At 36.1% G+C, this 144,063-nt stretch overlaps 7 protein-coding genes and 1 non-coding gene across 8 annotated transcripts; 3 read left to right on the forward strand and 5 right to left on the reverse strand.

Annotated features, from left to right (window-relative positions):
• Positions 1–10: 10 nt before the first annotated feature.
• LOC121427423 (6-phosphogluconate dehydrogenase, decarboxylating-like) lies at positions 11–24,781 on the forward strand. Its single transcript, XM_041623813.1, has 14 exons — positions 11–113; positions 6,197–6,230; positions 6,546–6,587; positions 7,177–7,356; positions 11,182–11,247; positions 14,261–14,446; positions 16,421–16,555; positions 17,080–17,205; positions 18,602–18,665; positions 19,636–19,766; positions 20,540–20,673; positions 22,662–22,761; positions 23,301–23,423; positions 23,885–24,781. Exons 1-14 carry the CDS (start codon positions 100–102, stop codon positions 24,002–24,004), a joined length of 1,455 nt encoding a protein of 484 aa, XP_041479747.1. The 5' UTR covers positions 11–99; the 3' UTR covers positions 24,005–24,781.
• Positions 24,782–37,370: 12,589 nt separating this feature from the next.
• Positions 37,371–70,122, reverse strand: LOC121428153 (trichohyalin-like). The gene is made up of 23 exons (XM_041624746.1): positions 69,650–70,122; positions 65,136–65,210; positions 64,238–64,266; positions 61,892–61,945; positions 59,354–59,504; positions 58,777–58,859; positions 58,062–58,145; positions 54,477–54,539; positions 53,651–53,825; positions 52,310–52,665; positions 50,870–50,980; positions 50,332–50,436; positions 49,714–49,776; positions 48,940–49,068; positions 47,812–47,885; positions 45,665–45,862; positions 43,431–43,648; positions 42,695–42,768; positions 41,843–41,901; positions 41,003–41,088; positions 40,542–40,657; positions 39,366–39,407; positions 37,371–38,217 (listed from the first exon to the last, which is right to left on the reverse strand). The coding sequence occupies exons 1-23, from the start codon at positions 69,906–69,908 to the stop codon at positions 38,155–38,157; spliced, it is 2,667 nt and encodes an 888-aa protein (XP_041480680.1). The 5' UTR covers positions 69,909–70,122; the 3' UTR covers positions 37,371–38,154.
• Positions 70,123–71,833: 1,711 nt separating this feature from the next.
• TRNAV-UAC lies at positions 71,834–71,906 on the reverse strand. The gene has a single exon. It is a non-coding gene; the product is annotated as a tRNA-Val (tRNA).
• Positions 71,907–81,041: 9,135 nt separating this feature from the next.
• LOC121428186 (transmembrane protein 26-like) lies at positions 81,042–89,668 on the forward strand. The gene is made up of 3 exons (XM_041624789.1): positions 81,042–81,348; positions 88,391–88,523; positions 88,805–89,668. Exons 1-3 carry the CDS (start codon positions 81,125–81,127, stop codon positions 89,648–89,650), a joined length of 1,203 nt encoding a protein of 400 aa, XP_041480723.1. The 5' UTR covers positions 81,042–81,124; the 3' UTR covers positions 89,651–89,668.
• Positions 89,669–91,783: 2,115 nt separating this feature from the next.
• Positions 91,784–99,930, reverse strand: LOC121428185 (tubulin beta chain-like). Its single transcript, XM_041624788.1, has 3 exons — positions 99,688–99,930; positions 93,305–93,640; positions 91,784–93,171 (listed from the first exon to the last, which is right to left on the reverse strand). Exons 1-3 carry the CDS (start codon positions 99,742–99,744, stop codon positions 92,230–92,232), a joined length of 1,335 nt encoding a protein of 444 aa, XP_041480722.1. The 5' UTR covers positions 99,745–99,930; the 3' UTR covers positions 91,784–92,229.
• Positions 99,931–104,907: 4,977 nt separating this feature from the next.
• LOC121428183 (tubulin beta-4B chain-like) lies at positions 104,908–108,684 on the forward strand. The gene is made up of 3 exons (XM_041624787.1): positions 104,908–105,203; positions 105,979–106,314; positions 106,462–108,684. The coding sequence occupies exons 1-3, from the start codon at positions 105,147–105,149 to the stop codon at positions 107,428–107,430; spliced, it is 1,362 nt and encodes a 453-aa protein (XP_041480721.1). The 5' UTR covers positions 104,908–105,146; the 3' UTR covers positions 107,431–108,684.
• A 5,420-nt stretch (positions 108,685–114,104) lies between these two features.
• Positions 114,105–126,292, reverse strand: LOC121427346 (tubulin beta chain-like). The gene is made up of 3 exons (XM_041623694.1): positions 126,112–126,292; positions 116,555–116,890; positions 114,105–115,944 (listed from the first exon to the last, which is right to left on the reverse strand). The coding sequence occupies exons 1-3, from the start codon at positions 126,166–126,168 to the stop codon at positions 115,000–115,002; spliced, it is 1,338 nt and encodes a 445-aa protein (XP_041479628.1). The 5' UTR covers positions 126,169–126,292; the 3' UTR covers positions 114,105–114,999.
• A 7,279-nt stretch (positions 126,293–133,571) lies between these two features.
• On the reverse strand, positions 133,572–143,003 carry LOC121427468 (tubulin beta chain-like). The gene is made up of 3 exons (XM_041623869.1): positions 142,756–143,003; positions 135,503–135,838; positions 133,572–135,109 (listed from the first exon to the last, which is right to left on the reverse strand). Exons 1-3 carry the CDS (start codon positions 142,810–142,812, stop codon positions 134,159–134,161), a joined length of 1,344 nt encoding a protein of 447 aa, XP_041479803.1. The 5' UTR covers positions 142,813–143,003; the 3' UTR covers positions 133,572–134,158.
• Between the last annotated feature and the right edge of the window lie 1,060 nt (positions 143,004–144,063).

A 144,063-nucleotide genomic window follows, 5' to 3' on the forward strand; every position in this document is an offset into this window, starting at 1 on the left:
ATATCGCGTGCATTCTCGCGCTCTGGATCCCCGCCTTTCATTTGCTTCCGGTATCTCCTTCTTGACTGTGACCACGGTGAAATCTCTCCAAAATCAACCATGGCAGAACCAGTGTAAGTGCTATTTTATCAATTTCAAGAAAATAGATAAATAGGGGGAGGGTAATATGATTAGATCAACTCGAAGCATGTTAATTTCAATTTTAATAATAGTAAAATTAAACTGATGATTGGAGTGTGGAACTTTGGCAAGGATTGCTGCATCAGTGCATGAGTGGACGGGTTCGCTGGCCTTCCATCCTGTGAATTCCCAGGCCAGTGGATTCGCCGCGGCGATGACTTGCAATCATGCTGTAAATTTATTCTTGTATTAAAATGTAGGAATGTTTTATGACGTGCTATTCTCCCTTCCATGCTTGGCCTTGGCTTAGGAGCCTTGAGGAGTGGTTTGAAGAGTAAAAATTTTACTAAAATCTGGGCCAGCTTCACATATTTTTCATTACGCTGTTCCGATCGCATTGATCTGCTAATTTTAATAATAAAAGTGCTGTGATCTGCAATTTTGGTGAAAAGCAGCCGCAGAGCACTGTCCTACCATCGCTTCGGCTCTCCGCGAGCGCACCCGGCGGAGGCCACGCTAGTTGTATCATGCACACATGACCGTTTCATAGGGATGCGCACTCACACTCTGGCGATCCGTTCCAAGGACCCCCGTTTTCACAAACATTTGTAGTTCCGAAGCCTGTTCCGAGGACCCTCCTTTTTACAATAAGCCCGCTCCAAGGCCCTCCTTGTCTCGCCCGCGGCACACCCCCATCATTTTTTTGGTCGAGTGCCCCCCACCCTGGGGATCATAGTCCCATGAACATTTTTCTTCGGTTAATTCCATTGAGTACAATATAGGCCTACATTCAATTGTAAAAATCAAGCGTACAATCAATCAATCTTTGTTACGAGACCCAGAGCATATTAATTTATTTTATAGAAAAATAATAGGTAATTAATTCGTAAGTTTAAATATTTAGTAATTCTGCAATATCACTTGCATATAAGTTGTTCATTTCATTTTGGCCATGAAGGGTATTTTTCATTGCTTCAGTGATCATAGCTATTTTTTTTTCAGAGTTAAGAGAAATTTTTATGTTTATTTGATATTATAAGATTTTGAGATTTTTAGTTGGCTTTGCTCATTTTAACAAGAAATCAATGAAATTTGATTCTACATGTACCTTCAATGAGGCAGCATCAGAATTTCTTTCATCCAAAAATATTTGTAATATGAGTACATGTACCAATCGATTGTATTAAATTAATGAAAAGCGAGATCCATTTGGACATATTTAAGAAATTTAGATTATGAAACAAGGTGTTCAAATACTAGGGAATAATTTTCCTGGTATCGCATCACAATTTGCTCCACATTTTTGAAAGACTGCTGCATAAAGTCTTTTTCATAGCATATTTTTACACAGGACTGTACATTACGAAGCTTTTCTCTTATGACCAAAATGTTATTCAAGTTTGTAAAAAGTAAAATTATTTCCTGAATACAGTGGAAATTGGGATCACTGCTGGGGTATACATGTATAAATTTAAACAAATATACATGTAGGCTGAAACCAGAATATTTTGTTATTGCTGGATATAGGTTTGATATTCCCTAAACATTGGGCATTTGACTTCCTGGCTTTCTCTTGTGCTTTTATACATACGTGTGTTTTAGGAGCTTGAAATCTTTTTACAGATTTTGGTGATAAATTTACGTACCTTAAAGTTACAAGAGCTATACTTGAATGTAGGAATAGATACAGGTTTGGTTTCCATACAAAGTATTCAGGCAACTATTAAAAGAGGACTCTGTGTAAAGCCCCACATTACTGCTTTGAAAAAGCATTTGTCTGCTGTACATACATGTACATGCTAAGCTGCATAAATGCAAATGAGTTGAAAAGAAATTCCTATCATAGACCCAAACTATGGATTCCTTCACTTCCTCATATTTGTTCGGCAACTGTTACAGGAGGGGAAAAAATCTGCTTTCATTTCAATTGATGATAACAACACCATGGCCGCGATAATTACTGACCCATGACTGTAGTCTTTTACTGCTCAAGCAGGAAACGGTGATATCCATTGATTGCAATGTACATTGTAGGATGAATTCAGACTGGTAGCTAAAAACTATTCAATCTGAATGCTGTGTCCTTATTAAAGCACTTGAGCATTCATAGTGATGCAGATTACATGTAGTTGAAAATAAAAAATTGTGTCTGGTAACTCTGGTTGTTGGAAGGGAAAATACATTGTATGCACTGATTGTCATCAAATCAGGAGACCATCGACTGTAACAGAAAAAATTTGCTCTTAAAATTTTTGGTCTTGGAGTAAAGCTCTGTCTTGCATACATTAATGTATTCAATATCTGTCACACAAAATTTGCGATGTGATGCTTTATTCATTCCCCGCAGAACTATAGGCTTAATTACTGCTGATGTACATGTACTTCTAGTCTTCTACTCGGGTTTGCCTGCCATATCATATCACCATACATGTATATCATTGTGGAGTCATGACTACCGGGGTACACATACAGTATTAATGATTGATTTTGTACAAGAACAGTGAAATTATTTCCAAACACCTCCTAAACGAGTGTTTTTCCCTGTGTGCAAAATAACCCCCTAAACAAGTTTTTTGCGGGCTTTATTTACACATTTTAGCCCCTAAACAAGTTTTCACCAGAATATGACTCCGGGGAAAAAGCTAGGGGAAAAAAACACATAGGCCTATACTTAAACACGTTTGGATAGTCTATTAAAAAAAGCTATGGAAGACAACATACCCTAAATACGTTCGACCCTGCGATTGACCAATCGACCAGTCTACAAAACTACCCCTTGTAAAAAAGTCTTTGTTTTTCATACCTTTAACAAGTACATGCGCGGCCCGCGTCCAAAACTGAAAAAAAAACACCCCTTTTAACACGTTTTTTTAGAATATATTTGACTGCCAAATTCCACTCAAAATTATTTGGGCCAACCCATCCTTACAAAAAGTATGCAGTTCATGTACATGTACATGTATGTACAGTGCATGCAACCAGGAAGACATTTAAACCCTTTTCTTTGAAATTAGCATCCTGTTATCATGAATCCCCCCAAATTTAAACTTCTACTGTTTGGTTGTGGTTTCCTTTGTGAGAGTCCGCAATCAATAGTTTTGAAAGAAATTGACTTATAATAGAGGAAGTCAAAACCCTGGGAAAAATCAGTTTTAATTTGATTATACAGTATGTAAAAATAGATGATAGAAAGAAGCAATTGAAACACAAATTCCATGGAAGTTTCTTCAAGTGAAAGAGAAAGTGATTATAAAATCAATGTTTAGAAAGTATATGTATTATCAATTGGTGGTAAAAAATAATCTTGAAAATCGCAATATTGCCCTTTATGTAATACCCTAGTCACATTAGAGGCGGAATGACGTCGGCATGAAAATTCTTGGCACATTGCTGGATATTCGAAGTGCATTCGAAAAAGTCTGACTGCATTCTGAGTGCATTCCAAATATTCGTCTCCATTCTTGTGCCGGCCCGAATGTTTTGCTCATGCTCAAAACTTTCGAGGTGCATTCGAACTGGAAAAATATCGAACGGCATTCAAAGTGCAGTCCAACAGCACTCTGACTGCATTCCAAATATTCTAACGACATTTCAATAACATTCCAAGTATTCCAGTCGCTTTCGTTGGAGAATCGAATCGCATAAAAACACTGGTAGCTGTGGCTGCAACGTCAGTCAGCACCAAGGAGTCACTGAGGAACATTGAGGTCATTAAACAGCATTTTTACAAATTTAATCAATTCAAAATTCCTCCCGTATGTGGCTCGAATTTTGAAAAATTTTCATTCCGGCTGGGTGATTCCTGTTGATTCTTAATAAGTGTGACGGGGGCATACATTAGGAGGGAGACAACTCTAGTCTCCTTTATACAAAAGTAAACACCGTAATCTGCAGAGTACTAACCAGCATTGAAATTGCCAATTGTGGTGGTGGGTTAAGTACTGCTTTGCCATGGTAACAGCAAACATGGCAATAGATCAGGGAAAAGTCCTGCAATTTATTGCTTTGATTTCGCTCAATGCTGAATGAAATGTTTGAAAGAACTTAGACACATACTTTGGTCTTATAGATGCTTTAGCCTTTAATTAACACATTTTTTTCATTATTAATCAGGTATTGCAGTATATTGTCATAGTAGCAAAATAGTTACTTTCATAGATATTTCTGGTTTTTGTTTCCTAAATACATTCTGGAGAGCTTTATTCCCTCTTCTCACACTTCGCATGATATGGTACAGCTTATCTAAAAGGGGAAAAATGTATCTTTTCAGTAAATCTCACGAAAACTTGTGAAATGTTTCATGAATATGGAAGCCTTAATTTTGTATGACCTTTAATACACAGCTATAATGTGATTACTGTCTCCAAGGTTGGAGGATGGTTCTACAACTACTTTGTAAACATTACGAATTCTCTCATGCATGTATTTGAGCTTGCATCAGCTGTTACCGAAGTCTTGAGTAGGGGGAGGTGTGTACATGATGCTGCTCAGCATGTTAATGGAGACTTTAATCTAATTTCTGAAGGGCATTCTTGCAATTTCAAAGTCACTTGGAATTAATGCATGTCCAAAGTGCCGAGTAAATTCTAGTGGTTGCTGCTGGCACTAGCTGCCTTCACTGTACCTGTATACATTACTGTATACTACATTGTACCTTGGAGTATAGGAAGGGGGGGGGGGTGGAGAAAGTGGTGGGGTAATGCACAGTATATGTAGTGAACAGTTTGCTATGGTAGAATGCCAAGAATGATGCATTTATGATTTGGAATACTATTTTTAAAAAAAGACCGAAAGAAACCTTAAAGGACAAGTCCACCCCAACAAAAACTTGATTTGAATAAAAAGAGAAATATATTCAACAAGCATAACACTGAAAATTTCATCAAAATTGGATGTAAAATAAGAAAGTGAGTGAGTGACGTCATCGACTCTCTCATTTGGATGTAACTGGCTCGTTCATATAACTATTTTGTTGAAAATAAGCGAAACTTTGAAATGTCATAACTTTCTTATTTTACATCCGATTTTGATGAAATTTTCAGCATTGTGCTTGTCTGATTTTTTCTCTATTGATTTAAATAAACATTTTTCTGAGGTTGACTTGACCTATAAAGTGTACAGTTAGGCATATGCATTACATGTACATGTGGTTTTCTCTGGAATGCATCACTCCAAATTGTCATACCAACATCTAAACACCACCATCATGAAAATTAAAATGAATTCGTCTTCAAATAACGCTGTCCAGAACAGCAATGCACCATCTCCTCATACTACCCCTGTCGCCAATTTAGATATTGCAGCTGAAATTGGAAGCGGTAGTGATTTATCTGCAATGGATCCTTTCTGATTAAAGATTGCGCCTAGCTATCCGAAGCCTCGTTCATTAGCATGCAAGGTGCACCTTGTACTGTGACTGTGCTTTAGCAAACAGTCCAAACAGGTTCACTGCATGCACCTGTGAAAATGGACCATTTCCTGGTTCCTTTCAATGCTGATATAAAGGAAGACATCCATTAAAAAAAATCCTTTTAAATTGATTTATTTAATGATGAGTTTGAATAATGCTTAAAAAATGCAGACTTTGGTCTTGCAGCGTGTTTATGCCCCTCCAGAAATTAAATGAGCATTTTGTTGGAGGTGCAGTGCATATCAACTGATTTAATGATTCAGAAAAAAAAAATTATTTCATCAAGTTTAAATAATACTGTGTTATGAAGTGTGATGAGTTGTGAGAAATGATTTGCAATTTGAAGAAGTTAAGAACTCAATTGGATCAATCTTTAAAAGCTTAAATGATACCAGTCCACATCAAGAATATCACTAAATTAATCATAGAAATTAAACACATTTTGTTTTTCAGTTGAAATCAAGCACTCAAGGATTTTTGATACATTTGTATACAATGTATATGATTTTGTACAAATTTAGTACTTAATTTCTCCAAATGCCAGCTAGTTTTTAAGCCCTGAAATTCTCCCACAGTCATGACATTTGTACTATCCTTTGATGAAAAAAAAAGGTTCCAGTGTAAATAATTGAAATTATCTTCATTATTCTTAATTTATTTTTTCAGTGCTGATATCGCCCTCATTGGCTTGGCCGTCATGGTGAGTTAAAATCGTTTTTTTCTCCCCCAAGAAGAAAATTTCCAGTCTAAAATGTGCTCAATTATTGAGTGTATTTTCTCCAAATTTGATAATTCATCTCTGAAATCTAACATGTACTGTACTTGTTATCCATTGCTTCCAAAAGAAAAAGTAAATGAGAAAACAGAAATATATTAAGAAATGGCACAAAATTGATTGCTACTATTCTACTTGATATTGTATGCATTCAACAACCAAATCTGACATGCAAATTGTACTTTTATGTGGTTTATTATTTTTATTATAATATATTTCTTGTATTTGCTTCATTTCTAGGGCCAAAACCTCGTCCTCAATATGAACGATCATGGCTTTGTGGTAAGTTGATATAATTTTAGGTTCCTTAACTTCCTTCTAGTATGTAAACATTTCTGTCCATTTTACCCTGTTGATTTTTTTTTTTTTTTTTTTTTTTGGGGGGGGGCTATTTTTATTTTACTCTGACTAGTTTTTAAATGTAAAGCCCAGGTGGATACACATATACGTAAATATATTTTAATTGATTCAAATAAAGAAAGAAAATCAATATACATCATAACAGGGACATGGAGCACATCTAAAGCATTTTTGGTACAGGGTCAATACTGTGATTTTTCTCAGATTTCAAATGTACAAAAGATTAATCTTTTTTTTTAACCATTGATTCTTAACAAAATATTGAATGGTAAAATTTGGGGATATCTACATGTACATGCAGTGCACTCTCTCAGTAATGTCTTCATTTTTTTTCTATAACGGTCATTTGAGAACTTTTTTGAAAGTATATATCAGAAAGCGACAGACAGACCATATTCTGAATGTGGTCTGCAGATCATCCCTTTTCAATCATAATGGAAGTCGATTTTTGTTTTGAGAATGTAGTAAAAAAAAAACTGAATTAACGTTAAATCATCTTTCATGCATTCAGGTATGCGCTTTTAACCGTACCGTCGAGAAGGTCGAACGTTTCTTGGAGAATGAAGCCAAGGGTACCAAGGTTGTAGGAGCCAAGTCGCTTGAAGACATGGTCAGCAAACTCAAGAAACCTCGTCGGGTCATGATGCTTGTCAAGGCCGGAAGTGCTGTAGATGCCTTCATCGATAAACTGGTAAGGACATTTGCTTTTATGACTTTTAGAATATTGTACTAGTCTGAAAAGAATACTGACATTGTCTGTCAGTGTCACATGTCTCCTCGGAAAACATATTGTTGTTTTACAGTATGCAGAGTGGTTTCTAGATATACTGTCGAGTAAATTGGCAAGGCCGTTGTACTATAGCTGATGACCTTGCTTCGTAAAACAATATTTTTGTTCGAAATCACTGGCCTGGGTATTACAGCAAAATAGTGAGACCCTGTATTGTATGCAACAGGAAAAGAAGATAACTTTGAATAAAGGATTGCTCGGTGATGCATGACCCTGCCAAACTACTGTGAAGAGGGTATTTGTGAAAATGGTCACCAACGTACAGTATTACAATTTCTCTCATGCAAAATAGGCATGCTTACAGTACATTACGTGTACATGGAGCCAAAGTTAAAGAGAAATTCCAGTAGTTGCAGTAAACACTGATTTCATGAGAAAGTCTTTAAAACAAGGCTTAATTGTCAGTATATCGTCGAGGATCTAGATCTGGTACAGTTACATTAACTGAACTTTGTGAATCTTGAAATCTACGCTGAAAAATGTTCACACCGAAGATCCCCAACACAGATAAGCGCACGTGGGACAATGTATAATTATTGCTTAGAGCGTCGGGCCCGATGCTCCACCCGAATCCTGTGCTTATTTGCTGATTTCTCAGCAATTACACAATTTCTTCCAGAATCCTTTGGCGCATGCTTTTTATTTATACAAACAGACACCTTGGTGGTTATTTCATTGGATTCTGTACGAACTCATTTTGATATCGTTACCAAAACTAGCATTTACCTTTAAACCTACTGTACATCAGATTTTGCAACCCTATCCAAGTTATTCTGAATTCATAGAAATTTTGCATTATTTAATCTTAATTGAACCCTAATTCTGTTACAGTAGAAAATGCTATGGCCCATATTCTGAACTTGTGTTTAAATTAAACCCTGGTTTAAAGTTGTGGTTTAACTATGAAGAGCCAATTGGAGCACAAATCTCATACAATTCACATTCAATTTATTAACTCATATGACACCCAAATTGTTCGTAATTGTCTGGGAATGATAACTGAAGTATTTTTCTTCATTATGAAAGCAAAATGAAACAAAAAATATAAGAAATATACAATTATGATATAAACAGATTTTATAATTTTTGGCTCCCCATAATTTTAGCACAGAGGTAGACTGTATATACGGGCCTTAGAGCCGATATGAATGGCATTTCAATGTACAGAATATATTGTAAAATTGCTTGATACATGTACCTTGTTCATGTTGTGTGAAATACATGTAGTTAGTGTTTATAATTTTGGGGTTACCCAGTAATTGTTTCAGCATACATGGTACCTGCCTGTAATTGGAATTAGAAATGTGCATGTACCAGCAACTTAAAGGGGGAAGTCCAGCATATATGAGTGATACATGTATATTAATTTAAAGAGAAATTCCAGTAGTTGCAGTAAACACTGATTTCATGAGAAAGTCTGTAAAACAAGGCTTAATTGTCAGTATATCATTGAGGATGTAGATCTGGTACAGTTACATTAACTGAACTTTGTGAAATCTTGAAATATACGCTGAAAAATGTTCACACCGAAGATCCCCAACACAGATAAGAGCACGTGGGACAATGTATTTATTGCTTAGGGCGTTGGGCCCAACGCTCTACCCGAATCCTGTGCTTATTTGCTGATTTCTCAGCAATTACACAATTTCTTCCAGAATCCTTTGGCACATGCATTTGATTTATATAAACAGACGCTTTGGTGGTAATTTCATTGGATTCTGTACGAATTCATTTTGATATCGTTACCAAAACTAGCATTTACCTTTAAGCGTGAAATGTAAAAGGAAAGATTCATAATAATTGCTGAAATGCCCTCAGACATTTGACAAATAAATCGAGAAGGTGCTATTCGCATTCCCACACTGGAGCTATGATTTTTTTTTACAAAACGTGTATAAGAATCGATTGATCATGAACATACTGTACGCAGTTGATTTACTTTTTTAACTTGTTAGATCTGGGCCCTGTTGTACAAAAGATTGATCCGATCAATCGTAACTCTATGGAAATCCATTAGTGTCATAATTTTTTCTATGAAAAATTTTCACACTGTCCTTTTTATGCAAAGAGAAGCGCAGTGAATTAAAACGATGAATGCATGAATATACATCACAGCTAGAAATTATTTTGAACAAACATGCATGATAGATCTTGATGTTGCTGGCTGTCCATGGTTGCGATTGATCAGATCAATTGTAACTCTTTGTACAAGGCCCAGGGGCCAGTCTTACAAAGAGTTGCGATCGATCCGTTCAATCGCAACTATGGAAAGCCATCAAATGATCAAAGTCAACATGAAATGCATATTTGGTCAAAAATTCTTCTAGATATGAATGTACCATGTATATCCATAAAATCATTGATTTCTTGACAATTTGGTGTGTTTTCCTCTGTTTGCAAATTTCCTGTAGCTCTTTGTAAGACAGGGCCCAGAATTATTTAGGTTTTACTCATTTTTGAACATGTGGAGCCTCAAGACAACTTATACAGTATTTGCTGTATCATGCACATGTAGTTTCCTTTCACGCCATAGTGAGCTTTTTGTAATTTGCTCAAGAGCATTGTCCAAACAAAGGTAGACAGTTATTTAATTTCAAGACTATTTACTTGGCAGTCTAGAATTTCACAGTTCACTTTAAAAGCAAAGGTCGATATCCGAAGAATTAAATAGTCATCCCTTGTAGGCATATTATGCTTCATGAACATGTAGTTTTATGTTTATCAGTGACTTTATTTCTGCTGTGTCATTCCCACTTTGTCCAAGCCAATTGTGTGCCCTACATGTACGTGCATTAGTCAGCATTCATAATTGCATTGTGAAAAACACATACATACATGTACACTGCAGTTTGTTCTGAAATTCTCACACAGGTACCTGTAGTTTGCTCCCTTTTCTTTTCTTTTTTTTTGTGGGGGGGGGGGGGGTCTTGTTAATCTGTAATATTTTATAAAATCTGTTTATAAAAGAAGATTGCACATGATTATTAAAATTGTCTAAAAGAAAAAGCACTTGAATTATAAACTGATAAATAAATTAAGGATTCTCCAAATTTTGCGACATTTCAAATTTGATTATTCTTCACCATTGGCTTGAATTAACCTATGCATGTGCATGAACACATTTAGCAGTTAAAGCGAAATGCCAGTAGTTGCAGTAAACACTTGATTTCATGAGAAAGTCTGTAAAACCAAGCTTACATGTAAGTGTCAGAATATCATCGAGGATCTACATGTAGATCTCGTACAGTTACATTAACTGAACTTTCACACTGAAGATCACCAATCCAGATAGGCACACGTGAGACAGTGTATTATTATTGCTGGAATAAAGACCTGACGGAAGTGACCGAATCCGTGCTTATTTTGCTTATTTCTCAGCAATTACACAATTTCTCCCAGAATCATTTGGCACATATTTTTTATTCATACAGACACTTGGGTAGTCATTATTTTATATTCTGTAAAAAGGTCATTTTGAGATGGTTACCAAAACTGGAATTTATATTTAAAGAGAAATCAGTAGCCATCTTCTGAGTAATATTATATGTTCAAATACAATTCTTTTTATTCATTTATTCTTTTCACTCCTTATGCCATATATGTATGTTGTCCATGTATGCTTTGTTTTTTCTTTATACTGTACATATGTATGTTACTTGTACAATGTAAATTCACTTAAATGGATTTTTTTTTTTTTTTTTATTTGTGTTGTTTAACTTTCCATAGGTTCCTCTCCTTGAGAAAGGTGATATCATCATTGATGGTGGAAACTCTGAATTCCAAGACAGTCAGGTGCGTATTAAAGCTGGTGTTAAGCTAGGGGCCAGCGGGAGCAAGAGGGAGGGATGGAGAGAGGGGGGGGGGGGGGGGATATGAATCAAAACAAAATATTTAGGAAGAGATCATGATAGAGAGCATATCAGCTAAAAGTATCTTCATTATTTACGATTCATTCAATAAGCTGATAAGATGTGGCATTGGACTAAAGTTTATACCTTGGTGTCTAGCATTTGATCTAATACCCTTTTCATAAACCTATCCTCCAATTAGCCGCCTAAGAGTAATGCGGATAATTCAATAAAAATTGCGTTCACAAACTCCGAAAATAAGCCGCATTATTTTTACGGGCGCCCGTCCTGAAAAAGGCGGATAATCGTCATGACAACTGGACACGCTCCCTCCGATGCCGTTGTGTTGGAAAAGGGTGACCTTGTGACCGCACCATGGCAATTATTCACATTATTTGGATATGCGTTCATAAACTCAAAATCTTGTCCCAATGCTGCTATTATGCGGATAATAGCAGCATCAAAATAATGCGGATAACTCTGGTCCTCCAATTTTACGACCAAATTATGCTGCTATTAGCCGCATAATTGGGTTTATGAAAGGGGTATAATTGTAGGGAGCAATTATTCTGAGTGATTTGGTGTTTTGTGTAGGATAAGGCAATCGGGATCTGAAGGCTGGTAAGTTTTGGAGGGAACAATCTTCAAGTCTGATTGGACAAGGACACCAAGTATTTTTGCCATGTTTACTTTATTTAGAGTCTAGTTGCCCAGCTATACATGTTATTCACACAGATTAGAAGCATCCAGAGTTTCACGAAACTTAGAAATTGACTAACAGCCATAATTCAATGTCAATGCACAAAATTCAATTCATAATGATCGCAAATTCACATGCAACAAGACTCCCTAGTTCCTATAAGTATCCTTACTCTTAATAAGTCATGAAAAAGGAAAAATTTGAGCAACATTAATTGCCCAATCTCTTCACTAGGAAAACGACCCCCTCATTCATCATTAGTACCAGGTACCAATTCACCTCACCTGGGTTGAGTGCAGCATAATGTGGATCAGTTTCTTGCTGAAGCAAATTCTATTTCAAGTGGAAGTGCCAAGGTCATGGAAATTTGTTACTGATCAGATATCAAAGTGTATTGCACCGGTCATCTTTTTTGCGTAACTAGTCTTAACTCATTGAGTGCTTCGTGCATGCTACATATCCTACTATAACATGCCACACTCGTGCTCGCACGCCCACTATTGATTGCTTTGTGCTTGCATTGTTTCCTACCCTCGCCTGCTTCGTGCATGACTGCGCACATTCGGAATAACAATCATTGTTACGCCGTTTTGCATTGTATTGCGCATCGCATGCACGCCGTAATTAGCACTATTTTGTGCAGTGTGAACTCTGCTTTCTGACAGATAAACTTACGCGGTTTACATTCGACTTTTTTGAGTATTTCTACATTTTTTACAAGATATGGCTCCGCCTCTGAGAGAGAAGAGACCTTGGTTTTTGATCCATACAAAACACTCCACAAAATGGAACTACTTGATACAACTCATATTTTAGCGGTAAAGATAATAACCAATCCACATAATGAGGACATCATTATAAGGGGTATGAAATTTCCTACAACTTTACTACACAATATTTTGTGGATAAACTAATCGTTAGAGAGTTACAAGCAATTGTAATCATGACTATTGGAAGGAGTGAATACGACTCGCGATCCCAAAATCAATGTGGCACAGGGGGGTTTTGTGGCTGGCACAGGGGATTAGCATCGGATTAGCACTGTGGCATTGGCTTAGTAGTGTGCATGGCATGTTAAGTCTTAATATCTGTATCGAGCAGGTCTTGTAGTGAGTCGAGGCCACCACCATACATGTAGAACCCAAGTTAGCAATCATGAATTCTCTCTCGGAACAATTTATAGGTACCGGGTACATGTATTTTTCCAGAGGATGGTTGAAGCTACATGTATGTATTGTATTGTTTTGTATTTATTTTCCATTCATAAAAACATGCAAAATACATCAGATGTGATACAAAATAAAATATAAAATGAATACATATGAATGGCTGGATTGCTCATTCAGAGTGGTACATGTAATTATTACCACTCTGTTCTGCCTAGGGGTCCAGAACGTAATAAAATAGATCAAACTGTATAAACAAGCAGAAAAGAACAACGTTAAACAAAATGTAAAGTTATGACTTCAAGATACAAGAAAATACCCCTCCCGGCAAAACAACGTGTTGCTCAGAGATCAATGTAATTTGAAATCTTAGAGCTCAAAGCTCTATGTAAGCACTTTATGCTGATTAGATGGTCCACCGCAGGGGACCGAGAACAAGACTGGTTGAATTCTTGAATTATACGTCACATCTGCAGCTACATTGTAGGATGACGGCTTAATTTACTGTCAAGCCAGTTGGTTGTAATGTCTTCCCGTCTTCCCAATTGATACAACATACAGAAACCTCAGTCTTTGAAGCAGGAATTTGATTTGGATCCTGTTCCTCAAGTCTGTGTTGTTCCAATCCATTTTCCTTTTCAACACAGCACATCACAGCACATCAAGTCCTAAGTGGACTTGTCTGTGAAGTTCTATGGTTATCTTGGTCATTGCAATGTTCAGTAACAGACCTAGGTATCCCTGCATTTCTCTGGTACATCTGTTGTCAGTTGTTTCTATGGATGTTATATTTTCCTCAAGTATGTCCATGATATCATCATAGCAATCAGAAAATGTGTAGGTCACAGGTTGGCAAAGGTCACATACTGCTAAACCAATTCATCCTAAACCACTCCCAAGCTCCAGTACTGTTCTGTATTGTATTTGCTTATACATGTAGCTTCATTATACAAGCAATCTATTGCAAGGGCCACTAGCATCTTCGAACATTGTATGCGTGATCCCTTTAAACAATGTCACCATTTATTTTCATCAACTCTTTTCAGACCCATTACTTTGTAACTTCCATGTTTAAATGTTGTTGTTTGCAGAGGAGAGTGAAGGCTCTGGAAGAGAAGGGCTTGCTGTTTGTTGGTAGCGGTGTAAGTGGAGGAGAAGACGGTGCCCGCTATGGTCCCTCTCTCATGCCTGGAGGCTCCCCGAAAGCATGGCCCTTCATCAAGGACATCTTTCAGGGAATCTCCGCCAAGGTGGGCACCGAGCCATGCTGCGATTGGGTAAGTACCGCTGCAAGTTAAAGAGAAATGCCAGTAGTTGCAGTAAACACTGATTTCATGAGAAAGTCTGTAAAACCAGGCTTAATTGTCAGTATATCATCGAGGATCTAGATCTGGTACAGTCACAAACTGAACTTTGTGAAAACTTGAAATCTACGCTGAAAAATATTCACTCTGAAGATCACCAACACAGATAAGCGCACGTTGGACAGTGAATCATTATTGTTTTGAATATCGTGCCTGACGCTTGACCCGAATCCTGTGCTTATTTTTCTAATTTCTCAGCAATTACACAATTTCTTCCAGAATCCTTTGGCACGTATTCTTTATTTATACAAACAGACACTTTGGTGGTCATTTCATTTGATTCTGTACGAACTCATTTTGATATCGTTACCGGAACTGGCATTTACCTTTAAGGCAACCACACACCTTACGATTACTCTGCTACTCAATTTCAGAATAAAATGGTAGTAATATTTGATGCTAGTACTGAGACTTGGAATATCTTACTGTGTAATGTTCGAAATCATCGTAGGAATACCCATGTTCAAATCTTTTATTATGCTACCATCCTTCTTGTAATAAAAGCAAATTTAATATGTAGTCGTAATGACGTCATAGCAGTTGGACGATTGGCTACGATTTGAAACTAACTTGACCTTTACTCTAAAATAAAGGCTTGCAATTATTAAAAACGATTATATTAATATTCTTTCAATTAATTTTAACCTCAAATAAAATGAATTGTTTCATTCACATTTTCAGAAAATGAGCAAAATGCGATTTGTTCCAAAATCGGATCGCGAACAGTCGTAAGGTGTGCGGTGGCCTTTAGAATTCTTTCAAATCCAGTCATGCTTTTAACCTTATTGTTTTAAAAAAACTTTCTCTTTGTAAAGAACTTTAATATTATATATGATTCTGGAGGAGTACATTTATAAGGACATAAAACCATATGAAAATGAGAAAAAAATAGAAGACAGAATTCGATCTTTTAAAAGTGATCAGTTGCGAATCTCGCCACACAACATTCAAACCTGCTGTAGTGATAACAGGTCTAAAAATGAGCAGTGTTTATGTTTTTCTTGGACATATATAAGTAGTTTTTCAATGAAACATGTGCTATAAATAAAAATATCTTTGTAGCCTATCTGCCATCACATCATCGGTTCTCTCATTTACTTCTTGACCAGGATGAGCATTTATATGTACACTGTTTTGAGGAAGGAAGCAAAACTTTCAAGTGTCGTAATTTTCTTTTATTATCTTACTGAATGTAGTGAAACTTTCCAGGTTATGCTTGTTTGATTTTTTTCCATATTCATTCAAATTCTTTGTATGGCTGAACTTCATCTTTAAAGGACAAGTCCACCCCAACAAACACTTTATTTGAATAAAAAAAGAAAAATTCAACGAGCATAACACTGAAAATTTCATCAAAATCGAATGTAAAATAAGAAAGTTATGACATTTTAAAGTATTGCTTCATTTCACAAAACAGTTATATGAACGAGCCAGTTACATCCAAATGAGAGGGTCGATGATGTCACTATTTCTTTTGTTTTTTACTGATTGAAATATGAAATATTTTGATTTTCTCATCATTGTCATTTGAAATGAAGATTTATTCCTCCCTGAACACGTGGAATTCCATTATTTTAACATTTTGTGCTTCAGGCAAGGAGGTCCTAATCATCAAATTCATAAAGAAATCGTGAGTGAGTGACATCATCGACTCTCTCATTTGGATATAACTGGCTCGTTCATATAACTATTTTGTTAAAAATAAGCAAAACTTTGAAATGTCATAACTTTCTTATTTTACATCCGATTTTGATGAAATTTTCAGCATTGTGCTCATCTGATTTTTCTCTATTGATTCAAATTAACATTTTTCTGAGGTGGACTTGACCTTTCAACAGTCATCATAAACATAAATTCACTGTCTGTGATTTTCTCCTGTACTCTTAGGTTGGTGAGGACGGAGCCGGTCACTACGTGAAGATGGTACACAATGGTATTGAGTACGGTGATATGCAGCTGATCTGTGAGGCCTATAACCTGATGAAGGATGTACTAGGCATGTCATGTGGTGAAATGAGCCAGGTGAGTAGTTATCTATTCCTTACTATAGCTGGGTAATCAATGTACAAAGCCTATGGGAGTCACAGAATTCAGTTGTTATAAAGGATTATAACCTGATCAACGATGTACTAGGCATGTCATGTTACAGTAATATATTCCTGACTATAACTGGGTAATCATATGTACAAAGCCTATGGGAATCATAGAATTCAGTGGATATTAAGGATTATAACCTGAAGAAGGATGTACTCGGCATGTCATGTGATGAAATGAGCAAGGTGAGCATGAATCTATAACTGGGTAATCACATGTGCAAAGCCTATGGGAATCATAGAAATCAGTATTTATAAAGGATTATAACCTGATGAAAGATGCACTAGGCGTGTCATGTTATCAATTTTAAAGCTTAGGATGTGCTCTGTCAAGCTGGCTAAAAATCTCAAAATTGATATTTGGGCCGAATTATTGTTGGATTTCGGGCGGGCGATCATAGATGATGATTATACACCATTTTACAAAATTTCCAAAATCTTTGTTTTTATCAGGTATTTGAAGACTGGAACAAAGGAGAGCTTGATTCATTCTTGATTGAGATCACCAAGGATATCTTGGCTTTCAAGGATGCAGATGGAGCGTATCTCGTTGAGAAGATCAGGGACAGGGCTGGACAGGTAATTGACTATAGCCTTTGACCTTTATAGAAGTACAGTATATACTTTGAGTGTATATGTATTGCTCGGGTTCTAACCTGTTTTGAAATTTCTGGCAAAATTATGGAAATAGAAAATGATAAATCCAGACACAAGAATTCAGTGAGAGAAACTCAGGGTGAGAATGTTTTACATTATTTTGGGGGAATGTCTCAAGGTCAATTTATACCAAAATATGCAACAGCAGCGTACTTCAATGATACATGTATATATCCAATCACGCTGTCATATACATGTAGGTTGTGTCATCCATATACAGTCGTGCTCAAAAGTTTGGGAACCCCACTAGAACATACATGTATATACAGTGTTCAGGTTCTGCAATGTTTTAGATACTTCATTGTGAAGTCAGATGATGAAATATTACATCCAACAAAGTTTGTCTTGCTGGGCTCGCCGGACATTATAGTGTTTAATCTACGTTCAACACTTGGCATGGAGAACTACGCTTTGTGGTGGGTTCACTTACTGTTGAGCACAACTGCATGAACAACAACTGCTGGGCTTTAATGTCAACATCTAAACGGCAAGGCTGCTCTTCCATAGGGTACATATCTAGATTCCAGCACGAATGGGAATAAAGGGCACAACAAATCTTTATGGTGAATGGGAAGGGTACCAAGGCCAGTCAACAGGGCATCCGCAGCCAATGCCTTGGAATGATTCCAGCCATGTACTGGTATGAAAAATAATAATAATAATAATAATAGTACATTTCTTAAATACGCATAACACCTACAGGTCTCTATGCGCGAGTGACTAAATCAAACATTCTGAAAGAGGTGGGTTTTTAATTTCTCAAGCTGGGTAATATTTCTTAATGTCGATGGAAGAGAATTCCATTGTGCTGGTGCAGCTTTCTGGAAAGCCCGATCCCCATATGATTTGGTCTTGATAGTAATTTCAGAGAGAAGATTTTGTGAGCCAGAACGGAGATAAGATAAGCAGGGGCAATACCATGAATACATTTGAATGTTGAAATGATAAGTTTATATTTGATCCTTGATCGAATGGGTAGCCAATGAAGGTCAGATAAGATAGGGGAGATGTGTTCAAATTTTCCTTTTTGAGTTATAAGTCTTGCAGCAGAATTTTGGATATGTTGTAATTTGTCAAGAAGCGATTCCTGTATTCCAAATAGTAAACTATTATTATCTAAGTGACTTAAGATGAAGGCATGTACTAACTTTTCTGTTGTTTACCTATCAAGATATTTTCAAATTTTTCCAATTTTATGTAACCCAATTGCAGCAGCCCTACAAATATTGTTACCATGGGACTTCATAAACAAATAATGATGCGTTTCTAGCCAATTATCCTTTAATATTTTTGTGTCATTTCATATTCTACCCCACAGAAAGGCACAGGAAAGTGGACAGCTATTTCTGCTCTGGATTATGGTATGCCTGTTACGCTCATCGGTAAGTCTGTTTTTTTATTGATTGATTGATTGAATTTATTCATTCACAGAAAACTTCCATAAAAAAGGTCCGCTTTTTAGCAAGTCTTTTACAAATGACAATGAAACATCAATCTACAGAAATCCTATGGATTTTTGGATTTTCATGCAATATTTAACATGAAACATAAACAAAATTTCAATCTAAGTAGAAAAAATAATGAACAGGTTAGGGGAGAAAAAAAAACCACAGGGAAAAGGGAGAGAGCAAAATGGGAGACAGAGATAGAAAAAGCAATAGGGAAAATTGCAAAACTAGTACAGTTCATCCATGTACCTATTGCTCGAGTTGGTAGAGCCTTTACAAAAGACTTGTAGTATTATGTTCTAAGATGTTGAAGATACTGACTCATAGAAGTGTATTTGAGTTATTCTGCAATAATCAGAGTTCCCACAGTTATGGAAAATCCTGGAAAAATTTGTGGTCATGGAAAGTCGGGGAAAAGTCAGGGTATTGGAAAATTTGTGAAAAGTCATGAAATTGCATTTACCTCCTGGCTATGGCAGCTTTCCAGTTTGTTGTGTCTCGCAACTCTCATACTCTGCTATTATAATCGGTGTCCATGATTTCCATTTTTCCCAGTTTTGTGACATCCTAAATTTTACATAACTCCCGGGATGTCACAGGAAGTCAATTTAGTCATGAAATTTTCTGTGAAAGTTCTGTGGAAACCCTGATAATTTACGATGCTCTTTGTCATCAAATTTTACAATTATTAACATCGTAGTTGTGTTAATAGGTGAGGTTATGTTTGCCCGCTGTCTATCTGCCAACAGGGAGGAGAGAGCGAGGATCCAGAAGTATATATATATATATATGTTTGTTGCATCTGCAGAAGTCTTCAGTATGATAAACGTAACTTCCAGCATCATTTTGATTTTCCTATCCATCCACCATCAAATTTGACATTAATGTTATTTGTTTTTAATAGGCGAGGCTGTGTTTGCTCGCTGTCTCTCTGCTATCAAGGATGAGAGAGTGGAGGCCAGCAAGCAGCTCGAGGGACCTGCTGCCGCACCATTCACAGGAGACAAGAAACAGTTCATTGAAGACATCAGACAGGTACGTACTTAACTACTTTTGAATGTCTTTCCCTTACTATCCCAATCTCCTACCTGATGATTAATTGGTTACAATAAAAGAAGAAAAATTGGAGAATGATATTGGTAAAGGTTTGATGAAAATCCTTCAGAGAATAAGAAATTGATGAAATTTCAAAGATTTTAATTTATGATGTAATAGGTAAGCAGCTCCCTCATTATCATGAAATATAAATTCTGTGAGTTTTGATTTTTGAATTGAACATGATGAATAAAAATTGTTTTCTTAAAGAAGGTGGTATGAAATGTTAAGTCCACCCCCCCCCCCCCCCAGCACAAAAATAATCATTTTCAATTTACATCAACCTAACTTTATTGAACGCTTAAAATTTCAGCTGAAAAAGCTGTAAAAAAAAGCAAGTACATGGATGACTGCTAACACATCTTTTCACATGTGGGACTGTGTATTAGTATTGCATGATTTGTCCATTCTGTACCTACAGGCTCTGGGGAGTGTTTCATCAACATTTTCATCCGACAAGTTGTCAGATCTGATATCTTTCTCTGATGCTGATTGGCTGAGAGGTACTGTTACTATGGTAACTGTCTGATAAAATGGGATTTGTCGGATAAAACGTCCGACAAGTCCTTTTATGAAACGCTCCCCTGATCTAGGCATCACAGATCGTGAATACACCCAGGGATTCATATTGATGAGAAAGGCAGCTAAGATCTCTAATGGTGGGTTCAGATAAATTAACCTCCTTTACATGTTTTTCTATTCTCTATCTTCAGGCCCTCTATGCATCAAAGATCGTATCATACGCTCAGGGATTCATGTTGCTGAGAGAGGCAGCTAAGATCTATAACTGGAAACTCAACTATGGAGGCATTGCTCTGATGTGGAGGGGAGGTTGTATCATCCGTAGGTAAGTGCATGTTGTATGGTCAAGATGTCTTGATTATTTTATACCGACAGTTGCCTGGAAAGGTTTTTGTCTCACCTGCGAAGCAAAGTGAGACTATAGGCGCCGCTTTTCCGACGGCGACGGCGACGGCGGCGGCGGCGGCGGCGTCAACATCAAATCTTAACCTGAGGTTAAGTTTTTGAAATGACATCATAACTTAGAAAGTATATGGACCTAGTTAATAAAACTTGGCCATAAGGTTAATCAAGTATTACTGAACATCCTATTAGAGTTTCATGTCACATGACCAAGGTCAAAGGTCATTTAGGGTCAATGAACTTAGACCATGTTGGAGGAATCAACATCGAAATCTTAACCTGAGGTTAAGTTTTTGAAATGTCATCATAACTTAGAAAATATATGGACCTAGTTCATGAAACTTGGACATAAGGTTAATCAAGTATCAATGAACATCCTGCATGAGTTTCACATCACATGACCAAGGTCAAAGGTCATTTAGGGTCAATGAACTTTGGACAAATTGGGGATATCTGTTGAATTCCCATCATAACTTTGAAAGTTTATGGATCTGATTCATGAAACTTGGACATAATAGTAATCAAGCATCACTGAACATTTTGTGCAAGTTTCAGGTCACATGATCAAGGTCAAAGGTCATTTAGGGTCAATGAACTTTGGCCGAATTGGGGATATCTGTTGAATTCCCATCATAACTTTGAAAGTTTATGGATCTTATTCATGAAACTTGGACATAATAGTAATCAAGCATCACTGAACATTTTGTGCAAGTTTCAGGTCTCATGATTAAGGTCAAAGGTCATTTAGGGTCAATGAACTTTGGCCGAATCGGGTATCTGTTGAATTACCATCATAACTTTGAAAGTTTATTAGTCTAGTTCGTTAAACTTGGACATTAGAGTAACCAAGTATCACTGAACATCCTGTGCTTGTTTCAGGTCACATGTCCAAGGTCAAAGGTCAATGAACTTTAGCCGAATTGGGTGTATCTGTTGAATTACCATCATAACTTTGAAAGTTTATGGATCTGATTTATGAAACTTGTACATAAGAGTAATCAAGTATCACTGAACATCCTGTTCCAGTTTCAGGTCACATGATCAAGGTCAAAGGTCATGTAAGGTCAATGAACTTTGGCCATGTTGGGGTTTTTTGTTGAATAACCATCATATCTCTGTAAGTTTATTGGTCTAGTTCATAAAAAGAGGACATAAGAGTAACCATGTATCACTGAACATCTTGTGCGAGTTAGAGTAGTATGCAAAGTCAGCACTGCTACTATATTGAACTGCGTGATGCAGGTGAGACGGCCAGAAGCATTCCACTTGTTTTTAGTAAATATCCAGTACACCATTAAGAATGCTAGAAATGGCTAAATCAAAATAAATTTTCCCTTTTTAGTGGAAGAAAAGCATCTTCCATATTCTGGACATGGTACAGTCAGACTTGCTTTGATGACCACTTGCATAAAAGGCTACTCCCCATTACCCCCCCCCCCCATGAATTGTTTTGAGTAATTTTGGGATTGACATGGACTTAATAAATGTTGCATAATTTTGGAACCACGTACCCAAGTGTCACAACTTGGTCTCAAAAGATGTACATTGTATGTGCAAAACTTGAAAAAAAAAGTTGGTGAGCAATGTGGTAAAGTATTGTACATGGTTGGGAAGTGACTAAATTTGTAGAGAGGGGGGGGTGTCACATTGACCCCCCCCCCCCCCCCCACAGTTAAAAAGGGATAATAATTGTAACAGTGACAAAAGTTTTGAGAGCTCTTTATCCTTTTTGACTTTGCCGAAATAAGTAGATATGGGTCAACAAATCTTAGAAATAAGCATTTTGGTACCTCTTTGCTGATTCCCTGTCAAGAGGAATGCTTAGACATGCTTTGAACATTCATAGGTATGCATAGATGCAAGTGGTCACACAAGACACAGTTTTAAAGTATTTTGGTTGTTCCTTTTCAGTGCGTTCTTGGGCAACATCAAGGCTGCATTTGAGAAGAATCCTAACCTGACCAATCTCCTACTCGATGACTTCTTCAAGAATGCTATCCACAAATGCCAGGTCAGTATACAAAGTTTTTGAAATTATGTCATCAAAACTTTGTAAGTATATGGATGTACTTCGTGCAACTTTGACATTAGGAGGGTAATTAAATATCACTGAACATCTTGTACAAGTTTCAGATCACATGATCAGGGTCAGATGTAATTTGTGGTAAACAAAATTAGTATTTTGTTATCAATGAAATGTATATTTTGTTGTTGTTTTGGGGGTTTATTTTGTGTGTTTTTTTGGGGGGGAGGGGAATTAGTCATCTTAGTTGTTTTCAGAGACAGCACTGCTTCTATATTGATATGGCGCCTATTAATATGGCAGCTGAGCTATGGCTGGGGTGATAATATGATACCAAGTATCGAGGAGCAGTTGAGTATATGCACATAGTAACTGCACTATATAAATGGACATATTATATCAAGTCAAGTACATGTATGCATGTGAGACTGCCAGAGGTGTTCCACTTGTTTGAATTAATGATTTCATAATCACTGATACTAATCAATTATTTTTCATGATGCCCGTTTTCTAAATCCATTGAACAGGCATCATGGCGAAAGGTTCTAGCAACAGCAGTTACTGTCGGAGTTCCGACCCCAGCTTTCAGCACCGCCTTGGCCTTCTATGATGGCTACCGTTCAGCTCGTCTTCCAGCCAATCTTATACAGGTTAGTTTTCCTAAGGTAAAGGGAGTGGATAAAATTTGCTTGAACCAGTTGCACCAAAATTCATGATTGTCACGGTGATGATGATGATGGTGATGATGGTGATGATGATGATGACGACGTTGATGACGATGTTGATGATCGGTGATGATTATGATGATGATGATGACGACGTTGATAACGATGTTGATGATTGGTTATGATTATGATGATGGTGGTGGTGATGACAATGACAACGATGATGATGATGTTACTAGTTTAATTTTTTTTGACAATCGAAATGACAAAAATGATAGTAGTGATAATGAAGATAACGATGTTGATAATTGTTGACGATAGCATTGATGATGATGATGATGGTGATGTTGACAAAGCTAATGTTAAAGTGATTATGATGATGATGATAGCGGTTGTTATTTTGAGTATTTTTATGACTATTATGATGATGTTATGTCATTTTTCAGGCTCAGCGTGACTACTTCGGTGCGCACACCTATGAGCTCCTCTCCGACCCGGGCAAGTTTGTTCACACCAACTGGACTGGTCATGGAGGAAACGTTTCATCTAGTACTTACAATGCCTAGAGTCCTTCTTCCACTCAAGCAGTACATCATCAACAAGCACGCTCTCCTCCCAACCATATGGTGGCATCTCCAAAAACAACTGATTTTGATAATTTTTTCATCATACACTGAAGGATGTGACATCACTTCCAAGTCTACTTCTTTTAAATCAAAACTCTAGATAATATTATATCACATGGTACTTTTAGAGGGATTATTTGGCTGCATAAAAGTTGCTATTATGGTAACGACAATGTTAATTACCATGGTAAAAATGCAAAATAGCCAGTAAAAATGAATGATTTTTTTCAAAATTACAAGTGGAAAGCATAGATGTCATGATAGTCATGTTTATGCTACAGGGCCTATATTAAGGGACATATAAATCTATGTGTACCAGTGCACAAAACTTGGCCTTGCCAGGAAAGGAGGGGAGGCGTGCTTGTTGGAAGTACTTAAGCTGACTTAGAACTTAAGTATTGTTTTCTTAAAAAATGGATGTTATATAATTTTATACTACAGAGATATAAAAAAAGATTAATTCAATATACTTCTAGAAGACTTTGTATGAAATTGCAAAGCACATTTTCTATACGAGATAACAGATGGCATATGAGTGGTGCTTAACGTTAGCTTAGTAGTCGGTGTATTATTTGGTTTAACCGTATTTATTTACGATGTTCGTATTTTGTTTCATGCTAGTCCAGTTTCACAAACATCCGGGAACATGGTTCACTTTAGATTTGTTACAATACTGAATTGCTTATTATAATAAAATTTGATGAGATGTTTTTTCTTAGATAGATTAAAAAGGCTTTCTAGTGGAAGATTATTTTATGTATAAATTTGCTTGTTCCTTGATGCAATTCTAGTCAGACTATGTGTGCATGAAATGTTATGCTGACTTTAAACAGAGATACATGAGCTTAATTCTGCTCAATAATCGCAGTACTGGTAGGCTACTTCTTGTCGGTCACTGAAACATTTTTCAATCATGAGGATTTAAAATTCAATCTTTCTTCATCTCATTTTTCAGATTATTTCATTCATTGGAAGGGAGAAACATGTCTGTCCAACTATTAGAAAAAGATAACATAATAAAATCACATATTCTGGAATGGTATAGGTAATTTCACTGCATTCTTGTCCTCTCGATACAAATACAATACATCATACTATTGTATTTTATGAGCTTAACAATAATGGGTTATTTTTGTGAGTGAATAATACATTTATTGGCAGAGCCGACTTACATTCCACTTGACTTAACTAACAGTATGCTGCATGTCATCTAGTTTCATTTTTCCCCCTTCAATGTTAACATTTGATAATTCTATTTAAATTTCCTTGAAGGAAAATGTGAATAACATGCAAATCATGTTTGGTACACCGGTAAACACAGGGTTGCATGTGTTGGTATACTTGAAGTCTCATAAAAATGAGTGGATGTGCGAAATGAGAAAGAAACTGAAAATCTTGTGATTAAACAAGAATAGATCTGATCAATCATCTTGCATTACTGAACAACTACCATATTCTAGGCTGCAAAGATTGCTGACATTGTCCTGCTTAGACTGTATACATGTACATAGTGCTGTATCATTTTCATACTGAATGGTATTTTTTTGTATTGAGGAATTAAATGAAAATGTTGCTTGTTTTATTACCAAGTAAACCAAAACTCATCTTGAAAGTCAACTCAGATCATGTACATGTAAGATAAATTGGTTGTTTTTTACATTAGAACATCAAATTTTATCTGTTAGAATAATTTGGTTGTTTTTGCTTAATTAGAACATCAAATTCTATAGTAACAATGTAACTAGACGTCAATAATTTTCTTTAATGCTAATATTTGATCAGTTTCAAATTGCCTGCCTCTCACTGACTACATCGTTTTCTATTAAGGCTGTATTGTTTTTTGTCATCAGTACTATAGTGCTATAAAACAAGTTACTGTCCTATGCAAAATGATAGTGTAATTGATATGAATACGTCAAATTAATTAGAATTATGATTTATTTTCTTCACAGCCACTCTGTTGTTCCTATATTAGCACAAGTATTACAAGACCAAATACTACACTGTTTTGATTGTATTATATTTTAGTACTCTCCCGATGCTTATGGAAATAAATCAGAGTCTAGCTGGAATTTATGATTTATGTGTGTATATTTTCTGACAATATACAGTGTATTTTTCTAAAAATAATAATTCTTATTAAGCACTTTTTCAAAATTGAAAAAGAAGGTACAGGTAGGTCTTCTCCTCAGAATTCAATCTCATGGGACTCCATCTTCTTTTTTTTGTTTATTGCATATTTTGTATATTTCTGTCGTCCGTCCACAATTTCAAAATGCTTCTTCTTCGCCATTTCAAGTCCGATTTCAATTCTGTTGGCTTTATATGATAGCACTAGGTGTGGATTCAAAACTTCTACACAGAATATTGGAATTCATTAAGTATGCTAATTTATGCGCATTTTTCAAAATTGACAAAAAATGCTTCTTTATTTGTTGACTGATTTTGAATTTTTTTGCTTCCATCTAGTAGAGCTTCATGAGGTTCACCAAAATTCTACAAAGAATTTTGAAATTTTTACCAGAACAATTTTTATGCTAATTTTTGCAAAATTAATTTATTCATCTTTTTGAAAATTCACATAAGATGCTTTTTCTTCTTTAATTGTTGACCGATTTTGATTTTTATTTTCTTCCCTCTGGTATAACTTCATGAGGTTCACCAAGCTTGTACACAGAATTTTGACATTTTTATTAGAAAATTATGCTAATTTATGCGCAATTTATTCAGATATCACAGAAAATTCCTCTTTATTTGTGACAGATTTTGATTTTTTTTTCTTCCATCTTGAAGAACTTCATCAGGTTCACCAAACTTCTACACAGAATTTTGAAATTTTCACTAGAAAACTATGCTAATTTCTGCAAAATTTATTCATAAATCACAGAAAATGCCTCTTCTTTATTTGCTGACAGATTTAGATTTTTTTTTCCATCTGGTAGAGCTGCATGAGGTTCACCAAACTTGTTCACAAAATTTTGAAATTTTGTCTGGAAAATTATGCTAATTTATGGAATATTTATTCATAATTCACAAAAAATGTTTTTTCTTCATTTGTTGATCAATTTAAATTTTGTTTGCTTTATATGATAGCTCAAGGTGGTGATACAAAATTTCAACACAGAATTTTGAAACTCATTAAATATGCTAATTTATTCATACATTTTCAAAACTCACAAAATTACTCATTAATTTTTTGATTGATTTTGATTATTTTTGTTCCATCTGAGAGGCACATGAGGTTCACCAAGGTTCTGCACAGAGTTAAGAAATTTTGACTTGAAAATTGTTCATGCTTAATTTATATGAAATTTATTCATATATCACAAAAAATTCTATGTCATTTCTTCATCAATTTCAATTCTATATCCTCAATTTATGTCACCAATATAATTCACTACAGAGTCAACTGGGCTGAAATTAAATTGTGTTAAATTTCGTTGCGAGATGCCGGATGAGCTCCACATCATTGATGTGCTAGATAGTGCTAGATGTAGATGAGATGTAATGCTGAGTTGGTCTATTTACCACTTAAAAGGTAAATGAAAGTAGTTGCAAACAATTATTTAATGAGAAGCTCTTTTAAATGAATGTAATTGCCACCATATTATATATCTAGATCTGATACATTCTTAATGTAAACTTATCTTTGTGAAATCATGATATCGGATGATCCAATAATTCTGACGATTACCAACACAGAAAAGTGTATGTGGGACAGTCCCTGGCTTATTTTTCTCTTTTCTCTCCAATTCCAGAGCCATTTAGCATCTATTTCTCATTCATACATCTACATGCACTTGGCTGGTAATTTTATTAGATTTATGTTCAAGCTCAATTTGAGGTCGTTACCACAACTGGTATCTACATATTAACAAAAAAAAATTAAAGAAAATTCTGTTCATGAACAATTCATTTAACCATATGGACTACATGTAAGTGGTATTCGACCAATTGGATATTTAGACGAAATGGGCCCAGCCTAACTTAAAATTAGACCAAATGGCAAGACCAGGGCCCCATCTTACAAAGAGATTTTATCAATTGTAACTATGGAAATCCATCAATGTCATAGTTTTTCTACATGAAATTTGCAAAATGTCCTTTGTAAACAAAGGAAAACGCACCAAAATGTCAAGATATCAATGAATTTAAAGATATACATTCATATCTAGAATTTTTTTGAACATACATGCATTTTCTATGTTGACTTTGCTGGCTTTTCATAATTATGATTGATCGGATCAATCACAACTCTTTGGAGATGGGGCCCCAGAGTGGGAATAGACCAATCAGCACACAGATGAAATTTCTTTCACCATCGATTTTATTGAAAAGAGAATGTACAATTACACATGTCATTTCATACTACAAATAAAACGATCTCATGGACATTGTGAGAACATGATGAAAAATATATATTATTGTTATAAGATAAAATCATAGGATTCCTGATGATCTGACACGTTCGGAAGGTATTGATCATCTAACATTAACATACACTAAGAACGTATAAAATTACATGTTGGGTCCAAGTGTAAAAATAACAGAACAAACATTTCATGGATTTGTATTGTAACGAATACATCTTTTGTTTTATAAGTAACAGCATGAAAGCAAAGTTCAACCCTAACAACAAGTTGATTTGAATAAATAGAGAAAAAGAAAATGAGTATAAAGTTCCATAAAAATTGGATTTCAGTAAGCTATGAAAGAAATGACATACATTAACCTGTTGACAACTGAATTCTGAAATAGCTAAATGTATGTGCTTAATATAGGGACCATCCGGTTCCAGTCACCAATGGATTAACGATTCACTTATTTTCACAAAACGTGTACGGCTCATTGAGCTCATCTTTTTGTTGGGTCGGACTTGGACTTTACAAATTCGGCACAACCTTCACTTCTTTCATATTTTCTGTCCAGCCTTAAGGCATGGTCACACCGCCCGAGCGTTGTTGGAGCGGTCGTGGAGCAGAGAGAAAAAGTCATCACCGCTCGCTCCCGTACAATATTTTCATTTCGATTGTTTTTATTTTGTTCTTCATTTTTTCCCCAATTTTGTGAGCGAATTTCGACCCCTTCTCCCTATCGCTCCACGACCGCTCCAACAACACTCAGGTGTGACCATGCCTTTAGCCTTTAACAAATTTTAAAGATATATATGTATGTGATGTATGTGATACATGTATCAATATCTCAATTTTTGTATTTTTTTCATTAATGTATGTGTGAATCGTAATAATATTTACATTCATATAACGCTTAAATACTTCATATTTTTAAGCACTTTACATTGTAACTATTATTACCGTGGTCATCGGAACCTGGCATGTCCACACACAATGTATGAATCTCTAGTGATCTTCAATTCACTATTATCAGTCAAACAACTTGTTTCTTCCCATGCTGAAAAGTAAAAAATGAAGCCATTTTTTCAATCAAGTCTGTCTACTTAAAAGAGGAAACAACAAAAATATTCAACTTTCTAAAATATATCTCAATAATGGAAAAGTAACTTCACAGAAGAAATACATGCAATTCATATAAACTCTCTAAAATAAAAGTGACTTCACAGAAGAAATAGTACATAGAAACTTAAATACAATAGCTGATCTGAAATATCTTAAAATACATTATGTCTACATCACTGGCGGATCCAGGGGGGGGGCATAGCCAGCCCATGCCCCCCCCCTTTTGAGAGTGAAGACCTTTTTTTTATGCTTGTCAAATTTTTCCTCGGGGAAAATGTGCCCCCCCCCTTTTGGAAAATCCTGGATCCGCCCCTGGTCTACATCAGATCCAACTGATAATGTTCTTTACGACTTTGATGCAAAGTACATGTAGCCCTACATCCAAGATAAATTCACTGTTTGGTGTTTGACTTCAGCCAATGATTCCATGGGTTTCTTTGCTTTAATGTATGGTACGTGTACACCTTATCAAGCCTAGGTGGATTTTAAGGGCTTATTCAAAGGAATGAAACTCACAGAAGACAGAATAATTAGAATATACATGTAACTCTACAAATAATACATTATATTAGAAATTTGAAAGTTGTGATATAATAGTTGCATTTATACATTGATAATTTGTTCATTACTTCTCTTTGATCCACAAGTGCTTATCAAAACTTCAAGGCTATACTGGATGTATGAAGAAAATACAGACAGAAACATTTAAATCATTAAAATTAAGAATAAAATTGCTTGAAACTACAACTTTATTTTGTTATAAGATTGATCCCTCTTTTTTTTTATTATACACCAATGAAAAATAATTTTGGGGGTAAAATGAAACAGTGCAGGTAATTCCCATGCCTCTTCCAAATAAAAAAATTACTGCTTTCAAAGTATTGAATTTTCAATTCTACACAACCATCATGCTCCTTTGAGGCAATGTTGATTAAGGAATCCGTATTGACCTACACAGTCACAATTACATGTACATGTAGATGTACTTCAAAATGATAAAAGTTTGATTTTTCTCAAAAAATATAAAATTTGTGTTTCATTTTTTTATACACCCAGTAAAGACAATGAAGTTGAAATAAATATAACAGAATAAAACATGAAATCTGAATTATTATAAAAATACAGATAAATAAATCAACATATTCCAATTCATTCACATGATATATACTTCAATTGTTCATAAAAATCAAATTGCATATTAGTATTCATTCCCATTTGACTTTTCCTCAAGGATTAGTTTGCAATCTTAACCCCTATTCTAATTCTTCAAATATTAATGATGCTAGCACATGTTCTTGATTACATCATACTCAATCTTTGGCCAAATGGTGTGCAATTGTGATATGATAAAAAAAGAAGCTACAAATCGATTTTACAAGATATTCTAATTTAGAAGACTACACTTTACATTCAAATTGCATTACATCAATGGCTATGTCTAGGAAAACAAACATACAATTTCAAACACTTTCACCAAGCTCGTCCCCCCCCCCAGAAAAAAATATGGAGAAAGATATTGTGTGAGAATAAGAGATAGAAAGAATGGTAGTTTTGTAGTGCGCAACTAAGAGTGAACAATTTTGGCAATTCAATGAATGAAGATTCTGGGACAAATGGCTCGACACTGATTGACATACACAAATAGTATATTTTATTTATATGTATAAATAAAATATACATGTACATGTATGAGAGGTAGAAGACAATCGAGTCATGTAATGGGTGATTCCCAAAAAATACTGGAAAAAAAATTGCAGATTTTCAATTTTGTCATACACGTATCTATAAAAGACCACCAGATCATGAAAAATTTTCTTGCAGAGTGAAAATTGTTATAAACTCTTTGTCCACCAAGTTCGCCGATTGGCACACTTGCTGCTTCGCCAAGTACACCGATCACAACAATCCGATAACATTGATTTATACAATGCTATCAGTAACAAAAGCTAGGCTCCCTAAGCTGCACTTCCTGCCTTGCCATTGAAAAAGGCTTAGAGTATTGGGCCTGTCCTATTATTCTTTGACAAAGGGGATATAAGTAGCTTGTTCTCATATTTTGTAAAAATCTGGGAATGAATAGCCTATACACTTATAGCTTGCCAATTGCAACTTGAAGGTTTCCATTCATCAGAGATATATCTTCTTAACATGAGTAAATATCTAGGAAATATACATCATTAGAAAGCTAATTTCATACTCAACAACTTTACTTTAGAACATTTTTCTGTAGGAAAAAGCATAAAAAGCTACAGCCACGTAAACCATGCATGCAAATCCAGAGCGCCCATTTCTGGTGTTCACAGAATTAATCCGGCAATAGGGGATTCCGTGCACGGCGGACAAAGAGTTAATATAATGCTTGTATAGACTGAAAATTGGTAATGAAATCGTTTTGACCACATGTTATTAAGAAGCTCCAACCAACATGCTGAGCCATTGTAAACACATCAAATATGTAAGCCTGCTTGTAAAACAAATGACTTCAGAAGTGACCTTGTCACAAATTAAGTTAAAAAATGAAAATAAATTACATTATATCCTACATAAATTAAATCCTGTATGCTGATTGGTTTAAATAGCATCATGTTACCACACATATTCGCAGCTATTTTGTGATGTCGAAAAGAAACGCCCACCGAAGAAAATGTGCTATTCCGTGATGTCAATGATGGAATAGTCGACTATTCCATCATTGACGTCACAGATCATTGACACGGATCATGCAATTTCTCGGGCGCACTGGCGAGTTGACTCTACCGGTCAGCGAGTCCCGTGAAGGGACGGCGCAGGCACAAATCCGCGTTCCGCTGAGCGCATAGTTTCGGAAAAGGTAGATCAGCCTGCACAGCGTGTTATCTATATTTAAGTTTAGATTAGGAAAAGATGAACTGTGTATAGAAGAGTAGATAAACTATTCTTCTACCTTCAGTTATTAAATGTAGGATATAACACAAATATGCCAGGCCTTTATTTCGAAAGTATAGAGGGAATTATCTATCCGAGGTTGTACTGGCATTACTATTTTCCCCGCCTGGTATATTTGTATATCATTCATTTTTTGGCCCTCAATTCAGCATTTCCCATGTCAGTCACATTTCGTTACATGACACACAGTGTAAATAACTAAGTTAATCTCCAGTGTTTTGCTATAATAGTAAAAAAATATGTCAGAAGTCTGTAAAATTTTCAACAAAAAAGTGCACATATCGTCTACAAAAACATGTTCCTGAAAAAAACATAGAAAATATATTAGAAATTTTCCTTTGAACAATCTATACTACTGAGTACTCACTCATAATATAATTCAACAACACTTTTAAAAGCACGAAGTCAATAATTTTTGCTATTTTTAGAAAAAATCATTGCAATTTACATGTGTACATGTACATAACAGGTATGTCAGCCTTTTTTTTCATTTTATATAAAATATTCCATCAACAAGATTAAGCAATGATTGCTATGAATCCCATGTAGGCAATCAATAAGGGTTGGCCTTGGTGAAAATATTTTTGTTTTTAATTTGAAAATAAGTAAATAGAACCAATCGCTTTAAAGAAAGACATGTATGAAAAAATATCTACCTTGGCAGAGGCTACATGAAGCAATTCTTACCTACATGTATTTTCACATGTCACCTTGATATCTACGTGTACAGTGCATCTCTATCAATTTAGTCAAAAGCAAGGTTACCACATCCAAAGTACAAGTTGATCCAAAAGGTTCAGCACATGCATGGCGGATCGGGGGGGGGGGGTTATAGCCAGCCTGTGCCCCTGCCCCTTTTGAGAAGCAAAATTAAAATATGTGATGTAAAAATGCAGTTAAAACAGAAGAGTGTCCCCCTTCCTTTTTTTTTGCTCTAGCTTGTCAAACTTTTACTCAGATAAAATGTGCCCCCCCCCTTTTTGGAAAATCCTGGATCCGCCCCTGGTCCAGGATTATAAAAACATATCCTAGACGTTTACCCAGCGTATGCCAACAAACGTTCCTATTTATTAATACCAGACATTCAATTCTTAATATCAAGAATTACCTTTTTTTCACAGCACAAAATATTGAGAATTCAAATTCTGTATATATCAAGAAATCATTTAGTGTAATAAAAGTCAAGTATATGCACATAGTCACTGTGCTATATACATTTTTATTATTATCATTATTATTATTCATAATTATCATTATTATTACTGTTGTTGTTGTTTATAGCGTTGTGGCCCAGTGGATTAGTCTTCGGACTTTGAAACAGAGGGTCATGGGTTCGAATCCCAGCCATGGCGTAATTTCCTTCAGCAAGAAACTGATTCACAATGTGCTGCACTCAACCCAGGTGAGGTAAATGGGTACCGGTAGGAAGTAATTCCTTAAAAAGCTGTGTGCGCTATGAACGCCTAGCTTAGCCGGGTAATATAGCAGCGCCTTGAGCACCTAACAAGGTGGTTATGTGCGCAATATAAATACCCTATATTATTATATTACATGTACTATTACTATAGTTATGACAATAATAATAGGCAATTCTTGATATCATGACAGAGAATTAGTTGAGCAAACAAGCTTTCCACACAAACATTAGCATACAGACTAAAATATCTAGGTACATGTATGTCGGTTCCATTTCATTTAAAAAATCAAAATTTAAAAAAAGAAAGGTGCGAAGCAGTAAGGCACAATTAGCAAAAGGTATAACAGCAAGCAGTTGGTATAATTTTGCGCATTCATCTCAGGGGGATATGCTAATCAGTGTTTCCACTTTGAAGGAAATTTTCTGCACTCAGCGGAATCTGGGTCATCTTAAGGGGATTTTCGGTAAATAAAAAAAAGTCAGGATATTGTTGGAAATTAGAAAATCACAGTTAAACTACAATTAATCGTAGCAACTCTCAATATTCATCTTAATATCTAAAGAATTGTTTGCCTCATACTTAGCTCTGCTCAAATGTTCTGCCCACACTCCGCTCACATTTTGTAATTTTGTTACTATTTTTCAAAAGTGCATTCAACAAAAAAGGTTAAATTCCTTGATTTTGGTCACTTGGACCAAGTTTAGGCTCGCTCTGTTATTGTCCAATTTTTGTTTTAAAAAATAAGATTTGAAAATTCTAAGAAATGTCTCTGAATTTCAGGAAATTTGATATTCAGTTTCAGAAAATTTATTTTGGATCTGTGGAAACACTGATGCTCATGGGATTTCAAAAGTTGTGGGTGAGAGATCTATAAAATATGATGCCAAGGAGTTTTAATCACAGTACATGCATTCATCACCAATTTATTTGAAATATATTATTGTTAATAATGTACCACACTTTATTGAGTTGCCATGAGTCCAGATAATGTTTGAGTTACTGGGATTTTTTTTTACCAAGAAATACCAGGGCTCTGTAACACAAAGTGATTAATTGTACAATTGATTTCTTCATGATTGATTTGTAGTGTAGTCAATGCAATCAAACATCGAAAAACTATCTACAATCTTTGCTAAGCTTTGTCCCCAGATGACTCATGGACGATACTGGATCTTATGATTCAATCTTCCTAAAGGCAAGCCTTCATACATTGTACATATATCCAGATACATGCATCTTGTTATTTTAGTTACCTGTATTTAATGAAATATATTTTTTATGAAACAATTCATGAATTTAAAGGAAAGAAATTACTAAATTTTTCTTCAAGTATTCAAGTATATGGTCAAGAGGCTCGAGAACTGCACAGTAATGACTTCTTCAGCGTCCCGTAGAGCAAAGCTAATATGCCTCGGTAAATGTACGACCATCCATGTCATAATTTAATCTACTACAAAGCATCAATATATATGAGATAGAGAAAAAATATTCTAGCAGCGAGTAACGTGTGCATTACCCTTTCATGAAACTTAATGAGAAACTGATGAATGTGTCCGTGGTTATTCAACAAATCATATTGCATCAATACAACAATGACGCTTGGAGACACGATCTATCCTCTATTCAAAGTCGTTTGATTTCTTCTGCAAGTTGACATGTAATTTTAACATAAATTTACGTCTAAGCAATAAATGAAGCACATATATATTATCAATGCTCCTCATACAAAATAATGCCACATATACATAAATTGTTGTAAAAGAAGCAGGTTTCACCAAGTGATGTACAATACATGTAGTAGATTGGTTTCTACATAAGTATTATTTCAGAATAGAAACATGCCAAGCTATTACAATTTAAAAAAGAACCGAAAATTTCAATGACAATTCAACATAATTCATAAGAAAATACTCAATGTCCATTCTACGTATTTTATGGGATTCTACATAGTTCGTTGAAATCTGGAAATACTTTCATACAAGTCAGACTTTATGCCAATACATGTACATAAAATACTCAAACCACAGATGACTGGTAGTCAATTCACTAATTATTGATTAATTGAATATTTATCAAATTTCAGGAGGTTGAATTGGAAAAGGAATATTTTTTTAAATTTGAGTGAGTCAATTTCTTCTCAAACTGATTTTCATTTACAGACAATAAAATCCCAAGAAGTTTAATGTTAAACCAGATCAGAGTAAAAGAAACTTTCATCAGCTGGATAGATGTGCTTCACCAACTGAGGTACAAGAGATTCCTTAACTTCAAATTTCAACTTAGTCAACCAGATGCAGGGATTTTAGTAGCTTATGAAACTGTCTGTCGATATCATGGAAAAGAACTTGATATTTCCTTTTCACACCGGAAAAAAAAATTGCGCAACTAATAAATTTCTGTAAGATTTACATAAATTTCTGTAAGATTTACATAAGATTTCTGTAAGATTTACATAAATTTCTGTAAGATTTATGTAAGATTTGACCCATTCATAATGACAGCAGTAAAGGAGCAGTGTTCTTAAAGCATTGTTAATTCTGTAACTCACATCTATTAGTATTACCTAAATGACCATCACAGAGCAAATCAGACATTCATTTCAATAGAATTAAAAAAAAATACTCATCAACTCTTCCCATCTGAATCACAATGATAACATTATCGTTTCATAGAATTCCCATTATCTCATTAAAGGAAGGCAACATGACTGTTTTTAAAAAAGGGCATTAAAACATTATCTCCCGGATTTAAAGAGTATCAAAACATCTCCAACTGCTGTAGGCTTCCTCCCCTTTTATGAGTTGTGCAACATGTCCATGAGAGGAACTCAAAGACATCTCTCAATATCAATGCAATTCAATTCTTGCGATCGACAATAACCAAAAGCTCCCAGATGTAGCTCATGCCATTAACTGTGTGATCAAGATACCACGTGTAGCCAGAATAGCATTACATCAAGATGGATATTAAAACACAAGTTGCCAAGTTCCAAGATGATTCCTCCTCATAACTTAAGAAGAGATTGAGAACACGGTGTGAAACTGGATGCGACTAGACTAGCACTAGCTACGGTACGACTAGATCAGAAGTTGTTTGGTCACACAGCACTGAACGAGAAGTAGAATTTCTAGTTCGATGCACAAAGTGAATGGCACACTCATGCCTTGTGCTACATACAGGAACTTCTGGTTATTACTGAAAGCAAAAATTAAGTTCATGCTATTGAGTATCATGCATATTCACTTCAATAATACCTGCTCGATAGCACTTGAGATTCAATTAACTCTTCAGGCATCAGTTCAATGCCATGTCCAATGGAATTCAAACAGAACATACAGTTTACATACATGTAAAATTCTCTTCAATAATACCTATTCAGAAGCAATTGAGCCTTATCTCTTCAGGGGCCCGTTGCAGAAAGAGTTGCAATCAATCGCAACTCTAAAAATCATGCGCAACTTGATTTCCATCTAATCAACAATTTGGGACTTGCGATTGATTTTTTGACTTGTGTTTAAACGCAACTCTTTCTGCAACAGGCCCCTGATATTTATTTGAATGGCAGTTTGTTAGATTTCATGCAAAGCCTCACACTTATTCTTTTCAACAATACCTGTTGAGTAGCAATCAAGCTTTAATTTCCTCTTCAGATACATGTATCTTTTAAATGGCAGTTTGTTGAAGTTCATGCAAAGACTCATACATGTTCTCTTCAGTATTAAGATCTCTTCAGTAGCAATTACGCTCAAGTATTCAAATAACCTCTTCAGTCACCTGTTGGGTGACTGTCCAAGCAGAAACATACTTACATGCATTCCCTTCAATAATATCTGTTCAGCAGCAACTAGAGCTTTGACGTCCTCTTCATACTCTACGTTGAATGACTGTTTGATGGAATTCAAACAAAGTATCATGCATATTCTCTTCAAACCTTTTCAGTAGCAGTAGAGCTTCGACTCCAACTTCAATCAGTCTGTTGAATGGCAGTTCATGTGAGTTGGAGCTAAAGCATCGCGCATTCTTCTTGATCTGTGACCCGATCGGTCGTAAGAGACCTTCAAAGTGGACTAGGACTCCTACCATGGTTTCAGATCATAGACAGTATCCCAAAATCCTTCAGGGACTCACGAAAGCGGATCTCTATAAAACACACTGTTTATGGCAGCTGAAGATACGTAGGAAGATCGCACATATAAACTATTTGTTCTTGAAGAAGTTTTGTTCGTAAAAAAAAGTCACGTTGCTTGAAAGCACTAGAGGTCAATCAAGGTCACATATCTCCTTCTCTTCTACTATCTGCTCTTTCCATGGGATTATTGTCATATTCTTTATCCTGTAGAGAGAGAGAAAGAGAGAGGAGTGAGAGAGGGAGACAGAGAGAGGGGGAGGGAGACAAAGAGAGGAGAGGTGTTGGTGTTAAAAGAGTAGGCAACAACAAGCCAGACAACAGAGAGAAAAAAAAGTTTGAAGGGGGGGCAGTCAGAGGACAGGGGGATATTTACAAATATATCAGGCTTTGAGAAAGTATAGTGGAATTATTTATCCGAGGTTGGTCTGGCAAGTAGTTTTGCCAGTCCGAGGATTAATGACTCCCATTATGCTTTCGAATGAAACGCCTGATATATTTGTTTTATATCCTACTTTTAATAATTTATAACCAAAATCTATGGCCAAATCTATGTGCTCAGCTTGCAAAGTCCGGTTACTTGAGTTGAATTACCTCCTTTCTCCGAGCCATCATGCTCAGCGGAACGCAGATTAGTGCCTGCGCCGACGCATCGCTGGACTTTTGGCTGAGAGGCACTGTTCTTATGGTAACTGTCGGATAAACTGGTACTTGTCGGCTAAAATGTCCGACAAGTCCTTTCATGAAACGCCCCCCAGTTTTGTGAAATAATGACGTCAGACCTCGATATATCCAAAAATATATCAAGGTCTGACGTCACGCAACATCATAGTTGAAATATATTCGGTCACATGATGTTACTTGAACCAATCACTATAAAGGATTTACTCTATGTAGGATATAAAAGAAAATGGACAAAGAAGATAATGAAAATATAATGAGAATACTGATATTTTGGTCAGATTGTGAAGAGCCGTCTTGCTTTCTTATATGTATGATTTCAACCACATCTACATGTACAATGTGAATCGGTTCAATTTACAGCATATGACAATAAAAAGTGAAATATACCAGGCGATCTTTCAAAAAAATCACTGTCTTGCAAAAATGCTCACATGACCCAAGCTTAAAATGTCTCACCAATTACCATGAGACTGAGTCATTTTAATGTAATTGTGAACCAAAATTCATATCACATATCGTCCTTCCAATATGCATTCATAATCTTCAGTTTACCCGGTAATCATTGATTATATCATTTGCAAGACATAGCCAAATTTTATGAGAATAAAGATGACTGTGACCTCTGACCCCAAAATCTAAACATTGACAAATATACTGGAAAAAGATCTTACCTCATCTTCATCATCCCCTGGATTTTGTAAAACAGGATTTACCTATAAGTAAAGAGAAGGGAAAATGATTGAAAACACGTTTGCAATATTCTTATTGACCGGGTTAAAGATGATAATGAACCATATGTATGTTCCTATTATACACCAAAGCTGCAAACCTTAATTGTGAAAAAATCCAATTCTTTATTCATCTTTATCCCCTTTTCAAGCCTAAAATCCTCTTTTTCTTTGAAATTTTGAAAAACATACTAAAAAAATCACTCCTACTAGTTTCAAAATTCTATTTCTATGTGAAAAACCAATTAAGTGTCACTTTACTCACGTTCCCCTTAAAAATCTGAGTTAATAGGGTAAAATTTAACTAATTGGCAGCTCTGATAAACATTTCAATGGGGATAGTACTGAAGGGATACCAAGCTTGTGGTCTTTTAAGACAGGTGACCTTTTCATACAGATGGTCCCTAAAGTCTGCAGATGCAAACCCTGAGTGAAACTTTGATTAAAGAGAAATGCCAGTAGTTGCAGTAAACACTGATTTCATGAGAAAGTCTGTAAAACCAGGCTTAATTGTCAGTATATCATCGAGGATATAGATCTGGTACAGTCACATAAACTGAACTTTGTGAAATCTTGAAATCTACACTGAAAAATATTCACACTGAAGATCACCAACACAGATAAGCGCACGTGGGACAGTGTATTTTTATTGCTTTGAATGTCGTGCCCGACGCTTGACCCGAATCCTGTGCTTATTTGCTAATTTCTCAGCAATTACACAATTACTTCCAGAATCCTTTGGCACATATTCTTTATTTATACAAACAGACACTTTGGTGGTCATTTCATTGGATTCTGTACGAACTCATTTTGATATCGTTACCAAAACTAGCATTTACCTTTAACAAGTAGGTCTTCACACAAGACTAGTACATACAGGGCCTTCTGTACGCAAGACATTGTAGGCTACGCATTCAGACCACATAACTTGAGTGAAGGGTTTGCAGAACATAGTAGATTTGACTGCATTATCGCCAATGGTGATTTTACACAATTGACCCAACTTTACAATCTACATGGACAGGTTTTTATGTATCTGCACATAATATGAACGCTTTACTCAAATACCTTGCCAAGCACGGGACCCCTGGGGAATGTGAAAAAGAGATAATAACTTACTATATTTATATTTTGATCATTATTTTTATTATCATCTTCATTTCGTACATCTCCCTCATCATCTTCACCATCGTTGGCTTCCTCATCATCTTCTTCAGGGGCTCCTTCACCAATATCTACAGCAATGAAAATCATGTAAAGGGAAAATTAAAAGGGAGCAAAGGAGCTGGTGTGAGAAAAGAAAAATGAGAGAATAAGGTAATTGAAGTTTTGAGGAAAATATAGACAAACATTCAATAAGTTAGAAGTGTTTGAATGTCAACATCACTGATATTATGGAGATTCTTCCAGTGGGTGGGAGTACTGGCGGTGACACAACAATTTCTCCTCCGAGACCTGCTCCGGCCTTGATATCTCAGAGAGCCTGTACGCTTTAAAGGATAGATGGCGCACCGTATTGTAAATCCATCCAATCCAAGAGGAATATGGTAGTAGTAAAAGGAAAACATATCTTTTCTTACCAATAGCATTTGGCATTTGGACTTGAGCATCTCCGCCATTCTCTCCATTTTCTATATTATTATCTTGCTCTCGTAATCCAAATTTACTGCAAAAAAATAAATGATAAAGAAAAATTAAAGTAAAATCAAATTAGTACTAAGTCGGTATGTTTGTACACACTGGTTCCCAACTGCTTCCATCGGGATCAGGGGTGATTTTGTCAGAACTGGCATGCCAAATGAAATAGGCAATGTTGATTAACTTGTTCATGTCAACTTTCTTAAATCATAAAGCAACTTTCACTTGACATTACATTTCAAACCTGTAATCATCCGAGTAGAATTAACTGTATGGAAATTAGATTAACTTGAGTTTTGAAATTTATTTGCCTAAATATTGTTTTGTGGGCTCTGCCATATTTTTTTTACAACTGTAGGACCTTGCCCTAGGCCCTTGCTCAGGACAAGGAGTGAAAAAAAGTTGCCATATTTGGAAGTTAATGTGGTGGAGACCAAACAAAAAGCAAGTGTCATAATGATAAAGGCTAACTAATTCAAGAAAGAAAATTGAAAAATTCTGCACATTAAGTTTATTACCACAGTCCCATTTTCCCTTTCAGTTTCCTTAGGGTACCAATTAAATATAATTCATAGGATATCTTAATTTCACTGAATACAAGAAAATATTTCACCAGTTTTGGCAAACATTACAATGCACTCATCTATGATTCATGCAATAGTGGTCCTTGCTCATGAAATATATTTGTATTCCATTCTGAACCACCCAATACGATAAAAGAATTAAATTTCAAAATTTATAAAAGTTGAAGAAAATCACTTTTAAATGTTCCTTTTAATTACCCATTTTCTCTTTGTTGTTCTTCTCTGTGGCCATCCTGCTCCATTCTAAATTTTTCACCCTGTAAAGAGAAAACATAAAGAAAATTTTGAATAAAAATTTAAAATACAAACATTGCTCAGTGCACATCGGTTTTAAAACTACACTACTCCAGAAGTCAGATTACATCCATCCTGCGTTGCCGTCCATCTCTCTAAAGCAGCCACCTGCCTGTAGTGACCAATAAGATCAATTCTCATGGAGTCAGACTATATATACAAACCTGTCTATAGCAGTCACCTGTATATAGTGACCACTAAAAGAGATTCCCATGAGGCAGATTGTGAATAACAACCTGTCTTTAACAGCCACTTGTCTATGAAGGCCTGTATTTTGCCTTTCCCATCGGTGGTCGCTATAGACAAAATTCAATTATGTTTCTTTATTTCCTCATCAAAAGTTTTCTTACTAAGATCTCCTCTATATATCATATAAAGGCCTGGTCCCAATGCCCAAAGGACACAAAACATATCCATAACGGATACAGCACACAAGCAAAATTTTGGGGTGGCTCCATCCATTTTCATCAGCTCCAAACAATGGACAAAATGGGTGAATAATGAAATCACAGTGGACGGATGTTCGATGGATGTAGAGCATATGAAATATGTACGCAAAGAGTACACAACAGATACATAACGTTTTCCGTTTTATATCTTCTCTGCATCCATAAGTGCAGTGGAAACAAGCCTTTTGTCAGTGTCCATACCTGTTCAGAAAAATAAATTCACCACATAGCTTTACTGTCTTTATACTCCTTAATTATCTTAATAATTTTCTCTGAACACAACATGGCTAAAAATAAATGCACCTACTTGTTCTTCTTTATGTTTTCTCTCTTGTTCTTGTATCTGTCTCTCAGCATCGTTGCCTATAAACATTCCTCCATCTGTATGGGAATATTCAGCAGACATTCAATAGTTATGTATTTAGTTACTATGAATACCTTTATCGAGTCCTTTAGGAAGCAGTAAAGTTAAATGTCACAATTTACCTGTCCTTCTTGAATTCATAAAGAGAACAACACTCAAGTCATTCAACAAAGGGTTTAAAGGCCGATAAGCAGAAAGAAACCTTATTTTGTCTAAGAAATAGTGATATCTGTATCTGAGGTTGAGAAATAACTAATGCAAAATGTATCAAATTTGTAGATAATCACAAATCCTTCCTCCAATTAATATTTTAACTTGTGGTTGAGCAAAATGATTTGCTCCTCCCATCTCTTCATCTTTCTCTAACTTTTGTTAATCCACTCCCTCTCCCATTCCATCGCCCTCCTTCAAATTAATCATGTCATGGACCATGTGGTTAAGAAATCTGATTTGCTCCTTCCACATTTATCTCTTCATCTTTCTCCAACCTTTGTTTATCAACACCCTCTTCCATTCATTGCCCTCCTGCCAATTAAATATGCACTGTACCTTGTGGTTCAGAAAAATGATTTGCTCCTTTTATCTCTTCACCTTTCTCCAACTTTTCTTTTTCCTCCTTCTCCCCCTCCCCTCCCCTCCGACTAAACCTCCCTACCCCTTGCTTGCATCCATCAAATACCTTGTGGTTGTGCAAATTGATTTGCTCCACCCATCTCTTCGTCTTTCTCCATCTCTACTTTATCGTCCTCCTCCTCATCTCCTTGTTCTTCTATCCTTTCTCCGTCACCATTTCTAGCTGCTTCTTGATGAATCCGTCTAAGTTCTGCTATCTCTGCAGCCCGTTCTTGCTGTCTTCTCCTTGCCTCTACCTCTTCTGCCTGTTGGTTCCTATCCAGTCTGTACAAACGATATATCAAATGAATGAATGAATAATTGATTGAATGCATGATTGAATGAATGAATGGATGAATGATTGAATGATTGAATGAATGATAGATTGAATGAATGAATGAATGATTGATTGAATGAATGGATGATTGAATGAAAGAATGAATGATTGAATGAATGATTGAATAAATGAATGAATGGATGATTGAATGAATGAATGATTGAATGAATGAATGAATGAATGAATGGATGATCGAATGATTGAATGAATGATTGAATGGATGATTGAATGAAAGAATGATTGAATAAATGAATGAATGAATGATTGAATGCAATTCATGTGTTTTATATATCAAATTAGCACTAGTAATAGTTTGCACATACTTGTTAACAAATTCAGTAATGAATAGGTCAATTAATTTCAACTGTCAAAAGAGGTTCTAACAGCTCTTGGGAAATAACATAAAATAAACATTTAATAGTACATCTACACGTCATTTCTCTCCGTTTATACCTCATTTCACAAACTGCTCAAGCCAAGATATTTTGAGGGCATTGCAACCTTTCATCAGAACCAGAAAAAAAATACAGATCATTTCATGAAGGTCCTTCATATTGGGAATTGGACAAACATATTTTTTTGAACTGCCCGTTTATCATTCAAGCAAGAAAAATGTAACCTCTCGCAACAACCTAAAGGCTTGGTCTCACTGCACTTACGGATGCAGAGAGGATGTAAAACGGAAAAGAATTGTGCCATCAGTTGGAAAACCCTTCACATAATTGCTTTATATGCTCTATATAGATCGGCGCGATAGCTCAGTTGGTAGAGCGGGGGATTCGTATTTCGGTGACCCGGGTTCGATTCCCACTAGGTGCGCTAGTGCCCTTTGGTAAGGCATTAATCCTCAGTACCAGGTCCTTCGGAGAGGACCTTAAGCCGTCGGTCCTCTGGTTGCTTGCTTACAAGCATTCATGCTTTCTTAGCAATCAGGTAAAAAAATCACCACCAATCTCAATATCCATCGTGCATCCGTCCACTGGGATTTCATTGTTCGCCCATTTTGTGCATTGTCTGGAGCGGATGAAAACGGTTGGAGCCAGCCAAAAATTATGCTTGTCCGCTGTATCTGTTATAAGTATGTTTTGTGTCCGTCGGCCAGTGGGACCGGGCCTTTAGATGTGCAAAATTGAAAGTGATTTGATGAGCAGATTCCTGTTTCACAAAACTTGTTACGATAATAAATTTACAATAGCAGAGTGAAGCAACTGAAATCATTTGATTTGATTGGCTGATAGTAGACTTGCATTTGTCATCACAACGGCCCGAATTCACAACGGTGGTTTTGAAAACCCACGGTTGAGTCAATGGTTTATGCAGATTTCCTTTATAAATTACGCTTACTTTACCGCGTATCGGGCGCGTGTATAAAAACATGTCCAATGCTGATGCGCGCTTTTGTCACAGTGCGCCAAATTGACGCCTGTAACCATGGTTAGATACGCTATTTTATTCATGAGTCCACTGTTTAAGGAGTGGTTTCATGAATAAAAACAGCGCTTTTGTCACAGTGCGCCAAATTGACGCCTGTTACCATGGTTAGATACGCTATTTTATTCATGAGTCCACTGCTTAAAGAGTGGTTTCATGAATAAAAACAGTGGACTTGTGAGTAAAATAGCGTTGATAACCACAGCAACAGGCGTAAATTTGGCGCACTGTGACAAAATCGCGCATCAGCATTGGACATTTGGTATCCACGCGCCCTTTACGCGCTAAATTAAGCGTAGGAAATAATTCCTTAAAAAGCTGTGTGTGCTATGAATGCCTAGCTTAGTCAGGTAATATAGGATCGCCTTGAGCACCTAACAAGGTGGATATGAGCGCAATATAAATACCCTATATTATTATTATTATTCATCTATACAGGTAACCTGCATAAACCATGGATTCAACCGTGGGTTTTCAAAATCACCTTTGTGAATTCGGGCCAGCAAGTCTTTATGAAACCGGAACCATCTTACCTTCTCTCCATCTCCAAGCCTTCCTCTTCCTCCTCCTCTTCTAGTTTCTCATTGATTCTTCTCATCTCCTGTTGCTCCTGAGCTCTTTGCATCTGTTCTGCCGGGTCCTCTTGGTCCGGACGGCGCAATGGAGGGAAGCCCTGATGCGGCTGGAGGGGTTGGAATCGGTCCCGCCCGGCTCCTACCATGTCGTTTCGTCTAAAAGGACGAGGTCACCGGATTAATGCTACATTTGAGTTTTTGGCATTATCGTGAAAATGAAAACCACTATTCACTTAGTACCAAATTGTTCCATATTTCCATCTCCACTCACTTTGTACTCAAATGAAAATGCGCACAAACAAATCAACGAGAGGTTCCCAAAACCACGATCTGGCCAAGTTTTTATACCAGCATTAAAATTTTTCAAACTTCAAAAGCATTGTCAAAATGAAAACAAATATTTTATTGTGAAACACATGTATGTAATATTACTATAGAGGTTTTACGAAATTTTATTTCTATGTCATCCAGTTTAAATACATTTTGGTTTTTTTTTATATTTGTGTGCTGCTGTTGATGTTTTATGTAAGTGTATATCTTGTTGAAATTTGAAATGAAGTAGATTTTAAATCAAAATGCATTGCGCAATATTGGGTCCTCTTAAAGGTAAAAGGAAGAAGTTGCAGCTAACAATTACTTCATGAGAAAGTCTTTAAAATCAAGCTTAATTGCCACAATATTATCATAGATCTAGATCTGGTGAATTGAAATAAACTTATTGAAATCATGAAATTTTAGCTGAAAACTGATCATTTTGATGATCACTAACACAAAAAGGCATATTTACAACAGTGTATTAATATTGCTTGGAAAAATGCCCGACGTTTTATGGAATTCCCTGCTTATTTTGCTCATTTCTAAGCAACTACATATTTTTTCTGAGAGTCATTTGGCACAATTTTTTTTGTTATACATTTAAACATCTGAGTGGTCATGTACATGTAAAAAGATTCTGTTCTAAGTCATTTTGAGATCGTTACCACAACGGGTATTTATCTTTAATGTATAATTTACTTCAATTTCAATTTCTCCTTTGTGTATCAAAAGCATGAAATGAAAGAACGTTTCAGGATACAAACTTTGCATATAGCAGTACAACATACATCAACTAAAATTAAAAAAAAATAAACAATTCTGAAGATGGGAAGAACATTCTTGCCAAAAAGCTGAGTCTGTATGGTCGTTTAAAGGACCAAACATATGCCCACAAATTGTACCATGAAACCTCTACATTGATCAAAAGATTAGTGTTAAAATTTCATTTTTTTTTTAATCACAAACTCTCAGCATTAGGACCGGACATGTGGCTTAGTGGTAGAGTGCCCTCCTCATGAATGGGGGGTCATGGATTCAATTTCTGACCCAGTCATACCAAAGACTTCAAAAATGGGACCTTCTGCCTTCTTCTCGGCACTCAGAATTTAAATTGGAGGATAATGATAACACATTATGTTATGCAGGGGAACAGCTTACAGCTGACAGTGGCTACCCTGGGTAAAGAGTTATTATTATCATTATTATTCATTATATAACTCAAACGGAGATTCTTGCCATCTGATTGGTTGAAAGGTGTTCAATATTTGGTCCATTCTTTACAGCGTGCATTTTGTAATTTTCCATTGCATGGCGACCATGCATTTTTTGTTTTTCCATTGCACGGTAAGCGCGCTAGCGCTCCCTCATTATAATCATGTGTATTCCTACTTACCTGTGTGTGTATGTGTGTTGCGTGTGTGTGTGTTTACGCGCATGAAGTTAGCGCAGATTAAACTGACTGTGCGCACTCGATTCAGATCCATGAAGCAATGCGCGTCACAAAACAATGAAAGTAAAGGGCCGATGAGCTGTCGATACATGGTGTAATCCACTGACTAGCAATTATCAGAGAAAAGGAGTTGATGGAAATAGGCCAACCTAATCTTTTTTATTCCTTTTTTATATTTTAAAAACTTTGTAACTTATGAGTTATATAAAACAAATAATGAATGTAAATATTTGTGCAATGGTAACACCTCGTTGAATGGAACTTTACATCTTTCATCTCATGAAAGTATTCTTCCCATTGCACGCATACACATTCATTATTTGTATACTATTAAACATACCCTTGGTTCTGTCCACGTTGAAATTCATCTGGTCTTCGGAGTTGCTCTCTGTCTCCAAGGAGATTTTCACGATTCTGATGTTTAGGGGAAAAAAGACAATTAGTTCAATTGTAATCATCATTCTAATTCATTCTCATAATGACAATATACAATTCTCATAGGGTGCCGATCACCATATGGGCCCCGTCTTACACAGAGTTACGATTTATCCGATCAATCACAACTATGGACGGCCAGCAATGCCAACATCTAAAATGCAAATTCGTTCAAAATATTTTCTTGATAATAATGTATATTCAAACATTCATCATTCTCTTGAAGATTCAGTGTGATTTTCCTAGTTTACAAAGGAGATTGTGCGAATTTCCTTTGGAAAAATTATGGTATGGATGGATTTAAAATAGATAGATAAATGGTATTTATTGTGATAAAAATTCAATTAGCAGCCAAAGGCTGAATTACATGAATTTGTACATAGTAAAATTTTAGTTAACAAACAAGCGAAACAGTAAAAAAAATAACAACAAAGTATACTAATGTATAATACTGGAAAGGGGATACGAAAAGAAAAGTATACAGAGGGAGAAGTAATGTCAAATACAGTTGATATTGATTGGATCAATCATAACTCTTTTTTAAGACGGGGTCATGGTCTCTAAAGGTAGGAAAATACAAAATAAATAGGCAGAAAGAATTGAGTACCAAGTGTTATATAAATTCTGGTGAATTTGTTGCCATCGGAGGAGATGAGTTTCCATACAGGGATTTTCATTTCTCTGCAGAGACTTTCCCCACATTTCAAGGCTAGCCACTGCCTCCCCTCCCCCCTTTATATCCAGAATACAAAGTTTAGATGCATTTGATAAGTTGACAGAATTCTCCCATGTACAGTCTCTATAGCCAATCAGATTTTACATTAGAGCATCACTTTGTAATGGAATTCACTGTTTTCCATAGAAAAGGTAATTATTAAAAAAAATAATAATAAACCAATGTACATAGCCTTCTTTATTGTTCGATAAAAAGACGACATTTTGACATGATGTCAAGTGTAAAGCCCCCCCCCCCCTCCCATTGTCAAATTACAATTGACTGTATTGTCACCCCCATTATGATACATCTAGTTACCTGGAGTCTTTGTTGCTGAAGTTGATTCTGTTGTCTTCTTTCTTGAAGGGCTTTCTGGTACTGTTCATTGGCTTCTACATTCTCATCCTCCGATTCATCTCCTTCATTATTCAGTTCCTTCTCTTGTTGCTATAGTAACCAAACATTCACATTATAAACATGTGTAATTTGATTATGATTAGCATTATTAGCATTATATCATCATCCTTCGCATTGTCCCCATCCTCCATGTCATTATCATTATTATTAGTGTATTATCCTCCTCTTCATGATCATGATCATCATCATCATCATCATCGTCATTATAATCATCATCATCCTCCTCATCACCATCTTGATAACCATCTATCGTCATCCATCATTATCAACATCATCATCAACATCAATATCATCTTCATCATCATCATCATCACCACCACCACCATCAGTATCATCATCATCATAAAAATCATCTTCATCATTATCATCATAATCATCATCATCCTCATCATCATCATCTTCATAACCATCTATCATCATCTATCATTATCAACATCATCATCAACATCAACATCATCATCATCATCATCATCATCACCACCACCACCACCATCATAATCATCATCATCATAAAAATCATCTTCTTCATCATTCTAAAACTCATCTTCATCATCATCATCATCACCATCATCATTATCATCATCATCACCATCATCATCATCATCATCATCATCATCATCACCATCACCATCATCATCATCATCACAATCATTCACACAGTGGACAATATATTACCTCATGTGCTTGATAATCCACAGCTCTTTGATCATCCCCTTGGTCTGGTACTGCCTGCTGGCCCTGCAAACATAAAATGGCATCAAATAAACATTTAGAATGTTATCCTACATTTTTGCATTTCAGTCTACATATGCCAGGCAACAGGACTACTACCACTGTAGCAGCTGTCACTATTCCATCCTCACTAACAGAAATTATTTATGGTGCGGTTTGACCTGATCAGCCATCTACGGACCAATCAAGCCTAACTACTCCAAACCCCAGGATGATTAGATAGTCTTTGCTGCATCGAAGGACGAACAACACTTGAATACCATATCCACGTACACTGAGATGTTATCATGTATTCATTGCTATACTGTCTTCTGTGAATTGTATTACATATACAGTATAAGTAATTACCCTGTGATAGATTTTTCTTCTGAGATTAAGGAAACATAAACTTTCTCTGAAAATATCAGATAATGACTTATAATTAAAGAGGTACAAAAATAGATCAAATAATGCATTCGAATAATCGTTATAAAACAATACACTACTGGTTTAAACGAAGGTTAGGCAAATTGTCATTCAAATGATTATTTTTATACATGTGTTTATCAGAAATTAGATTACCTGGTCATTTTCACTGCTACTTTCATTTGGGTTTTCTCCTTCTTCTTCAGGCTTGTCCAATCCAACATCTCCTCTCCTATTATCTGCTAACTGGTTACCTAATCCCTAAGCAGCAGAAATTAACAATGGCAGATGGTGAATTTTTACTACTGATGAAATGCGAACGGCCAAACAAAACCCAAAAGAAGTCAGCCAAAATGAATATTGAGATTCTTTATAAACTTTTTAAAAAGCGGCTTCTAAGTAATGAAGTGATATATAACTTGTAAATATTGATAAACAATAACCAATACAAGTACTTGAGTCCGTATAAAAGTAACTTCTAGACACTGAAGAAGCCAGACAGTTCTCTTTTATAGAAACAATTAGACAAGGAATTTCTAGGAATTGAAATTGGGAATTCTCCACAATCACTTTGCAGAAATATCCCACATCTGATGCATTTACAACCTAATATATTTTTAACAAACAAAAATGCTTGAGATTATTGCCAGTTGAGTAAAATGTACATTTCCTGAATCAAAAGGCGATATCATACCTGTTCTTCAAGTCGTTGTTGTTGTTGCTGCTGCTGTTGTTGTTGATCGGGTGCATTTTGCTGAAATCTGTTTCTGTTGAAATTATACTGTGGCTGGTTATCTTCTTGATTCTAATGGAGCAAAGAAATAAAAATAAAAAACAAATTACAATCAAAACAAAATAAGAACGGTGAGGATTTGTCAATAAGAGAAGTAAGACTGTTAAATTATTCTATTATTAATTAGAAGTGGTTTCTTAACAGGAAATTTCAATGTTTTTTATGCGTAGTACACATCATATCTGGGCCCCTTTGCATAAATTTTACCATTATGGTAACTTTGCCATCCATGCATGGAGACCTTGATTTTGTTGGCTGTTGATCCGCGTTGCCATGGAAGTTACCATTGGATTGCAAAGATACCATAACAGTATACAGATATTGCCTACCTAGAGTTTGAATATAACATTTCCTCTCCCCGACGGAGTTATATTTTTCCCAAGGGATTACATTTTGCCCGAAGCGCGCAGCGCTGAGGCAAAATATTATCCCGAGGGAAAAATATAGCTTCGGAGGGGAGTTGAAATGTTATTTATTAAAACGATGGACCAGGCAATATCTGTTATATTATATAGTATATGTGGATTCGTCATCAGAAATTGCATTCATCATCTGGCTCAAACTCGAAATTCTTGCTACAGCTCTGATCCATCTACGTCATAATAGATTTTTTTAATACATCAAGCGCTTTACTACATACAATCGACGCGCTAAAACTAGAGCGTACATGTTTACACTTGTTATGCAACTTGTATGCAGCGAGTGACATCACCTTAGTGAATATCACGCCGCAATTGAAAATACAACGCAGTACAGTATATTCCCTGAGGTGACATCAAAACCTAGAATATAACAAATGCGATCCGCGCAGCTATGGTCACGTGATGGCGTATTGACCTATCACTAATTCGAATCTACATAACCTATGTAATTTTAATTTTTATGCAACAGGCCCCTGGACTGTCAGCAAAAGTCCATTTCTTGATACTGCAAGAAGATCAACAAAGGGAAAAAAATTCCCTTTCAGAAGAAAACTCCTGGAAAATGGTAAAGTAGGTACTCATAGAGTAGTGCATGTGATTTTTTTTATGTTAAAAGATTGAATTTCAATAGAGTAACTAAACTTACTTTGAAAAGGTATAATTCATTAGAGTAAATTACAAATTGTATGATTCTTTCCAACTTCTGTCAAGAGTAATAAATCCAATATATGTGACTCATTATACAAAAAAAATGGCATGAACAGATAACAGAAAGAGAGATTGTCAACGTAGCACAAGCGTTAACCCTTTATAAGAGAATGGTGAATGAAGCAAGTAGCAACAATGAACAATTTTTAAAAGGCCCAAAAATTTATGTAGGTGAGAAAAAAATGGTTACTGAAAGACACCATAGACTCACTGTTTCAACAGGTTTGCCATTTTGGTGGTAGCGTTGTATCATGAGTTCTTTCTGCCTGTGTCTGTCAAACACCCTTTGACCAACTCCTGGATCACCACCCAACTGTTGCTGCTGCTGTTGCCTTGAGTCAAACTGAACCCGGCCTGGATTGTTGTAGCCACCCTGTTGCGGTTGTTGCATGTCAAGCTGCTGCTGCTGTTGCCTCAAGTTCTGCAATGCCTGCCTCTGTTGCTGCAGCTGTCTGTTTTCCATCTGATTGTATTGTGGTTGCTGTTGTTGTTGTGGCTGTTGCTGTTGTTGTTGCTGCTGCTGTTGTTGTTGCACAAACGGGTTCCTCTGGTTACCTTGAGGAAAACCTTCAACACAGCGTAGTAAAATGCATCATGTCAATGAAAGGTGCATGCACTCAAAAGTCAAGAAAGGTACTCAAATATGACTTGGTGATAGTCACGAGAATAAAATATTTCAGTTTTGTCCATTTCACACAGCTTTGTAAATACATCAAATAGTAAATATTACCAAAGTTTTCTTCTCATAAATGCAGTTTCATCATGGATAAATCTTAGTCATTTTCTTATATTGGAGTATATGGAGGAGTGCCCTTACCATACATCACAAAAACATCATCAATTCAAATCCTGAGATGTTAAGTAATTACAACCTTTGAAATTTCATTAGCTCCGTATCATTTATACAATTTTGTTCAAACCTTCATCTACATGCTTATTTTTGTTGTTTCAATCAAAACAACATTCCATTTGACTTTGATCTCCCATCCATTCCCAAAATACTTTGTGAGGTATTGAGAAGAAGGGCTTATACAAATATTTGCACAACACCAATAGGCTACATATCGCTATCAATTTCCAGGGCCCTGGGAACAATTCTTTTTACTGGGGGTGCTGAAGTAAATTTGAAAAAGAAAGTATTCACTACAAACTACAAAATTCGACAAGCAAAAAAAAAAGGGTTTCAACACAAAATGGTGGCTATTTTCAATACATTTCTCAACTTTGACACACCTACCAGAATTCCAGGGGGTGCTGCTTCTGGAAAATAATACTACATGCATAATACACGCAGCGCCCCCTGGGAAAATCAGGAGGGTGGATCAGCACCACCCCCAAATCCCAGGGCCATGTCCATTTCTAAACAATAGTGTCTCGATTTCCAAACCCAACTCCAATGTTGGATGTTGGTTTGCATTTAAAATATGGAACTCATCCTTGCTTGACACCTATCCCAACACCAGCCACAAGTCTATTTTAAGTGTCATAGTTGATGCTAATTTTAACCACAATACAAGCTTTCAAAACTGAGCATGAAATCCTTCATTGTTACCTGGTACTTGTCTGTTCAACTGAGCGGCAGCTTCTCTTCGCTGCTGCTGATGTTGTTGCTGTTGTGGTTGTTGCTGTTGTTGAAGCAACACTTGTTGCTGCTGATCCTGTGGATTTGGTTGTTGTTTCTCTTGTTGCTCTCCTTGTTTATATCCTTGTAGACTCTCGATGTGTTGCTGCAACCAAATCCAAAAAAAGTTAGCTTATCAATGCCGTGGATGTAATCATAATAACAAAGATTACACAGGTCACAGCCTTCGCTCAGTCTTGCCCACAGACATATACAATGCATATGTTTGCGCCTTCTCCACTCCCTGGATGTTAAGAATCGACATAGGCTTGTAAATCTATGAAATCTGGTGGGTGTTTCACAAAGCTGTTTAAAGCTACAAGCGACTTTACGAACGACTGGTGATCCTTTCTTGTGGTAAATGGTACACTCCAGGGCCCCGTCTTACAAAGAGTTACGATTGATCCAATCAATCTCAACTGTATGGAAAACCATCCATACCATCATTTTTTTCTACAGGAAATTCACACTGAATCTTCAAGATAACAATGGATGTATGAATAAAGGTCATATCAAAAAATATTTTGAATAAATTTGCATCTAGATGTTGAAGTTGCTGGCCGTCCACAGTTGTGGTTGATCGGATCAATCGTAACTCTTTGTAAGACTGGGCCCTGATGTTCATTGGCGTTGGTGTAGGTAGTTACTGAGAGGGTATTACCAGGTGCTTGTAACTTACATGTACGAACAGCTTTATGAAACACCAAAAGAGAAATACATGAACCTTATGGCATCTTGAATTTGGGGGTTCTATTACCTTGTATTGGAGGTTTTTCTGGGATAAATCTTCCAGTTGAGCCTGCAACTGGGCATTGTTGGTCTGAAAAGAAAAACAAAGTACACACAAAGGAGAAATGACTTCAGCTGAATATTAAGTCTCTAGTTCGGGGACAAGTAAAACCAATACTTCCATAATATTACAATGATATAAATGCCCACATGATTAATATCAGTTAAACAATATTTCAATATGATCATAGTTTCATGTTACAGGATAATGACTGGATGTCTACATATTTGTTAGGGCAATATTGTTTTGTGCAATATACAAAATTAATACATCCTACTTTAACAGTCAGTCAGTATTTCTATCACCTAAATTTCAATTAAAATTGAAAAGCTTTTAAACTATGTAAAATAAATATACATATGCTATACAGTGCGTATCAAAAAAACGGGACAGATTTGAAAAGTCTATAAAATTTTAGTTTAAAATCATTATGTCTATATTTTGGTGTTAATAGGTGCTCTAAGGTCTCGTCTTTCAAATGCTATGAAAAAAAATTTAGTTTCGTTCATGCTTGAGCGAACACGGACGTTTTTGTTGGGGGTTCAAAAAGAGGCTTGCACCAGAATTGCGGAATATGAGTAATATGATGTTCGGACTTCTTGCTAATTAGCAGACTTCCTCTTAACCTTTTCATTATCTTTGCCATAATTTTCAAATCATGCGGTCAAAATTCATTTTCTGATCTATTTATTTGCTTGAATTATTCTGTTATTTCTTTTTAATTTGCTCTCTGTTAGCTTTGAATATTCCTTCTTCAATCTAAACTTATTTTTTATCAACCGAATTATGGGAGAGCATGGATTTTTTTTTCAAATCCTTTCATTATGTGCTACAAAGGTTATGGTGCCTTTTGAACAAAGCCACACAGATGGGCGGGTGCTCGGGTTGCCCCCCCCCCTCAATTAAAAAATTCATGACCAAGAAAAAAAGTGGACTGGAAATAAGGAAAGATAGAAAGTAAAATATGATATCATTTTCTGAATATTATGTCAAAATCTATTACAAAATTTGATATTGTAATTTAAAAAAGTGGGAATATTTGCGTGCTCACTTCGCTCGCTCACAACTTTTTAATACATTTTACCCGATCTGCCATATCTAGCTCCCTCAAAATTGACTCAATACACCATTGTCATTGAAAACATGAATCCCTTCCTGCATTTCCTGTCAAGCAATTAAACTTGGTCAAGGAATTAATTACCCCTTGAAAAATAGATTCATGTCTTTTAAAGGTACATAACATTATTTGTTTCACATAATAAAACAATTTGAATAATCACAAGTTTTCCCAATTTATATAATTCAAATCTTCTTGCTTGGGTTGACCAAAACAAAATCTTCTTTTCTCAGTTACTTATGAAGGAAAATTAAAAGGTAAGAGAAGTTAAAATGAAAAAAGCAAAATAATGTAATTAAATAAATAACTTTGTAAATGAAATTTAACAGCATAATTCGAAAATTGTGGCACAGATAATGAAAAGGTCAAGAGGAAGTCTCCTGATTAGCAAGAAGTCTGATCATTGTATTACACATATTCTGCAATTCTGGCGCAAGCCTCTTTTTGAACCCCAAACAAAAACGTCCCGTGTTCGCTCAAGCATGAATAAAATTTATTTTTTTAAATTGCATTTCAAAGATAAGACCTTAGAGCATCTATTAACACCAAAATATAGACATCATTATTTGAAACAAAAATTTTATAGACTTTTCAAATCTGTTCCATTTTTTTTTTATATGCACTGTATTTCTTTAGGGTTCCACATAATTTATAATTGAGGCATAGTTGCACCTACCAAATTGGCAAAATCGGACTGAACCAGATCAATTTCTTGTCACTTTTGAGCATGGAAAACAAAAGTTTTGCATTCCTACAGCATGGGAGGACTTCCTCGACTCTTGCTTCGCACTACAAATATGCCCTCAATCTTGGATAAATCCCTGTGATGTCCAAGTAATTTTTTGAAACACCAATATTTTTTATTTCAATTTGAAGCATTAAAAGGTATTTTTCTTCCTTGGTACTTGCGAACATAGCTACCGCCACAAACCAAATGGGAAAAGGATGTCTTGAAAGGGACAGACATTATAGGTAACTATCAGTACGTTTCCGGAAACTGGGCAATCGGGCAAGTGCTAATGTACACCCTGCACTACAAATATGCCCTCAACCTTGGATAAATCCCTGTAAGGTCCGAGTAATTTTTTAAATCACCTATATCAGTCCTTCACGTTTGTAATTTTGTGGAGCTCAATAAATCGCTCTCCTTATTTTTTTGAGGAGCTCAATTGAGCTCCTCATAATCGCTCTCCGTGAGGAGCTCACTATCATGTATGATAAATTGTAGATTTTTCTTATATGCAATAGCTGTGTTAGCTATTAATTAATCTGTGGTGAAACTAGGCCTGGGACACGTCAATACGTTTACAAGACGTCATGCACGCTCCTGCTAAAAAAAAAAAAAAATGCTAAAATTTCACATTTTACATCCTTAAATCCATGAAATGGCCTTCTTTTTTCTCCATAATTCCTTGAAATTATTTTGATTTAGTTTAAAACTATCAGAAAAATGAAGAATATTCACCTCTTTCACGACTCTGATTTGAACTTACCTCGGTAAATATTGTAGACCCACATGTAGACTTCCATGGTGTTGCCATGAAAATCTACATATGGGACTACATGGGACTGCAACATTTACCTAGTTTAAATTAAAATCAAAGTCGGGAAAGAGATGAATATTCTTCATTTTTCTGATAGTTTCCAACTAAATCAAAGTAATTTCAAGGAATTATGGAAAAAAGAAGGCCATTTCATGGATTTAAAGATGCAAAATTGAATTTTTACCAATTTTTTTTTTTTTAGGAGGGCAATTTTTTGCTCTCCTTATTTTTTGTATGGAGCGCGGTAGGAGAGCCGGTGCGATCGCGCTCCTCAAAAATGAAGGTCTGCTATATTTTTATTTCAATTTGAAACATTAAAAGGTATTTCTCTTCCTTGGTACATGCGAACATGGCTACTGACACAAACCAAAGAATATGAAAAAGATGTCTTGAAAGGGACAGTCACAGACATTATGGCCCGAATTCACAAAGGTGGTTTTGAAAACCCACGGTTGAGTCCATGGTTTATGCAGATTTCCCGTATAAATGACGCTTATTTTACTGCGTATGTTGAAAAAAAATGCTGATGCGCGCTTTTGTCACAGGGCGCCAACTTGATGCTTGTAGCCATGGTTATCCATGCTATCTCATTCATGAGTCCACTGTATTGAATAATGAGTACGCTCTTCAAACAGTGGACTAATGAATAAAATAGCGTATCTAATCATGGTAACAGGCGTCAATTTGGCGCACTGTGACAAAAGCGTGCATCAGCATTGGACATTTTTTACACACGCGCCAGATACGCGCTGAATTAAACGTAAGTTATACAGGAAATCTGCATAAACCATGGACTCAACCGTGGGTTTTCAAAACCACCTTTGTGAATTCGGGCCTATAGCTAACTATCAGTACATTTCAGGAAATTGAATTTCAGAAGGATGCCATTACCTGATGCGTGTTGATCTGCATCACAAAGGATTCTACTTGTTGTGCTAGCTGGTCTCTGTCTGCTTTCATCTGCCCAAAATCATTCTGAATAAAAAAATAAATGAATAAAAGGTAGTAATCATTGCCATTTTCATTATTATAAACAATATCTTCCCTATCATTACAATTATCAGTGGAGCGTTGTGGCCCTGTGGATTAGTCTCCGGACTCTGGTCTTCTTCGAATCCCAACCATGCCGTAATTTCCTTCAGCAAGAAATTGATCCACAATGTGCTGCACTCAACCCAGGTGAAGTAAATGGGTACCTGTTTATTCCTTTGAAACGCAGCGCGCGTAACAGCTGCACTGCTAAAGCCAGGGTAATTATGCTGCATATACTGTAGAGTGCTTAAAGACTTCTTACAAAGTAATTATTAAGCGTTATATAAGCAAGTATAATTATTATTATCATTAGCATCATTATTAAGCAGCACTATTATCATCACCATCATCACCATCATCATCATCGTCATCATCATCATTATCATTATCATCATCATCATTATCAGCATCATCATTATCAACATCCTCCTCCACCTCTAAATCATCATTATCAGCATCAACATCACCATCTTTATCCCCACATCATTATCACCATTATCATTACCATTGTTACCAGCATCATCATCACAGACATCATCAACCACAAAAGGAAGATCCTTTGAATTCTACAAACCTGTATTTGTCTCATATTGTAAACGGTCTGTTGATGCTGGTCGGTCAGTTGGTCTAACGACCCTTGCGCCTCATTCAATTGAGCTGCATGGCAATAAAATAAAGGCATGTAAAGTTAATAATGTTAGCTTTTACACAAGGCAGAAACTCAATTTTTCCAGTTCTGCATCTTAGATACAATGGCTCGCAAGATTCATAAATACACAATGGAGGGCAACATTAACACTGACAATGATACTTTCATGCATTTTCTTCATTTCCATTATTATCTTTGTTGTCATAATCATCATTATGAATCATAATGAATGAGGATATGTAATATCAATGTTATTCAAACTTGAATATCGATGTACAAAAATATCAGTACGTTGCATCAGATGCAAAAGAATATAATTAGTATAATATGTATAAGAAGCATTGGATGTTAAACAGAAATTCATTTGCATTCTGGTACAGATAACAAATAACAGAGAACACATTTTTGTACAGTCTGCTTTCTTCTCTTGCGAAAGTATGGGAGGTGTGTCTGTGTGATTCATATCACACTATTAATGCCATGATCCAGTGACCAAAAATACCTTGTAAAACTTGTAACCTCCTGCTTGCATCTTCCTGCACTTTAGCTATATTTTCCTCGTGTTCGTCTTTCTGCTCCTCAAGCTGATTCTGAAGGTCTCTACTTAAGGCTTTCTGCTTCTCAAGGTCCTCCTGTGTGTCATCATATTGAGCCTGACAATAAAAAAAATATCACACATAATTACAATTATAGTAGAACAAGAAAACAAAGGCTTAGCGGAAGTTGAAGGTGAATGGAAAGGTGAGAGGATGAAGAAAATGAACAAGTGTCGCTAAGGCGAGCACATAATATAGAGAGGTGTTGTGGCTCAGTGAATAAGTCTCCGGACTGTGAACCACAAGGTCCAGGGTTCAAATCCCACCACAGCACTAGCGCCCTTTGGTAAGGCGTTTATCTACATTTGCCACTCTCGACCCAGGTGTAATAAATGGGTACCCGGTATGAAGGAATTCCTTGAATGCTCGATGCGCCCGATCAGGGTATCCATGCTAAAGCCGGGGTAATAGTATGCAGTGCTTAGAAACATTTGTATTAAGTGCTATATAAATGTTGCATATGATTATTATTATTATCAATATGCCCACCTGTAATGCGGAAAATGAAGTTATTAGTCAAGCAAGAAAAGTGAAAGGTGGCGACTTCACCTTTGACTGTCTGACCTCAAAATCAATAGAATTCCTGGGATCTATGCTCGTATCATACACACCAAATAATATTCATGAGACTATAGGTTATGAAGTTAAACTAAATTTATCACGTTAACAAGGACTTCACAAGGGCAAGATGAAAACATGTCACTGTGATCTTGACCTTTGACCTTTTAACCTTTTTTTCAATTCAATTCATTTCATTTATTTAACCTTAAAATCATAAGGCCTTCTGGGATCCATGCTAGTATATCATACACACCAAATTATATGAACCTAGGCTAAGTTAAACTGAAGTTATCGCGTTTACAATGAAAAGTTAACAGACGGACAAACGATGGATACGACACCGAGCGTGATACCATAATACGTCCCGTCTAGACGGGCAAATATGAAGGGTTGGAGGATTAGAAAGAGAAGTGGAGGAGGAGGGAGAAAAGAAAATGAGAACAAGTAAGCAGAGGAAGAAGAATACCTGTACAATTTTATAGAACATAAATAATGCTGTATTTTGTCTCAAACATGTTATTCTTGTTTTGATTCTTCCCTCAATCCGAAGCATTCCTAGCCCAAATGCAAATAAGAAATGGCACTGTCAAAGGACAAGTTGCCATAATAATGCAGGGCAATTCCATGAAATGTACATCCGACCCCCTTGATGTGGAATCATCCTGACATTTTTGTCACTGAATGTCTGTAATGTTCTCAAAGGAACATGACTTGGTCGGTTTATAAAGTGAAGCAAGACTTAATAAAAATGGGGGGGTGTCGGATGTAAAAAAAAAAGGTTGGATCATTTTATGGAATTGCTATGCAGCATCAAAGCATTATGTACATGTACAACAGGGAAATATCTTTAAAGATAATGTTTCAGCAAACAAAAGTTGAACTAGAAATAGCCCTCCTTGTAATTATCAAATATAATTGCATACATAACTCTGTATATACAGGTATGAAGCATTTGATACACCTGTGTCACTCAGCCTGCCAGGGATGGGGGTGACAAATTGGTCATTTAAACCATCTGTCGCATGTTTATTCTGTCACTTTAAGGTTCTACATACATGTACAGAATTTAAAATAAATGTGCCTGATAACATGCCACAGTATGTGTTTTCATACAATGTAAATGTAGGATAGACGAGTGGAAACTGAATTTCAGTTTAAGGTTAGCACCGCAAATACTCAAGTTTTTCAAGCACCAGGAACCGATGGATCTATTTCATCCACAGTGTAAACATACATGTAGTTATCAGGAAGTCGTATGAGCTAAATATTTCAGCATTTTTCAAGGACTATAAGGCAAGGATCGGCTTACATTTCTTAATTGAAAAGAGATAAATTTTTCCATTTTGCCATAAAAAACCAAAAGTTTCACTAGTTCGCTTTACCAGTACATGTCTGTGATATACAAAGACGATAAATTCTTCTAGAGGTAAAATTCAAGCCAGTTCTAGGATAAAGACAAACTCAAAGGGTTTTTTTCCTATTCCTTAGCATTTGAATCTTCTTAAGTGTTTGTTTTAGTAATTTCTTTTACATTTATAGGCAGTATCATCACTGTACTGTGAATGTACATTGTTCAGATGTATGTAAGGTGCATGTACAGACTGTACATGTACCTTACATACATCTGAACAATGTACATTCATGTCGTTATATTCCCAGATGATTCTGACTAAAAATGTTCAAGAACTGGGATACAAGATTATCTAAACTTGCCCATTTCTCCATCCTCTCAAAGATTCTTTGTTTAATATTATGATATTTAAGTGAATTTCAAACATTCTAATCTTCATGGTCAAAACATAATCGAAGCACAAAGTTAATAATGATGACAAAAACCATACTTCTACAATGTACATAAATGTTTGAAATAAGTAAATACTTACTCGTAGCATTTTATGTTGAATATTGATAGCATTGTACCTATTTTCATGTTCTTGCTGTAATGAGAAAATACCAGGGTTAGAGGAAAACAATTCTTTTATTTTTATTATTATTCAAATATCTAGTAGTAAACTTCTATGACATCACTTTTAAAGAGTTGTAAATAGTAAATAAAATTTGATGAAAATATACAATGAATTACTATCTCTTTGTTGCACATTTATAACATTTTATTTCTGTCAAAACATATTGCATGACACTGTCAAAGATGATTTCAAAAATGTTAACAGGTAATATAAAGATATTTTAGTTTGCACCCCCCCCCCCCTCCATCACTCTCAATGCTTCATTGACTGGAATGTGATACACACACCAGGATATAAAGTATCTGAAAAAGGCACACTAATAAGCATTAATTTTTAATAAGCATTAATTTACATAGCGCAGCTTTTATATGGATATATTCAGCTGCGCTTGTTCAGAGCTCTTTCTACTTATTTTGGTCTACACAGCATATTTTTTTAACTAAAGAGATATGTTTTTAACTTTGATTTGAAGAGAGCCAAGGGTGGAGAGCTTCTTATATCAATTGGCAGGCTATTCCATATCACACTGTGATAAACTTTCTGTTTGTTGCATTGACGCCCAATGGCGACAATGCATTGTTCTTGTTCCATATTCCTATTCCGTAATCTTCTTCTTCTTCTTCTTCTTCCACCAAAATCCCATTTGTTTAACACATGGTTTTGTTAGCTCTACCCTGGCTCCGTCCTTCATCCAAATTCAACCAAATTTGGTAGACATGTTGTCCAGCATCCCTAGTTGTGCCTCTCGTCTTCCAATTTCCAAAATCACTCATGCATGACCATCCAGGCGCCATTTTGTCAATTCCAAGTCCATTTGCATACCATTCTTCGTTCTTTCATATCGCAGTTATCCTGCATGCTAAAGACTTCTAACAAATTGCTATAGATAGTCCAAGAGTTGCTCCGTCATCTGCGACGTATAACTTGACCTTCAAAATGCCATCTTCATGCCTTAAATTCAAATCCAAAATAGCCTTCCTTCAAAAACTTCATATTTATTAAAATGTAAAGTAAAAAAATCGTAAAATGGCCATAATTTTCTTGTTTTTATTCATTTCGAGCTCATATATTCAGGAGTTGATTACAGTATCATATCATACATACTACTCAGTTTTCACGCATCACTGATTTTTCGTCATTGAAATAGCGCCCTCTAAAGTTTCAAAAACACTTACCTTTGAATGCTCCTCATTGCGTCATGCATGGCCAAACCCGTACCCTTTCTTGGATTTAGGGTCTTCAAGATATGCCCTTTCATGCCATTAAAAAAAATATATACCTTACAACTGACGAAATATCTGAAAAATGCTCCCGAAAATCAGCAAAATACCCCAAAAGGCACTTTAATGCCAGCACAACTTCAACTTGCTCTTATTTCCTTATTATTGAAGCTTATTCTTTCTAACTTGGCAGATATGAGTATTGATATATACTTCAACAATTCGTTAATGTTTTGTAACAGAAACTAACAAATTGCTGACGTCAGCTTAAAATTATTGTGCAAAACCTTCATTTTTAATGTCTTTCTTTATATGGCATTTACTTCCGGTCTATTGCCTCCCCACAAATAAAAGTGGTATCAATGTCACCGCATTGGAATACTCTTTCCAGTGATACCAAATACGACATAGGTTACAACAGAAAATTTCAAGATAAGTCAATCTGAACATATGGTATACTGCTTGCTCACAATGCACACATTTTCAACAACAACGTATGGGGTGCCAAATGGTCTAAAAAATTTTACTCGAGAATGTAACTTCCTATGGACAGCAAAATGTGCTAAAATCCAATTTGATTAACATGTAATTTTTGTTAGTCCTCCCCTGCCACCGTTCCTCATCCAAATTCATTCTAATTTGGTAGACATGTTATCCATAATTAGTGACCATAACTTTAGAAATAGCGCCCTCTATTGCAAAATCTTAAAATAGTTGAATTGCCATAACTTCCTTGTTTGAATTTATTTTTGTCTCATATTTTCAGGGTTTGCCAATTGTATCATTTCACATAATCCAACTGTGTTTTACGCATCAGTGACCATTCCTTTAAGAAATACCGCCCTCTAATATTTTGAGAATGTATATCATCTAGAGTTTTCTCTCTATCTCCTTCTGTTTCTTGCCCTCTATTAAATCAGAGGCGTCAATGCATGCACATCGTTCTGAAACGATTGCAGTTCTAGTTTCTGTTCGTTTCTATCACACTGTGATAGAAACAAACAGAAAGTTTCTTTGAAAAAGAAATTAAACATTAACTTACCCTTGCATCATCAATTTTTTGTTCAAAAACTGTAAAAAAAAAGAAGAAATATTGTAAGAAAATTATTTACAGTAAGTATCTTAATTTGTGCACTTCTTAAAGATTGGTCAACAACACTGCACTGGCGGAGCTGAGGTACATGCATACTGGTACCAGAAATCAGGATACATTTTTTTTCATATGAAAAAGAAGACATACATATAAATCTTTCTGAATGATGAACGTCATAAAAATTAATGACATATAAGCAATAAATTCAACATGTACTGTATACATTATTAGAAACTTCTTTCTTTTTTTAATGTAAAAGATTTTAAGTCTTAGTTTATTTTTTTTCTTTTCTTTTTATTTCAAATAAATGTAAAACAACTGTGAATTTGAATGAACTGGAAAGTAATGGAGTACAAATAGCTTTACATTAATCAGTGGTGATCTAGAATAGACCAGTTCATAGTTACTTTATGGACAATTTTGGTCAATTGACCTTTCATTTCTTTCATTATGATAAGCAGAATTCAAAGCAAGATATAAGTAAGCATGCTTTACATAGCAGGATGAAGAAATTGAATAGACTAGGTGACTAGAATAGCACACCAATGAACTCTTTATGAACGTATTTGTTGCATTCCTACTTTGAATACATATCATAGCATGTTGCACTGTAATGTACTTGGCAAACTGTGAAATACCAGTCGTTCGTGGACGCATTGTTTTTTTTATGTAAATGAAAAACACAATTCAAAAGAATATATGAATAATCAAGACATCAAAGTTGTTGCTTATCTCATTAGAATTTAAACCACCATGTCACTTTAGTACAAATGACTTTCCTCTGATCATGTGTAGAAAGAAACTATGAACTGGCTCATTAGGGATGCTGAGTATTCCAATGTTTTACCTTCTTTATTTTTCTTCTGCTCTCCTTTTGCAACCTGCAAGGCTTTCTCTAATCTTGATCTGTGTTCGTAGACAACTGAAATGAAAATAAAAATTTTCATAATGAAATAGAATGAATATAATGGATGAAATAAACCCTATACAGTTTGTGCAAAAATCAACCCACCCCCCCCCCAAAAAAAAAAAAAGAGGAATAAGGAATATAACATCTATAAACACTGTATAACATTACTTGCACATTTAAATGTATTGTGAATTTCACAAACCAACATTGCCAATAAAACATGAATTATTTTATGTAATATTTTGTGAATAGTTTAATGAAAGGGAAATTGCAGTTTGTTTCAATAAAACAAATCTCATGAAAGCCTCTTTCTTGAATGTCACAGTCACAAATGTCATTTTAACAACATTCATTTTCTTTGATAAATATCAGAAACAGGTTTATTTTATCAACATTTCATTCCCTTGTCCAAGAATAAAAATTCTTGGCTGTAGAGAAGTGAGAATTACTATAAAAAAAAAAATTCAAATATTAGTCAACTATGTATTATAAATTAAAACTGGAAAGAGCTTGAAAAACAAGTTCATATCACAGATTTGAACATTGATAATAATCATTGTGTCTTCAAAATTTTCCTGACTATTCTCTTTCCTGCATCTAGAATTATACCTAGATCTTCAATGTGCAGATGTTCCCTTTGAAAATGTATTATGACTTGCAGGTATTAATTTTGGTTGTTGAATCAAGTAATTAAATACATAAAGCAGAATCTCAGATATTTCATTTTTGAATGGGAGCAAATGAATTAATTATATAAACACTGCAAAATACATATTTACACAGCTGGATGGTCCTGCATGCTTAAATTATTAAAATGTTTTACCCTGTTCACACCAAGTGGCTGTCATCAAGCCAGGCATTTCTGAATCCTGCTTTGTAGGCCTATACTTTGTGATAAATGTTAAATCTCCACAGCCTATTCTTGGCCTAATGCAGAGATTCCAACTTTCAGAAATCAGAAAGAATTCAGTTGGATTTGCAACTTGACAATCAAATTACAGCATAGCACATCTACATCTAGAGTTCAGAGCACGAAACAATTTTGGCTGGGATGCTTTCTACTTATTCGTGTAATCTAAGCCTTATAAATAAGTGGTTGACATGTCACGTTAAACTTTATTAAGAAATAAAGCAGTTCTCACTACACTATTTAACATTATATATTACACCTCCTACTAGATCTACAAAAATATGATTTTCTTTTTTTTAGTAATATTACATTAATTTCAGGTAATCGAAAGGGAGGGAGTTGGGGCCATTTTATGATTTTCTTTTGTACATGTATGTATTTAAATCTAACTTAGATTCGCCTCCCCCACTGCCACGGAATCAGGTTTAGTTTCGGCTTCACTCTTCAGTTTCGCCTGGAGGCTTCTGGGGAGTAAAATTATTTACTACATAGGCTTACTCCCCTATGAATCCTGGGACAGTATGCCATTTATCCTTGTGTAGGGATAAGATTCCCACGGTAAAAGTATACCTAAATCACGTGTTTTCCTTTACGTTTGGAGCCCAAACTAACGTAAATGGGCCCTACCAATATTAACCCCCCGTTTTTAATAAAGGTCCTTATATTTATTAAATAAATAGTACTAAATTTTTTTTTTAAATATAAGAGCACGAGTGTTTACTTACCCAGTCTGTTTACGTCGCCATTTTGGAGTCTTTTGTTATCGATACCAAGATACCACACACATAGAGCTGCCGTCTAAGATTTTAAAAATACTTGCATTGGCCAATAAATATTACGAATTGGAAAATACTTGTTTCAGTCAATAAATATAATTTAGCACTTTTTATGATATTTATCGACCAAAACAAGCATTTTACGATTCATGATATTTATCAGCCCACTCAAGTATTTTTAAAATCTAAGTTGGCAGCTCTACACGCGTGTGGTATCTTGGTATCGATAACAAAAGACTCCAAAATGGCGACGTAAACAGACTGGGTAAGTAAACGCTCATGCTCTGAATATGTGTTTTTCAAATTAGGTACTATTTATTTAATAAATATAAGGACCTTTATTAATAACGGGAGTTAATATTGTTTGGGCCCATTTACATTAGTTTGGGCTCCAAAGACCAAACGTAAAGGAAAACATGTGATTTAGGTTTACTTTCACCGTGGGAATCTTATCCCTACACAATAACACAGGGATAAATGGCATTCTGTCCCAGTCTTCATGGGGAGTAATCCTACGTAGTAAATAATTTTACTCCCCAGAAGCCTCCCTGCTCAGGCTACTTCAGTTTAGCCAGGAGGCTTTTAGAGAGTAAAAATCATTTACTAACGTAAGGTTACTCTCAACGAAGCCAGGTCTTCCTTTCTATTCATTTGTGTGTACCACCAAAAAACCTGAAACTTTCACCCCCAAGATTTCTACTTTCTTTCTAAAAGATTTAACGTTAGCCCTAAATCATGTACATGGGATACAACTTCATTTCCGACATTTCTACGCTATGGATTTTATATTTAAACAAGAATTCATTAAAAAAAAGAGAAAAATATGAAAAGCCAGAAGAGACTTGCCCGATGTTTACGCCGCCATCTTGTTTTCTATCGTTCTTCACCCATGATAGCGTCCATATCATGGGTGAAGAACATGATTTACGGCTAGGAAACTACTGTAAATGCTGTTATTTTCGCGGGATTAATTTTTCGCACTGCACACTCCATAATCAAAGAGTCACTTTCTTCTTGCCATCTGTAAATGGTTTTAATTAAAATTTCAGCAACGAAATTGCATTTTCTGATCATAATTTTAGCTCTAGGGCGGCATAATTCAGCATTGTTTATCTAATCATGAGCTTTTGTGACATTTAGCACAACTTTTCTTTGCGGGGCGGACATCGGGAAAGGCAAAACGGAGGCACTGCTAGCTGCTGGCCTGGTACGGACGGCCGAGCACCGGGTAAAGATCGGGGGGATTACGGCTATTCAAAGTGCATGGGATCAATCAACAAACACGGGCGATCGACCCAACGTCTTCTCAAAAACTAAACAGATCTAAACACTCACCAATCAAAAAGCAAAAGCAATTGATATTTCAACCAAAATCATAATTTAAATACTGATCTGCGACTGTTAAAAAAATTATCGCATTGCTTTTAGAACAAATTCTCGCGATGCATATGATATTGGAGCTCAAGCTTGCTTGCGTAAATGCCGCCCTCTTTAGATCAAATTATGCAATCTCTTTGCCAAAACGATACACGCAACTGAACCACATTTCAAAACTTGCATTAAAATAGATGCTCATAAATTCGTGTTTTTAAATTCGCGCTCGCAGATCTTGCCGCGAAATGCGCGAATATTTCCACATTTACAGTAGTAAGAAAGAAAGTAGAAATCTCGGGGTGAAAGTTTCAGGTTTTATGGTGGTAGGCCTCTTCTTCTTCTGGAAACAGTACAGTCCACCGTCTGGTGTATTGTCGTGTATTTGGTGTGTACTGGTGTATTTGGCCTGCACACAAATGAATAGAAAGGAAGACCTGGCTTTGTTGAGAGTAACCTTACGTTAGTAAATAAATGATTTTTACTCTCTAGAGTAGAACTAGAAGCCTCCTGGGTACATGTATGGCAGTGAGTCCAAACTTCGCGCGTGTCCAAACTTCGCGGACGGTCATTATCTCCAAAACTAGCCAATATCCTTAAAATCTGACATCATCAATGTGAAAAGCGACCTAAAATTACCCTTCGCTGAAAGTTTCTTTAGGATTAGTCCAGTATTTATGAAAATATTGGCAAAAGATCGGCAAATTTGTCACCGTTGGCGCCCGTTTTGAAGAAAGCAACAAGCATCACGATATCACCATTTTACAAGCAGAAATCATTAAAAAATGTGAGTTAAATGTAGTACTGACCGATTCCATAGCATTTTGCCATCAATCTGATATAAATATTTCACTTTTTGAGCTTGAGTCTTTGTTTAAATCTCCACAAAAGCTTTGGTGCGCGAAGTTAGGTCACACTTTTTCTGAACGGTTTTCCAGCACAGCCCGCATTCACCGATCAGAATAGAATTTTGAGATCGCGATACCGGCGAAACCCAGTGACCTACTTTACATTTTCGTCCATGATTTTATAGTTTACTATCTTGCCGTCAATGTGTTAACTATTTCTTGAATTGGTTTTGTATAAATTATGAATAATTTGTGGACAAAATTAAGCCTGATGAATATTTTTGAAAAGTGCGCGAAGTTTGGACACCCCATCATACTTCAGTTCAGGCTCAGCCTTTTCATTTCAGGGATAATTTTTTCTTCAGTTTTTGTATGGTATGAAATGCATGCCAGGCAAATGACAGAATGAACATTTTTACTCTCTAGAAGCCTCCTGGCTACTTCAGTTCAGTCTTCAGGCTCAGCCTTTTTTTTCTTTGACTTTAGTTTGTATGGTATGAAATGCATGCCAGGCAAATGACAGAATGAACATTACTTAGTCTTTACCTTGCAACTGAGCTGTGAGTGAATCTTGCTGCTGTTGATATTTAATAGTTCTATTCGTTGCTTCATCGAGAGCTTTTTTAATCTGAAAATATGTGTAAACACCATATAGGCAGGCAAGAAAAGTCAATGCGAAGAAGAGGGTTTGCCCGAGCGGGCGGCCGCTGCGACGGGAAGAGATCATGTTGTCGACGGTCAGCGATAGGGCTGGCTGCCTGCCGAAATCCAACTTGACAGAATGCGAGTACCTGGTACTAGACATGCAGATTTTAGATGATAAGTAGATTGTCCACGACCATTGCCGTGGTATACACCTCGCTCAAGTATTCAACCTCCTCAGATTTCTGTCAAACATTTACAAAACGTGAAGGAAATCATCTGATCATCCTGAATTCTAGCATCAATCCTCTTTACGAAATCGGCCCACGTAGACGTAATTTGTGTACACAATTAATTAATTTCGAGCTCCCTCTGCGGCAGCCAAATGGCAGTGCAGTGCAGGAAATACACTCTTGAATAGGAAATTGCATGGAGATATATCTCTATGGGAAATTGCCACTCTTTGCTGATAAATAATTCAATAATGAAAATAATAACTTAAAGAGTAGTTATCTTGTCTAGAAGTGCAGGGGCCGCGGAACGGTTTTCAAAGTGGGGGGGCTGACCATGCATAAAATCACAATCCTATGGTCATTTTTACGTTTTTGTACACGGTTTTTGAAAAAAAAATGGGGGGCTGAAGCCCCCCCCCCCCCGCTTCCGCGGCCCCTGAAGTGGACATACTTACCACTTTTTTTTAGATTTTCAGATGGATAAAAAAATATATATCAGTGCAGCTGTACTACTTATCGATAAGGAGGAAGCCGAGGGGGGAAGACTAGGTGGAAGAGGGATAAAGAGGAAGAAGAAGAAGAAGAAGAATTAAAGAAGAAGACGATAAGAAGAAGATGAAAAGAAGTGAAGAAGAAGTTTTAGCCTGATTATTTTTGGTTGACAACAGTATATACTTGTTTACTACTACTTCTATACTACTATGCTAGTACTACTTAATTCATTCATTCATTCGTTTATGTATTTATCCATTTATTTGCCAAAATCATAAACATGAAACATGAATGAATTCTGCCTGCGTGTCAGCCTGGGTGATAAAAGCATGATTAAAGGACAAGTCCACCCCAACAAAAAGTTTATAAAAGAGAAAAATCCAGCAACACTGAAAATTTCATCAAAATCGGATGTAAAATAAGAAAGTTATGATATTTTAAAGTTATATACACATCCTGGTGGGCATGCAAATGAGGAGACTGATGACGCCATCCATTCACTATTTGATATGGTTTTTATTATAATTATGAAATAGGGAATATTCTATTTTTCTCCTCATTGTCAAGTGAAACAACGATTAATTCCTCCCTGAACATGTGGAATTAGCATTGTTTAAATGATATATGGTTCAGTCAAGTTGGTCCTCATTGTCAAATCTATAAAAAGTGAAAATTTTGTATAATTCAAACAAAAAAATCAAAGGAAATAGTGAGTGAGGGACATCATCGACTTTCTCATTTGAGTTGTGCATCACTATTTTGTGAAAAATAAGCAAAAAGTGTCATAACTTTCTTATTTTACATCCGATTTTGATGAAATTTTTAGCGTTTTGTAAGTTTGATTTTTCTCTATTTATTCAAATCAACATTTTCTGGGGTTGATTTGACCTTTAAGAGCTTTTGCTCGGAAGCATTATCACCGCCACATGTATACTGCATAAAAATATCAAAAATAATATGCTCATAATTCATATAAACCTCAGTGTACATCTTTATTGATTCCAAGTTGCAAATAGGGTACGTGAAATTCGAGGGAGTTGTAAAAAAAAAACACTGGAGGAAAGAGAGTGGGGGAGAGAGAGATATAAACGAAAGAAAAACCATAGGCTGACAAAAGAGAGATTGCCAATTAATTATGAATACTAGTATTGGACTTTTTGCTATGCATACGACAGGTTTACTACATCACGGATCAATTCTGGTAACTTTGCGGTCAATGATGTCATACCCCGGACATCAAACAGAATGCAAACCAAATAGCTTCTACATAAATGAAATATATATTTGAAATTCATATTAAAAATAAATTGAGCGTGAACGCAATCAATTTTTCATTGAAAAAAAATAAAAAATTAAAAACGAGTGTTTCCGCCCGGGCTCGAACCGGGGACCTTGAGTGTGTAAAACTCACGTGATAACCACTACACTACGGAAACCCATCTGGACGGCGAGGGCGTTATTAACAATAAAACCGTTGGACAGCGCGTTGAGTGTATACTTGCATTGCACACATTCACGATTCCTTGTGCATACTAGTGTCGTGTGTAAGAAGCTGCATAGAGATGTAGTGGACTTAGTCTGTATATACAGACCCTTATTGAAACTGAAACCATAGAGCTATCGCTCGGCTCTATGCTGAAACCAAAAAGAATAATCTTTCTGTCTGTATCGATCCAGTCACAGTACATAGTATAGTCTCACTAATTGAGACTCTGCAGCATCCACTATGGGAATTGTGAAATCAGGGAAGTGTTATAACACTTCCCTGGTGAAATCATGCATGGGGTCTGTGCTTGCAAGGCTATCGATCGCCCCTCCCTCCCTCTCTCTTCCCCCCCCCCTTTCTTATCACTCTCGTGCTGTTTCCCCATTCAAATTCAAAATTTATTGATTATAATCACAAACATGTTGGATTGTTCTCAAAATTATACAATGAAACACAAACAGAGACCAAATTATTTAAATGATATACATAATAATATACATAATAAACATACAAATTAAAATAAAATAAGAAATTGAATATGAACTTGTTGGCAATTCAAATTTAGTTGCATTACTCATGATTCTTTCGCTTTTCTAATACACATACATGTACATAATACATAATAGGCATATAACTAATATGATACATAATAGAATGATAGCCACTTTTTACATAATAATATACATAATAAACATAAACATAATACAGTATGTGGAGTCTTAGGTCACATGACCTACTGAAATAATACATATTTACATCATAATGAATTAATACAAATTATAATAAGTAAATTGTGATATTTAAAGGAAGAAGGGGAGCTTGAGGAGAATGATAACAATAAAAACAACAATAATAATGACAACATCAATATTAAATCATAAGCAGATCAATAATAACAAAATTTCTCTAGTTTTATCTATTAGCCATATTCAGGTGAAAAAAAGGGTAGGTAATGGTAAATAATTACAATGTAAAGCACTTAAAAACCTTGAGTATTAGGCGCTATAAAAAGTTATATTATTATCATTATTTATTATTATCATTATCATTATTATTATTATTATTATTATCACTATTATTATTATTATCACTATTATTATTATTTTTATTATGAATACATTACTTATTATGTTGAAAGAGCTCCAGACGTTTATCAAACATTGCACTTATTCCCTTAACTATTATTGCGTTTAAGTCTATTTCGGAATTCGACATCATTAGTTTAAATTTATCATTATTGTTTAAGCTTTGGAAATCCGGTAATATTTCATTCAGTTTAGAGTATAGTTCTAACCTGGGCTCTTTTAAACATGAGCAGGTGACAAGGAAGTGAGGTTCATCCTCTATATACCGGCCTTGCATAGAGGACATATTCTTTCTTCTGGTTTTAGTTTCTTATATCTTCCTTCTTCAATCAAAAGATTGCTATTACTTATTCTGAGTTTAGTGAATTTAGTTACATGTGACTTTTCTATGTCTAGTGATAAGTAATTTTCCATTTTGTATTCTAGTTTAAAGGTTTTATATGTTTGCAATTTGGTGGAGTATTCGGTACTTTGTTCATTGCAGAGAGCGTCTTTCCATGATTTAATGTATCTGTCTTGTAGTTTGCTGTGTATAGCTTTTTTTAATCTGTTAATCGAAAACGTATTTTGGTTTTCCCATACATGGGAGAACCTCAATGAGCTTAGAAAAGATTCAATATATTTGCAGTAATTTATGTTTGTATTTTTGTCCTCAACGTATGTTTTATTTATACCATGGTCACATTTGTTCTACGGCGGCCGTACGGCGAGTCGAAAACAGCCGTTTTAACACTTTTTTGTAACAGCTACATATAGGTGGTTTGAATAAAAATTAATAAAACGACTGTTTTCGACTCGCCGTACGGCCGCCGTAAAACAAATGTGACCATGGTATTACTAGGCTTTTACAGGCGGAGTTAGTCATGTGGTGCCAGAATCCGATAGTATCTTTCAATGAAGTGAGGGCAAGAGGAAATCGTCCGGTTTCTGCTAGCATGGCGCTATTCATTGCCGCCTTGTTCGTACCCCAAATCACTTTGAGAAATTTTGATTGCAGGGCTTCAGGGGGGAATGTTTTATAGCAAGTCTCAATTAACTTTTTTTCTTTTATTAAATATTCAACAGCCCAAACTTCTGAATTATAGAGGGCAATTGGTTTTATACAAGAGTCAAAAAGCTTAAGGTGAGCTATAAGGGAGATTCTGTCTTTTGGTAAAATGTTTCGTAAGCTGAAGAGGGCTTTTTTTGCTTTGTTGAACGAGTGTTTTATAGCATGAGTAAATGTGCACGAGGGTTTAAAGATTATTCCTAAATATTTATATTCGTTAGCAATTTCTATCCCGGTATTATCAAAGAAAAATTTATTTTTATAAGTGTTCTACCTGCTTTATTAAAAATTATTATTTTGGTTTTCTTTGTATTTATTTCTAGGTTCCACTTTACACAATATGTCTTTAAATGGTTTAATTCTGTTTGAAGCCCAAGTTCATTTTCGGAAGTGATAACAAGATCATCGGCATAGAGAAGACACGATATCTTTTGACCTGAATTCAGTGTTACTGGATGGCAATCTTCCCTAAATAAATCAATAATATCATGTAAGTAAATGGAAAAAAGGGTGGGGCTTAATACACAACCTTGTTTTACTCCAACCGAAGTGGGGAATGATTGAGTTATTTTATTTTGTAATTTAATCATCCAATGTGCTTTTGTTTTCACTCCAATTTACAGGGGCCGCGGAACGGTTTTCAAAGTGGGGGGGGGGGGCTGAGCCAAAGGAGGGGCTGACCTTGCTAAAAATCACAATGGATTATTATTTTCATTTGTCAATGTCATATCTTTTGGGGTGTTGATGGTAGGGACCTTTGCTATTTTTTTTTCGTGGGGGGAGGTGGGGTGTGGTTAGCTTTGCCTGCAGAAAACGTTTATACACTACCCCCCCCCCGGAACGTCAATCCTGGATCTGCATGTACTGACTTTATCGTTTTCATTTTCATCGCAAAAGTGTTCAATCAGATATCTGGGTTGTAGAGAAGACAATCAGATATTATCCGGGTGATTCATGTAACTTGGTGTCCACCTGTATGCCAGTTTTTGTCTGTAAAGAATCCGATTAGGAAAAAAAAATGTCATAGGGCAGGGGCCGCGGAACGAATTAGACAATCAAGGGGTCATTTCCATCCAGATTTCCATTGGCAGAACCCCATGGAAATCTGGTAGGATGATGAATGACAGAAATAAAATGAAAAATGAACAACGTTTTGTTGGAATCCCCCCCCCCCTCCCGCTTGAAATAGGGCTTCAATTCACCCTTTATAGATCGAAATATTAAATATTTTCTGCTCGCGATTTGCGCTCCCATTATTGGTTTTCAAACTAAAATAAATGTATTTAGAATGCCCTATTCTATCAATCTAAATGTAAACACACGCATGCATGTTTATTCAGATTTTTATTATTATTGTTATTATCATTATTTGAAACGTGCTTAAATCATACATTTTCAGATTAGAATTTAACATTATTGTGCTTGCGCTTTGCGCTCACATTATTAATATAAGAACATATCCAATAATCCAGCACTTTCCTGAATTACAAAACATGATTAGAGTGTCCCGTTTGTGGCCTTAAAGGTTAAGTTCACGCTGGCGAACGAAATTATTGTACAAATAGCAGAAAAATGATTTAAAAAATATTGCTGAAGGTTTGAGAAAAATCAATCAAAGAATTAAAAAGTTGTTAGAATTTTAATTATTTGATATGTGACGTCATATGCGAGCAGCATTCCTACACAGCGAATGGAAAAAAAAATGATGAAAATGTAATTTTCTCAGAAAAATGAAAAAAAAAATTCACTGCACCTTTTACATATCAATAGACAAATCATTTTAACCCGATCATGAGAAGGAAACAAAAAAAAGTTATCAGGAACCATTAAAAAATGAAATTAATGCATTTTATACTTTATAACATACGCGGCAACTGCTCGTTTATGACGTCACAAATCCAAAACTTAAAATTCTAATAACTTTTTTCAATCTTTAACGGATTTTCCTCAAACCTTCACCAATATTTTTTATCTATTTTTTAAATACTTTTACAACTTACTTTTCTTCAGGGTGAACTACCTCTTGAAGAGGAAGTTCACCCTGAAGAAAAGTAAGTTGTAAAAGTATCTCATTACAAAATATCAGGATTTCATGTCGATACAATCATCTTGAATTTGAATTCGGAACATCGAACCTTATTTCGTTTTCGGAATATCGAACCTTCGGAATAACGAACCCTTTACGTTTTCGGATTAACGAACATCGAGGTATAGGCAATTTACATGTTTCGGAATTATGAACCTTCGGAATAAAGAACCTTCGGAATTACGAAGTGTAACCATAATTGTTGTAGTGTTTGAATTTCTAAGTGATTTTACGAAAAAAAAAATATTCCACTTTGATTTGGTTTCTTTTATTTCATGTATTCCCCCCTTCTCTCGCCCCTCCCCCTTCTCTCTCTCTCTCTCTCTCTCTCTCTCTTTATCTCTATGTCTCTCCTTGGTCATTTTCGTAGAATTGTATTTTGATTGATTTGATTTATTCAGACAGAAAAATAAAATATTTACATGTCTCGGGTTGACAAACAAGGTTTAGGAAAACCCATACAAGTTGGCATCCCAGAATAAAACGAAGTACAAAACATATCGATGACATTTTAACCAAGTAAAACAAATACATATAAATGATTAAAAGTTCAAGTACAACACCATGAATACAAAAAAATAATTCTTAAAAATACTAAGATTGCTTAAAATAATAAATGCATTCAATTCTTTTTTCACCAATGTTGGCCCTAACCTTTCATCTAAAATAGTAACTAATGCAAACGACTTTACAAAATATTTAGACAACCATACTGAAAATTCCTTATTTTTCAATCCCACTAATATTTATTAAATTTTAGAAATAGTTCGATCATTTAAACTTACTAAATCTAGTGGTCATGACGGTATCAGTGTACATTTACTTAAACAAATAATTCATTTTGTGGCTTCTCCACTATCACATATATTCAATTTATCTCTCACAAATGGAATTTTCCCCGATCAACTTAAAATTGCAAAAATAATTCCCATATACAAAAAAGAAGACCCTTGCCAAATCGCCAACTACCGCCCTATTTCATTATTACCAAGCATTTCCAAAATACTTGAAAAAATAATTTACAAACGACTACATTCTTTTTTGGACACAAATAACTTATTAATTCCTAATCAATACGGATTCAGGTCAAAACATTCAACTGACTATGCAATTTTACAATTATACGACAAAATAACAGATTCCATTTCAAAAAAAGAGCATACTGTCGGAGTTTTCATGGATCTATCGAAAGCATTCGATACTATCGATCATCATATACTGTTGAATAAATTACAAAAATATGGAATCAGAGGGATTGTTTTATCATGTTTTCAAGATTATCTGTACAATCGATATCAATATGTTTATTTTAACTCTAAATCTTCTGAAGTTTGCAATGTTAAGTGTGGAGTACCACAGGGTTCTATCTTAGGCCCTTTGTTATTTTTAATTTATATGAATGATATAATCAATGCTTCACCCCTACTTACTTATGTTCTTTTCGCAGATGATACCAATGTATTTTTTTCACACAGTAACTTAGAAACGCTTGTAACAGTACTCAATAATGAATTGAATAAATTGTCCATGTGGTTTAAATCAAATAAACTCTCCTTAAACATTAACAAAACAAATTTCATGTACTTTAAACACATCAATTCTAAGCATATATTTCGTGGCTCCATTAACATTGATAACATCCATCTTGCTGAAAAACAAGAAACGAAATTCTTAGGTGTATTCATTGACTCTAATTTAACTTGGAATAGCCACATTCGTTATATTAGCACACTTGTTGCCAGAGGTATTGGCATACTATTCAAACTGAAATATTGTCTTTCCCAAAGATCGCTATTTATGCTTTACAATTCTTTTATTTTGTCACATATATCATATTGCAACATATTGTGGGGCAATTGCAACAAAACCAAAATAGACTCAATTCTACGCCTCCAAAAGAAAGCACTCCGCATTTGCTCTCACTCGCAATTTTTAGCACATACTGATCCAATTTTTCGGAACCTGAAAACATTAAAAATTCATGACATTCATACTTTCCAAACTGCCATTTTTATGTACAAGTTTTCAACTAAATCTATACCTACACCCTTTCAAGATATTTTTGTTTACAATAGCAATATTCATTCATATCCTACACGCCACTCATCCAACATCCACCTCACAAACCCGATAACAATATTCGCACATAAAACGATCAGACATCACGGCCCAGACATCTGGAATGATTTGCCCAATGATATAAAACTCACTGCATCTATCTTTTCTTTTAAAGCTTCATTGAAAAATATCTTTTATCGAAGTATTCTTAGTATCACACCTCCACGTTCACCCACTTGCACACACACGCACTCTTCATTTCTTCTTTTTTCTTCTTTCTCCTTTTCTAATGATTTGTGACGTAACATTTTCTTCCAGACCCGGACCAGTATAAAATATTAGGTTTCCATGTAGCGCTCTTCCCCCTTTGGCTGCTATTGCTCAAGCATTTTTTTTGCTTATATAGTGTGCCACTGCATTTGCTTTTTTTTCATTACTTTGTCTTATCCTTATTGTATTCATGTCTAAAATTTTGTTTATACTATTATAAATCTGTCACATTACAATGTACTTTCATGTCATATTACGATTATGTTTTATGTATTGTAAAATTTATTTTGACTTTACAATAAATGCAGAAACTCCTGCAAAAAAAAATAAATAAATCAAACGTCTAATTGGAGATGTTTCAACAGGGAAGATTTCAATGTATTGAGAGATGGGCTATTAACTACTATTTCAGGGAGTTGATTCCACTCATTGATTGTTTGAGGATAGCCATGTTCGCTGAAGAAATTAAACATTTAGAAAATTGCAGTCCTCAGTATTTACAAGGCCAAGTTCGCCCTTGTAAAGATGAATGAACTTGGTTATCTGGATGAGAACGGAAGCGTCATAAAATACCCAGAGATCGAAGAAGCTGAAAGAACTTATCTATAATAGCGCATACCGGTGCCCCTCCCACATCTGTGACCAGTGTGACCGAGTTGCTAATCCGTGTTCGATCACATTTTCATCCTAGACCACCAAGATAGTTTCAAGTTTGATTTTTTGTTGATTCTTTTCATTTTAATCAACTCAATGTAGGTGGACTTTATTAATAATTCTTTGGTTTACCGACCATGATACTGTGATTAATAGGCCATAATTTCTATTTAGATATTATTTTTACAGTCATTCCATTTAACTAGTCGCTTGGTCGTCATTTCTATATATTGTTGAATTAATCATTTCTCATTGAACTAGTAAAAATCGTTGGATATTCACAGTAGCCGCGGGAACGGGGGGGTGGGGCTGGGTTAGCTTTAGACCTTCCCCTTTTTTCCAAAACCGTATACAAGAACGTAAAAAAAATATCATCAGATTGTGATTTTTGCATGGTCAGCCCCCCCCCCCCCCCGACACTTTCAAAACCGTCCTGCGGCCCCTAATTCCTCCGTTCAACATGTTCAAATTAGATTTTTCTAGTCAAATCAATACAAATGAGGTTTATTTCCATGGGAGTAACTTATTCCTTTTATCAATATTATCATCATTTTAGATATTTTCTTGATTTCAAGTTTTATTTTTTTCATTAGACATTAAAAAATGTCCCTTCATTATTAATTGATGACGTCGACAGTAGAAATAATGGTTTGATTTTTTTTTAGTGATACAAAGTACGTTTAAAGGTGGCTCAACCAATCAAGCTCTAGGCTTAAATCTCTGCACCTTTGTATGTTCATTATGTACTTTTTCGGATTGTTAATGCATGTGAAGCTTCATTTTTTGCAATTTCATTTGTTATGTTAACTAATGTATTCTGTTGTATTTTATTTTTTATCAACATAATGTTTGGTTGACTAATGAATATAACAAATCGAAGTCGAAAAAATATATCATTTCTTTTACATGCGACTGTTTTTGTAACCAATATTTGATCATAATATTTACGTAACTGTGGGGTTTTCCTGTGTTCTTTTCCCCCTTTGTTTGGTTGTGTATGTATGTGTGCGCTTGTGTGCATGGCACTGGGAAGCGGGGGTACGGGGGTGCTGAAGCAACAACTTTGATATTCCTTGTCCGAATTTGATCATATATTTATTGTTTTTCGTTTTTCTTCAAATTTTTCTTTACCTGTTTAAACCATTTTACATTCAGTTTGGAGTACCCCTTTAAACGTGCTTAATTATAAAAATTTCAGATCAGGATATAGATTTTTTTGCTAACGCTTCGCGCTCACATTATTAATGTAGGAAGACACCGAATTACCCATCATTTTCCTTATTTACAAAAATATGAATAGAATGTCACTTTTTATTAATTTTGTTTCCTCTCGCGCTTCGCGCTCGCATTTTCTAATTGTATGTATCGTCTTCATGGGTAACTGCAAACGGTCCTTACAACAGACTCCTTATCATGCTTATCGATCAGGCAAGAACGTATATTAAAAAATACCTGCTCGCGCTGATCGCGCTCGCAGTAATTATTTGTTACATAAGTATCTTAATTTTGTCATTTGTAATGTATTAATGTATTGCGTGGTGACCCAGGCCTTTCATAAGCATTGCTTCTCTGGGGTCTCCGAACCATCTATTTATTTGTTTGTTTGTTTTTCTGATACTTTGTTGATACTGTATATTGTACTGTTTTTATCCTTTTGATGGTTGAATAAATAAATGAATTGAATTGAATTGAATCTTGTTCATGACCACAAACATTGCTAAAAAACATATATTTGTGTGTATATAGGAGAATAATAGAAAAATGAATTGTACCCCCCCCCCCATATTTGAGGAGAGATTTCAGCACACCACTGAAAAAAATCGTTCCCAAGGCCCTGGATATATATAGCCACCAACGCTTCCAATCACAAGTTGCTCTCGGTCTTTACTCTCGATAATACTCTCGCTCATCATATTCTCATCCACACTTCGCTCTCCCAAGCCAACCCCAAAACCATCTCATTTAGCATGGCTCCCAAATGTTGCAAGGACTACTTCTCATGCTCGGGAACCAAAGTCTTCCTCGCTCTGGTCACCCGTGTCCTGTTCGTCGTCCACAATCTGACGTCCGTTTCCCGGGCGGTCATCGTGGAAAACGACCGTCGATTATGGCTCCTTGCCCTGACCATCATCGGGCTCCTTCTCGAGACCATCTTCACCATCGCGAAGAACAAAGGAGAAGAGTGGAAGTGGTGAGTTGATTTGCTTAACTAATTTCAATCATCCTACATTATCTGATTTGTTTTGTACTACATCAACTTTTTCAAAATAAAAATAATATATAGATAATGTTAAACGATAATTATGTTTTTTATTTGTAATTTAATTGGCACCAAAACGTCATTTCGATGTAACTGATCTTGATGTCTCTGTCATCCAGGCCTTATCTTTTAAAAAGTTCACATACCAAATATTATATAGAAATATCAGCGACTTAAAATTCGATTTAGCCTACGAATTTCCCTCTTAATCACAACAACCTTGAATAGAATATTTAGGCCTATTTTTTGTTCCATGCTGCAAATACCATACTGTAAATATAATTGTCTCGACCATTTGCTACGTCGGTAGAGAGCGGTGATAATCCGGACGCGTGACCAGGGTTCGAATCCTAGATTCACCTTATGATTTACCCTCATTACCAGGTCCCTCGTAGATGACCTTAAGCTGTCGGTCCTCTGGCTAATTATTATAACGAGCATTAATGCTTTCTAAGCAATCAGACCAATTTACCACTACCACTAGACTACCTCTCAACAAAATTAGAGTAATGATTGTAATTGTGATTGTGGCCATGGGAGAATAAACACGAATGACTAGATTTTAAAGGCTGATACATCACATTTTTCTGGTACTAGGAATACAGGTGTTGGTTACACTGGGACAGCTAGGTGCATGAAATTCAGAGGTTCGAACCTCATTTCGATTTATGATTGAACGATCGAGAAATTGAAACACAATATGCATGTACTGTCTCAACGGTGAGGTTAATGGGCTGCTGCTTCAACTAATGGAAATTAAAGTGTCACTTTAATCAATGGACTGATCAAATGAATGAATGAATGAATTAATTATTAATGAACGAATGAAATAAATGGATTGAATATGTCCTCAGATAAAGAAAGGGAGATAGAAAAATAGAGGGAGAGGTATAAGATATAGGTAGTTAGTTTATGATTTATGTACCAGTAGATTTGTACATAAGTTTGAAATCCATGTACATTTACATGTACAGATATGGGGATATATCAAGATAGATAGAGGGATATAGAGTTGGGGGAGGAGATGGATCGGGGATGAATGGAGGGACAAGAAGACAGATAGATGGATATATAGATGGAGAGAGAAGGGGGATGGACAAATATTGATAGATGAGTGAAGATTGATGTCAGATTGCAATCAATTTAACGATATTTTTCTTGCTAGAGATTACTTACTACAATCATCATTATACCTACATACATTAGCATTATTAGTACGATTGCTGAACACATTGTAATGATTAATGAATGATATAAATCATGTACAGAGAGATAGTTATCCGTCCTAAGCCAGGCTTGTAAGATCTCGAATAGAATTCTAGCTACCAGTTGGTTTATCGAAGGAAGAGAATTTTAAAAGCAAAACGAGTGAGTCTGAAATAAATAAACATAAGAACTGGTGCTTCAAAAGTGTTTTGAAAACATTTCTAATGATTATTATCCGATTATTGAAATGTGTTATTGTGTTATTTCGAAATTAATTTTAATGCAAAGCTTGTTGTAGGATTATGATTGTTAATCGACAGCTGGATAGAGGATTCCTTCATTTTATTCTGCTTTACGTCATCTAAGTATTATATTTTTTCTTGCTATATCCTCCTGTGTGTTATCATCTGTCACCGTCAGCTTTGATTAAATTAATTCGTCCGGGTTTTCATTGACCCGTTACATAGACATAGCATTAGGCAGCTTCCGATCGCCTTTTTTTCTTGGATTGTAATTATTTTTTATGGAAGCGTCCCAAAAATTCATTGGCTGAAATTACTCTCGTGAATGAGTGTAGAACGAACTTGCCTATCCTAGTTGCCAAGTTTTCTCACGGATGTAAAGTTGGTGCATGCAGTTGCTAAACACTCTGTTCTCACAAGAATACCCCTCGGATTCATCATAAAATATAAATTATTTTCAGAAATACGGTGAGCAAAGAAGAGAAAGTCAGATTAGAAAGTGAATTTTACACATGGGTAAGAAATACGGTGTGCAAAGCAGAGAAAGTCAGATTAGAAAGGGAATTTTACACATGGATAATAGTTTCCTCATAATTTGGTATAATTTATCAAAATGAAATTTTGTGGACTAAATCTTATAAATAGAAAAAAAGTGAATTACCATCATGACCATTTGATGAATGTGACACAACACGCTCGAATCAATACATCTTCATCATCATATCATACTCGTGATCATAATCACCGTCATCTTCGTCAACACACACAAAAAAGCATACTTAGCCCGCCGTCCACCATAATCTTCGCACAGAGCATCATAAAACGGCACCCTTACTATACCATGATGATGATGATGATGATGATAATATGGTCATCATCATCATCATCATCATCATTGACACCTACAACACCATAATCATCATCATTATCACCATCATCATCATTATCATCATCATCATCATTATCAACATCATCATCACCATCAACATCATAAATAACATTATCACCACCACAACCAGCACCACCACCACCACCATCATCATCATCATTATCATCATCTTCATCATCACCAGTTTGACAAAATCACCACCGTCACCACCACTGGCAGCATAATCACCAATTTTACCATCATCATCACAATGATTCATGACTAGCATTGTAATCATCATCATCGTCGCCGTCATCATCATCATCACCACCACCACCACCATTTTCACCACAATTACCATCATAAACATCATCATCGTCCTCTTCATCATCATAATCATCATCATCGTCGTGGTAATCATCATCATTATCATCATCATCATCATCAACAACAACATCATCATTGTTGACAACTTTATCACTATCATTATTATGATCATGATTTTGAGAAGAAAAAAAATAAAGTATACTTCAATCAAAGGGCAAACTCAATTATGGCGATCATAGCGACTAATAATGTATCCTGTCATTTCTTCTCCCTAGTTTCCCGTCAGACATGTGACCCGAATCATTTGAATTAAATTGGTAATTATTGAACCAATATTTGCTCGCCAACAGACCAAAGACAGTTTATTTGCATTTTTAGGGATGATAATCAAAAGTTGATATCGATTAGTTATTCAAAGGTCTAAGACAGTCATTATCCAATAAATGAAACAGTCTTCCAAAGGGCACTTTGAAATCAAGAGATAATAAAATATAGCCTAAGATTTTATTACCAGGTCAATCCAAGTAGGAGGTCATCTGATTGACGATGATAACGCACCCCCCCCCAAAAAAAAAAAGGAGAAAAAAAAGAAAAGAAATGGCGAAACATTATTTGTATAATCTTCAAAAAATGTATAAATTAAACTGGAGTTAAACTGCACCACACAATTAAGATTTTCATTGACTCGAATGTTCCGCTTACCGCGAAGTTTTTAGACATTAATTTTGCCCCATACGCCATATTGGGCCCCTCAAAAACTTTGACTAATTACGCCATTGTTGATATTGTTGTTAAGGCAGCCAATGAACGCTCTCTCCATCGCAAATAATTTTAATGTCATTTGTAAATTATTTTTTTTAGATGATAACGAGCGAATCCCTGATGATGCTGATTAAAATGTCGTATCGAGAAGGTATCAAGGCAGGTACTGATCCAAATCCAAAACGAGACATTGAAGATACAATTACTAGATTAGTACGTGGAGATAATTAAAAACCAGTCAATATACATTATACACCAACAGTGATACCATGATCATAGGAACTTAATTTGGCAACTCCCCCGGCAACTCTAACGTGTCTAATATAGGCCCGTTTCTGAATTGGTTTCATATAGGCCCTGGGTTTTACTATATTCCGACTGACCTTTTCTTTCAGTTATTTGTCATTATTGAAGCAGTCGATCGATTTCATTATTCAATTTGTCACAGTTCATGTAATTATATTGATAATATACTCATTCCGATTTCACATGTAAAACCAATGCAAAATTGAACTACGCTACAATTGGCGTGACATGTATATGTATATCTGGCGCCAAGTGTGGGTATGGGATGTGCGAGTTGTTTTATGTTCGTGAACCATGAATGTGCCATGTTCATGCCAAAGCAATACAATAAATGGTTCATGCGTGGGTGAGTGAGTATGTGTGTAGGGGATTTGTATTTTTAGATGAAATCGAACTGATGACAATTATTATATCTCATTAGGGTTTTTTCTGAAAGACATCGTTTTCACCTGTTTTATCTTATTTTTTTTCTCAAAATTTCATTCGGCATCTATCATGTTTATTCTTCCCAAGTACTAACTACTTAATATTAATTAGGCGCAAATATCAATTCCAAAGAATGCAGGCGCCGAACAATTCAATATAATAAACGGTCAAGCCGAACAATATATATAAATGCGTGAATAGGGAGAGTGAGTATTATTAAGATAAATTAGTTAGTTCAAGTATAGTTCAAGATATTGCTCAGAGAGACACGGTAATGTGAAATAGAAATTGACAACTGAATAAATGGCCTATCGTAATTAACTCAATTCTGAAGTTTTCTCTAAAATTTGATTAAGCTTCCTTTTCTCACTTTTAGCACGAAAGTATCTAACAATATTGGTTCAAAATTGAAAAATTATTTTAAAAAAGAATGAATATAGGTGATTCGTCATCCATTGTGATTCGCTCGCCTTGAGACTAATTTACGAATCAGGTTTGTCGGTCACATAATCCCTGATGAATATTACATCGCGTTTCATCCCTAGTTTTGTTCGAATAGTATTGCCCCCCCCCCCCCCCCCCTTTGCTGAACTAATTCTAGCCAATTGAGCCTGTCCAGATTGGCGGAAGGGTATGTAAGGTTTTGTTGAATCATGAACCTAGAAATGTTGTATTGCATTTATACGTGTTTCTGGGCTGTTGGCTTTGCCTTTTCTGATCAAAGTACTTGCGTACTGATTATGAAATGGGCACCCCCCCCCAAGTTTCACAACCAAATTAAAAGGGAGAAAAAGAAAGAAAGGGAAAGGGATGAAGATTAAAAGTTATTTTTTTTAATTTCAATAGTATCTCACAAAAATAGACTTTTGTAATGCAAATGTATTTTTTGTTGCTTTTTCGCTTCGTTCGCACGCAACGCCCGAGAGGTTTAATCCCAAAGTTTCAACTCTGACCCCTGAATCTTTTTGCTCCTTACTCCACTGGATCACAGTGTTCGAAATCTGTGTTACTGTTGCGGGGATATTTCACCAAGTAATATTTTAGAGGGATAACTAACAGACTCTCACTAATTATTGTCTCTTGTTATATAGTAATATCTTTACGGCTTTACGCACTACACGGCACAGGTCCTCCTCCGTGACAATTCACACTTAGCTACCTATATCTTGAAATGGGGTGGGGTGTACTTTCGACGAGATGATCGATTGCAATGAATAATTTCCAATATGGAAATTGGATTTCGTTGCTTGAAGTGCCCTTGAATAAGAGTCTCGTTATACATGTCTAAAGCTCCCATGAACCTGATGAACAAAATCATTGTCGAAATGACATTTGTAAACTAATGTTCCGTATTCATGGTATTCGGCACCGAATTGTTGGACTGCTTGTTACCGAGATCATGGAGATAGAACATTTTTCGCGTTAAATATTCTGGTGTTATCAAGCGTGGGCACAATTTCATTGTAGACGTGTAGACACCATTGTTTTTATGATAATGATCTGATTTGAATGTCATCAACTCTGACAAAATGACATTAATTTTGACGTAAGTATCAGGAAAGGAAAGTTAAAGGGATGCTCCGGGCTGAAAATATCATTTATATCTCAATAAATGGAGGAAAATTCACAGAGCAAAATGCTGAATATACTTTCATAAAAATGTAATAACAAATAGCGAAGCTATTGAATTTCAAAGTTAAAAACTATTTTGTGAAAACAGTGATATGCACATCGTCATAAATATTCATTAGGTGGGCTAATTATGTCACATCCCAACCTTCCCTTTTCTAATGTTATTGCATGAAATCATAATTGTTTCATTATTTCATACATGTGTGAATGATGTGTCTTACTTATAATAAAATAAGTTGCAGCAATGAATATCTAATGCAATTAATCAGTTTTCAATCTAATGTTTTAAGTTTGAAAAGGAAAACAATTGAATAACCCTAATTGCATATAATAATAACAAAAGAACAAGTTGGGATATAACATCGTCAATTTGCTCATTGAATATTCATGAAGACAAGCCTTGAACTAATTCCCCGGAATAATGCAAAGCTTTAAAATGTCATAACTTTGTTATTCTTTGTTCGATTTGGATAAAATTTTCAGTGTTTTGTTTGTCTGATTTTTTTTTATCTGTTTAAATTATATTATTCTCAGCCTGGATAATCCCCTTAAGATCATACACCTCTTATGATTAAAATGAATTACTTTTTATTAACACGAAGCCCTATCAAATCTTATACGAATATTCTCTATTATGTTTTTTATCTCTTATTGGTCTTGATATGTCTCAAAGTTGTCCGAAAGAGCAAATGAAAACAAGCAACAAAAAGAGAGATATTTTATGAATAACAAATTTATTATTTTTTTACAGATTTAGCGTGAAAAAGGAAAAACCACCCAGATATTAAGAAAAATAATTATAATCAATATTTTTACATTGAACCTTCCTAGCGAATGATCTAACAAAGAGTTTATTTTTTAAATAAAATTTGGAAGTCTGCACCCCTCCCCCCCGCCAAAAAAAAGATCCGCTAGTTCCTCAAGGGGCTGTCAAACATGGTCACATTTATCTTTAACTATTCAGTTTTCTCTGTAAACACTCGGTCAAAAATACCTAGTTAATAGCGTCAGCTGGGTGCAACTGTTTTTTGTTGTTGTCATATTCGACTATTTTCTAGTCGTATTTTACTCGAACAGAGTTATTTCTGACTAAAATATACGTCAGAAATGTAATAATCAGTTATTATATCAGTTGCACCCAGCTGACAAGCTGGTCTAGTCGATTTGACTGACTTGTTTTAAGAATTTACTTTTCTTTTCACAGGTTCTGCCCAAGTGTTTTATTTTTCCTTGCTGGTTCTGTACCATCCATTTGGATCTTGGAGTTTGACTTGCTGAGACGAAGGGAAGTTCCTGTAGTGATGCGTGATAAACAATATATCGACGCCCTCAATAAGGTAATAAAAATGCCCTAGTCACACACAAGAATCGACCCCAAACAGGTAGAAGATATATCGAATGGCATTATCACTTTTTTTTTTGGGGGGGGGGCTTGCCACTCCCTTTGTAGTTCATTCTAAATATACATTACATCATCCTATTTTCCAGAATGGCCATGCGTATGCCCTTTTTGTCCATATGTCCTCTTTTCCATGTACAATCATATAAAATCTATCGGGTGCTTGGAAAAATTATATACTCCTAGTAACGAGATTTTGTTGTTTTTAATTTTGTTCAGGCAAGAACTTGGGTGTTAGCGCTGGAGCAACTGCTATTGTTTGTCTTGATTGTTGGTCGTTGGCTGCTCCCGAAGGGTGAGATCACAAGAGACCAACTGTCCCAACTGCTATTAGTCTACATCGCCACTGCTGCGGATATCATCGAGTTCTTTGACAGCTTCAATTCGGACGAATCTCCCTACAACAAAGAACTGATCACAGCCGTGCTGACTCTCTGGTCCTGGAGCCTTGTCCAGTTCACCCTCGTCTTAACATCCACCAGGGGATCGCCAGAGTATTGCCTTCCGGTGAAACCTAAAGAACCTGTGGTCCTTGACGAAACGGCCGTCAACAAGTGGCGCAGACTTGCCAAGATGCGCAGGGTCGTGATGCATACTCGGGTACCCTGGCCATGGGGGCGGTTTGGACAGGTTATGCCTTTGCCGAATCCTCCAGGGAAGAACCGAATAATCCCGGTGCGACCAGAGGATGAGGACAAGGTCTACCCTTACAATCGATGTGCGTGTCTTGAATCCGAGATCTGGGCTGTGATGGTCGCACTCTGCCTCCAGGATGGACCCTTCCTAATCCTTCGTCTCATCCTCATCTCCCATTATAAGATCTTCACGCATCTTAGCCTCTTCTTCACTAGCAAGAATGCGTTGGTCTTGATGTTGCAGCTTTATCGCTTGATCGTCGTACACCAGGAGAAGGTAGCCGCAGACAACCAGAGGAAACTGGACCTTCTAAAGGCTCAAGAAGATGAAGAGCGGCGGACTCATGTTGAAGTGGGAGAAACCGAGATGAATGACCCATATGATGTTGAGCAATTTAGGGAAGCGATTCAAGATTTGTACTATCGATAGTTAGACAAGAATACTTATTATAATTATTTATCAATCACAATCCCCATAATACGTCATGTTAATTCGTAACATAATGGTGTGAGAAAAGACTATAATGATATATATTTCACATCATCATATCATTTGTGTGTGGGGGGTGTTTATTATTTTAATTCAAATGGTATTGTCCAAAGTGTAGATCTGAACAATCCATAAAACGGAAGTACTGTGAATAACCTTTTCATGTTTAGAACCTCTGTCGCTCGTGCTTTTCTCCCACGATATTTTGATACAGAAGTTTTCCTAACGAGATGGTTCATCAATATCTTTGTCAATTTGATTCTAATGGAAAATCCGTCGGATTAGTCCACAGTGAAGAGAAAATAAGGTCGGCAAACTCGGCATCTATTAAAGAAACTTATAAAATTAAACTTCGATTCCGAAAGATGTAGTTTGCACCGTAGGCTTTGAAAAAGGCGTCATTGTATTATCAGGGGCTGCGGAACCGGGGAAGGGGCTGGAGGGGTGCAGCCTCCCCTCCTTTTTTTTCTTCTAAAATCTGCTTACAAAAACGTACAAAATAACCATTTTGATTTTATGCATGGTCACCTACCCCCCCCCCCCCACCGTCCCACATTCAAAACCGTTCCGCGACCCCTGATTAAACCATCACATGGTTTTTATCGGATTGTTCAACAATTTAGATACAGTTTTTATGAACTTCCAAGAATATTAGCCAACCCTTCCTCCTCCTCCTTCATGTCTTTTGTCTGTTTTTCTTTTACTCAGTCATTTCTCTCTGTACGTTTTCATCTTATTTATGTCAGCCATTCTATCTTATTTACCGTCTTTTATTCTTTTACTTTCTACTTTCTTTCTTTCTCTCTCTTTCTTTCTTTCGTTCTTTCTTTCTTTATTTATTTATTTCATTAGTTCTATCGTTTCCACTTTTAATTCATTCTTTCCTCGGTATTCTTTTATTTGATTTCATTAGTTTTGTTCGATATTTCCATTTTGGTTCTTTCTTTTAACCTTCCTTATTTTTATTTGCACTTCATCGGTCTATTCCCTTTTCCTTTTTCCACCTTTCCCTCCCTTCGTTATTATATCATTTACCAATTAATTAATCCTCTCAGGTCAGTTATTCATTTCTTACATCATCTTCATTTCTCATACTATCATCTACCCATGTTTGCACTTCCATCCATTCTTACAATACAAAAATCAAACCTTTTAATAGTTTTCGTCCGACAGTATAATACAATCACAGTTCATTCATATTTGCAAGGTTTTCATGTTTATTGTGCCAAATACATAAAGATCAATCGGTTGTCAACGATTTCCTTATTTTGCCAATAAAGATAACAATACTTTGAATTACAGTAATCGGTTGTTTTTATGATTGGATTGATTTGATCTACTACTTCTGAAGGTTTCCATGGCGAAGAAGAAGAAGAAGAGTGTAGTGGTTTTACGGTACATCATTTGATGTGATAACATTCACTATTTTGCGAATGATACAATGTCAATGACACACTTGTCATGCTTGTTGGTGTAACTTTGAAGTTGGATAACATGGATAATGAGAAATGAACACGGGTGGCCACTTCCATTCACGAGTGGATACCATGCGCGACCATGGGGTCTCGAAAAGCACCCTAAACACGTAATTTCCATATTCTGAAAATGCACCCCTTAACAAGTATTGGCGTGTGAAACCCTACCCTTAACAAGTATTGGAAACAAAACGATACTCTTGGCAAATATTCCCTGAAATGAACCCCTAAACAAGTACAGGAATGTTTTATTATTACTGGTCCTTCGGTCGTCGATCGGCTTTACCTTACTTTGGTTTAGTGCGACCCCACCTTCTACACCTCGCGCAAATAGGACTCTAAACACGTAGTGTTGGGGCAAAAAGGACATCCTTTATAAAACATTTTAATTTTGTTTTATCATCCCCGCAAATTCGACCCTAAACACGTAATTTTCCTAGCGAAAAAGATACCCTTTTTTCATTATTTTTGTGTTTTTGACACCCTTATCACGTTACGTACGTAACGTGCCCTATCGTGAAAAGGACATCCTTTTTACGTGTTTTTTTGGTCGCGCATGGTATCCACTCGTCAATGTAAGTGGCCCCCCGGGTTAGAAATGAACCAAAATAGAGGGCAAGCCAGCCAAGAATGATAGAATCACCGTACTAACAATTTTAGGCAATCCCTTGACAAGAAGAATATTCATTCACGACAATGAAAATTGATAACCAGAATCCGAATTTTGAGAGATTATCTAAGTGCAGAAAATGTGTTGTGCTTGCGGGCATAGTCAGGAGAAAAGGACACAAGACCAGTGCAGCGGGAAACCGAAGTAGAAGAAGGGCGAGTATGAAGGAGAGAATTGAGAGGGGGGGGGAGAAAGAGAGAGCGATCGAGAGGAGAAGTTAGAGAAAGAGAAAGGCATTGACAGACAGAGAGAAAATAAAGGGAGTAATCAGAAGAAAGGTTTGGGAATAACTGTCAAACCCGACATAATGATATCAATATTCTGTTCAGAAAAGTTACATAAAGAAGTATCATCCCATGGATTGACAAGGCTCCTTATTGCGCTTCTTCTTCCTCTTCATCATCAAAATCCTCCTCTTCTGCCGTGGCGTCCTGGTACTGCTGGTACTCGGACACCAAGTCATTCATGTTGCTCTCAGCTTCAGTGAACTCCATCTCGTCCATACCCTCACCAGTGTACCAATGAAGGAAGGCCTTACGTCTGAACATGGCGGAGAACTGCTCACAAATGCGTTTGAATAGCTCCTGGATGGCGGTGCTGTTGCCGATGAAGGTGGCAGCCATTTTCAGACCACGGGGAGGGATGTCACAGACAGCAGTCTTCACGTTGTTGGGGATCCATTCGACGAAGTAACTGCTGTTCTTGTTCTGAATATTGAGCATCTGTTCGTCAACCTCTTTCATTGACATACGACCACGGAAGATTGCGGCGACAGTCAGGTAGCGTCCGTGACGAGGGTCACAGGCGGCCATCATGTTCTTGGCATCAAACATCTGTTGGGTCAGTTCAGGAACTGAGAGGGCGCGATATTGCTGGCTACCACGGCTTGTCAGAGGAGCAAAGCCAGGCATGAAGAAATGAAGACGAGGAAAGGGAACCATGTTGACCGCTAGCTTACGCAGATCTGCATTCAACTGACCAGGGAACCTGAGGCAGGTGGTGACACCACTCATGGTTGCAGAGACAAGATGATTCAAGTCGCCATAGGTGGGTGTGGTGAGCTTCAGTGTACGGAAGCAGATATCGTAGAGGGCTTCGTTGTCGATGCAGAACGTCTCATCGGTATTCTCGACAAGCTGATGGACGGACAATGTGGCGTTGTAAGGTTCGACGACAGTGTCCGACACCTTTGGTGAGGGAACAACGCTGAAGGTGGTCATGATCCGGTCTGGATATTCCTCACGGATCTTGGTGATTAGGAGGGTTCCCATTCCAGAACCAGTCCCGCCTCCCAAGGAATGCGTCAATTGGAACCCCTGTGGACATGGAAGTGTAAAATCAATTGCAATTGTAAATAAACAACAATCTATTAATATGAACATCATGCACGTGTCGTAGGTGAATGGTATATCGAAGAGCATTAATATAACGTTAAGCAAATATACAAACCTGAAGACAGTCGCACCCTTCTGACTCCTTTCGAACAACATCCATTACTGAATCAATCAGTTCAGCGCCCTCTGTGTAATGTCCCTTCGCCCAGTTGTTCCCTGCTCCGCTCTGTCCAAAGACGAAGTTATCTGGTCTGAAGATCTGACCAAAGGGACCTGACCGGACTGAGTCCATGGTGCCTGGCTCGAGGTCGAGTAGAACTGCCCTCGGGACATATTTTCCTCCGGAGGCCTCGTTGTAGTAGACGTTGATCCGCTCGAGTTGGAGATCAGAGTCGCCTTGGTACGAACCAGTAGGATCGATTCCATGTTCATCAGAAATCACTTCCCAGAACTAAATAACAAATGGGGAAAATGTGATAAATGAAGGAGTTGGTGGGATTTTCCATAACTATACAGGAACCAGGGGCAGTAATGCGGGGGAGGGCATAGGCGGCGGAAGCGGGGGGACGTGTCCTCCCTAAATTTGAGGTGGGGGGATCGTAAATTCAATTTTTTAGGGGTTTTTTGTCAATTTTTATATCTTTATCAGTGTAGTAAAATCACGCGAAATCGTCATTACGCAAACATGTAATAAAATGAGGTCACCACAGTGAATCGATAACAGCGAGAGCGCTGCACATTGCCAGCGGTTCACGGAGATTTGCACGCAAAACCTATGAGAAACGAGCGAGAGCGAACGATTCCACGAGCTCTTCCCCCTTCTTTCCCTTCCCGGTGATTTGTCCCAAAACAAAAGGATTTCTGCAAAGTACGATACTTTGTTTTTCAACTTTATTAGCATTCGGTCTATCCGCGCCGATTTTTTTTTTACCGTGGCATTTTGTTATAAATTACCAAAAGAACCTGTACATCAGTTTTGCCGAGCTGAATAAAACGACTGATAGGCATTTATGACAGCCGTCATTCACGTAAACTTTTGTATCCGATATGTAAACTTTCATTCTACACGTAGTAGCTCGTAGTGTACTGATCAATATGCACACAACGTCGTACTTGAAGGTTCGTTATAGTATTAATATTCATAGGTGATAGCAACGGGGAACATAAGATTGACATGTACAATAAAAACCAGTAAAAACTATTTAAAAATGATGAGTCCTTGATGCAGTTCACCGACACAAGGATCAGGATCGTCAATTACAAAACAGATGAACATGATGAAATTATAAAACTTACATGACTTGTCCAATATCGCATGAATCATTAATATCCCTTATTTTTCCTTTGGCTTATGACTGTTAAGTGCAGAAAAGGGGGAAACGGTGAATAATTTGGTACTGGCTGTATGGTCCCGTGGTCAGTTAGCGTGCATGTTTGTAGGCCTACATTCACAATGATCACGTCGATGGTCAGAGAACAATTTCCCTCATTCATCTCAATCCTCTCTTATCATGCTTATCATTACATGTATCATGTGTATACCAGGGAGATGGGGTTTGGTGTGTGCATTAACGTGTGCATACAAGGAAAGATAGCCGAGGTATAGGCCTTAGTTTGTGTGTAAGTTCATTGGGCATGTTGGGTCGTCTCTTCGGTCAAGAGCGTGGGTGCTGTGTGCATCATTGCACGGTGCAAGCTTGTGTGTCAAATACGCGCGAAACGACTAATAACAGGCTACAATAATCACTCGACCATGCTGCCGCTATGCGAATTCGGTGTGCGAAGATTACGTAACTTTCACCGAAATTAACGCTACACCGTAATGACGATTTCTCGTTATTTTACTACACTGTTTATATTTTGTCTGGACTCCCCTCCCCCCGGACCTGATTTCTAAAACAAAACCCTTTCATCGAAAAACCGGGAATGGGGACAATTATTGACAATGATCGTAGTTAGAAAATCGACGTCATGTCAGATAAGACTGTTGCAGAGAAGAGACTTATTGTTGAACACGCCATCATGTTCAAGAGCGCCCCCTTCATGGTCTTGTATCGTCTACCGAGCGTCAATTATTCCCTGACAGATCTACTCTCGACCAACAACGGAAATCAAACATGTGTTTTTTCAGTAGTTGATAGCAGTTATTACTTAACAAAAACGAGCAAAAAAATCATGATGTTTAATGAAACAATCCAAAGGCACGAAGAAAAATAGCAGCACTAGATGTCTGTATAGATGATATTGAAGAATATGTTGTATTTCTGGAAAGAAAAAGTCCCTAAGTTTTGCAAAAACGTCACCAAAAATTGTATGGTTTGCTAATAGAAATATGTCCAATCAACTAAAATATACTTCAGGGCCTCGTCTTTATACAAACAGTTGCGATTGGTCTTATCAACCACAGCTATCAATGACTATGGACGACCAGTAACGTCAACATCTAAAATGCAAATTTGTTCCAAACATTTTCTAGATATAATGTATATTCATACACTCATCGTTCTCTTAAAGACTTGATGTGATTCTTTATGTTTACTGAGGAGATTGTGCAAATTTTCCGTCGACAAAAATTATTATATTAATGGATTTAGTTGTAATTGATTGGATCGATCTTAACTCTTTATTACACGGGGCTCAGAGATGTATGAAAGTTTTATCGCGAATGAAGCATACCCACGAAACGGAGAATGGGTTACATTTGTGGAGATTGGAGAGTACAGGAAGGTGAAAAGGAATTGAGAATGTAGGACAGTAATAATTAATTTAAATGTTACAACTATATACCCCTCAAAAAAAGTTCTGCAACCCAAGTTTGAGTGCTAATAAATTTCTTCGTGAGCCATCATCATATGTAAAAGTTGTACCATTGGAAAGTATGATTATTCCCCTTTACAATCATGTGTCATTTGTAATGCTTGTGTTATCATGAAACACACAGACATGATAAATATGCAGCAATGTAAAAAATGAAATGTTGCAAAATTCGTTGCCATTTCATGTTTGAGTTCTGCAACTCAAACTGCAAGTTTGAGTGCCAATAAATTTCTTAATGTGCCATCATCATGTGTAAAAGTGATATCTTTAGAAAGCATGATTATCACAGCAAATGGCATGTCATTGTAAAGAGGAATAATTCAGCTTTCCAATGAAACCAGTTTTATCTTTTATACTTCATTAACCAAACAGATATCATCCCCCAAAACTGAGTTGCAAAACTTTTTTTGAGGGGTTTATATTACAAATAGTCGCATTGAATTTTAAATTTCAACATTGGGCTTACCGCTCCAACACCAAACTATTGTTAATAATCATTCTGCATTGTAACCACCACCAACGTGTCTGCTCAATTCATATTTCGAGGTCATCTTTTGAAAATTATTTTTGTAACAAAAAAAAAACTCCGGGCTCGTTACGCATGCGGTATGTCGGATAGTCTTTCGACCATGATTATCATGAAGTTTAAACCTATATTTATCCTGGTTAATTTCGTAATACCAAATTTGATTCCAGCAATGATGATAGTTAATTCACATAGTAAAACGGGGGGGGGGTATTATGCTTTTTCTGCCTCGCTGGGCCCGTAAAATTGCTCATTTAAGCCATAAGAGCCCCCCCCCCCCGGTCGTCCATAATTATTCCTCCCTTAAACGCCCCCCCCCCATCACCACCCTTTTGCTTTCATGCCATTCCTCTCTCAATCTCGATCTCTCATTTATTTCATCCCATCTCTCTCCATTCCCCAGTCTTTTTTGGTTTCCTCGATCCCAGTGGCGTACAGATGGGAGGGGGCTGAATAGCTTCGCTCGCTCGCAACTATACAGAAATTTGTTTCATCTGCCATGTCTGCTCCCTAAAAATCTCGAGCTTGATACGTTACTTCTCTGCCCCCCCCCCTCCCCGTCCATCCCTACTTTCCGAAATGCAACATACTATATAGAATTAATGGCTACGTTATAATGATTTAGTCTTGAAGCGAAGCTACCCACTAGCCAACGTGGAACTATATCTAACCAGCAGATGTGAAAAATGTTTATTCGTTAACGAACGTTGAAGGTCGTAAAAGACAATGATGAGACTTATAGAATACAACTTAAAGGGATTAATGTCCCTGTTTGGCGGTTTAAAATGACTAATTGTTATTTATTCAAAAATAATCATGAATAGTAATGATTCATCATTATAGGACCTTTACTTACTGAGCTCAAAACATACTATAATGTCTGAAGTTTGAATTAATTTATCAGTTTCCCTGATATGTTTTTGGTGAAATAACGCCAATTTTCGCCATCAAAAGAAAGCTACAAGAAAACATATGGGATGCGACTGATCCGAGATTACCCTCCCCTCCCTCGGTCTTGTCCCATGCCATCAATATAAGCCCCATCAGTACCTGATTATCAACTAATCAAAGGGTAAATGATTTTAACCCAAAGATTATTATACAAAATGGGTGCAATCCCATAATCATAATGGTAGACTTTTTATTCGAAATACGTTATATTTACGTTATTGTGCCCAATCAATCAAATGGTCTGAAATGTTGTTGTTGTTCTTGTTCTTGTTGGGTTTTTTTTTTCTTCAGGAACCTTACTTAAACCTGAGATTGCGGTCTTTTAAAAGCGTGTACCTCGGTCGTCTGGTCGATCATGTTTCGGTTCCATTTTCTAATCACCCACTATTTTGAGAACATATATGTATACCATGTAATAGTTTGAATTAAAATTACCTGGATATAGATCCCTTTTAACTGATTTAGTATGATCTTGTATCATAGACTATCTGATCTCTTACAGTATTTATTAATAAAAAGACCAAAAAAATCCAGGGAAAATTATAATGCAGTCACGAAAGCCCGCCGAACTCCACTAGAGGTTCTTGTGCATATTGTATGTCTTAATGCTATTTCCGGACATTAATTGAAATTCTGCCAGCAATAACAAAATTACTCGTCAATATTATTTTGTGTTAACTTTACGAAAAACGAGACATTGAAATCGTTTTCCTAGAAGTCATTTTGCTTCTACATGTATATTTTAAGCATGAAATCTATATTCTTTTAGTCGAATTTGAGGAACTTTATTTACCATGTTCAGTGAATATTGTTAACAATGTAAATAAAGCCTATAAATTCACATCACTCATTCGGATTTCTGAGCTGTTCCCAATCTAATGGGGCGTGGCAAAGGAAGTTGCAATCGTTTGCCAGTCCAATTTAGGTCGCAAATCAGAAACAAGTCTGGAAATTAATTACAAATCCACACCTGCTTGTATAATCTGCTTCTTGAAACTATAGTAGTAAAAATGAATTTGGTATAGTTACAATCGATGACATTTATATCAATTGTGGATGAACAGCAGAAGTTTGCATTTGATTGCAAATATTTTCTTGCAACGCCCATAAAATGCCTGAGTGTCCAAAATATATTATTTTACAACATTTTTCATTCTAAAAGTTTGTAGAAATCCTCTGTTGTCAGGATTTCATATTCTCGTACAAACTGTTTAGATCTTCGGGATTATAAATGATCAATGCGCCATTGAATATAATCGGCACCTCATAAATGCTATATATTATTGTCATCATCATTTTATTAATGTATTATTTTTAATGTATTATATTAATCAATGAGTTTTAACCTGGGGTTGTCTTTTTTTTCAAGCAATCTGCTTATGATGGCAATCCTTCTCCTGCAAATTGTAAATATTAACTAATTTGGTATGAGATCAGTTTTGTTGCAATGATAATTTCAGTACATTTAGTTATGATTTCTGCCAAAAAAAGTTCTCAATATACTATGTTTGTTATGTTATAGAAAATGTATTATATACGAATGATGTAATTGCAGAAGTAAACAATAAAATCAAATTAAATCAAAATTTTCTCAGTGCTGTTTATAAGGTAAATTGATGTCTTCTGTTTCTTAATCTTAGAGTTTATGCCGTCATTTGGACGTTTGTAAAGAATATTTCCATAATGTACAGCGCTGAATGCCTATACTAGCTGACCCATTAAAACGGATCACAATTTATAAAGGATTATCAGTTCGGTAGTATATCGAAGATAAATTTAATAATCTTGAATTAGTGTATTGTTTGCTACATCCAAGAAAGAAAAGAGGAATACGATACCATGCAATTATTGCCGTCTAAACAAGCCTATGTAATTAATTGATAATATAAATTGATTTGTCCATGTTCTCATGTTCAATCCCTTTTCAATTTTTCGCCAAGCTATCTTTCCTGATGATAAAGTTCAAAATACCATAAACCTCGAGTACGCTTTCCATCTGTAATAATAAATTACTCAATTCAATGGCCTTCTTCGACCCATCTTACAAGTTATTAAACGAAAAACAAATAGATTGGGCGTGCCGGCGTGGTGTCCTGGTGATGTGTGTATATAGTTTAATATTATTTTATATACATACTGTTTGCTGTAGATTTTCGAGAGATTATTGATAAATATATAAGAAGTTGTAGAAATTAATTCCATACCTTGGCACCGATCTGGTTGCCGCACTGGCCTGCTTGTACGTGGACGATCTCACGCATTTTCACTCTTCAAAGTTCCTGGATCCAAACGATGTCTAGATAAGCAGAAAGAATGGCTGTGTTGATCAGACCACATCCACAACTAAATTGCGATATGATACTCTACTTCCCGGTTTATTAATACATGTATTAAACACTTGTGCTGGTTATTGTTTAAGTGTAAATACCATATGGTATACACGCAGTGAAATCTAGGGTAGTCTCTAATGCGCCGGTCACACTGAGCAATCCGACACAGATCGATCAAAGATTGTTACGTTATAACGAACTGCATGCCGTCGGATGGTTTGGAGTCGCTTTCGTTGGTGAGACTGTAATATAAGGCGTGGGAGAGGAGAAAGCTGCCTTTGCGGAGAAAAAAGAAGAATCATGGAAAATAGAAAAACAGTTTCATTCGGGGGCGTGACACGTTTTTGTTCCAGCAGAACAGTGGTTTGTTGTTAACAAAGGGGGAAAATGTATCCATGAAAAGATTCACAAATATTTTGTTTTCTCATGTTGCTGATACATAATTATTATGGCTGTGAATTGAACGATAAATTGCAAACTAGAATCAGGATATAAAGATATTCCTGTTTAATGTTTTTTAACCGTATTGCAGTAAAGGTCTTACAGAGAAACGAAATGTACTATTCTTCAAAGTTAAACAATTTCAGTGATTAATAGATTTCCAATATGCGTTTACAGATAAGAAAATATTATTTACTGCGGCGGATTAAAAAAAATAATTAATGACTGTTTTTGTAGAAGCCTTGTATAGGGTATATTTTAAATTCATTCGTTCATTTTTTTCATTCAAATAAACATATTCTTATTATGTTTGTACAAAATATCATTTTCAACACACATATAAGGAATGCATATTTCGTCATAACAGATCTGTTTAAAGAAGGCAATGTGATTTCCCTAAAACCAGTAGCTTGTGTCATGATCCGCCTGCCAGATGGGAGGGATGAGATATAGTCCTCAGCTGGTATCTTTTAATATTAAGCTGGCACTGACACGTTGCTTTTTTATCTTCAAAACTAAAACGTAACCTGTTCGTCAACTTATAATCAAAAGCGCATGCGCATTAGAGAATCGCGTTTGATGCATTTGCGGAAAAATCCGATTTTGTGATATATTTTGACATAATATTCAGAAAATGATATCATATTTCACCTCTTTTTCCTTCACGGTCGTTATTTTTGGGGTGGTGACTAGCCCCCCAAGCCCCACCCCCATCTTTGCGCCACCATCTAATGGGGGTACCAACAAGGTCATTTATTTTAGCTAAAACGACTAAAATGACTTGTACAAATGACTAGCTGTATATATATATATATGAGCGGTCATGGATTTAAGATGAGAATGTTCATTCAAATAACAAGGATCCACATTAATAGCTCATATACATAATAACGAGCATGAGGTTGCTCTGGCATTAGAATCATTGCCTGGTATAGTTGAAACAGTCATGACAGTCCAGTGTAAGAACTGCTACATTAGACATCTCCCGAATGTAATTTGAATGAATGGTAATACACTCTTCACGGGAAAAGCGCGATGTGAGCAAAATTTATATACATGTATATCAAAAAGCCCTTCATGTGCAAGATATGGTTACACTTCGAGTTTCTGAAAGTTCGTAATTCCGAAGGTTCTTTATTCCGAAGATTCGTAATTCCGAAACACGTAAATTGCCTATACCTCGATGTTCGTTAATCCGAAAACGAAAAAGGGATCGTTAATCCGAACATTTGTGGCGTAATTCCGAAGGATCGTTAATCCGAAAAAGAAATGAGAGTCGTAATTCCGAAGGTTCGTTAGTCCGAAAACGAAATAAACAACGGATAAACGAACCTTCGGAACAATGAATCTTTTTTCGTTTTCAGATTAACGAACCTTCGGAATAACGAAGGTTCGGAATTACGAATGTATACGGCAAGATATACAGTTTATAATGCCTCCACTTTCAAGCCTCTTGCAATCACTTTCACCCTAGCAGTTTATTTCCCATGAAAATATTATGCTTTCCACACTGCATAATCATTAACCCCATACTATCCTTAACCACATACTATCTTTTTATTCTATTCACACTGTCTTTCTTGACCACATACTATTTGCATGGCCGGGATTAATGCCTTAGCCCCGGACTATCACACAGCTCGTGAATATTGATGATTTTACCATACAGAGCGCGATTAACGTGCAATATCGACTTCTGTGATTGGCTAATGCTTGTTAGCTCAACTTTTCCTTAGCACTGTTTCGTTTCACATTGCATCTCTTATCACAGCAATTGTGGTGCTAAAGACGCTGTCACACCTTGGCGTTTTAGACAGCGTATGCCCGACGTATGAGGAATTTGGCGAATACGCTGGCGTACGTCGAATACGTTACGGGTAAGTTTTGCATACGTTAAGAGTACGCTAAAACACGCTGGTATACGTCGTCATACGGCGAGGTCGTCGAAAAATTTTGCGCAAGCACAAAATTTTTCGACGTATGCCAGCGTATGGCTCATACGTCCCGCATACGCGGGCCATAAGTTGTAGGCAAGTTACGCGATCGTTGACACACGTTACTCGTACGTTACTCATAAGTCGATGTACGTCGAGATAATGTCCAGCGTACCCTAAAACTTACTTCTAACCTATGAGTAACGTGCTTTGAACGTATGTGTAACTTAACTCCAACGTATATTGACGTATGAAGACGTGCTCCGGACGACCACAAAACTTACTGAACGTGTTTATAACTTTGATACAGCTACCCGGTATAATGGCGTATTGGCAACGTTTATCATGTTTATAGGAATTGGTATATAAAGGTGGGGTTCACAGGAGTTTTCTTCGGCATGGCGGTGGTGTTGATAGGTGATGTATCGTGCGGTTATGATTTGAATAGTCGAGCGGCAGCCTTTTTATAGGCTACGACACGTGTTCGTCAGCAATACGCTGCCGCGCGCTATGCGTAAGTTAGGCTATCGTAGGACATAAGTTGTGTACGCCAGCAATACGCTAGGCATTCGTTGGAATATGTTACTTATAAGTTAACGAAGCGTTCGATATAAGTTACTAATACGTTATGTATACGTCCAACTCGTTATGAATGCGCTAAGTATACGCCCAGAGTTGAAAAAAAATCAAAGTTCAGCGTATGCCGACGTTTTACAGAAATTTTGATACGTCGGGCATACGCTGTCTAAAACGCCAAGGTGTGACACCACCTTTACGGCCTGCGTTTTTGCAGGACCAGAGTACCGTACTATATTTACCGTGCTATATAGCCCACTTTGCTAAAACGTAGTGTGAAAACGAAGTGGGCTAAGCTTAACCCCGGGAAACCTGGGGTTAAGGGGAAAAAGTGCAGTGTGAAAAGCATAAAATATGAGTATATGGTACCAGGAATAGCATGGTATCGATAGTATCAGTTTCTAAAAACAACCGCACTGCAAAAACGCCGGTGTTAATTTAACACCAGCCGAGTATCTATGTAGACAGGTGTTGAAACAACACATGTTCGGCGTCAGGCTAACACCAATTTATCATTTAAGCAACACCAATTATTAGTGTAAGTAAACCAATATCGATTTGCAAATCGATTAAACTTTATTTCTTAAAGGTCAAGTCCACCCCAGAAAATGTTGATTAAATAAAAGAGAAAAAACAAGCAAGCATTATGCTGAAAATTTCATCAAAATCGGATGTAAAATAAGAAGGTTATGACACATTTAAGTTTCGCTTATTTTTCACAAAACAGTGATATGCACAACTCAGTGACATGCAAATGAGACGATGATGTCCCTCACTCACTATGTCTTTTGTTTTTTATTGTTTGAATTATACAATATTTATTTTTTACAGATTTGACAATAAGGACCAACTTGATTGAACCATAGAGTATCTCTGTAAACAATGCTAATTGCACATGTTCAGGGAGGAATTTGTCAATGCGTTGTTTCACATGATAACAGGGAGAAAATGGATTATTTCATATTTCACATAAGAAATAGTGAGTGAGTGATGTCTTCAGTTTCCTAATTTGCATACCGACAGGGATGTGAATATAATTGTTTTGTGAAATTAAGCGAATCTTTAAAATTTTGCTTGTCATATTTTGGGGGTTAATAAAATTGACCTGACATTTTTTTTTGCTTGTCAAACTTTCCAACTCCTGGTCCCCCTCCCTTTGGGACAGATTTCCGCCGTTTTTCAGTGCGGTGTAAAAGGCTTTGCTAATAGCAAGTACAAAAAAATAGCGGAAAGTACATTGTCCAAATGCAGAATCAGTAACCATCTATTTCCATTAATATTGATAATGAACTCGCAGTGGGTTTGTATGAATGGCTGGTTCCTAAAAGACATCAAGGACATACTTGATATATAAATAATCTATCGAACTCCCGTTTCCTTGGGTACAGAGAGTAAACTCACAGTTAGACAATAGCAACCTCCTCTGTGTGGATGATTTTTTTTATACATAGGCCCTATATTCATACATTATTATTATCATCATTATTGCAAATTTTAATAAATCTCTCTCTCTCTTTGCTTGCCCATGGATGTTTCACTTTTGCCATTAATTAATTTTATTCCATCAGATGAAATTTATTAGCATAAGATAAAGACGATTAAAACGCAGATGAAACCAAATAAAGAGCAGTCTTGCCTTATCCAGGAGTTGCCTCTTGACTGTCTAGGTAATTATTGCTTATTTCATTTCCAATAGAAAATAAAATGTTAAAACATCATTGCATTCGGTACACGGTAGTGATGTGGTAGCATTGTTTTGTTATTGCTATCATTTAATCAATGTTTCCTATATGTTCTAATTCTAAACGTTTTCAGTAGTGTAGATATTTCGGAGTGTGAATTTATATCATTCCCATCAAATTCAAGGTTTTGCTAGTGGACGACTGAATATACGATCAATCAATTACTATAGCAACGGTGTAAACAATTTCCCCATGAACTAACGAGGTTCACGATTCATTAACTCGTTATACGAAGTAGTCACCATCGTCACAGCGACGCGATCCTAGTACAGCCATTACGACAACCAATGAAGAGTAACATTGACAAAGAAAATCAACATCTCTAATGCAATTGGTCTATTCCACGCCAACACCCTTTGGGATCGCCTCAAATTACACATCAGATATCAAATGGGTGTACGTATTAATACTTCTACCCTTAAAGCAATATCTGAGTTGATCCCAGTGAATTTACATACTTGGTCCGATACGTACTCTTTGGTCATATTGGTAGTAACGGAAAAGACCACAAACATGTCAGTTGGTATATCCATCTTAAAATACAAACAATCATCCTATTTCTATATAGAAGGTGCTTGATTTGCAGATCATCTAGTCCTTTATCTTCTTGTCAGGTTAGGTTTGCTTTAAGACAATCAACATGCGTGAGATCGTTCATCTTCAAGCTGGGCAGTGCGGTAACCAGATCGGAGCAAAGGTAAAAAAAAAACAATATTAAGCATTATATATATTTCATGTACAAAATATATCCATTGTAATATTTTTTTTTAAAGTGAACGCATAAAGATACCAAGAATAGCATACACTGTGAGAAAAACCCTGATTTTACAGAAAAAAAGAAGATGTTGCAGAAAGCAATAACAGAATCATTCTGTAAATTCATAAAACAGGAATTTTACTGCAATTTAACAGAACAGGTCTGTTTAATCAGGGGAAAAGTGTGTTTTATTATAGGAAATTTGTAAGCTTCCATATACCAATTTCATGTAAGATTACGCAATCTGGTAAGATTACAGTAGTTCTCGAGACTGTGCTGCGGGAACTTCTTTTATTGCATAAATACATAGCGGATATAGCATTTGCATTCATTTGAATGCAGAATTGAAAGAGCACTGTCAATGCCCTGCTCACGGGCATTGGTGCGCTGGTCGGAGATCGAAGCCCTGACTTTCACGTGTCTTAACAGGCGCCTTAGATCAGCTCAGCCACCCCTACGATGGTAGCACCAATCTACAACTGGAACATTGATTATAATAGACAAGGAGTTTTCTTTCCTCAAGATTGAGGGTCCATGTAAGGACAAGCAGTACATGGTATACTAATGATCAAACAGGACTATTAAAGCAGACATGAGATTCTTTCGAAAGTATATATTCGGTTAAATGAATATTCACACTATAACTTTCCGGTTTATTTGTAAGTCAACATTGTCATTATCATAATTATTATTCACGACTTGTCATTATACACAGTTCTGGGAGGTGATCTCCGATGAACATGGCATCGACCCTACCGGTACCTACCATGGTGATTCTGATCTCCAACTCGAGCGCATCAACGTCTACTATAATGAGGCTACCGGTGGCAAGTACGTTCCAAGAGCAGTGCTCGTCGATCTCGAGCCAGGCACCATGGACTCGGTCCGATCAGGTCCATTTGGTCAGATCTTCAGACCAGATAACTTTGTCTTTGGTCAGAGTGGCGCTGGGAACAACTGGGCCAAGGGACATTACACAGAGGGCGCTGAACTGGTTGACTCTGTTCTTGACGTCGTGAGGAAAGAAGCTGAAAGCTGTGATTGTCTCCAGGTAAGACAAAAAGATTGATCATGGTTTGTACATTATTAATTTATTATTAATGTTAAGAAGTATTTTTTCTGAAAAGCTACCCACAAAAAAGTAAGAACATGGTGACAATGTCATTTTATCATAAAGATTACTTTTATCATGTTGCAGGGTTTTCAACTGACTCACTCTCTTGGCGGAGGCACTGGTTCTGGCATGGGAACCCTTCTGATCAGCAAGATCCGTGAGGAATACCCAGACCGCATCATGAACACATTCAGTGTGGTACCGTCTCCTAAGGTGTCTGATACTGTTGTAGAACCCTACAACGCAACTTTATCCGTCCATCAACTGGTCGAAAACACGGATGAGACGTTCTGCATCGACAACGAAGCCCTCTACGACATCTGCTTTCGTACTTTAAAGCTCACCACACCCACCTATGGTGACCTGAATCACCTTGTATCTGCAACCATGAGTGGTATCACAACTTGTCTTAGGTTTCCTGGACAATTGAACGCAGATCTGCGTAAGCTAGCAGTCAACATGGTTCCCTTTCCTCGTCTCCACTTCTTCATGCCAGGCTTTGCACCTCTGACAAGCCGAGGTAGCCAGCAGTACCGGGCCCTCACAGTTCCAGAACTGACCCAACAGATCTTTGATGCCAAGAACATGATGGCTGCCTGTGATCCTCGTCACGGACGCTACCTGACGGTTGCTGCAATATTCCGAGGGCGTATGTCAATGAAGGAGGTTGACGAACAGATGCTCAATGTACAGAACAAGAACAGCAGTTACTTCGTAGAATGGATCCCTAACAACGTCAAGACCGCCGTATGTGACATCCCTCCCCGTGGTCTGAAGATGTCCGCCACCTTCATCGGTAATAGCACCGCAATCCAGGAACTCTTCAAGCGCATCTCTGAGCAGTTCACCGCTATGTTCAGACGAAAGGCGTTCCTTCACTGGTACACTGGTGAGGGTATGGATGAGATGGAGTTCACTGAGGCTGAGAGCAACATGAATGATTTGGTTTCTGAGTATCAGCAGTACCAGGACGCCACCATTGAAGAAGAGGGCGAGTTTGGAGAGGAGGAAGAAGAGGGGGATGATGAACGATATGTCCAAGAACGGGATTAGCGTTATTCCGTTGGATTTTGTATGAAAATTAACCCATCATTTAGTTTAGGCAAATCTGAATGAGTGAGCGAAAAAAAAATCGAAGGGGCACTGCATGATGCATGGTGCAACTGCAAGCGAGATAGATAGATTTTGACATTTATCAGAACACATTTCGTCCTTTTCCCTCTAGGCTTACATTTCTCTCTTTTCTCTATTTATTACTTTACTTTTTTATTATTCGTGGAACCTTTGGGGTCCAGATCGAGCCATTCTTCGATATCATTCAACCAATGCATAAGAAAAGTAGGTTTAAAAATTAACAAACGAATACTCATTAACAATAGATATTCGTGCACCTTATAGAAAAGAAGAAAGTAAAACAATGCGGTATTGCTTAAAGTGAACTTTTTTTAAAATAGAAATTTTGCCGAATACTTCATGTCTGCCCCCCATGTTTTGACACACTGACACAGGTAATAATGTAATATTTTTGTATTTATAACGTCGATCCGAGTTCGGTTTTATTGGTGTATGTGCTATACACGGGCCATCTATTTAGTCATGTACTACTTGATGTCGTGAATAATATGACTTATTGTTTTTCACCATTATTTCCTCTCATTATCAAATCTAGGTCTATATGCTACCGTAGAACCAACTGCAATCATCCGAAATGCTCCAGTAAAAAACTCTCGACAATCTTGTTGGAAGTTTCTGAGAAGTGAGCAGTACACATAATTTGCTCCCATAATGATTTGGAGATGTAAAAATGCTTCTTTAAACATGTTAAACAGCTTCTCGCAATTTTCCGGGAAAGTCTCTGAGAAAGTATACATAACCAATATTTTTTTTGCTCCCAAAATATCTTGTAGATGTAGAAATCCTTGTTCCATAATTGAACATTGTAACCTCAGAACAAAAAGGACCTTAAAAGTGAAAAACAAAATTAGCCATAAAGAATGAACTTAATTAGAAAACATCACAACAAAATAATGGATGTGAGACATGCATTATAAATCGCATATTTTTACGTGTTGTTTGGGGAATTAGGGAAATTGAGGTTATGATTAATTCATCTTTTAATATTTTTGTTCGAAACAAAACACACCCAAATATGTTCCCATGGTCACGTTTCTATTTTGCATAGATATTGGATATTATACCTTTTTATACCTTATATTACCTTACCCATATGTCAAACTACATTTAGAACCTAAATGCATGTTATATTTTTAGTGAAAGCCAGAATAAATAAGGTTACGAAAAAGACAATATCAAAAGCCAACCAAACTTCTTTAAAGTCTTTTAATTTCAGTCTTGAACGCGCTTGTGTTTATCTATTATGTCATGTGCGTGTGTGGGGGTGTTGGTGTAAACGTGAGTGCGTATGTGGATGTAGGGTGGGTGTGTATTGGTGTTTGGGATGTGGGTGTCTGTCTGTGTGCGTGAAAGAGCGAGGAAGGTATATACGGTGTACGGTAATAGTGACTGGGGATGAGAGGGTGTGTGGTAAATGTGGGTGTTTTATTTTTGTTAAACTTTAGAGGTACAGGCCCTAGCTCCCCCCCCCAAAAAAATAAATAAATAAACAAATAATAAATGAATAAATAAATAGTAATAATAATGATAATGATGAAATAAAAGTGTGTAGGGGCGGTGCCTAAAATGTGTAATTAATTAACCCTATGTTTTGTTGTGAATCAGAGAATCAAGTGTAGGCAATACACCTGTGGGTATGATGGCCCATATTATATCATTGTGCGGACAAGAGAAGCGAGAGAAGAAAATAAAATATATATATTTTTATATTCATTTCCTTCGTGCAATAATATGACAAATACTGATGGATGGCACTGAGTTCAATTATGCCTCTTTACAGGGATAAATTACATATGATAAATTGAATGTAACTAAATTTTTATGTCAATGCGAGTGAGCGTAGTGAGCGAGAATGTAAAATAAATGTTTTCAATAGTTTCATGAATGGGCACACATTTAGATATTAGGATTCTACAGTGGCACTTATAATCAATGAAATGATACTTGAGACAAGAAAAAAGAGTAAAATAGGATTAATCAAAACCAGCAAATGCGGATTAAACATCCGACATTTATCAAATTGTCCATAATTTTATGTAACAGCAAAGCACTTAGAGTATGCGTACTATAGAATACAAATGAATAAGCAATCGTCTATTCGCAATTGCCAGTACACGAGCCCATTGCGTTATTAATGACTGGTTGATTCCGAAAAGACATTTAGCAGAAGCAAGGACATATTTGATATTGACGAAACAATTTAAGTAACTCGCGTTTCTATGGATACAAATAGAGAGTAAACTTCCATAAGACAATAACAATCTCTCTCTCTCCATTGGTATTGTGATTAATATAGTCTATTTTGTGTGATTAAAGAGAAATTCACCCGCGCTCGAATAATGATCATAATAATAATATCAATAATAATATAGGATTTGTATAGCGTACGTATCCACCTTGCTAGGTGCTCAAGGTGCTCCTATTATAACCCGGCTAAGCTAGTCTACCAATTCTGGTGCGCACAGCTTTTTGAGGAATTACTTCCTGCCGGTACCCATTTACCTCACCTAGGTTGAGAGCAGCACAATGTGGATAAATTTCTTGCTGAAGGAAAACAAACCATGTCTTGGAATCGAACCCACATCCTTCAGACTGAAAGACGAGAATCTTAACCACCAGACCACGACGCACGTAGTTTATTTACATTCAATTGTATCATATGCAATTCAACTCGTTAAAAGATGCTCCGGGTTGAAATACATCTATACACAACAAAAAAAGTAAGTCCCCCTAAATCAAATTGCTGTAACTTTTGAACGGAATTATTTTCAGATATGATATTTCGTAGGTAGTTTTTTACACTCATTAAGCAACTTCTGGGAAAAAAGAGATTGATTGGTTGTGTCATGCATGAATAATTAAAGATTGAATTAAAAATGACCATTTTTGAAAGTCACAAGAGTTGTTTTTCAGATTGTCCAAATACAAAGTCGGGCAAAAGTTGTTTTTAGGTGAATTTTAGGGTGTTCATGCTGTTTTACTATCCATAATTCAGCCACTCCACACACAATTTTGATATCGTATGTTCATGGTTGAGTGAGCACAATATTGCAGGGGCCGCAGAAGCAGGGTGGGGGCTCCCCACTTTTTTTCCCAAAGCATGTACAAAAATGCAATATTGACCATACGATTGTGATTTTTTGCATGGTTTGCCCCCCACTTTTGGCTCAGCCCCTCCCCCACAATTTGAAAACCGTTCCGCGGCCCCTGTATTGTGACATATCTTCATAGGGTTTTTTTGGTAGTATCCTCTACAACTTGTTAGGTCTTATTAAAATTTGAAAATGTTGGTGGCTTCGAGTCCCCGATTATAGGCCCCTCCCCCATTTTTTAATTCTGGATCCACCCCTGATTTGTCCATAAATTAAACTGATCATTAGATTTTGTTAGGAAAAGAATAGATTTATGCTGGATAAAGAGGATTCATTCCTAAGTTTTCGAATGTGCTCGCTCAACCATGAAAATGTTAAAAGTTCGGAAAGTGTGTGGTGATAGAAATGATGGATGATAAAAACAACAGCAATTAAAGTCACATTTGAAACCGAATTTGCCCCCAATACTCAACTTATTACCCTTTAAAATGAGTCTGTGACATTGAAAATACCAATTTTCCCACTTTGATGCGTGCTCACTCATCCATGAATAAACAAATCGATTTCATTTTTGCACAGAATTCTGCCCATAGGTTGATAAACATTACTGCCAAATGACATTGCTAAAGACAGCCTTGAAAAAAAGTTCCACCATATTTAATAAGGGGTTACTTATTCTTAAACATATGCACCCATAATGTACACAAGTCTATGAGAGAGGAAGTCAAAATTTTAACAAATATGAAATAAGGGTTTGTTTCATGGACGGTTTTTGTTACTTCTGCCAACAGTTATTTCATGAAACTTCGCACATGACTTCAGAGTAACACTATCCAAAAGGCGCGCACACCAAAATAACCATTCGATACGGCACAGAGTGGGGCCAAGGCCTTGAACTTTCTTCTCATTTGCATAATTTTCGAATATTGTGTGCTCACTGATGCATTAAACATCGGGATTTTCATAAAAATCAAATCAAATGAACCATGCAAGGAGGTTTGTGACAGATATCCATAGTTACAAATTGCATTTTTTCCAATAACGTAAAGAAGAGCTAATCACATTCCACATGTTCATTCAAGCGTGAATGTTTAATTAAACGCCTTTGAATCATTGAAGCATGTTAATTGCTCATGAACATAACGAAAAAATTGATAAAAGATCGGTTTCAGTTACCAAAATGACACAATACTTGCCTATGATATTTGAAAATCGTATTTTTTGTTTTCAATAAATGTTCATTGAACCGTGAAACGATGAATATTGTTGAAGATACTCTTCCCAAAAATAATTGTCATCATATTCGATCATTTTTATTGATAAAAATGTGTTAAAAATCCAATTATAGCAAATTAGGACTTGTGTTTATTCAACCGTGAAATTTAGCCCAAAAAGTTGTATCGTCTTTTAGAAAGTACCTTTTACAAGCCTTCTGACTATTTTTCATGATGAGAATGTGGAATCAGTTCCTATAAAATGGAATCAAAGTCATGATATTTGGCTTGTGACTTTTGAAAAGTGACATTTTTGCCTTCCGACGGTGCTCACTGAAGCATGACGTAAAATACGTCCATAACATTTACTCAGAGGGTAGCTTATAAAATTACCTACACGCTCATGTAAAAATATATCAAAAACTCGCATTGGTTCGGAAATTATTGATGTTTGTTCAAGGGGGGACTTACTTTTTTTTGTTGTGTATAGATAAATAATGATTTACAGGGGCGGCGTTAGAATTTACACTCGCAATTAAAATTGGATTCCAATTAATGTAGCCTATATTGCCTTAGATGACAATAATGTTATTTATGTTTTGATATCATTCAGATTATATTTGCGTTGAAAAGGGTACATATTTTGAAATATGAATGGTATCACTTCCATCGAACATGTTTTTTATGCTGGATCAACGAATAAAATATCAATTGATCAATTACTATAATTTCCCAAAGAAAGAGGTCTCCGATGAATTCCGTCTTTCTGCATCACAGTTGTCATGTACACGACGATGCATTCCCAATATACGATACCCAAGGAATATACCGAGTTGGTAATGAACTTCAAGGTTTCTATTGCATTTGCTTATTCCACGATCCACAGTCGCCATCGTTACAGTGATGCGATCCCATTCCATCCATCAAGACCGATTAAGAGAACAATTTGGTCATTGGCCATTTTCATGTCAACAATAAACTCCAAAGCAATATCTGATTCGACATCCCAGTTACTTTGCTTCCTTGGTCAGACCAAGAATATTGTATATCTAAACAATAGGACCATCCGACCACCCATCTTTTGGTCGTGCTTTTATTATCTTTGAGATATCTTGTTCATGATCATTTAGATTGCCCCGCGCTTCCGAGGTTTAAACATCAAAGATCTACAGTTCGCGCTTCGTGCCCATGGTGAGATACGTATGCTATATATGAATTTCGGTAAACAGTCCTTTCATGATCCAGAATCTAGTTTTGTTTCATGGTTTTCTTTGTTATTGTTTTTCTGTAGTGGCGGATGACCAAAGATCATACAGGAAGAAGAACACCAGTACAAACTCACACACACCCTCTTAACCACCCTTACTCATCTGTCCGCATAATCACACACCCACATTCATTCTCACACACACAAACACACGCACGTCATCACTGAGAGATAACAAGGATAAAACAGAGGGATATGAAGTGAGTAAGAGGGATGGTAGAGGGGTGTGCACATACACACCTACACAACGCTTCACAAAGCGGTAACAAGAAAAAAGGAATTAACTGAGAAAGAGAGAAAATAGTGGTTTCAGTAGTAGGGAGATGTGAGGAACACGCACATATACAGGCACGCCCATAAAGTCAAAATATGCCCTTCACTTTTCAACTCTAAACATTAGAATTCTTATTTATATATAGGCATATACTTTTGGAATAAGATTCAAAAGTAATAAAATGTATGACGCAAATGGAAATATTGAGCAAAAGAAAGAAAATATCCAGTGTTGACTGTTATACCTCAAGCACTAACACCCCCAGAAAAAATGAAAACATTAAATTAATTAAATTCCCAAACAAAAATTTAAACAACAAAATATTTTAATAAAAAAATAAATAATGATGCTACGGAAAGGGCATAAAGGGAGGCTTTTACAAAATAAACGAAATATGATAAAGAAAAAAAGAGAAATAGATCAGAACTTGTGACCCACTTCTTCACTTTTAATAATTTAGGATAAAGCTATAAGGTACAAACATAAACTTCTATCCCATCCAGTTGATTTAAACAAGAACCTACAAACTCTTGGTTGAAATAAAATCAAAATGAATTGTATTATTTTCAACCAACAGTTTGGTTGTTTCTTCATTATTCATCAACTTTTGGGTCGGTTAAAAGTTCTTAGAGTGTACCAGGCCTGGTGTGTACCACTATCTGCATTACCGCATCCCATTTAATTTTAGCGTATTCAACATAGCCAATAAGAATAAACATTCATAAATACCTTATTTGTTTTAAGCATCGCCATTTATTTTCACAAGTTACACAGTGTTTACTTGACAGAAGCCGCACGGACTGGAAATGAAGAATATCGACATTTACAATGTAACGGTCATCATGATTAAAGATGATTATTTTCTCGAGCCGAAAGAAACCCTTTGGCGTTTTCAATCAAGCTAATATTCATAATAATTGGTCGAATCTTATGTCATACAAATCTTCACCTGAAACATTACTTTTGTAAACTTAGGTTTTACGATAGTTTTTTTTTCTTTGAGTGGGTATCAATAACATTTTATAACCTTTTAAATTTAAGTGTTATAATTTTATTGAATGAACTCAAAATGTCTTACGTTGATTTGATTTAAAAAAGACGTATTGCACATTTGCTTTATCAATACAATATGAAGGAAACATTATTCCCACCACAGGGCAAACGTTGTTTACAATATACATTACAATATATTACCTCATGCACTTAAAACATCGATAGATGTAACTATATAATAAGCAGTATATCGATGTGATCTGGCAATTTGTAAAAGCAAAGTTTAATTTATATATAAATAGTGAACAATCTGTAAAATAAAAATCTTTAGACATTCAAGTACTGTAAAAGAAATCAGCCACATGACTATTGAATGATGAAATATTGAAGTATCGAGAAGACAATTCGAGAAAGAGAGAATTGGAAAAGAACAAGAGAACGAAGACATTCACCAGTTTACGTGATTACGTTCCGGGCGCGTTGAAACAAAGCGTTGATTCATGTTACTGATGAAAGAAGGAGAAGATCTCCGAAGTCATGATGGGCATACTTTAGTACTTTCATTTAAATAAAATGTTTTACATGAAAACGTATATAGATATTCAATATTGAGTTTTACAATCATTATGCTTTATAATAAACATGCGCTCATGCTTCTTCTTCCCCTTCTTCCTCTTCAAACTCGCCCTCTTCTTCTGCGGTGGCGTCCTGGTACTGCTGATACTCAGACACCAAGTCATTCATGTTGCTCTCAGCTTCAGTGAACTCCATCTCGTCCATACCCTCACCAGTGTACCAATGAAGGAAGGCCTTTCGTCTGAACATAGCGGTGAACTGCTCAGAGATACGCTTGAAAAGTTCTTGAATGGCGGTGCTATTGCCAATGAAAGTGGCAGCCATCTTAAGACCACGGGGAGGGATGTCACAGACAGCGGTCTTGACATTGTTTGGGATCCATTCTACGAAGTAACTGCTGTTCTTGTTCTGGACATTGAGCATCTGTTCGTCAACCTCCTTCATGGACATACGACCGCGGAAGATTGCAGCAACGGTCAGGTAGCGTCCATGTCGAGGATCACAGGCAGCCATCATGTTCTTGGCATCGAACATCTGTTGGGTAAGCTCGGGTACGGTGAGGGAACGGTACTGCTGACTACCACGACTAGTGAGAGGAGCAAAGCCAGGCATGAAGAAGTGAAGACGTGGGAAGGGAACCATGTTGACGGCAAGTTTGCGGAGATCGGCGTTGAGTTGGCCAGGGAATCGGAGGCAGGTTGTGACACCACTCATGGTTGCAGAGACAAGATGGTTCAGATCACCATAGGTGGGTGTGGTGAGCTTCAGGGTACGGAAGCAGATGTCGTAGAGGGCTTCGTTGTCGATGCAGAAAGATTCATCTGTGTTTTCTACGAGCTGATGGACGGATAGGGTAGCGTTGTAAGGTTCAACAACTGTGTCAGATACCTTAGGAGATGGCACCACGCTGAATGTGTTCATGATGCGGTCTGGGTATTCCTCACGGATCTTGCTGATCAGAAGGGTTCCCATGCCAGAACCAGTGCCTCCGCCAAGCGAATGGGTCAGTTGGAATCCCTGTACAAACAAAGCAAACGGCAATTTCACAGCTAGTAGCGTGTTTCAATGAAACGGTCGAGAATTAGGTTCTGTATGAATTCTTTAAAAATCCCCTTTACCACTTGGAACTTCCTAAAACCTAGACCCCTTTCAGAAATATTTCATTATCCATATTTTTAAAATTTTATCTAGGTATTCAATTTCAATTTGATTTTAGCAATATTGTAATGTTGTTTATTTAATTCGTCCATTAATTATGTTCAACATATTTCATGGACAAACATTTCAGCAATTACAGCTGTCACTTGTTTATAAAATGTTTTAGGATTGTGAATCTTAGGAAATACTTGGTCTCAAAAAATAACTTGCCAATAATTTATATGATGAATCATGCCCTCTCATCCCCTTCATTTGCACAATATTCATGACTACCATGTTTAAACTATGACCTATTCTCAGAGCCATCGGAAGGCGATGGGCCATTGTAAGTATTTTGTGAGCTTAAATCGCCATCCATAAACAATGGATCATGAAGTAACTTGAAATTAAAATATGGTTCACAATCTAACATGTCCAAAAATGAGTGCAATGTAAGAAATTGAGTGGAGGATATCATCGTTGAAAATACCTGAAGACAGTCACAGCTTTCTGCTTCTTTCCTGACAACATCTAGCACAGAATCGATAAGTTCAGCGCCCTCTGTGTAGTGACCCTTGGCCCAGTTGTTCCCTGCTCCGCTCTGGCCAAAGACGAAATTATCTGGTCTGAAGATCTGACCAAATGGACCTGACCGGACCGAGTCCATGGTGCCTGGCTCGAGATCGACGAGCACGGCTCGGGGAACGTACTTGCCGCCGGTAGCCTCATTGTAGTAGACGTTGATGCGCTCGAGCTGGAGGTCAGAGTCGCCATGGTAGGTACCGGTAGGGTCGATGCCGTGTTCATCAGAGATCACCTCCCAGAACTATAAAGATAAGATGTAAAGAATGTGTATAAGAATTTCCAAAGATCTTGCTAGATATGGCAGATATATTATTAAAAACATAAATTATATATTTGAGACCAGCAAAATATATCTTTGTGAAAAAGTGAAATATAATTTCGTTAGAAGCGTATATATTTTTGTGAAAGTGTAAAAAATTTTCTTTTATGAAAAGAAACATTTTTTTTAAAAGCGAAATACATTTTATCTAAGTGAAATAAATTTCTAACGAATGATTTCTTAGACATATTAGACAGTTACGATTCACTTTGTGGAAATATATTTTTCATTTTTAAGATAAATGTCATTCGTTAAAAAAAATTAAAAAAACAAAACATCTACAGTGCAATGATATTTTAATTTATTCTCCCATGACGTGCCATAGTCATCGCTCAGCTGGTATGGGAGATACACCGTCAAAATATTTGTTGCATTTTAATCATCAACCACGGTCATGGTCATGATGGTAGTTTAATCAAAGGACCAATATTGCAGAGTCGCTAATTATAACAAGCGCACTACTTCAGAAGCCTGCTACAGTCAACACCATATCCTATTATGAATCTGCCATTCAGATTAAAGGGGAAGTTCACCCTGACATAATGTTTATTGTAAAAATTGCAGATGAAAAAATGTTTGAAAAATATTGGTAAATGCTTAAGGAAAATTCATCAAAGATTAATAATGTTATCAATATTCTATTTCGTTTATTTGTGACGTCATATACGAGCATCTTCCCCTGTATCATGAATTTGAAAAAAAAAAATAAATGACATTATCAAAAAGAGGGGACCTTATTGAACCTTCATCAAATCAATAGACGAATTATTCCACAGTCGCCCCTGAAAAAATGGTTCAGTTTCAGTTTCAGTTTCAGTTTGGTTTATTTCATTTCAACTCAAATCAATTTTAACAGCAAAAGAAATCATTACAAAGATATAAATGAATATGCAAGTATATACAGTATGACAATGTGGCATATATAAGTAAATATATACAATAGACACAGAACAATATAATCATTATATAATCTTTACTATTTAAATAAATGTTGAGGAAATGGAGGGATCCACTAAAAAGCAGGGCTTGTTGAGTGTGGATTCCTCAAAGAATAAGTTAAAAGACAGGTTTGTAGGTATAAGTATAAATGCAAGAACGAGAAAAAAAATCGTAAGAAAGCTATTGTGATGGAATACAGAAATGATGGATGAAAGTGAAAAGATAGATAACCGAGAAGAAAGACTGGTGCACCTGTGTGGATGAAAGAGAATGAAGGGGGGGGGATAAGGGTGATGGCAGATGAAAGGGAAGGACATAGAGGAAAGAAGAGAGAGAGAAAGAGAGAAGTTGGGTCCTGAGCGCTCAATTTGGACTTACTCTATAAGATTCGAGAATGTGCTTTTTTAGCTTGATTTTAAAAAAGTTCAGACTTACGGAGTTAATGATGTCGTGACTGAGTGTATTCCAGTATTTAGGACCGTAAAAGGAAATTGTTTTTTGTGCGAGTTGAGTGCGGGTACGGGGAAGGTGAAAACGGAGTGATTGTCTTGTTGGGTAATTGTGAATGGCGTTATTTTTTGTAAACATGTTAATTAATATGTTTGGGAGTTCGTTTGAATTCAATTTGTACATAAATTGCCCTGTTTGAAAAAGAAATAGATCTGGAAGTTTTAAAATATTTGACTTGTAAAATAAATTGTTAGTATGAGAACGAGGAGGAGCATTATGTATAATTCTTATAATGTTCTTTTGTAAGATGAGAATTTTGTCTGTAAGATATTTGTTGGCGTTACCCCATGTCATTATTCCATAATTCAGATAGGGAAGTATTAGGGAGGAATATAGTGTAAAAAGTGTTGATTTTGGAAAAAAGTGTCTTATTTTATTCATTATACCAATGTTCCTTGATATAGTTTTGGATATATTTTGAATATGAATGTTCCATTTCAATTTATCGTCAATCATGAGACCTAAAAATTTAGTTGAAGAGACCCTATTTAGAGCAGTATCGTCCAAAAGGATGTCTCCAAGTAGATTTTGCAAAGTGTTACTAAATAACATAAAGTTTGTCTTCAGGATGTTAAGGGATAATTTGTTTGCTTTAACCCATTCAACTACATGTCTCAGTTCACGATTTATAGTAGACAATAGTGTGTTTTGGTTCGCATGGGAATAAAATAAGGTCGAATCGTCTGCAAATAAAATGAAAGATAGAACATCTGAAGATTTATAAAAGTCATTTATGTATATTATAAATAACAAGGGACCTAGTATACTACCCTGTGGAACTCCACAATTTATTGGTCGCAATGCAGAACTGTGATTATCTATTTGTACAAATTGTTTTCTATTCGATAAATAATTCCTGAACCATTCCAAGGCTTTCCCTCTAACACCATAGTGTGACAACTTTACTAATAGGATATCATGGTTAATTGTATCGAAAGCCTTGGAAAAGTCCAGGAATATTGCAATTGTATGTAAATGTTGATCAACGGCATGTGATAATGTATCGATGCATTTCAATACCGCTTGAGTTGTATTGTGATTTGCTCGAAAGCCAAACTGTGATTCGCAAAAAATATTATGTTTGTTTAAGAAGTCTGTTACTCTAATAAATACGATCCTTTCCAAAACTTTGGATAAGGATGGTAACAGTGATATTGGTCTGTAGTTTTTTGTTTCAGATGTGTCTCCTTTTTTGAATATCGGGATTACTTTCGCAATTTTAATGTTATTTGGTACAATGCCACTAGTGAGTGATAGGTTAAAAATGTGGGCCAGCGGAGTCGCTATTGTTAAGATTATGGATTTGAGGAGACAGTTATCAATTTCGTCGTGTCCTGAGCTTTTCTTTCCTTCTAACCTATTCACTATACCGATAATTTCCTCACGGTCAGTAGGGACAAAAAACAAAGAAGATTGGTTATTATTCCCCAGATAATTATCAAATTTACTGCCAGTTGTCGGAATATTTTCAGCAAGTTTTTCTCCAATTTGAGAGAAGTACGAGTTAAAAATCTCAGCTATTGCTTGAGGTTCTTCAATAAGATCGTTAGTCTCTGATTTAATTTTGATAATATTTTGCGTTTTACTGTTTCTGTTTAATGTTCTGTTAATTATTTTCCATGTGTTTCTCATGTTATTTTTATTAAGCTCAAATTGCATTGCATAATAATGTTTTTTCGCTTGTCGTAGTAAATTGGTCAAAATATTTTTATATCGAGTGTATTTTTCACGAGTCTTATTATTTGGATTAGTTTTGTATTTATAAAACAGATTATTTTTCCGGTTTATAGATCTTAAGATAGATTTAGTCACCCATGGAGATCTAGGGTATTTTTTATAGTTATTCACTCGTTCTCTAAATGGTATACAAATATCAAATTTATCCTTTAAGATATCAATAAAATTATTGTAAGCCTCATTCACGTCTTCAGAATCATAAATTTGTTGCCAGTTAACTGTACTTAAATTTTCATTCAGGCGCTCTAAATTTCTGGCATTTAAACATCGAGTTTTTATTTTAGAATTACGACTTTCATCTCGTGTGTTTAAAAGAGTAGTTCTACAGAAAATAGGGTAATGGTCTGATATATCAGAAATAACGATTCCTGATTCTAAAGGCATATCTTGCATATTAGTAAAAATGTTATCAATTAATGTGGAAGATCAATGTGTTACTCTCGTAGGTTTAGTTATGGTAGGTAAAAAAGAAGCCGAAAGAATCATTTCAAGAAAATCGTGAGGAAATCTTTGAGCATTGGACTGCAACAAATTGGCATTGAAGTCACCCATTAAGAAACAGTGTTTATTTTGAATAATTGGACTTAGTAAAATGTTTTGGATATCTCTTAAGAAATCATCATGGGGACATTGAGGAGGACGATAAATCACCCCTATTATTACATTCCTACTGTGTTTATTTTTAACCTCTATAAAAAGTGATTCAAGACTGTCATTCATGTGGGTAAGATTTTTTAAACAAGAGTAATCTAGTCGGTTCGGTATATACATGCCAACACCGCCTCCTGGTCTATTATGTCTGTTGTTTGTGAGTAAATAATAATCATCAATATTCAAAAGAGAGTTACTAGAGTGTTGGAGCCACGTTTCAGTCAGACCAATAATAGGGCTATTATGTGAATTAAAATGTTCTAGAAGTAGATCAAACTGATCAAAATTCTTGTTCAGGCTCCTTATATTTAAATGTAAAAGAAACGTGTTTTCATTTACATTGTTCAAACTATTTGATTTGTATTCATTTACCGTATAGTATTTAGATGAAGCAAACTGTTGTACTGGGTCATTGTCATCAAAGTTAAGGGACAACTCTTCTGAGTTTGTGTTTAAATCATAAGAGATGCTGTTGTCGTATTCGGGATTATGTATAGCTCTAGTGATTTTCCTATCTGCATGAAGCTGGAGCAAAAACTCGTCGTCGTCAATAGAATTGAAAGGAAATTCTGTTGCTAACGCAAGAGAGACTGAGGAACGAATCCCAATACTACATAAATATTTTTAGTTATAAATACTTTCAAATTCAAATTGAGCAAGCCAGATAAGGATCCCAACATTTGGAAATAGGGACTAGATAGTGCAATGCATGTGTGTAGTGAGATATAACTAAGTGATGAGAAGAAGACAATGATATGGGAAAAAGAAATAAAAGAAAACATGACATGAAATGAAAACATAACATTTAAGTAGAGCATGTTTGAGATAAGCGAAATTGTGAAACGGCGGCGGTTAACCCCTGCTTGTATAGACTAAGCTATTTTAGAAATTCCCTTTGGTATTATTCTGCATAATTAGTAGGAACCTGCTTGAACAAAATTGTAAACAAAGAGCCAGAAATAGAAATTAGATGAGTATGATGTCACGAGAAATGCTATTCAAAAAAATGTAATGGCCTACTCAGTATCTATGCAAGCAAATAAAATCAAGTTTGGGGAAGCGTGATTAGAGTCATAATGAACATACACACTTATTTGTGTTTGGAAGGGGGTGGGTATTTACAGGAGTCTCTTTAATTAACTGTTCAAAAAATTCAGATGATCGTACATATTTGATTCTAATTAGACATTTGGTCACTCAATGAGACGGAATATATTAATAATAATTAAAGCTGTTAAAGTAGAGCAAAGAATTTATTTTAGATTCCTGAATACGTCACGCATTGTGTTCACAAGCATGACAAGTGAATTCGTGAATAGATTTAAGCATGAGTAAAACATGATAATGCTGACAAGCAAATGCAGTATTTTCTATGGCATCTATGACATGTACAATGCATTTAAAATGCTGATTGGATTTATGTTATCTTAGTCCAAAAAGGCATCAAATTATAATATTAAAGTACATCCAGGACTACAATGAGAACGCCACAAATCATACGATATATTTCAATTGAACTTGATTGTGGACAATCCAAGATATTTCTCAATTACATATTGGCTGTGGAAAATTTACAGAAAATCTCGAAAAGATCTTGGTTGTGAACCATCTATATAATGCATCTAAATAAACTCCAGGTTGTGAACCAAGTATTTTAGATCATTAGTTGTGATCAAACTACAATAAAGATCTTGGTTGTGAACCATCTTTATAGTGCGTCTAAATAAACTCCAGGTTGTGAACCAAGTATTTTAGATCTTAGTTGTGATTAAACTACAATAAAGATCTTGGTTGTGAACAATCAATAAGGATAATTCATCACATCAAGATCTCAGTTGCGATCAATCTACGATGTAGATCTTTATTGTAACAAATCCACATTATTTAAAGAGCCTGGATGAGATCGATCTTCAATGTGATCAATCTTAGATGTGATCAAACTGCAATACAGATCTTGGTTGTGAACAATCACTATTAATAATGCATCACATCAAGATCTAGTAGTGATCAAACTACAATATAGATCTTAATTGTAAAACATCCACATTCAAGAGCCTGATTTGGATCAATCTTCAGTAGAGATCTTGACTGTGTTCAATCTGTAATAAGATGCTGGCTGTGAATTATTTAATGCCATTAGACATGTTAGATATTGGCTTTAATCAATCTACAATTAGAGTCTGGTTGTTGTCAATCTACCAAACACATCTCGGTTGTAAAAGTAAAAAATCTTAAAATGAAAATACATTTCAAAGATCCTGTTTGTGATTAAACTGCAATATAGATATTGGTAGTGATCAATTAACAATATATTCAAATAAGATCTTGATGGTGAATAACCAGAAATGCATCTCATTAAAAACTTATTATTAATAATCTAAGATAAATCTCATTTAGATCTTGATTGTCTATAAGCTGTAATATATTTTATTAAAATTTTGTCTATAATGATAATGCATCACATCAAGATCTTAGTTGTGATCAATCTACAATATAGATCTATATTGTAATAATCCACATTGAGCCTGGCTACCAGGAAAGTGCTGGAGCTCGACGACGTATCACCGTACGGTCAGATCTTCCACCATCGATGAAGCGCGAAAGAGGTCGACTGTCCTCCATTGCTTACACTCTCAGGAAAGAGAAGAAATTAATGATCATCGTGAACCATTAAAAAAATAAACTTCATGCATTTTGTCTGACAAAACATATGGAGCAGCTGCTCGTTTAAGACGTCACAAATGAAATAAAAACTTCATAAAAAAATCTAATAACTTTTCTAATGTTTGCCGGATTTTCCTCAAACCTTCACTAAATATCTTTTATTATTTTTTATGGTATTTTTACAACAAACTTTTCGTTAGGGTGCATGAACATCCCCTTTAAATGCTAGCGATATGGAAGAAGAATGCTCTCAAAATGATTGCCGAAAAGTCCACTTATTTGCATCTCATTAGCCTCTCAAATATTCCTCAAGAATAATTGTGACCTACATCATGTACATGGGTGTCGATTTGTGTTCTTGGTTGGGAAGATGACTAACACGAATATTGTTCTCTGTGTGGGATTTCTTTTTCTTTTAGTTTGAAGGGGGAAGGGTGTGACATTACCGAACGTTTTTACGGACCAGACATGGCATAGAGGGAAAATTATTATTAAAAACGCTGCGAGCGAACGAGCGAGCGAAGAATTTACCCATTTTGATAATTTTGTGATCTGATTTTGACATGATGTCACCCATTTTCCTTTCAATTCTTTCTTTTCTCCTTTCTAGGTTGTGAAACTTTTTTTGGGGGGGCGTGCATGGCCTCCTATCCCCACGTCCGCACGCCAGTTGGGGAGGGGTATTCCTTATGAGAGTAAGACCGATGTCGGACCGATGTTTGAAGTATACACTTTAGTTCTACCATGGACCTATTAGCAAATGGTTCCACAAGACTAGGCACTAATGAAGACTGTATAAATTTTGCGAGCACGCAGCGCGAGCTAAAATATTTGAGAAAAAGTTACATGAAAATCCCTGTTTGGAAAAGTATCATGGATATCGGCGAGACATGTATTATCCAAACCGTGCATTAATTTCACTATTGCACTTTGCGCATGCGCAGTTCGCATGAGCGATGAGTCACGCGAGCCCTGATCGCTGGCACTGACGTGGCGCGTGGCCTTATACAGCCTGCCAGTCAACGGGGGCATGATGACTCATCGCATAACTCACTCCTCGGGTAATCTAATGCACGTTCTCGCCTCATTTACAATGCACATATTCCTGCTTGACGATCACATATATCCAGCCTCGTGAATTCGTACAAGCCGGCTCGCGGGGAGATAGCGAAATACATCGTATTCATTAATCATTCACACTCGTAAATGAGTCAGAAATAAACGTGTGATTTGTGATGGATAGATACTCGGGCACTGATCGCTGCCTAGCTATTTAGCCGCATACGGCAGCAGCCTTATTTTATTGGTCGTCATGTAATTACTTTTCAAGATCTTAATGATGCATGTCGGCCGGGATGTTCATGAATAATCAGGACGGTATCTCCTTATAGCCAGGATGCATCTTCAATCCAATTTGTCGCATGTTATGGGCAAGCCGCATTTTTTAACGTAACCACAGCCCACATATGCAGTCCCCGATGCAGTCCGAGTCTACCATTCTCTAACCTAAACGTAAATGTATCATTTTCAGCATCACCATTCATTTATTATATTCACCATTTTCCATTAAATTTCAAATCCGACCGGATTGTGATGCCAATTAGAATCTTCGGAATATTCGTTAGAAACCCATATTATTTTATCATTTGGATATAACGTAATTGCTGAATATCGCCCAACTGTAATCATGCGCATGTGACATGTGACACCACAATGCGCTGTTGTTTAGGAGAGTGATACCTACGATGATCGAAATCTCTCTTCTACACCTCCATGTGCTAATAAGTTATATACAGACAGGGACATAAAGTACATGTATGTTAATTGCAATTAAGCAAATATGACTACAGCTGCTACTGTTATAATCCTTAGTACCGACATAATATCATTTAGCAGTTGGCTTTACTGATTAATTTTATTGATCTCCATGATTGCGGCGTCATTTATATGCGAGTCTACCATATCACAATATTGGATTTTTAAAGTAACTTGATTAAGGTACGCAAAACATGCACGGCCTTCCAAATCAGTTAATTTGATTTTCTAAATCAGTTACATTCACAATAGAGACATTGTAGACGGTATAGACAAATTTTCTGGCATTCCTGACAAAAAAAAATGAAAACGTGAAAATCTGTGAAAGTAAATTAAAGCGCCCAAGCTCTGACTGATAACATGCGGGATGAGATGCCTTTTTCAGGTAAATATAATAATAAAAAACACTGAGTTTTATCAAGATTTGTAAGTGCCGTGGCCGAGTGGTCTAAGGCACCTGGCTATACATGGAAAGTCCGGGATTCGATCCCCGGCCGCGGCACCTATGCCCGTGAGCAAGGCATTTATTCGACAATGCTCTTTTATCCTGCTTTCAAGTAAATGGAAATGCTATATGCATTACTGATAACTACAGGTGTGCACTTGTTTAAAAAAAGATTTGTAAGTCTTATTAATTATAAGAATGGAATTATTTTCAACTTACGCGTTTCCCATTATCACTAAATAAATAAAGAAAGTCTTAACGAATTTCGTGATGAATACAATAAAGCCTCATTGCAGTTGTCTTGACAGTTTTATTTTCTGACATGTTGATTTTATGTTGAAATTAAAAGGAGGAAAATACATCAACACAACAATGCTCTTACCTTTGCCCCGATTTGGTTGCCGCATTGTCCAGCTTGGATATGCACAATTTCACGCATGGTTGAACTGTTTTTAAGTTTCAATCAGAAACCTATACCAACTTGGAAATGATCGGAATTTCTCCAATGCAGCTGTGGCTGTATCTACTGCAGTGATTTATTCTGCAAGAGATGGAGAGAGAACACGCCCTTTTATTTTACGGAGGAATTGGCTATCCCGTAATTTTCCGAAGAGATGCTGCGGCGCGCCCTCGTCGTTGAGAAAGGTGTCACGTCTCATGCAAATTACTAAGGGACCTTCTACAAAAATATGCGACTGACAGGAGTTTTGTTTCAATTCACAGTCAAAGAGGAATTTACCCTGACGAAAACTTTGTTGTAAAAATAGCTGGAAAATAATATAGATGAAGATTTGAGAAAAAACCATTAACGATTAAGAAAGTAGTTTTTTTAGTTGTGACGTCATAAACGAGCAATTGCCCCATATTCTATGTAATTATATGCATGAATTCCATTTGTTTAATGTTTCTTGATGATTTATTCTTTGTTGTCTTTTAGTAGAAATCATTTGTGATGCTGAAGGTACAATAAAGCCACTTTAATTGCTGAGAAAATTACGTTTCATTGATTTTTTTATCATACAACATGTAGGAAAGTCCTTTGCATAGGACGTCACAAATTGAATAATTGCCGTTCTAGTTTGCAGTTTTTCTTTGAAAAATTTCCCTCAAACATTCGCCAATATTTTTCATTATTTTTCCTGTTATTTTTACTATAAACTTTTTGTCAGGGTAAACTTCCCCTTTAAAAGTTCGAACGTTTGACTCAAATTTATATGAATACATACAAATTTGATGTTTTAACATTAATTTGAAAACAATAAATTATGAGAACAATAATCTACCAGACGGTCGTCTGTAATGCCTTGTTCGAGAAGAAGGGGGGGGGGGGGAAGGTGGTCCAATTAATGTCCCGGGATTAATCTTATTTATTTTGCATTTTCATATGAGATATCAAATACCTCCATCTGAATTTCTAGTTATTCAAGATGTATGGACCACATTTTAATCTGAATTGAAGAAAAATGATTATGAAAAAATGCAGAGAAAACGGTAAAAGGATTATGACTCGAAATTTCCTCAAAACACACTGACTTTATTTATAACTGTCGTAACCGCAGTCAGTCCAATTTGCAGTTTTTAGATGATCCCTTATGATCGATAACGAATCAATCTGTCCATCTAATCAATTCGTGCAAACTTAGCTAGGTCAGTGTTATTGACATATACATAAAGAGAACTTCAATATTAGGTCGAGTAAACAGCTACAGTAACCCAGGGTTACGTAAAAATCCACCTGCCTGCTCCCCTTTGTCGCTGTTATTAGATTTTTTATTTTTCAGATTAAATCATTATGAGGCTGCTAATGCATTTTCATTATCAAATATAATAAATTTCATCACAACGTAAAGAATATGAACCTGGTATCATGATTGTGGTATTATGTGTTGAATCGTTATCCAATAAAGAAGCACCTGGCACAATAAATTGTATTACATGTGTCTTATTATATTTAGCAGATTACATATCAACAGCGGTGTTGTATTATTTGGTGCTGCGGTTCAATGCTGTTGACGACGAGGTCCGGGGTCCGAAACCCAACGCTGCACTGTATTTAGAAAGAACCTACACAGTGGCTGCGAAACCGGGTTGGGGGCTGAGGTGAAGCCCCCCCCCCTCCACACACACACACACACAGACACCTTTTTAAAAATAATCGTGTAAAGAAACTATGAAACCGAATTACCATCAGGGGAGCGTTTCATCAATATTTTCACCCGACAAGTTGTCAGATCTGACATCTTTCCATGATTTTGATTGGCTGAGAGGCACTGTTCCTATGGTAACTGTCCATAAGTGCATAAAATGGGACTTGTCGGATAAAACGTCCGACAAGTCCTTTCATGAAACGCCCCCCCCCCCACTGGTTGTAACTTCCTATGGTCAGCCCCCTCCCCCACTTTCAAACCTGTTCTACAGCCCCTGGTATATATCATTTTTTAAACTTCTTAACCTGTGGGAGGCCGAATGATTTCGCTACATAGCACACGTTTTCCATAGACACCGGCCAGTCGCTTAAGGTCTCGGGAGTCAGGGCTCAGTATCCAACGGGTTAAAGCCACTTTCAACGGGAGAATGAATCATAAACCATTACCCTTAATCCGTTTCAACTTTGGACAAAGTATATCTTTGAGGGGCACGTACCGTGGAGAACTGGACTTGGCATGCTTGGGTAATTCTTTTAAACGTTCAGGGAGCCAAGTTCACTTTTTTTAACGAAAAATAATTTTGTGATAGATTTTGCCATAATATTCGGCATATGATATAAAATTAACCTTTTTAACTGAAAATTCATTTTGTGACAGCATATTTAGAATATTTATAATTTGTTTATATTTAGGCATATGTAATATTTAGACAATATAATATTCACCCTTTCCTTTCCCATTCTTTTTCAGCTTCTTTTTATCGTTTGCTTTCTTAGTCGTAAAGCTCTTCGGCGTCAAGTGCCCCAACCCCCCCCCCCTTTATATACGCCACTTGCAAAATATTTATTCTTTGGACAAGATCTTTATCAGGGTATAATTATCAGAATTATGAGTAGGAAGAAATGTGGTTTTAATATCACAAGAAAATAAACATCTACATCCTCTCTAACATGTCTAAAGAATGAAAGTACATGTAGCAGTTTTCAATCAGTATAGGCCTACTTCAATACTCGGGTGTGTTATTAGACAAGACATTGATATCCATTAATTCGAGTAAACGAGAAACGGATATATAGGGACAGTTATGTTTCAATGTCAGGAGGCAAAGAATATGAGGTCAGAAGGGGCCGAGCCCCCCCCCCCCATCTCCGCAGTGTGTTATATGCACACCATCAAGTAATATAGGCCTAAACTTGCAGTGCCAAATGCACAGAACAGTAACACCGTCAGATATTAAGCAGGAGACGCAGTGAGTCAAGGATCATTTGTCATTGTTTATGGAATATCTTCGTCATATATTGGTCATAAACCAATTAATTATTGGTGTACGAGCCAACATTTCAGACATCATATCCATGCATCTGTATTCATACTGCACGACCATGTCATGCAGGCCTACTGTTGAAATAATGCGTTTCAATGGCAAAAGACAGCAAGTCACATATGCAACTAGTACATTTGAGTGATCGGCTATTTTCACATCATTTTGTGCCATTAATGAACCAAGATTGTGGGCAAAATTTAAAAAAACTTGCGGGTGAGCGAAAAATTGGGCCTCTTTAAAACTGAAATGTTATTTAGTCTAAATCTTTCAAAAGATGATATTATTTCACTCTTCCTACCTTAATTCTTTCCTCTCTCTTTTTTTTATCGTGGAACCTTTGGGGAACCAGCCCCCCGACCAGCCCCCTGCCCCCTTGTGTACGCCACGTGGTTTTGGAGAGTGTTCTCATCTGCGTCAGATTTGCACGAGCACTCATTCTGCCATGAGATATATCAGGCAAGAAGGAATATTATTAGCGTTGTATAAGTGCTGTCAGTTGCAGCGTTACCTTTTTACATCACATTGTTACTTGCCCCCTTCTGCCATTGTCGGTATGAACTATAAGCTTGGCATAGTATGCATACATACGAATATTGTAGCATACATGTATCATAAGACGGTGACGGCATTGCGTGAAGTACTTCCTCGTTCGTTGCACATACTGCATTGCATTTTCTGCTGTGTCGAAATTGCATTTGCCTTGAATTGCATTATGTTATTTTTAAGTCAAGGGATGCAGTTTACCAGGGACCTCCTTGAATTTCTGCTGGGTAGAAATGTATCGGTTATCTAGTAATAGCCTTGGAAGTTTCGTTATCTTTTTATTTTTTTTATAATTCTTTTACTTGACAATCAGGGTACATGAAACCAAAGATAATGGCCTTAGGAAATACATCACAAAGAAGAAGGCAAACAAGAAGGGTACTACTTGGACCCTAACCCCAAAACATAATCATAATTCATGTCAAGTCTTGTTTTAATACTTATGGCTGCCCTGAACAAAACTTATCACACCTCTAATTTATAGTGTTTTTTGTTCTTTTTCTTTCTTTATCAATAATACACCTCGAAAATTTATTTTCCATTTCGATGAAGAAAAACCACCCCTATAACACTCAAGTAAGGTTAACTAATCTTCATCATCAAATACTGAAGCACAGTGGTTTAATTAGGACTGTTCATTCTAAAAGAAAATTTGTCATTTCTTATAGGTCGTCTAATTGTGAATGGTCATTCTTCAGTTTTTAATATCACCTATGAATACGTTTGGGTTGTAAAACATTCTAAATTCTTTTCTCGTGTATAGTTATTTTCCTTGTGTATTTCAGAGCAGTGCTCTTTAATCGGGCATTTCATTCTATCGAAAGTAGCTAGACCGCGTATATGAATATACATATGGCTAAATCGTTATCTATATATTCCTGTATAAGTAGAAAACTTCTTAGGCGAAGGACAAGTCGGTTATGAAAGAGGAAAAACATGGATTCATTTTCTTCCTGAATACGTTGATTGATTTCTGTTTATCCTCTGCTATTCATTTTTTTCTTCATAGAATTGAGGATTTCCTTTATAACGAAACCACCCACTAAATTAGAGTCCATAAAAAAGGAAATCTCCACGTATTGGAATACACGTTGGCAGGTTGGATTCATGGGTTGGTGGTTTTTGTTTCCTTTGTTTGTGTCTGGCCCAGAGAGCACCGTGTTGCCATGGAGAGACCTTTAAAAACCAATAAATGTAAATTCATTCCTTCAAGGTTTAACTATGGGAACCGGTTGTGTAACTGGAGTACATATTGTGTTTTAAGAGGCCGGGGAGCGCGTGCCTCGGTAACGAAATTTTAGCACAGTCATGTTTTGGAATCGACAATTTCAGAGATATGAGATAAGTGAACTCCATTGTGAATGCGCCATGATAAAAATGGATTTTAAACATTTGTGATTAATGGGGAGGGAATGGGGATTTTGTAAGTCTCTGTGTAGTAGTGCGGGCTAAATACAAAGAGCATTCTATTCGGCTGTTAAAGGGATTGTCCGGGCTGAAAGTATTTATAGCTTTATAATGTACAATTCACTGAGAAAAATACCGAAAATTTCATCAAAATCGGATAACAAAGTTATTGTATTTTAAAGTTTAGAAATATTTTGTGAGAACAGTCGTCATGAATATTCATTCGGTGGGCTGATGATGTCACATCTCCACTTGTTCTTTTAGATTTTATTATATGAAATTAGGTTTATTCAACTTTTTCTTCCAAGAACTAGAAAAATTGGATTGATAACTGATTTAGTGCATTAGATATTTAGTGCTGCAATTTATTTCATTATTCATTATTACAAGACGTATTATTCACACAAGTATGAAATAATGACAAATATGATTTTATGTATAAACATAAGAAAACGGGAAAGTGGGGATGCGACATCATTAGCCCACCAAATGAATATTCATGACGACTGTTTTCACAAAATATTGCTAAACTTTAAACTTTAATAACTCTATTATTTGTTATCCGATTTTCCCATTTTCCTTTTATTACATGAAATCACAATTTGATATTTTAATTTCGTTATTATGTCTCCCTTGTAAGTTATAACAAGAAAAGTTGCAGTAATGAATATGTTATGCATTTAAATTATTCGTCAATCCAATATTTTTCATTCTTGGTGGGTAAAATTTGAATAAAACAGAATACAAAAGCATAAGTGGGGATATGACATCAACTTACTCATTACATATTAATGACATGCAGAGAACCGTTTTCCAAAATAATAGATTTAAAATGTCATAAAGTTATTCATTGTCCGATATTGATATTTTCAGTGTGTTGTTAGTCTAATTTTACTTCATCTGATCATTGCTTCCAGCCTGGAGTACCCCCTTTAAAGGACAAGTCCACCCCAACAAAAACTTGATTTGAATAAAGAGAGAAAAATCCAACAAGCATAACACTGAAAATTTCGTCAAAGTCGGATGTAAAATAAGTAATGACATTTTAAAGTTTCATTTCATTTCACAAAACAGTTATATGCACATCTCGGTCGGTATGCAAATGAGGAACTGATGACATCATTCACTCACTATTTTTGTATTTTATTATATGAAAAATGAAATATTTAGATTTTCTCGTCATTGTCATGTGAAATGAAAATTCATTCCTCCCTGAACACGTGGAATTCCATCATTTTAACATTTTGTGCTTCAGGCAAGGAGGTCCTAATCGTCAAATTCGTAAAAATTGAAATATTGTATAATTCAAACAATAAAAAACAAAAGAAATAGTGATCGACATCGACTCTCTCATTTGGATGTAACTGGCTCGTTCATATAACTATTTTGTTAAAAATAAGCGAAACTTTGAAATGTCATAACTTTCTTATTTTACATCCGATTTTGATGAAATTTTCAGCATTGTGCTTGTCTGATTTTTTTTCTATCGATTCCAATCAACATTTTTCTTAGGTGGACTTGACCTTTAATGTGTGATGACGTGCCTGGGAAATACCGGAGCACAGTATATTGTGATCATGAGCACCCGTGCTGCCCCCCCCCCCCCTTCGGACTACTCATCAACGATTATACCATACACTTGGACATTCATTATGCAGACTGGTCACTCACACCCACGCACGCGAACACAATTGACACACGCACCTAGTTATCCTCAAACACACACACACACCCTCGTCTCCAATTCACATCTCCACTCCTACACATAAAAGTTGGTGTACCAGCTCAGGGGCCTGTTGCATAAAGAGTTTCAATCAATTGCAACTCTAAAATCATGGGCAACTTGATTTTCAATCAATCAACAGCGCGCATTTTTACTGCGTTTAAACGCAACTCAGTTTCTGCAACAGGCCCCAGCTCCGATAATAATTCATGCTCGAGTTAGTCATGCAAACTTTTGAGGAGGGTCTAGACCTGTATTGCACAGGAATGAGGCCTTCCTATTTGGGAGAGGTAGCTATTTGAGCTTACTGGATCGAGAACATGAACTTTTTACGATCAATCGTGATAATTTCGGGCTAGTTGGTTAAAAAAATTGGATTATGAAATTGTATACATTACCAATGAAAGGAAAAAAAACAACCTTTAACAAGCCAAACTACTTACGGTTGATCATGAAATTTGTCAATTCGCTCCCAGTTATATAACTTTCAAGGGCAAAGTTGCTCCTGCGTGAACCTCATTTTTATTGTAACCGTTACAAAGGTAAAGGGGCCGTTTAGATGCACGGTAGAAATTACTTGACCGGGTTGGAAAAATGATCCTTTCTTTCCGAGACTAAATATTAATTTCAGGAGGGAACTGAAGCTTTCAATAAAATGTAAGTAGACATCCAGTACATATCAGAATACAAGCTTTCGATTAAGGGTTTTGGATTTATTTGTCGTTGATCGCACCATTTGCTATAAAATATAATAATTAGTACTTTTCATACAAATTTTTATATATTTCAACATATTGCAAATTCAGTGAAGACAATATGAGAGTAAAGCTCTTCAACGTTCTACATTACCGTTTCCTTCAAGAATAATTGCAAAGTTTTGTGCTCATACTGAGTTGTTTTGTGAGGTTTAGTGATAGTATTGCTTAATCTAAGGGGATGACGTGTCGAATTCATGAAAGGATCCAGGACTCTTATCAATCATCAAAGATGAACAATGCCTTTCGTTTTGTAACAATTCGAGTGTGTATAGTTCTGTATTGGATGAGAACCATTCGACAGTACACGTGCAGAAAATGTGATATATATTTAAAGGCAAGAGCGGTGTCTTGGGGTTTAAAAATTTGTTTTATGTTTGTTCTCCGTACATGTTCAAGTTTGATAAGGTAGTATTAGTGAAGATAGACTTATATTAATTCATTTTGCCGTGTTATTGTCCCCCTTTAATTATTTGAATTGGTGTATTGTTCCATGAACAGTTATATCAAAGTGAATTTGAGGATAATGCCTATGCAGCTTCCAGATCCTCCTCTTCTTCTTCATCAAACTCGCCCTCTTCTTCAGCAGTAGCGTCCTGGTACTGTTGGTACTCAGACACCAAGTCGTTCATGTTGCTTTCAGCCTCGGTAAACTCCATTTCGTCCATTCCTTCACCAGTGTACCAATGTAGGAAGGCTTTACGTCTGAACATAGCAGTGAACTGCTCAGATATACGCTTGAAAAGCTCCTGGATGGCCGTGCTGTTGCCGATGAAGGTGGCAGACATCTTCAATCCTCTTGGAGGGATGTCACAGACGGCGGTCTTGACGTTGTTGGGGATCCATTCTACGAAATAACTGCTGTTCTTGTTCTGTACGTTGAGCATCTGTTCGTCCACCTCCTTCATTGACATACGACCACGGAAGATTGCGGCGACAGTCAGGTAGCGTCCGTGACGAGGGTCACAGGCAGCCATCATGTTCTTGGCATCAAACATCTGTTGGGTCAGTTCAGGAACTGTGAGGGCGCGATACTGTTGGCTACCACGGCTTGTCAGAGGAGCAAAGCCAGGCATGAAGAAATGGAGACGAGGAAAGGGAACCATGTTGACTGCTAGCTTACGGAGATCTGCATTCAACTGTCCAGGGAATCTGAGGCAAGTCGTGACACCACTCATGGTTGCAGAAACAAGGTGATTCAGGTCACCATAGGTGGGTGTGGTGAGCTTCAGGGTACGGAAACAAATGTCATACAGAGCTTCATTGTCAATGCAGAAAGATTCATCTGTGTTTTCTACTAGCTGATGAACGGAGAGAGTAGCATTGTATGGTTCAACAACAGTATCTGACACCTTAGGAGATGGTACCACGCTGAATGTGTTCATGATGCGGTCTGGGTATTCTTCACGGATCTTACTGATCAGAAGCGTTCCCATGCCGGAACCAGTGCCTCCACCAAGCGAATGGGTCAGTTGGAATCCCTGAAATTAAAGTAAAAGAACGTGTATAGTGAAACTAGAATAAAAACAATAACCTACAAAAAATAACAAGCATCCCCCTAGTTTTCTCTTTGAAAATTTAATACAATTGGCGTGCTTTTATTTTCTCATTTCTATTCCAAATGAAAAAATACCTTTCATACAGCATAGATGTTTATTGATATTACAGATGACTGTCTTTTTGCGAGATTCGACGATTGATACTAGGATGAAAGTGATGTTTTCGTATAGACAATGGGCCATTGTAAGCATTTTGTGAGCTTAAATCGCCATCATAGTACCTTGAAATTAAAATATGGTTCACAATCTAGCGTGTCTAAAACTGAGTGCAATGTGCACAAGAACTTGAGTACAGAATATCATCATTGAAAATACCTGAAGACAGTCACAGCTTTCAGCCTCTTTCCTCACGACGTCTAAGACCGAATCGACCAGTTCAGCGCCCTCTGTGTAATGTCCCTTGGCCCAGTTGTTTCCTGCTCCACTCTGACCAAAGACGAAGTTATCTGGTCTGAAGATCTGACCGAAGGGACCTGATCGGACCGAGTCCATGGTGCCTGGCTCGAGATCGACGAGCACGGCTCGTGGAACGTACTTTCCTCCGGTAGCCTCATTGTAGTAGACGTTGACACGCTCGAGCTGGAGATCGGAATCGCCATGGTAGGTACCGGTAGGGTCAATACCGTGTTCATCAGAGATCACCTCCCAGAACTATATATAAAGATGTAAGAATACAAATGAATTGCTTTTATTACTTTTAACGAAAGAGGTGACAAGAACATTACTTCTCAGGAACAAGTTAAAATTAAAGGGAAAGTTCACCCTGACAAAAAATTTATTGTAAAAATAGCAGAAAAATTATTGAAAAATATTGCCGAAGGTTTGAGAAAAATTCGTCAAATAATTAAAAAGTTATTAGAATTTCAATTATTTGATTTGTGACGTCATATGCGAGCAGCATTCCTACATAGCGAATGGTAAAAAATCAATGAAATGTCATTTTCTCAGAAAATTGAAAATGGTTTTCACTGTAACTTTTGTATATCAATAGACAAATCGTTTCACACCCGATCATGAAAAGAAAACAAAATTAAGTCATCAGGATTCAGGAACCATACAAAATTTGAAATTTATGCATTTTATATTACATAACACATGGGACGGCTGCTCGTTTATGACGTCACAAATCCAAAACTTTGAACTCTAATAACTTTCTTACTCTTTAACGGATTTTCCTCAAACCTTCCAATATTTTTTACTATTTTGTCTGCTATTTTTACAAGAAAGTTTTCTTCAGGGTGAACTTCCCCTTTAATGGCAGAGTCATTTTCAAGGTGAAGTATACCCATAGGAAAGCCAATTATTCATTGATGAAGGCTATACATAGTGTAATTGTTGTAGGTGGGTTTGCAAAGTCGAAGTTCGATCTTAAAGGTCAGTCAAGTCCTCTAAACTTGTATATACTATTCCAAACGATAAATTAGCAAAGGTCATAGCCTCATACACGGGGTAGGCCTAAAAGGTTAATACCATCAACCTCACAATTCTAATTATCACAATTATAAGAGTTCGAACGTTCTGAATTTACATCATATTTTTATCATGTGATAAGGCTACCACTCCATGTAGGCCTATTAACGTATACCCGACTTCTTATGGCCGGGTCATTCGGGTGTGTGTGTACACAAGAATTCAAGCAATAGGATAATTTAATTTATACTATCAATTTGCCGCTGGACTCGTTTTAATGTTTAATATCAAATTATGTCTGGGAATATTGCTATAAGCATCCCTATTTGTCTCTCTATCATCTGTTACGGCGAACTTTCAAAATAAGGGGATATGTAATGAAGCAGAAACTGGAAAAGATTTGAATAAAAACTGAAAATTCAAACATGCATAACGCTGAAAATTTCATCGAAATCAGATGTAAAATTAGAGAGTTAAAACAATTGCAAGAATTTCTCAGGATTTTCAAAAAGCATTCATCAAAAACAGTGACAACACATTTGTGCACAAATAATGAGTCAATGATGTAACTCGCTCTTGATTTTGAATTTTATTGTATGAATTATACAATATTTCAATATTGTGATTTGACAATAATGAAACACTTTCGAATCACAATCAACGACAAAAGTAATTCCACAAATTCAGAGAGGAATCAAATATAATTTCAAATTTCATTTTCATACAATAAAATCTTAAATAGTGAGTGGGTGACGTCATCGTTTGGCTACCGACCGCGATGTGCATAACCCTTATGCTTTGGGGGTTTTATGCAAAACATGGAAATATAGGGGTTTTTTTTATTATTATTTTCAATCCGATTTGAATTAAATTTCAGCGTTTAGCTTGTTCGATTTTATTCATCCGAGTTTGTTTTGGTGGGCGTACAGGTATAAACAGAGTTATCCGACAAACAATTAAAGTTTCATTAAAAAGAATGGACGAGGATACGGTTCAAGCCAAGGAACGAGGTTATGACAATTCAAATATTTTGCGCTATTTCGGTGAAAAAGTTCTTTACTCATGAATACGCAATATAAGCGTGTTATGTCATCCTTCTATACTTTTTATAATTTTGTTATAACTGTTAAGCGATGTTTGAGAATTTGTACTCCAAGACCAAACACATGTTTTTTAATGGATTATAAAAGGCAATCATGGCTAATGTTTCTATGCTTTAGATTATAATTTAGGGTAATGAAGCTTTATTTCATGTACTAAAATAAGGAAAGTGTGGATTTGACATCAGCCACCTATTCATAATGCATAGTCATATTTTTTTATATGTTTTATTGAATCAACAAAATTACAAATTTACAAGTGATTGTTACAATGATTTAAAATAGATGTAAAACAATAGTTACAATATAACACAACAAAAAAAAAAAAAAAAAAAATGGTATGCATAAAGCTGTTTCACAATTGCCGAACTTATGTCATATGTCAAAGTCATAATTTACTTTATTTTTTTTCAGTCAAATTATTTTTTTGAGCGTTTTGCTTGTTGAATTTTACTGATGTCGAGCTACCCGTTAATCACTAATAAAGACCTTATTTCCTCACAATATTTAGTCATGACTCACAAGATAATCAACAAATGAATTTCACATCACATTAACAAAAAAAATCCCATACTCCATAGAATTGATATACAGGCTCATACATGCCTAATTGTTGATCTAATTGATACTCTCTGGCCTAAAACCTATAAAAACCTGTTAAATCTCTTCCCTCTTCTTCAATCGTAATTGATCTGTGAAGAGGCATGGGCATGATGGGTGAGTTATTTTCAAGAGGGATAATCTAGATGGAACATTTACTTTTAGTTACATACATTTCTCATATTGACAATGACGAAATCAATATTTCTACGTGACTAGGCTATTGACAAAAAAAAGTTGTTCGATTTGTTCCATCTTTTTCTCTCCCTCCCTATTATTATCTTCTTAATATGAGGCACATGAGACATTACGAGCCATCAACCAGATTTAACATCAACCAGAGAAATTATAATTTTCATGCTAAAATTGTTCCTTGTATAAAAAAAAGGCCAAATCGTGGTTTCGGAACCACTCGTCGATTTGTGTACGCGCACTTGTGTACAAAGTGAATGGAGGTGGAAATAAGGAACCGTGCGTGTGACTGAATAAGCGCTGCTGTGTATGAAGTGAACGGTGGTTCCCAATATCACGATAATGCCAAACAAAAATATGGGCCTACTAATTCAGGCTTACTGGTCGACAAAGACATTTCAAAAATTCCAACATTTAATTCCCGAACTGCTAAACAATATCTTTACTTTCTGGTGAAATTATGGCAGAAATTATTAATGGGAGTCTTATCAAACCAAATATTTCTGACTCAGAAGGACATGGAGTAGAGTAGCTCTATGGTATATACCAGGTGCGTCGATCCATTTTTCAGATTGGGGGGGCAAAATCATGAATCAATTTTCCAAAGGCGCTCGATCACACAAACACACACATATGCCTATATATATATTTTTATTTTTTTTTCATATTGTTTTATTCTGATTCCATGAACAAAAATATATAACATTTCAAATTAACATTTCAAAACACATAATATTTTACATTTCATATTTGGACATTTTTCACTAACTTAATACCAGCATAAATCATATATAACTTAAAGGAGAAACAATGAAATCAGTTATAAAAATGTTTGAAACACCACTCCTCCCCCCCCCCCCCCCCCCCACCCCAAACAAAAAGTCTTCTCTTGCACATTTGTGGAGGGCTATTTATACATGGAATACAAAGAAAGAACAAAACAAAGTAGACCCAAATCCAAAACAAACCAATTAACAAATAGATATACTGACACTAGGATCCCCTTAAAAAAATACATATAATATGCCTAACACTTTTCCTTTCATGTATCAAATATTCAACAATGATTTAAAACTATATGAGATTACTTGGCTTGCACAAAGCAAATCAAAAAAAAAGAAATCGACAAGTAAAAAAATAAATAAATAAAAAAACATCCCAAAGAATCACCCATCCCAAAGGAAAACTTCATTATCCCTCCCCCCAAAACACACATACACACACCCTCACATACACCCTCACACACACCTACACAGTCACTTTCTCCCAAATCACACCTGGATATCGCCCTCAGTCCTGCCATTTCGGTACATTCTCTCCCATTTTAATAAATGCTTGTCTAACTTGTTCCTTTTAATAGCTATTGCTTTTTCTTCATTTCGATATTCTACGACTCTCTGAATACTCTCTTCTTGAGTAGGAACTCTACCTTCTGACCTTGATCTAAAAATGATATATTTCATTAAAAAGATTACCGTGTTACAAAATTTCACTTCAAGATCGGATCCATTAATTCCCACATGTATATCTTTCCACTCTGCATTTTGAAGCTTTATCAAACTAAGTTTTTCAATGACCCTCTGCCATAAAGCTTTAACATCATTACAAAGCCAGAATAAATGTTCATAAGATTCCGGGTTATGTTTACAGAATGAACAGATATTAGTATCTTTAAAACCAAATTTGAACAAATGTTCGTTGGTGTATATTGCACCATGAAGTAATTTATATTGAAATTCTCTTACTTTTGGTAAGATTATTGTGATTCTAGGTCTTATAAATATTCCTGAGATTTCTTTTTTTGAGACATCAAAATTATTGTGGCCATCCCTTATTTGTAAAGTATAGAGATGTTGTAAATTTATTACAAAATTTTCATAAACCTTTCTAGAAGGTACATCTTTCAGTAAAATTATCTTTCCAAACATCTTCAAAGAGATATTGTACTTGTGTACGTCATTCGAGCATAAATGGTGGAAATTCCCATTATATTTTCCGCTTTTCAAAATTACATCAGTTAACTTCCAAATTTCCATGATATTTTCAGCACTCAAACCTAAATTATGAAAATAATCGATTGTTCTCACCTGCTCTTCCTCGAGAATGTGACCTACTAGATAAATATTTTTCTTAAACAAGTCTTCATCAAAAATCATTTTACCTCTCAAAATATAATCTTTATTATTGAAAAAAATTGGATTAGCTTTTCCTGCACTAAAATTCCGATTTTCCTCCATATCTTGCCAAGCCCTTAACATATCAAAATAAAACACTGGTGCTTTTAAATTTAATAATTTAACATCGTAATTACAGAGTGAAATAAACCTACCTCCCACTTTTCTAAAGCTATAGTCAAAATAACGCTTCCATCCCATATTTCTTTCCCATAAAGCAACCGTTTTAACCACATTACTCTTTGAGTTTTCACAAATAAATCAAAATCTATCATCCTTAAGCCGCCATTTCCGTAGTCCTGGTAACAAATGTCTCTTTTAATTCTGTCTTTTCCGTTCCATATAAATTCAAAACAAATTTTCTTGATCTCTGTTACTACCCACTTTGGAACAACTAATGATGACGAAACATAATTCAGTTTTGACAAGGCATATGTCTTAAGCAAATGTACTTTCCCCATTATTGTCACGTCTCTCTGTTTCCACCATCCCAGAATCCTTTTTATTTTACTCAAAATCTCCTTATAATTCAGGTTTTCCATCCTCTTTACATCCAAGGAAAAATATACGCCTAAAATTTTCATTTCCGTTACAATATTGCCAAATGGTAGTGTTCCCAGGTCATTCCTGTTTTTTCCTATCCTCATTATATTAGTTTTTTCTATGTTAACCTTTAAACCGCTTAAGTCATGGAAAGCTTGGAATATGTCCTGTATTCTTTTAACTGATGTTTCATTCCTAACAAACAAAGTCATGTCATCGGCATATAAAATTTGTCGAACTTCAGAATCACCAAATTCCACTCCTTTAATAACACTATCATTCCTAAGCGCGTGAGCCATGGTTTCTATAACTACCAAAAACAGATACGGTGAAAGTGGGTCACCCTGCCTTAACCCTTTCTTAATATCAAAATAACCAGTGGAGAAACCTCCATTCATAACACAACTACTAATTCCGTTATACATAGTTTTAACCCAAGAACAAAAATACTGTCCAAACCCAAAAATTTCTAATACTTTAAAAAGAAAGCTATGTGAGACAGAGTCAAAAGCCTTTTGGAAATCGACTGCTATAAGGAAAATCTCTTCCTCACAGTAATTGTTACAGTGAAAAATTACATCATCTATCAAACGTATAGCTTCACCAATGTGTCTGTCATTTATATAGCCAACTTGATCAGGAGAAATAATGTCATTCAAAACGTCCTTTATTTTATATATATGTGTACATATATATATGTATACACACACACACACACACACACACACACACATATATATATATATATATATATATATATACATATCTCACCAGCAGATTAATGCGAGCGCGAAGCGCGAGCTGAAAATTTTGATATTTCGATCTGAAAAAAATTGAGTTTAATGGATTTTTAATAAAGAACAAGATATATATCCAACAAAAGATTATTGCAAATCGAAGTGGGAGTTCTTTTGAGGTTTATAACTGAAAACGGGACCATATTCACCTATTTTAATTATGGAAAGTATGGGTTTTTGTTACACAAATGATGCGAGCGCGAAGCGCGAGCTGAAATTTTTTGATATTCCAATCTGAAAAGTGGACATTTTGAGCACGATTTTAGACGAAGAACAAGTTGTGTATCTCAATCTCGCTTGCTGATTTCTGTGTAACATTACAATCTTATTTTATTTTTAGCACATGCGGAATTATTGGGGGGGCAAAATGATATGTTTGCCCCCCCAATATTTTCATTGGTGGGGCGATCGCCCCCCCTGCCCCCCATAATCGACGCCTCTGGTATATACTTCCATTAATAGCTCCACGATCCTTGCGAACAAAGACTTCTTTTTCTAATTTCCCGCCTTTTTCGCAACTCGCGCATACTTGCTGAGCTTTGACGAAAGGCAGACAACGCCCCGATTTGGAACCGGCAGTGACCGGTGCCTCATATGTATGCGAGTGTGTCTGTGTGTGAATGAATCACAGCCAGACATATTGGAAGCCACACAACTTCGATGCGTGTGTATGTGCAGAAAAAAACCCTCCGCATACATAGAAGTACATTATCAGAATAGAATATGAATATAACTCAAAATAATACACTAACCTTAGCTCCGATCTGGTTGCCGCACTGGCCAGCTTGTAGATGTACAATCTCACGCATATTGATATAAATATTGCAGTAAAATGACAAAATCTAAAACAATTCACAAAACAGAGTGGTGTACTAGTGTGTACACCTTGAGAAATGAAGCAGGAAATGGCACGATGGAAGTATTGCAGTAATTTATGTACCAGCGCGAAAGTAATTTTATTCTGGGTGTGCTGTGCAACCGCACTGCCGTTACAGAGATTTCAAAAGGCACGCCCGCATTTTTCTCCTTTTTTCATTCTTGCTATTTCTTATTTCCGCATAAACACGGACAATATGCAAATGTGCGAGATGACCGTTAGGGATGGTCTAGAAAGTGCTAAATTCATCTACTTTCTTTTCCCTTATCATTCTTATGTGTATATGTTTATATACTTAAAGTATATAAACAGATAAACAAAAGATAGAAATATATATATATTTCAATACGTATATTTCAATACATATATATATATATATATATATTAGTTTTCGATATTTTGTACACTCAGGTACATATTGGGTTTTTTGTCGATATTCGATATGTTCCTTCTTGAGTTGCTCAAAATGATTATTCCTATTCGAGGTAAATAAAGTTAAATAATCATTGCAAAATAAATTTTAATTATTTCCCCAGCTTCCAAGCAAAGTGGTCTTTTTATTTGTATTTTTTATTAAAAAAAACCTCATAGACACACGGATCGAGCAGAAAAATATGTATTCTATGATAGCCCAACTCCTTATTTTGGCCTATTACTATAGGTAAATTTCCAATTCGTCTACTGTCAACTCGTCCACTATCACCGAATGGTCTACTTCCATAGTCTTATGTCATTCCGTCCAAGGCATCAACATTTCATCTAACAACTATTTGGTCCAATCATCACTTTGTCTAATCTCCGGTTCGTCTATGCCACTTCGTCTCATATTCATAACCAGAATATCCATTTTACTTTCATTAATTTCACCCAATCAATATTTAGTCTAATTAGACCAAATGGTGTATGGACTGAGGGACTATTGGACTAACTGTGGTTATTAGACGAAATGGTTAGAGAACGAATTGGCAGTTAGACCACGTATATAGTGGACGAACCGATGGTAGATCAAATGATAGTAGACGAGTTGGCAATTGGACACTGAACTCACATTAGACGAATTAGATATAAATGATTTCATTTGTTCTGTAAAAGGTTCTGAAAGTGTTCTGTAGTTAATTAGTGTATTATATTGGTATGCTTACGGTTCTATACTTTTGACAAAGAGGATGGAAATCGAGAGTTG

The sequence above is a fragment of the Lytechinus variegatus genome, chromosome 14 (genome assembly GCF_018143015.1).
Source record: "Lytechinus variegatus isolate NC3 chromosome 14, Lvar_3.0, whole genome shotgun sequence".
NCBI lineage: Eukaryota > Metazoa > Echinodermata > Echinoidea > Temnopleuroida > Toxopneustidae > Lytechinus > Lytechinus variegatus.

What these genes read in the sequence shown, in the direction of transcription:
- LOC121427423 (XM_041623813.1), top strand. An exon ending in ATGCCTTCATCGATAAACTG is followed by an intron (nt 7,357 to 11,181) that starts GTAAGGACATTT and finishes AACTTTCCATAG; the next exon opens with GTTCCTCTCCTTGAGAAAGG. An exon ending in CTGAATTCCAAGACAGTCAG is followed by an intron (nt 11,248 to 14,260) that starts GTGCGTATTAAA and finishes TGTTGTTTGCAG; the next exon opens with AGGAGAGTGAAGGCTCTGGA.
- LOC121428153 (XM_041624746.1), bottom strand. Translation starts at nt 69,908, where the DNA reads ATGTCTAGTACCAGGTACTCGCATTCTGTCAAGTTGGATTTCGGCAGG. An exon ending in GAGGTTACAAGTTTTACAAG is followed by an intron (nt 58,860 to 59,353) that starts GTATTTTTGGTC and finishes ATTGCCATGCAG; the next exon opens with CTCAATTGAATGAGGCGCAA. An exon ending in CAACGTGGACAGAACCAAGG is followed by an intron (nt 45,863 to 47,811) that starts GTATGTTTAATA and finishes TCGTCCTTTTAG; the next exon opens with ACGAAACGACATGGTAGGAG.
- LOC121428186 (XM_041624789.1), top strand. Translation starts at nt 81,125, where the DNA reads ATGGCTCCCAAATGTTGCAAGGACTACTTCTCATGCTCGGGAACCAAA. An exon ending in AAAGGAGAAGAGTGGAAGTG is followed by an intron (nt 81,349 to 88,390) that starts GTGAGTTGATTT and finishes TTCTTTTCACAG; the next exon opens with GTTCTGCCCAAGTGTTTTAT. An exon ending in ATATCGACGCCCTCAATAAG is followed by an intron (nt 88,524 to 88,804) that starts GTAATAAAAATG and finishes AATTTTGTTCAG; the next exon opens with GCAAGAACTTGGGTGTTAGC.
- LOC121428185 (XM_041624788.1), bottom strand. Translation starts at nt 99,744, where the DNA reads ATGCGTGAGATCGTCCACGTACAAGCAGGCCAGTGCGGCAACCAGATC. An exon ending in GCAACCAGATCGGTGCCAAG is followed by an intron (nt 93,641 to 99,687) that starts GTATGGAATTAA and finishes TTTGTTATTTAG; the next exon opens with TTCTGGGAAGTGATTTCTGA. An exon ending in AAGGGTGCGACTGTCTTCAG is followed by an intron (nt 93,172 to 93,304) that starts GTTTGTATATTT and finishes CCATGTCCACAG; the next exon opens with GGGTTCCAATTGACGCATTC.
- LOC121428183 (XM_041624787.1), top strand. Translation starts at nt 105,147, where the DNA reads ATGCGTGAGATCGTTCATCTTCAAGCTGGGCAGTGCGGTAACCAGATC. An exon ending in GTAACCAGATCGGAGCAAAG is followed by an intron (nt 105,204 to 105,978) that starts GTAAAAAAAAAA and finishes CATTATACACAG; the next exon opens with TTCTGGGAGGTGATCTCCGA. An exon ending in AAAGCTGTGATTGTCTCCAG is followed by an intron (nt 106,315 to 106,461) that starts GTAAGACAAAAA and finishes ATCATGTTGCAG; the next exon opens with GGTTTTCAACTGACTCACTC.
- LOC121427346 (XM_041623694.1), bottom strand. Translation starts at nt 126,168, where the DNA reads ATGCGTGAAATTGTGCATATCCAAGCTGGACAATGCGGCAACCAAATC. An exon ending in GCAACCAAATCGGGGCAAAG is followed by an intron (nt 116,891 to 126,111) that starts GTAAGAGCATTG and finishes TTATCTTTATAG; the next exon opens with TTCTGGGAGGTGATCTCTGA. An exon ending in AAAGCTGTGACTGTCTTCAG is followed by an intron (nt 115,945 to 116,554) that starts GTATTTTCAACG and finishes TTGTTTGTACAG; the next exon opens with GGATTCCAACTGACCCATTC.
- LOC121427468 (XM_041623869.1), bottom strand. Translation starts at nt 142,812, where the DNA reads ATGCGTGAGATTGTACATCTACAAGCTGGCCAGTGCGGCAACCAGATC. An exon ending in GCAACCAGATCGGAGCTAAG is followed by an intron (nt 135,839 to 142,755) that starts GTTAGTGTATTA and finishes CTTTATATATAG; the next exon opens with TTCTGGGAGGTGATCTCTGA. An exon ending in AAAGCTGTGACTGTCTTCAG is followed by an intron (nt 135,110 to 135,502) that starts GTATTTTCAATG and finishes CTTTAATTTCAG; the next exon opens with GGATTCCAACTGACCCATTC.